Source organism: Ylistrum balloti, unplaced genomic scaffold (genome assembly GCF_031769215.1).
Source record: "Ylistrum balloti isolate Yb309-2 unplaced genomic scaffold, AGI_CSIRO_Ybal_v1 Utg369974, whole genome shotgun sequence".
NCBI lineage: Eukaryota > Metazoa > Mollusca > Bivalvia > Pectinida > Pectinidae > Ylistrum > Ylistrum balloti.
The window spans coordinates 1-144,179 of NW_026782065.1; the positions used below are offsets into that span (position 1 = coordinate 1).

A 144,179-nucleotide genomic window follows, 5' to 3' on the forward strand; every position below is an offset into this window, starting at 1 on the left:
TTCACAACCAGAAAACTTAATTTGGATAATTTGTTACAAACAATCGTAATTTAAATATACAGAAACAAAATATTTACTTCATTCATTTTTTTTCAAATTTTTAACACTGGCCTATTTACAAGTTGTAACGATCAATCATCAGTGAAATAGAATGAACAGTGAATAATGCTAATAGCTCCCCAGAGGCATGTGACGAGTTGGATCTATACCTCTCAAAATCTGTTTAGATTTCTGGGTTTACCAGTGACAGCAACTCTCCATAACAAGGAAGCCAAGTGTCACCTGAACTCATAAAAATGACACAGAGGGTATAGAAATGACCTATGTGGAAACATGCTGGCTAAAACTAGATATACTATGGTGTCAAGTCCACACTTCATCAGGTAGCAACGACCCTTGTATGACTGATTTTTCCACATCGGTATTAACAATTGTGCCAGCTGTAGAACATTAACACAGCCATGTCGAATAATCTAAAACACTTTTTGGCCAGAAAGTGATAATCGTCACAAATACATCTTCGAAGTACATTTGAGCTAAGGGAATATGATACCGATTTTACCCAGTGCTAAATCATGTTAATATTCTGAAAACTTTAAATCTGTTAAAAGTCACCTTGACCTTTTAATGATCATGCCAGTATATGTTCTTGTCCAGTGTGTCTTCCATGAAGATCATTCATGGTGTTTCATACGGGGAAAAAACTTAACTGATATCCACAGCTTTGAGAAAGAGTAAGGGTTGGAGGAGTAGGCAGGGGATTAAAACCAATCCAATCTGCAAAGTAGCTCATAAATCTTGACCAACACTCATGTGTATGTCTTGGCTTAAGTAAGCAAACTATTATTTGACTTTGTAATTTTCTTCGCAAAAGTCAATTCTGCCAGTCTCAAACATGCAACAAAGTGTTGCTCAGCATAGAGGAAAATGCCACTATTTCAGTAAAACTGCCTGAAAATTCAGAAAACAAAAATTATGGGTTACTTCATCCAAACACATTACCTGAATAGACACCTAGGCTGGCATGCTTGCTATTTAAGATTTCTCCAGTACTGTCTGCTTACAAAAAACTCATTTACCAAAATTGATCTGCCCCATTTATAACATTAATGGTGACTTTGGTTTCAAGAATCTTTTCAGTAAAATGAAATATCCTAAAATTTAATTTACACAACAAGAAACAACAAGATCTTGACTGAAAGTAGAAATTTGTTTTGCGAAACACAGTAGATAACAATACCTTCTGTCTACTTGGTGTCAGAGTACTTTACGAATATATTCCTCTAGGTATATTGAATTCTCACAACAATACCTGTGATCTAATAACACCTAGATAATCAACTTAAAAATATTGGTCATAAATGTCACTTCCACAGAGATTTTACCACAATATTTATTATTTCCTGGTGTACAACATCAGCATGCTCAGCAGTATCATTACTACCTCGGCAATATTGCTCATACAAAAACAGCCTTACCAAAATTAACTTATCTTTTCGGTCATAAATACTTATTATTTATTCATGGTGGTGTGTGGGAGTTATCAGACATTTAGCACAATATCACCTGTGAAATGGAAGCCAAATTTCCAATCATTACACTCGTAAGTCAGTTATATCTTACACTAAAACCAAAGTGTCGGAGACATCAACTAATCATCTTTTAATCTATGTACTGAAAAACTTACTGCGTTTCAATCAGAAACGTCCAGACCATAATCCACCAAAGGTCATCAATACATTGTAACCTGTAATTTACCACCAAGGTCAAAGGTCAGGTCCATTACACCTGGCACAAATTAATCCACTCATGTGCAACATTCAGGATACACTCTAACATAAAAGTTCATAAGCCCATAAACTCAACACATAAACTATAAAAGGTCAAAAGTCATTTTACAGTCTAACATAAAAATCTACCATTAAGGTCAAAGGTCATATTCATCACACCTGGTATATTATCTATCAAACATCAGAATTCATATATAATCCTACCAAAGGTCAAAGATCGTGTCTTTACAGCCTGGTACTTTACCTTCCACAGGTAACAGTTCAGAACATACCCACTAAGTATATAGACACATAATCCATTGTCAGTCATTTAAAATAAATATCCAACATTTTAAGTACAAAAACCTTCGCAATGTCAGAGAAATGTTCCTGAAATCTTTTTGCTCTGTCAATTCAAGTAAGACGTGGAAATTGCCATAATAATAAAACTATCAGTCAAGTATAGACAGGACTCCGAAGCTAAGAGCTTTGTAATTGTCATGATTCTAAAATTTCCCACTCTTCCCAACATTCTAGAGGGACACTGAATGACAATTTGTTAAAAATGGTTACTACACCTCAGGGTCGCACCAACTGGCAATTTACCATTAGCTGTAATGATAGCAAGAGACATCTAAATGATGATTTTTCAGGCCATCATACTTCAATATCATTTTGGCAGAAGCAATTCAAGCATTTTCCCCAGCAAAACCAATTTAATGTTTATTTTAATGGCAAAAGCAGAACAATGGGTGTGGATAGGAGTGGTGGGGAATGAAATGGCTGGAACTGTATATCACAACCTGACACAACAATAAAGCAGTGAAACTGATATAACAAGTTAATCAGAAAAATGGCTGCACCAGCCCAATTTTACATGCTGTGTCAATTTTGAAAGTTGTACATTAAATGAAACTATAAACATATTTTAACTTTTATAACAATTGTAAAATCGAGTTATAATCAACTTTTATAAATCACTCTTGCTTGCTCTGATGAAATCACACAATAATTTTACTGTGGGAGGAGACCAGAGTACCAGGGGGATCAGATAGCCACATTTATCTATAAATACTTTCTTTGATTTCTTTAATTAGCTCAAATAAGTCAGAAGCATTGGTGTTTTAAAAGAACTAACCAGTATAATACTAATTACTGAAGCAGTCCAAGTCCCCTACCAGCCTCCACTTTTAGTATTCTAAAATGATTTACAAATTTTCTTCAAAAGTAACAGTGACCTTGACCTTGGTCTTGACCCAACTATGCCGAGAACATCAGACTATCTTTAAAGTTATTAAATCCTCTCTCCTAAATAATTAACATCTTGCAAACAGATTTGATAAATTGGAAAAGCAATTAAAGGTAGCATGAAACATGACAATTAGCACTATATTACATTTATTAGCTTAAAACAGTTGTAAAATAAAACTTCATTATTTTCGAACCATCCTACTTGTTTGATGATTTCCAATTTAATTTTTCATTACTTTGCACTTTTTGAAAATTGAAATAATTTTTGACATAAACATACAGCAGTAACACAATGATTTTTATGTGTCGTTGATGTTGATGAAACAAGTGATGGCTTTACCTTGAGGTAATTTTATTTGGCAAAAATAGTTTCCTGTTACCCAAAAATAACAACTTCAGAGAGGGAAAACCATTTCAGTGTTCAGATGTTCCGTAATAACATTAAGTATAACAGTAAGAACAGTACATGTCACCCTCTGTTTACAGTAATGCTGGAGTGCTTTACTAATGGCTATATTCCATCTTTAAGTTTCACAACTCTAAATATAGATATGATGTCAATATTATGATAAAAAAATTCAAATGAAAACATGGCTTTCCAATTAAAATTTATGTATTCCTACTTTGAAAATGAACACAATCTTAATTGTAGATTGTGATAAAAAAGAAAACTTAAAACAGTTTTTACACCAACTGACAACTGGCAAGTACCTTGGTTTTCTCTCTCTTTCTCTCTCTCTCTCTCTCTTTAAGCTATATTGAAGCTGATCGTGACCTTAAATGAAGTTCAATAAAAACATTTTTGCGAAAATGAAAAAAAAGGGTTTTGGTAGTCAGTGCAAAAACACATTAGTCATAACTTTTATCATAACCAATAAGATTTGTGGAATAAAACACCTTCATTTGTTCTCATAAAATCACAGCCAAAAACAATTGTAGTGTCTACAGCATCACTATCACAACTTTCTTCACTAATCAGATTCATATCATCGCAACCAATCAGAAATGTATCATCACAGCCAATCAGAATCTTATCATCTCAACCAATCAGAAATGTGTCATCACAGCCAATCAGAATCTTATCATCTCAACCAATCAGAAATGTATCATTACAGCCAATCAGAATTGTATCATCTCAACCAATCAGAAATGTATCATCACAGCCAATCAGAATTGTATCATCTCAACCAATCAGAAATGTATCATCACAGCCAATCAGAATCGTATCATCTCAACCAATCAGAAATGTATCATCACAGCCAATCAGAATTGTATCATCTCAACCAATCAGAAATGTATCATCACAGCCAATCAGAATTGTATCATCTCAACCAATCAGAAATGTATCATCACAGCCAATCTGAATAGTATCATCACAGCCTATCAGAAATGTATCATCACAGCCAATCAGAAATGTATCATCACAGCAAAGCAGAATAGTATCATCACAGCCTATCAGAAATGTATCATCACAGCCAATCAGAAATGTATCATCACAGCAAAGCAGAATTATATCATATCAATCAATCAGAATCATATCATCTCAACCAATCAGAATTGTATCATTACAGTCAATCAGAGCTGCATCATCACAGTTGATCAGAATTGTATCATCTAAACCAATCAGAATTATAACTACCAACATGATCCATGGTCCAATCACTGCCATATCAGATACAAGCACAAGCCAATCAAAACAGAGGAACTGTCCACTACCAACATGACCCATTATCCAATCACTGCCTGTCAGATACAAACACCAACCAATCAATAAAGAGGAACTGTCCACTACCAACATGACCCATTGTCCAATCACTGCCTGTCAGATACAAACACCAGCCAATCAAAACAGAAGAACAGAAAACTACCAACGTGACCCAGGAACCTATCACTGCAACATCCAACCTATCTATGTTAGGTTAGAGACTCCAGGAAAGACGTCAAATCTAATCAGTCTGGCCTTTATTGTGCTTAAGACTAATTATCTCAGTCATAGTGACAAGCTGTTTCCAGTTTGGCAGATAGAATTCAGTCAGGATTCTAATCGATATAAGAACAAAAATACATAGACGAATTGTATCAGAGGTAGTGTCTATGTATTAACATGATTACATGATACTGACAAAGGCGTACTTTAAGTTAGACAATCTTCTGCAATTCACAGTTCGAAAATCGTCATGGCTAGCTTTTCTCACCATTGTTTCATACCTTAAAATGTCAAACACAGAGATTTTCACATCTGCAATAAGATTAAGCCCCCACATTTATAGTAATTACACCGATTTATTGTTATGTGGTTGGCAGTGTAGCCTATTATAGTTACTAAGTCTACAGCTGAGTCAGACGACATCATCACCAGCTAGCAGCACCAACAATATTAACTGTGTAGATCATTCCTAGCCTTCGAAGATGTGACGATACAGAAAAAAGATTATACAGTTATCGACCCACCCTTGATTTCATCAAACTCTCTAACTTATAATCATCAATCAACTTTGTATTCCAATTTTATGAATTACACATCCAAATGAACTTCTATTTTTGCCTCTCAAGAAACCACTCTTTTAAATTATAAAGATTAATTTACTTTGAAACTATAAATAAAATATTATTCTCACAGCAAAGTTTTTATTTCCTTTGTAATCTCATGAACCAACATTTATTGTTTTTATTGTTAAAGGTTTTTTTGACATGTAATATTAGTTTTTGTAAAATTCTGTTACATCATTATCTAAATAGCACAACCACCCAGATGGCACCACTTCAATATATCCCCATATCTGTTTTTAGGAAATCGTTATGCATGAGTGAGAAATTTGATAAGGTGACTGATTGTAAATATTGTATATTTTTTAGTAAACACTTGACCAAATTGTAATATATGTCATTGACTCAAATTTGTTATCAAGTATAAATAAAGACTATTATTATTATCATCACAGGGTATATGTGATGTTAAATTGTTACTTTGACTGACAGTGTCTAATATGTAAACATTAGTGTATAACAGAAACTTCTCATACAATCCCGTTTTTCCATGATGCCCTTGATCGAAAGTAAAGTATTCTTTAACTAAAATATATTGTTATTCAAAATAAATAAAACTAAATTAGTGGAAAATCTACATCAAAGGATCGTGAGTTGGAGATATTCATTCATACAATTATATACATCTCCGAATAAATGATCATTGTAAGAACAGCTGTTACTGTTATGAAATGACTTTTTGATATATAACATGGAATCTGATTATACAGGTGTTCAATATCTTTAATGATTTCAGTTCATCAGTTTCCGAGGTAAAAACCTGTTTCATGACAGAGGTATTTACACACATAATATGTGTGCTCAGTTCCTTACGTGTGTACACATGTCAACTATCATAACATAAACAAGAGAGTTATGGTAATATCCAGGACTAATTGATAAAATATATAAATCCCAGTGAAAATTCAGGAGCAAAAGCATAATCTAAATGACTTGAGGGATTCTGAGCATTAAGACTCCTGTACTTTTGTCTTTATCATATATGTACACATTCACAAGTCCAGATATTCATATGTACATAAAATTACATAAAAGAATTCTTAATACATGATTTACAATTATGAAATTATCTCAGAGGCAAGCTGTAATGGCTAATTTGTATGTATAAATGTATGTAGTGTATAAATGTATGTAGTGTATAAATGTATGTAGTGTATGTATGTAGTGTATAAATGTATGTAGTGTATAAATGTATGTATGTATAAATGTATGGTGTATAAATGTATGTAGTGTTTAAATGTATGTATAAATGTATGTAGTGTATAAATGTATGTAGTGTATAAATGTATGTAGTGTATGTATGTAGTGTATAAATGTTTGTAGTGTATAAATGTATGTAGTGTATAAATGTATGTAGTGTATAAATGTATGTATGTATAAATGTATGTAGTGTATAAATGTATGTATGTATAAATGTATGTATATAAATGTATGTAGTGTATAAATGTATGTATGTATAAATGTATGTAGTGTATAAATGTATGTAGTGTATGTATGTAGTATAAATGTATGTAGTGTATAAATGTATGTATGTATAAATGTATGTAGTGTATAAATGTATGTAGTGAGGGTTATGTGCACAAGTGGGGCAAGCTTTATTATATGTAAAAACAATGGTCCCCAAACACCTCCTGTTTTGTTTACATTGTGATAATAACAGGTCCATTTCACAAATAATCATTTAACATCTGTGGTTAATTCCATACACGAAGGCAGTTTTACAAGCCGAAACCTTTATTCAGATATCTCTGAATATCAATGTGTTAATTACTATGCAGAGAAATCAGTTTGCTTTGGTCTTGAAATGTATCACTTTAAAAATTACTGCAAACATATATTAAAATATGACAAAAGTTAGTTTTTTCCTCAAGATTTCAGAGTTTTTATATCTGCCATTAATTTAATTCTGAGGTGTTGTTATATCCATGTGTAGAATGTCACAACCCAACAATTACCTAATAATCAATAAAAGCATTTTTATAACATTTACTATCAATAATTTTCACACCAAGAAAAAGTCTAGTTGAAAATAACAATTAACTGCAGCATTTTTTAACATAGAGCCAATGAATCATCTCAGACAAGGTTGTTTACGTAACTGCATCCCTTTAAAAATAAATCTTTAAAAAAAAATCAGAAGAAAAATACTTTTTCATTTTTCACATCATTATGTAAACAATACACTACATCAAGTTCCACTTTTAAAACATTTTGAACATTTGTAAATTAATATATGCTTGGCCTGTGTATTAGTGTTTTATTAAGAAAACAGGGTATCACTATTGTCAAGGGAACATTTTGACATTGCACATAGTGTATGCATATTGACCAGATTAAGCTGAAGGGGACACAGACAGCTTTTGCCTTCATCTGTGTGCCAAGAGAGATGGGATACCACAGACTACATACATTATTACAACATTTTAGACTTAATATATAGCTTCATGAAAAATTGTGGCCAAAACCCTTTAAATATTTATATAATTCTCATTTATGATGGGGCATTGATAAGTACCATCAGTCATTACTGTGGGGGACATTGATAGTAACATCAGTCATTACTGTGGGGGACATTGATAGTACCATCAGTCATTACTGTGGGGGACATTGATAAGTACCATCAGTCATTACTGTGGGGGACATTGATAGTACCATCAGTCATTACTGTGGGGGACATTGATAAGTACCATCAGTCATTACTGTGGGGACATTGATAGTACCATCAGTCATTACTGTGAAGACATTGATAAGTACCACCAGTCATTACTGTGGGGGACATTGATAAGTACCATCAGTCATTACTGTGGGGACATTGATAGTACCATCAGTCATTACTGTGGGGACATTGATAAGTACCACCAGTCATTACTGTGGGGGACATTGATAAGTACCATCAGTCATTACTGTGGGGACATTGATAGTACCACCAGTCATTACTGTGGGGACATTGATAACTACCATCAGTCATTACTGTGGGGGACATTGATAAGTACCATCAGTCATTACTGTGGGGACATTGATAAGTACCATCAGTCATTACTGTGGGGGACATTGATAAGTACCATCAGTCATTACTGTGGGGGACATTGATAAGTACCATCAGTCATTACTGTGGGGACATTGATAACTACCATCAGTCATTACTGTGGGGGACATTGATAGTACCACCAGTCATTACTGTGGGGACATTGATAACTACCATCAGTCATTACTGTGGGGACATTGATAAGTACCATCAGTCATTACTGTGGGGGACATTGATAAGTACCATCAGTCATTACTGTGGGGACATTGATAACTACCATCAGTCATTACTGTGGGGGACATTGATAAGTACCATCAGTCATTACTGTGGGGACATTGACAAGTACCACCAGTCATTACTGTGGGGGACATTGATAGTACCACCAGTCATTACTGTGGGGACATTGATAGTACCACCAGTCATTACTGTGGGGACATTGATAAGTACCATCAGTCATTACTGTGGGGGACATTGATAAGTACCATCAGTCATTACTGTGGGGGACATTGATAAGTACCATCAGTCATTACTGTGGGGGACATTGATAACTACCATCAGTCATTACTGTGGGGGACATTGATAGTACCACCAGTCATTACTGTGGGGACATTGATAGTACCATCAGTCATTACTGTGGGGGACATTGATAACTACCATCAGTCATTACTGTGGGGACATTGATAGTACCACCAGTCATTACTGTGGGGGACATTGATGTACCATCAGTCATTACCACCACCAGTCATTACTGTGGGGACATTGATAGTACCATCAGTCATTACTGTGGGGGACATTGATAACTACCATCAGTCATTACTGTGGGGGACATTGATAAGTACCATCAGTCATTACTGTGGGGGACATTGATAAGTACCATCAGTCATTACTGTGGGGGACATTGAAAGTACCATCAGTCATTACTGTGGGGGACATTGGTACCATCAGTCATTACTGTGGGGGACATTGATAAGTACCATCAGTCATTACTGTGGGGGACATTGATAAGTACCATCAGTCATTACTGTGGGGGACATTGATAGTACCATCAGTCATTACTGTGGGGGACATTGATAACTACCATCAGTCATTACTGTGGGGGACATTGATAAGTACCATCAGTCATTACTGTGGGGGACATTGATAGTACCACCAGTCATTACTGTGGGGGACATTGATAGTACCATCAGTCATTACTGTGGGGGACATTGATAACTACCATCAGTCATTACTGTGGGGGACATTGATAGTACCACCAGTCATTACTGTGGGGGACATTGATAGTACCACCAGTCATTACTGTGGGGGACATTGATAAGTACCATCAGTCATTACTGTGGGGACATTGATAGTACCACCAGTCATTACTGTGGGGACATTGATAACTACCAACAGTCATTACTGTGGGGGACATTGATAATTACCATCAGTCATTACTGTGGGGACATTGACAAATACCATCAGTCATTACTGCGACATTACAAATACAATTAACGATGTTGACAGTATAACCGACATTACAAATACAATTAACGATGTTGACAGTATAACCGACATTACAAATACAATGACGATGTTGACAGTATACTCATTAGTATGGCAGTGTAATGACACTGAAGCAGGAATATATAAAGTGGTCTGTATCTGTGTGGTTTCTTCACACAAAATGGAAAAACAAATTAAACACTAACACAAAGTGTTTTAAAGACAACAAAGCCGCACCCTTCTAGAGTTTAGGGTTGTGCTAGAAAGAATAACTGAATCTAAACAATCCAGCATCATACTAAAGTTTAAAATCTAGTATATGCCTTGCCTAATAACAAGAAAGATGTAGGCATGTAAATGTCACGTGCACTTACTCCAAGTTGTCAATCAGGAACTTACCTTAGACTGTACTGTTCACATATTGTCTCATGTTAAATATGCTTTCAATGTCCCTTTGGCTGCAATAGAAATAAAAATATTACTCTCAAAAATAAACTGCAGCAAAATGTGACAATAAAAATAAGATATATAAAATGGAACATTTGATTATTGAATGCTAAACATGTTCAACAAACTCTGACCTTTACATATTTCACATTTAATCATTCTAAACAATCTAAATCTAATCCTCATCAATGACATGAAAATGTAAAAATGTTAGTCAGTTGATAACCTAAACCCAATTTCTTCAGAGAAATACAAACATTTACTGATGAAATTTTGCAAAAAATAACCTTGATAAAATGTACTTTAATACCAAGGCGAGACAACCAATGCATAAAATCTAGGCCTCATAACCAAAGTCTAAAACCCAGGCTTCATTACCAAAGTCTAAAACCAAGGCTTCATTACCAAAATTTAAAACCCAGGCTTCATTACCAAAGTCTAAAACCAAGGCTTCATTACCAAACTTTAAAACCAAGGCTTCATTACCAAAGTCTAAAACCAAGGCTTCATTACCAAAATTTAAAACCAAGGCTTCATTACCAAAGTCTAAAACCAAGGCTTCATTACCAAAGTCTAAAACCAAGGCTTCATTACCAAAATCTAAAACCAAGGCCTCATTACCAAAGTCTAAAACCAAGGCCTCATTACCAAAGTCTAAAACCCAGGCTTCATTACCAAAGTCTAAAACCCAGGCTCATTACCAAAGTCTAAAACCAAGGCTCATTACCAAAGTCTTAAACCAAGGCATCATAACCAAAGTCTAAAACGCAGGCTTCATTACCAAAGTCTAAAACCAAGGCTCATTACCAAAGTCTAAAACCCAGGCTCATTACCAAAATCTAAAACCAAGGCTCATTACCAAAATCTAAAACCCAGGCTTCATTACCAAAGTCTAAAACCAAGGCCTCATTACCAAAGTCTAAAACCAAGGCCTCATTACCAAAGTCTAAAACCCAGGCTTCATTACCAAAGTCTAAAACCCAGACTTCATTACCAAAGTCTAAAACCCAGGCTTCATTACCAAAGTCTAAAACCAAGGCTTCATTACCAAAGTCTAAAACCAAGGCATCATAACCAAAGTCTAAAACCAAGGCCTTATAACCAAAGTCTAAAACCCAGGCTTCATTACCAAAGTCTAAAACCAAGGCTTCATTACCAAAGTCTAAAACCAAGGCCTTATAACCAAAGTCTAAAACCAAGGCTTCATTACCAAAGTCTAAAACCCAGGCTCATTACCAAAGTCTAAAACCCAGGCTTCATTACCAAAGTCTAAAACCCAGGCTTCATTACCAAAGTCTAAAACCAAGGCTTCATTACCAAAGTCTAAAACCAAGGCTTCATTACCAAAGTCTAAAACCAAGGCTTCATTACCAAAGTCTAAAACCCAGGCTCATTACCAAAGTCTAAAACCCAGGCTTCATTACCAAAGTCTAAAACCCAGGCTTCATTACCAAAGTCTAAAACCAAGGCTTCATTACCAAAGTCTAAAACCCAGGCTCATTACCAAAGTCTAAAACCCAGGCTCATTACCAAAGTCTAAAACCCAGGCTCATTACCAAAGTCTAAAACCAAGGCCTCATTACCAAAGTCTAAAACCAAGGCTTCATTACCAAAATCTAAAACCAAGGCCTCATAACCAAAGTCTAAAACCCAGGCTTCATTACCAAAGTCTAAAACCCAGGCTCATTACCAAAGTCTAAAACCAAGGCTCATTACCAAAGTCTTAAACCAAGGCATCATAACCAAAGTCTAAAACGCAGGCTTCATTACCAAAGTCTAAAACCCAGGCTTCATTACCAAAGTCTAAAACCCAGGCTTCATTACCAAAGTCTAAAACCAAGGCTTCATTACCAAAGTCTAAAACCAAGGCCTTATAACCAAAGTCTAAAACCCAGGCTTCATTACCAAAGTCTAAAACCAAGGCTTCATTACCAAAGTCTAAAACCAAGGCATCATAACCAAAGTCTAAAACCAAGGCTTCATTACCAAAGTCTAAAACCAAGGCTTCATTACCAAAGTCTAAAACCAAGGCATCATAACCAAAGTCTAAAACCCAGGCTTCATTACCAAAATCTAAAACCCAGACCTCATTACCAAAGTCTAAAACCAAGGCTTCATTACCAAAGTCTAAAACCAAGGCATCATAACCAAAGTCTAAAACCAAGGCTTCATTACCAAAGTCTAAAACCCAGGCCTTATAACCAAAGTCTAAAACCAAGGCCTCATTACCAAAGTCTAAAACCAAGGCCTTATAACCAAAGTCTAAAACCCAGGCCTTATAACCAAAGTCTAAAAACTTGAGAGGTGTGAAAATCAATAGCCACCAAAACCAGCATCAGCTGTGTTCCGTTTTCATGTGTTTGATACATTTAAGGAACGTTTAAGGCCTTTTACTATGGAATCCTATTAAGACTTCATTACAATGTAAAACCAACAAGCCAAAGGTGAGAATTAACATGTACTTACAAGTTCTGGAATCAGCACCAGTCACGTTCATCAGCACTTCCGAAATCCAATTTGAAATCAAATATGCATCTGCATGACTCCATGCAGTTTTCTTAAGTAAAGATTTACACTAAGCGATGTCATATATTTTCAGTCTTTGAACAAAAAGCTGAAAAGAATGCATTTCTTGACACACAAACACTTAGAGAGGTGTCAGGTCTTGTAATCTATTTACCATAGCATCATCTAGAATAATTTTCTCTCTATTTCTTTTTTTTCCTTTTGACAATTGTTTGGTTTTAACAGTCGAGAAATTTCACAGCCTTTTGTAATGCTATTACATTTCTCTACAAAAATTTGCTTTTCTCATCAAAATAAACATGGTTTGATATTTTCCATGCTAGTGATATAAACTTCTATTTGCTGTGAATCTGTCTACCAGAATTAAACTTGCAGTAATAAAGACAGAAAAAGGGCTTATCAAGGAAGGATAAATTGTATTTTTTTTTAATATCTGTCTATGTGAATTACCTCAGCCCTGCTGGTTGCCTGATGAACTTTGTATATTTATCACCTCATTGAACCATATTTTTTTCCCTGAGAACACATTACATCCATACAGAAACTGTGTTCAATGATGTTGCTGTGAGGGTCTCTCCACACATCTCTGTAGCACTCTTATAACACAACATATAGAATTTACTGTAAACCTTAACATTCCTCAGACAGTGTCTACTGAGGAATATATACCCATTCCTAAAACTTACATAACTTGATAACCATCCCATAATTTATTGTATTAGAAAGGTTGTTAATCCAGATAAGGAAATATTCCCGATGTATATCTTTTCTCCACTTCCTTATTTCTTTCTCAGTAAATAACAGTTTAATGTCCTCTTTGCCACAGATCCTGTTACGAAAGCATTCAAGATGCATTTTTTCTCTTGTAATTTTTCCCCCAGAAAATAACAGGTCAAGACCTGAATTGTCACCTATAGTTTTCTTGAAAATGAAAAGCGACTGAAATGAAAAGGAATTTCCTTCTGAAATACAATGCTTTTTATGATAATTGATGTAAATAATTACAATGAACATTTCTGAAATAAAATCTTATCTACATCCATACACAACCAGTGTTCAAATAAGGTCAGCCATTTTCTTTCACCGTCACAAAATTATACACTTTTGTTCAGGTATATACTATATTTACTTTTTTAAAATACAATCCTGCTAAGTATCATCATTTCAATATTCCATACACCAGAAGACTCTGAAAGGAAAGACATTCTACATGGACGAGTGCAACGAAGACATACTATCTCAATAAGGAAACAAAAACAACATGCATTGGTACTCACGGCAAACTTCTCATCCAGCAAGTTCAAACATGGTAAGTACCATTCCTCTGGTGGGATGAAGTCCTACAAGAAAATACACTTTAATATAAGAAATTCTGTATATCATTTCCCGAGATAAATGTTCATTTTGTTTGATCAAGCTAATAGAAATATTTGCTGTGGGGCGATTTCCCATGAGGTCATAGAGTTGACATCTGTAGGTCAATTTGTTGGGGATGTATCCAAAACAATTTGTAATAATCTGATCAATCAAACTAGTCAGCCGTTGCACTTTTTAAAAATTTTATTAGGACTGGTGAAAAGACCTATTGTTTTTGTTATGTTTCTTATTCTTATTATTCTTCTTCCAATATTGTGGGTTCGTAATCTTTTAAATTGTAAAAGCTAGACATACTGTCTATTCACCTATTTGTAAATACGTATATGAAGTTGTCGAGACCGATTTTTTAAGTAGGTCAAAAATCCAATATGGCCGCCATGACGTCATAAGTTAAAAACATAAAAACTGCAATATCTCGAAAACCATTGTTAATGTTTTGTTTTTCGGTATATTGTCAGCAAAGAAGTGAAAAGCCAGCCAAATTGTTAGCAACAATTTCTAGTTTATTTATTTATTTTTTTTTTTTTTTTAAAAACTGCTTTATAGAATATGACCATAATTGATTATGTGTGACCACAATTGATTATGTATGACCATAATTGATTACAATTTCACTAATGTTATTTTGCATGCTTTTTTTTAAGTAACCACGGCTAAAGGGCCTAGACAAACTTGTTCTTTGTTGCAGGTCCTCGGTCATTTTGATACACACCACACTACCTCACTAAAATGAACTCCTACCACAAGTATGAAGCTCCAGTGACAAGTAATGAAGGAGGAAGAGCCCATAACAAATGATGTATGTTACAGTGACCTACTTTTAATACATGACACACCACCTCACAAGGTGACCCCATACCCCATACATGAAAGCCAGTAACAAGTAGTATCAGAGAAAAAGTCTGGACATGATAACAGAAGGACAGACTGAAGAATCAAAGGACAGAAAGACAGCAGGAAGGAAGGACAGATGGACACAACATTAAACCAGATGGGGGACTCTTAAAGATTAGCCTTAAACTCCAATGATCTACCAATCATACAATGTCTTTACCCTTGAAACACATGTTTTTGCAAGAGACTCTTGTGAATTAAAAATGTTGGCACCTTTAGTGAATGCATGCTTACCTCTTTACTCAAAACAAATCATGAACATTAAACATATTGAAACTTACTGAAGAGTCCTAGAATTGTCTGGAAAAAACTTTATGCTGTTTTTAAATAAAGGCTAATAACTCTATATGAAATGGTAGCAAAGAAAACATCATCCCTAGATGTACAACCTCAGAATGTTGTTATGTTCATAGAAAAAGATAGAAGAGTCTATGAGGAGTTATCCAGATACATACTTTTATACAACTTTTTCAACAAAGGGGCATAACTCCACGAGAAAGTCTTGGAAGGTAAAATTATTCTCCAGATTTAATACCTCAGGGAGGAGTTATGTCCTTTTAAGTGTCATTGAAAAAGACCATAAGGGGCTATCCAGTGGAAGATTTGTATACCATACACAATTTTATGTATTCTGTCAGAATACCCTTCCTTCTGCTGTCAAATTTGTGAAGAAGTAAACCTATTACAACAAATTCATTCTGATTTAATTATTATCAATGAGAAATAAAACCTTGTTAACTAACACTGTCAGATTATTTCAAAATTCATTTTTTTAAATTTAAAGATTTTAACTTAATAACAATTTCTAGCTTAAACATATAAAAAAAATTCAACAATCCCCAAAGATTGATAGCAAAGATTTTTTTCTTTTCCTTTTAAACAGCAAATATACATTAAAATCTCTTCAGTTACCTGCAAATCAAATTTTGATATCCCAAGACTCCCGTGATTGTCAATCACATTGTACAGCTGTTGGCAGTGAGCCAATAAGGGAGGCGCTATGCTTTCCCATACAACATCCATATCAAGCTGAAAAGGAAAGAACTGCCGTCAGACAATAACTAATTATAGGTACTGAAGTATGCTGATAAGCAAACCTCTGAATTCCTGAAAGAAAACAAGATTTTTTTTGGTAATGATTTCCAAACTTATGACATAATAAAAAAGGATTTTAATGTTAAACCAAATACCAAGGTATTAGGAGTTAAGACAAAAGGAAGGAATTGAAACGTAAGATTCATTGCTTCTGTTAGTATACTTATACTTATACTTAGGTAATCATTCAATGTTTTAAATCAAGGTCACGGATGTTATCATTCAATGTTTTCAGTCAAGGTCACTTGTTATCATCAAATGTTGTCTGTCAAGGTCACAGATGTTATCATTCAATGTTTTCAGTCAAGGTCACTTGTTATAATTCAATGTTTTCAGTCAAGGTCACAGATGTAATCATTCAATGTTTTCAGTCAAGGTCACAGATGTTATCATCAAATGTTGTCTGTCAAGGTCAAAGATGTTATCATTCAATGTTTTCATTCAAGGTCACTTGTTATAATTCAATGTTTTCAGTCAAGGTCACAGATGTAATCATTCAATGTTTTCAGTCAAGGTCACAGATGTTATCATCAAATGTTGTCTGTCAAGGTCACAGATGTTATCATTCAATGTTTTCAGTCAAGGTCACTTGTTATAATTCAATGTTTTCAGTCAAGGTCACAGATGTAATCATTCAATGTTTTCAGTCAAGGTCACAGATGTTATCATTCAATGTTTTCAGTCAAGGTCACAGATGTTATCATTCAATGTTGTCTGTCAAGGTCACAGATGTTACCATTCAATGTTTTCAGTCAAGGTCACAGATGTTATCATCAAATGTTGTCTGTCAAGGTCACAGATGTTATCATTCAATGTTTTCAGTCAAGGTCACTGATGTAATCATTTAATGTTTTCTGTCAAGGTCACAGATGTAATCATTTAATGTTTTCTGTCAAGGTCACAGATGTAATCATTTAATGTTTTCAGTCAAGGTCACAGATGTTATCATTCAATGTTTTCAGTCAAGGTCATAGATGTTATCATTCAATGTTTTCAGTCAAGGTCACAGATGTAATCATTTAATGTTTTCTGTCAAGGTCACAGATGTAATCATTTAATGTTTTCAGTCAAGGTCACAGATGTTATCATTCAATGTTTTCAGTCAAGGTCATAGATGTTATCATTCAATGTTTTCAGTCAAGGTCACAGATGTAATCATTTAATGTTTTCAGTCAAGGTCACAGATGTTATCATTCAATGTTTTCAGTCAAGGTCACAGATGTAATCATTTAATGTTTTCAGTCAAGGTCACAGATGTTATCATTCAATGTTTTCAGTCAAGGTCATAGATGTTATCATTCAATGTTTTCAGTCAAGGTCACAGATGTAATCATTTAATGTTTTCAGTCAAGGTCACAGATGTTATCATTCAATGTTTTCAGTCAAGGTCATAGATGTTATCATTTAATGTTTTCAGTCAAGGTCACAGATGTTATCATTCAATGTTTTCAGTCAAGGTCACAGATGTAATCATTTAATGTTTTCTGTCAAGGTCACAGATGTTATCATTCAATGTTTTCTGTCAAGGTCACAGATGTAATCATTTAATGTTTTCTGTCAAGGTCACAGATGTTATCATTCAATGTTTTCTGTCAAGGTCACAGATGTAATCATTTAATGTTTTAAAAAATATTACAAATGTAATCCTCTTTAGTTAAGTTATTGTTGTACAATTTGTACTTCCCCATCAACATTACACTCCCTGCCTGTCTGACCACCAATAGTAATGACTACCTCAAAAGGTAAGGTTCTTGTCAGCTTCTGTACAATTGCCTTCATCTCAACTGGACTCATCAAGACATCCTTCATGATGTCTGCCACAGTTCTCTCCTCTTGCTTTTCTCCGCTAGAACTTTCAACGTTTTCTTTTATTTTCATTCTGATATTACAACTGGAAATTACAAAATTGTCCTGAAACTTGAAATGTTTCAAATTTTGTGCATCCTCTGCACATGACCTTCGTATTGTGATCAATGACCTTGATGGCGTCATTTGGGGTTTCCCCACCAAACCAGGAAAGCTAAGTTGACGCGGCAAGTCCTCCATCTCCAAACAACTTGTAGGGCTGACTGTCACCTTCATCAGCTCACCATGAGTCCAGTGTGGTTCATTCTGAGCAGCAGTTTCATTTCCCATGTCTGACGACGTCAAAAATTTGGATCCTGGTGTTAAAGCTGTGCTGGCAGTGATACTGCCAGATGTTGTAGACCGTTGGTCAGGTAACGAAACTGCATCATCTAGAGTCATACAATAAAAAAATGTAAAATACCTTAATGTAATTCCTAATCATATTAAAATAGAAAATATATATTTACAATGAGAAATGGTTGATGAATTTGCCGATTTTGACCCTTTAACTTTGACTGAAGACTACCTTGAAAAGATCAAGTATACAATTGGATGTTAGGACAGTACACAGTAATTAGGAACCAAATCCACCTGACAATATGACATTGATTCTTCATGGGACTGGATATGTCCCTCGGCGGGACGCAAACCCTAAACCCCTAAAAATTTGAAAAGGTGTTTCCTGTTCTCTTATACCTATATCCATTGGGACTGGACCTGTAGTGTCCTTTGTGGCTCCAGCTGGCTCCTTCGTAGCTGAACTGGACCCTTGATCTTTCTTTGCAGCTCCTTTATTGGGCTCAACCCTAGGATCACTCAAGCCCCTACACGCAAGCTCATTGCAAGGGTCCAGTATGATCATATCGCGTGGGATCTGACTGTGAAAAGACACCTGGAAAGAAATTGACTTCAGCATGACAAGTTGTACATTTAATACACTGCCAGAAACAACAATCCCAATCTTATGTAAAACAAGAGTGAAGGACAAACAAAGGGGACTGGAAACAAGAGTAAATAAATGTAAATACCAACAAGTCACCTGGATGTTTGAATGGTGTACATAGATCCCTACCATCCTTACTGGTCATTTGTACTACTCATATATCACTACAATATTGATGACTTGGAAGTCTGAAACAAAATGTCCATGATAGCTGGAAACAAAATGTCCATGATAGCTGGAAACAAAATGTCCATGATAGCTGGAAACAAAATGTCCATGATAGCTGGAAACAAAATGTCCATGATAGCTGGATACAAAATGTCCATGATAGCTGGAAACAAAATGTCGGAGATAGCTGGAAACAAAATGCCCATGATAGCTGGATACAAAATGTCCATGATAGCTGGAAACAAAATGTCGGAGATAGCTGGAAACAAAATGTCGGAGATAGCTGGAAACAAAATGTCCATTATAGCTGGAAACAAAATGTCTGAGATAACTGGAAACAAAATGTCCATTATAGCTGGAAACAAAACATCCAAGATAGCTGGATACAAAATGTCAGAAATAGCTGGAAACAAAATGTCCATTATAGCTGGAAACAAAATATCAGAAATAGCTGGAAACAAAATGTCCATTATAGCTGGAAACAAAATATCAGAAATAGCTGGAAACAAAATGTCCATGATCGCTAGAAACAAAATGTCAGAGTTTGCTGGAAACAAAACGATACCAAAAGTAATGACAATGAGAAGTGTTCTATCAAGTATTTCTGTTGTTTAAATCTAAGCAAAGTTTGTCTACAGCACTTATCCCCACTTTTCCACAAATAACAGAAATGTTATACTCACCACACCTATAGACATCATGGCTATGATCGAAGCACAGTAACCACCTTGTGTAATGTTGTTGAAAGTCATGTGCTGTGTGGGGTCAAGGAAAGTCTTTTCAAACAAGTGGAGACACTCGACGCTGTCTTCAAACAAAGATGCAGGAAACCTTGACAGGTAGCCATACCAGTATCTATCATAAAAACACACCTTTTCATTATAAATGCCAATTCTTGCCTCTTAGAAAGTTATAGTTTACACTTTACCAAATCTGTTTACCATGGGCTTTCACATTGGCATCAAGACCCAAATCAGGAAGTGACTTTATTACCAGACAATAAAGACTCAAATCAGAAAGTGACTTTATTACCAGACAACAAAGACCTCAATCAGGAAGTGACTTTATTACCAGACAATGAAGACCTCAATCAGGAAGTGACTTTATTACCAGACAATGAAGACCTCAATCAGGAAGTGACTTTATTACCAGACAATGAAGACCTCAATCAGGAAGTGACTTTATTACCAGACAATAAAGACCTCAATCAGGAAGTGACTTTATCACCGGACAATAAAGACCTCAATCAGGCAGCCAGTTTAATTATCAGAGAACCAAATAGTATTTAATAAAAACACTCTTCAATAACCACAAATATGGGTGGGCTTATTATCAGGCACCGGTGTATTGTTGGACAAATACCTCCGTTAAGAAATAAATTATTTACAAGTATTCTTTTGGAATGATTTTGACCAAATTGATCTGAATAAAAGGCACTGGGAATCTGGTGTCATTGTTAGAACAGACAGTAGGTCAAGGCTGAGAGGATCAAAGCTCAGAGGGTCAATGCCAAGTTGTAATTTTCTGTTTCACCTAAAATAGCCATATTTCTTCAGTTTGATAAAGACATCACATCTGTCACAGAAATGTGCTCTGACGCCATGCCAGTTTTGAATGCTGTTCCAATGACAGCTCAGAGAGAGATGACTAATGACTGTAGAGTTTTCTTATCAAAGTCTCCCTACACTCTTTAGGAAATCCCATGGCAATCAATCAAAGATTATCAAATACACAAGAATTCAAAGTACAAACACCTAACTTTTGAGTCTAAAACAGATTTACAGCAGTCATTTGTTCTGTGATTTACTTACGGCATTAATTACCCTTCCATGTCAATACTAAAATTATAATATTCAGTTCAATTACTTAACAGATACATCAATTGATAATCATCTGCTTGGATATTTACTAATCAATAGACTACACATCAATTTTGTGCCTCAATGAAAAAATTGCTCTGCTTGCCTTCGTACAAATGGCCATTTCACATTGATTTCAAGATTAGTGAATCGTAAGATACAAGCTTGATGTTTTCTCTCCAGATCGTTAACAAACCATAAACAGAAGACAAACAGGAGGCCCAAAGGACCTGTACCATTCATGTCTTCAGATTGTTATTATACCATAAACAGGAGACAAACAGAAGACAAACAGGAGGCCCAAAGGGCCTGTACCATTCATGTCTTCAGATTGTTATAATACCACAAACAGAAGACAAACAGGAGGCCCAAAGGACCTGTACCATTCATGTCTTCAGATTGTTATTATACCATAAACTGGAGACAAACAGGAGACAAACAAGAGGCCCAAAAGGCCTGTACCATTCATGTCTTCAGATTGTTATTATACCATAAACAGAAGACAAACAGAAGACAAACAGGAGGCCCAAAGGGCCTGTACCATTCATGTCTTCAGATTGTTATTATACCATAAACAGAAGACAAACAGGAGGCCCAAAGGGCCTGTACCATTCATGTCTTCAGATTGTTATTATACCATAAACAGGTGACAAACAGGAGGCCCAAAGGACCTGTACCAATCATGTCTTCAGATTGTTATTATACCATAAACAGAAGACAAACAGGAGACAAACAGGAGAACCAAAGGGCCTGTACCATTCATGTCTTCAGATTGTTATTATACCATAAACAGGTGACAAACAGGAGGCCCAAAGGACCTGTACCATTCATGTCTTCAGATTGTTATAATACCACAAACATAAGACAAACAGGAGGCCCATGGGACCTGTACCATTCATGTCTTCAGATTGTTATAATACCACAAACAGAAGACAAACAGGAGGCCCAAAGGACCTGTACCATTCATGTCTTCATATTGTCATAATACCATAAACAGGAGACAAACAGGAGGCCCAAAGGACCTGTACCATTCATGTCTTCAGATTGTTATAATACCACAAACAGAAGACAAACAGGAGGCCCAAAGGACCTGTACCATTCATGTCTTCAGATTGTCATAATACCATAAACAGGAGACAAACAGGAGGCCCAAAGGACCTGTACAATTCATGTCTTCAGATTGTTATAATACCACAAACAAGGAGACAAACAGGAGACAAACAGGAGGCCCAAAGGGCCTGTACCATTCATGTCTTCAGATTGTTATTATACCATAAACAGGAGACAAACAGGAGAACCAAAGGGCCTAAACCATTCATCTTGATATTTCATCAATCATGACAAAACATTTGTCAAAGAAAATATTGCGAACATTTTCCAATTATTTTTTTTTTTCCAAAGATGATTTTCTGGAGCCGGAGCAGGACCCCTCACCTCTTTTTAAATAAAATGGTGTTCCCTTCATCTGAAGATGCTGCTGACCAAAATTCGAACAAAATTCCACAATCAAACAGGTGCAGGATTTTATCAATTTGAAGATATTTTTCTAATGGAGTCATGACATTCCTATAGGTAATTTGCTGATGTCGTAGAGCTGTAACTAATTGGATCAGATGTGTAGGTAGTTATCAGAATGTTTGTATATTTCTCTCTCGCCACATTGATCTGTGTTACAAGATGGCAGACTGGGTAACAGAGTTACCATACAATGGTACATGTTAAATACATTGTTGCACATAAATAATTATAATCAATGGCATCTCATCGTAAATATTGATAAGGTTTGATTTCAATTACAAACATACAAGGGTAATGGAGTAGTAATACAACGATATATAAAGTATGATAGAGAGTTGTATAATAGGAATGTGGGATGTATTATAATTAGTTACAATAATATTATTACATTAAAAGAAATAGTGGTAATCATCCTCTGTACTATTATTACAAAGTAAACACAATTATTACATAGTATACCAACTTATCTACCAGTTTCAATTGGCTAATTCAAAGTTTGACATTCTAAATTTGCTAATAGTTATATGCTCGAATTAAGCTGAATTAGATATGATTCAAGGTGGATCTGTTTTTAAAAACAGAATTGTCCTCAAGACTAAGAGTAAATAGGTAAAGAACCAGTTTTTAATCAATTGGTTACTAAATGTATTTTACTATCAGTACTACTGAAGGTTACAACAATCACAATTTCTAGTAAATCCCTATTGTCATCATTATGCACTGTAATCTCCAACATATCTAATTAGGGTCAAAGGGTTTCAATGTTGTGTTTGATCCACGGTTGTTCATGCTCCCACAAGAGGGTCACCATTCTGAATAAAACTAGTTACCATTCCTTCTGATGGACCGAAAGTCATACTGAGACAGGTGGTCCACAAATGGTCCTTTCTGTTCAGGGTAAGTAGTGATTGTAAGTGTTTCGAGATGGAGTTGTGGCAGCCATCTTTACTGTGGTAAGGAGTCTAAATTACAGTGAGTATGAATTAATAGTCAAACTTCACTCATTTTTTTTAAATCTAGTCTCTAAAACACTTTTCTGTTCAAAAGTAGCATTAATAATGTTTTCAAGACAACAGCCCAAGTATCTATCTGAAATGTAGTGATCCATATCATACACTGTACCATCTGAGAACCAATCAAGACTCATTAGTAAGAATCCTGGTCAGGAGATGTAGCGATAACAAATGTTCCAAGATGGCAGCCATCTTGAATGTGGCTGAGGCTTGAACTTCAGCAATGATCACCTGTGTATCAAACATTACAATTTAAGGCCTGTCTCAAGATGTCTTTTAGTTCAAAAAGGCCAAGTGTTGATATGATGTAGAAAGGATTGACAAGAACCATTGAAGAATGTCTTTCCTGTTACTTTGGCGAGGTGTGTTCTACCAATGGTAGATTTCTTTTTCTCACCTAAGGGTGGAGATGGTGGGGATTACCCTTTCACATTGACGGTGTGAAGTACAAGATAACAATAACAACAAAGTTATCAATCACTCCCTTGTGTATGTAATAAGGAATCTTAACCATCGACAGAAAACTATAAATAATCTTTTCCCAAGGGTTGAGATCTCTCATCTCACCAACAAGGAAGTGAATAATTATTTTCCCCTTACTCTAATGCTTTAGGATTGTGTCTTTGTCACTCGGTGTTGAAATGATGTCATAGATACAAAAATGTTATTGATTGGTTAACAAGCCGCCAGTGAATTGTTGCCATGGTAGACAAGGTAATCTTATAATGGTAAAATACACTGATAGATCTGTCCAGGTAAAGAGACCCTCATCCCCAACGGGTGAAAGATCCTATCAGTTTCATCAAGCTCATTTGGACTTTCAGAGCGATACAAAATAGCAATACATGGTGGAAATTCAGCTTCCGAGAGTATCCTTTCATGAACTTATACAATTTCCTGTAGCATGTCACAGAAATAACTGAACTGATAATATCCTGTCTAACACACAGAAATAAGTAGACAGTTTTGTCAAAAGGAAAAAATAAAACCAGGCTTCAGGGGTTGTTATCCGTTTAAACTTTAGCTCTCCGTCATTTATTTACAAATTCATGGCTTTTGTACCATTAAAGTCAGGAAAGGTTTGGATTTCCACTTGGTTTGAAGAATATAGATAAAGAAATGAAACCTGTATATTATTTACACTGCAAACTTGAGGATAACTAATACCCCCTTTGCTGATGAAAGACTAAATACCAATTACTGTGAGCACAAAATGTCATCACAGGTATTTCATGTCCTGCAATTTAAAAATTAATGTATCGTTAAGTATTTAAAATAAACAAGAAACTATCATTCTTAATCCATCATAAGGTACATGAAGAGACACTCAGCAGAACTTAATGTTGGCAAAATGAACAAGTCAAAAACTTACAGGAAGTTAGGGAAAAATTAGTTTTTACTCAAATGAGGAAGAACACATATATGTTGAATGGTACTTTTCAACGAATGTGTGAACCAAATTTCAAGTTAATTGGATGCTTAGAAAACGGCTAAATCTCAATATGCATGGACAGACAAAAATGTGTCCATTTTTGTTTTATATCAAATGGGGATAACTCTCTGAAAAAGGAGGGGAAGTCCAGAGGATCCAACTCCATATTGTACTGCTGGTCATTTCAGAAAAAAAAAAAATCTGTTGTAAACAGAGTGAATGCATAGCCAAACAAACTTTGTCTACAGTCAAACAAACAGACATACAAGCAAAGTCCAATACAACATCCCCCCACCCCTACTTCAAACTTCGTTGCAGGGGATATAAAGACACAAAATTGGATGTTTAAATTGGGAGATCATGGCATTTTGAATACATCAAGTTACTTACTAGTATGATGAAAAAAAAAGTGTAAAAAACATGATAAGAGGAAGAAGAAGTATAAGTGTAAGATGAAACTCACTTCTGGGAGATCTTGTAGTTCTGCAGAGTCGAGGGAATTCTCTGTTTTTTATGTTCATGCTGTATCAAACACAAAAATAAAAACAAAATGAAAACTAAGTTAAGGTTTTTTTTTCTTTTCCAATAATCCTAATGTCATAAAATAAAAATTAATTCTAAAACCAGGATCTTTTAATCTGAAAAGTCTGGCAAGATGGAAACTTTAATAAGAAACTTTACTTAATAAATTAAATGAAGCCATTTCTAAAATTGATAAACATGTATGATGGAAAGATACCAACAAAGTTCTGTATATCCTACACAATATGTATTATAAACATTAACTCTTATTTACCTACCGCTTTTATACGGTTGATGATCTTGTTGCTTCGTAGTTGAGCTGTAGCTGATATGATACAGTCACGAGGGTACTGATTCAACAACTTGAAACACTCGTACACACGACCCTGTTTGTCCTCTAAAGAAGCATATGTCTAAGTAAAAAAACAAACAAAAATTTAATTAACTGAAAATCAAAAAAAAAAAAACTTTACAAAATTTCCTTCCAAAAAAAATTTTGTTTATCACAACTTACTGTAATATCATATATTTGAGGGGCTAAATTTTCATGGTTTTTCAAAATATTTCATTTTGTTGACACTTGTTGACATGTATAAATACAGATCAGTATGTCTACTTACGCTGATTCTAACAGTTTATGAATTCACAGATTAAACATGAAATCAATGAAAGTGAAATCATCACAAAAAATAATAATTTCAAAGCAACAATTTGATTCCAAAGTAAAAATCAAATCCAATGAAAGTAGAACGGGACATAAGTATATCCTATATATATGTAATATATATATGTAACTTTTGAGAAGCCTTAATGAGGCATCTAAAATTGACCATACTATTTGTTAAAAAACAACAAATCTTCAGTTGAAACATCATATCCTTATAACTTTAATTTTTTTTATTGAAATCACTATCTCTGTCACCTAGAGATCAATTACAAAGTATTCAGCGCGTTTCTACATCACAAAATACTCTATATCAATAATCACTACAGTGTAGATACTGCTTCATTTTGGTGTGTAAATTCCAATTGGAAAATGAAAATGAAATGAACAGCATGTCATCTGAATTTATTCTATATCTTTCAAGATAAGCTCTTTTGACATGTCTTGTACAATGCAAACCAATCTTTCTCATGGCTTCTAACATTCTTGTTCCCCATCACAACCAGTTCAGGGTGTTTAACTTTTGTGAAACAGACTTTATCATACCATACTACAGTCATTGTGAAATATCCCTGTCTTAACTACCAATGATTAACTTTCTCAAGTTTGTTTCAATTATGAAATTTACAAATGTAAATTGCATGCAAAAAAGTTGGTTTACATAAATTCAGACAAGAAAAATCTCCAGGAGGAGAAATTTTCTGTGGATCAATGTCCTACCAAGTGTGTGTGTTTGTCGTCCGTTTGTTCTAGTGATGGTTTACAGTAAAAACTTCACAGTACTTTGGATTAATTGATTTGTTTATTTACATCCTCTGGAACTGACCTGGATAATATTTCTAAGGACAGCAATGTACATGTCAGCAGTGGACTGGACGTCTTTGTGAGAAACTGCATCCAGACTTATTTTCTTCACTATCTTGATATTGAAATCAGGGAGCTCGGACAGGTGGGAAGGGAGGTAACTCTGCTTCAAGTCAACAGTCCTGAAATATCACAACTTTAACTGAGTTTTGGAACTTTATCAAAATATCTACATCAACAATCACAGGAAAAACCATCAATAAAAAACAACATCACCTATATAACATAAATTTTCCTAATTTTGGGTTATGACTCTCAGCACCAAGACAACATCATATTGCAGTTAATTCATGACAAATTGTTCTGAAGCTAACTAATAGCTGATTTGATTAAAGTAAGATCACCTGTAGGCTTTTAAAATTTTTAATGTCCAAATAATCCCTATTGTTTGTATTGATTCGAAGGGTATATTTAATTTTCTTCACTAAAACCACAGATTTTTCTGAGGTAACAAGGACCCAGGTAACTTCAAAATGGATTTGTTATCTGTATGTAACTCCAAAGTCATTCTTATTCTCTAAAATTCTTGTAATAATATGTCACCATCAACAAAAACATCTCTAAACTCTCTACCAGTTCAAGTATAAACAAGAAAAATAATTACGAGAATTTCTTGATGAGCAGCTCAAACAGGTTCCTGAATTCCTTGATTGTATCCTCTGCCATCCAGGTTACCTTCTTATGGGCATATTCTTTGTCAATTTTCTATAAAAAAAATGTTAGTATAACATTAAAACAGAGTTCTACATACTGTAAACATAGAAATTTACATTAAATATTCAGATGTCTTTCAGCTGCATGACTTCGTGACATATTTAAAAATACATATCAAAGTGTTCTTTGCTATTTATAGATATGACTTACTGGGTCCTGAAGTGCCTCTGACAGAAATACAGAAACATTGTGTTCTGTGCTATTTATAGACATGACTTACTGGGTCCTGAAGTGCCACTGACAGAAATACAAAAACATTGTTCTCTGTGCTATTTATAGACATGACTTACTGGGTCCTGAAGTGCCACTGACAGAAATACAAAAACATTGTTCTCTGTGCTATTTATAGACACGACTTACAGGGTCCTGAAGTGCCACTGACAGAAATACAGAAACATTGTTCTCTGTGCTATTTATAGACATGACTTACAGGGTCCTGAAGTGCCTCTGACAAATACAGAAACATTGTTCTCTGTGCTATTTATAGACACGACTTACTGGGTCCTGAAGTACCTCTGACAGAAATACAGAAACATTGTGTTCTGTGCTATTTATAGACATGACTTACTGGGTCCTGAAGTGCCACTGACAGAAATACAGAAACATTGTTCTCTGTGCTATTTATAGACATGACTTACTGGGTCCTGAAGTGCCACTGACAGAAATACAAAAACATTGTTCTCTGTGCTATTTATAGACACGACTTACAGGGTCCTGAAGTGCCACTGACAGAAATACAGAAACATTGTTCTCTGTGCTATTTATAGACACCACTTACTGGGTCCTGAAGTGCCACTGACAGAAATACAGAAACATTGTTCTCTGTGCTATTTATAGACACGACTTACTGGGTCCTGAAGTGCCACTGACAGAAATACAGAAACATTGTTCTCTGTGCTATTTATAGACACGACTTACAGGGTCCTGAAGTGCCACTGACAGAAATACAGAAACATTGTTCTCTGTGCTATTTATAGACACAACTTACAGGGTCCTGAAGTGCCTCTGACAGAAATACAGATGAATTGTTCTCTGTGCTATTTATAGACATGACTTACAGGGTCCTGAAGTGCCACTGACAGAAATACAGATGAATTGTTCTCTGTGCTATTGATAGACATGACTTACAGGGTCCTGAAGTGCCTCTGACAGAAATACAGAAACATTGTGATCTGTGCTATTTATAGACATGACTTACAGGGTCCTGAAGCGCCTCTGACAGAAATACAGAAACATTGTGTTCTGTGCGTGGGTTCTTCAGTATGAAGTGGATACGTCTCTTACAGGCTTCTGTGGATTTGTCCTTGGATTTCTGAAATAACATAAAATTCATCTATATTTATAAGTCTATCATTTTTCAACTGTTGTAAAAACACAGTGAGTTCGACAAAAAAAATAAATACACCTCTATCACTTAATCAAGAAAAAGTTGCCAAGCGTTGATTTCAGAAGTTCAAGTGTGATCATTTTACCTAAACAGATAACTACCAACATATAACCAGGTGTAGAAATTGAGGTTATGATACTACAGTGTAAATCCCAACAATTAGTTTATGCAGAATATTTAATTTTTAAATGAGAAAATAACTAAATGTACTTAAAGTACATTGGTTACATCAGGCAATACATAAAATATGGTTATTTTAAGAAAATGTTTATATTTGTATTATTTGTAGAGAAATTCTAGCTTGTCTTTAGATAAAGGATGGTGAAACGGTCAAAATGATTATATGTATACAAAGGTTACACAAAAATATACATAAACAACAGACAGTTTTACTTCCTAGGAACTGATTATTAAAATACAAAAAATAAATGGCATGTCATTTTCATTCCAACAACAAAAAAATCACTTTTAGGAAAAAGTGATAACCATAACTGACCTACCTCTTTACAGTATTTGTGGAGAACATTTCGTATTTCAGAAAACGGTACTGGCACCGAGCGGTTGTCTTTCTGAGAGTTCATGGCCAGAATGGTGCTGGCGATTTTACCGGTGAGTAACTGTAACAAAGAACAGTAACAAAGAACAGTAACAAATCAAGCACTACACAGTAATAGTAAAGTAGTAGTAATAGTAGTAAAGTTGGTCTTCATTCCAGGAACCCATCAGCCAAATATCACAACACTAAGCCTTTTGGTTAATCAGAAAAAGTTGTTTGCATGTTTCAATAAATTTGACACATATGGATGAATAAGGGTCATGGTCACTTCTTTTCATAAACACTATCCAAATTCATCCCAGGGATATACCAGCCTATAATCATAATTCTGGGCTTTTCATTAATCAGAAGAAATCATTTGAAGGTTTTAAGAAATTTGACCTCTGCCCTTGAGAACAGGTCATTTCTTATCACAATTCTTGAACCTACCAGCTAATTATCATGACAAAGTTGTTTGAAGCTTTTTTTTTACAAATTTTGTTTTTACAAATTTTGTCAGGTTTCATTCACAGAAACTCCCACCCAAATATGACTCTTGGCCTTTTGGTTATGGAAAAGAAGTTGGTCTGAAGGGACAAGTTGTCACAGGATAAATGACAGACAAAGGTATGGACACTGCATGTTGGCTTAAACAATAATTTTCATCATGGGTTATTCTGTACATTCAAAAATATTGTAGTGTTAAGGCTATAACTTGACCCGATCCTATATGTCTGGTATGCACCATATCAGTTTTACTCTTCGACACAATATTCAAGTCTCTTTAACCACCGTACTATGTACACTTTTCTCTTTATCAGCTACTCTTCATATTTTTATTTGTTGAAAAATGAAAGTAATCGTGACAATATATTTCATTAAGTTTGATATGATCCCTTAAAGGGATATCAATACACAATAGGATATTTCAATTGTCATAATCATTTCTAAATCATTTCAGTAGATTGATATAGTTACTCATGCAAAGATACTCAAAAATCCTTCCTCTGCATGGAGAGAGTTCATTTCTATATCTCTACTCAATGAAGAATTGATACAATATTAGGATTCAGTAAAGTTCTACACATACAATGCTGTCCTCCTTAGCTGACCAGGACACTCGCTGCCCAGTCCTCATCTTCTCTGCTACAAGGTCTATATCATCTCCTGTTCAAAAAAACAATCCAACTTTGAGAAAATTGATGGAAACTGGTAATTTCTTCAAATTTTCAAAGATCAAGGGCTATAACTCTGGAAAAAATCATCTGATCTGAAAATACCTTCCAAATATTTTTCATCTTTCAGAGAGGTAACAAGCACAAGCTCATGCCATTTTATGGTGCTGACATAAAGGATTTTAATTCTAAACTTTCAGGCTTCCATTAATCTAACTGCTGTGCTATGAAGGCCAATAACAGGTATCCACACAAAAACTACAGGGCCAAGGTTATATAATCAGGGGGTAAAGTATTTGAATCGGGCCATCTTGGAAAGGAATCTACAGCAATTCATTAACATTTCTACTGGTAGTCAATGTATTTTACAATACAGGTTTTGATATAACAGGTTGAGAGTTATAGAGCTTAGATATATAATCAAAATAAAGGGGCAGATTTACTCTGTGTGACATTCTCAAGGGCAAATTTGCATAAAATCCATTCATCTAAATTATACATTTGGCTTAAAGTTGGCCCATCATTCAAGAGCTGAAAGTCTCAAATGTGAAAAGTCAATGAGAGACTTTTTCAGCACATATAAATACAATCTCCTCTTATATATTATAATCACTTCACATATTCAGCATTTGTTCTATGACAGCAGAAATAACAAGCAAACTTTTACAGACATTAAATTTTACATACGGAATATTTTTTTCTTCTTTGGAGTATCTGATGTATCAGGGACTTCAGCCTTCTTTTTCTTTTTTGGAGCCATATCTGACACAATAAAAAACTCCAGAAAAAGATTTCAATATTACAGCTTATATAGGTTAACAGTTTGAGTAATTTAAATCCTCATTTGCTTTCACACGATACATCACTAGAATATCCAAGACTGAACATAAACACTATATAAATGTGTAAAACTAGAAAATATCTTTAAAACAGGAATACTAACACTCTCATGCATATAAGTATCTTTGTTTGATTCATTTGCAAAAGCTGTTAAATGCGATCTTTAAACTTTTGACCTTGACATTTAATATGATACAATCAGGTTGACCTTGACACCTTAATATAATACTGTCAGGTTGACCTTGACACCTTAATATGATACTGTCAGGTTGACCTTGACACCTTAATATGATACTGTCAGGTTGACCTTGACACCTTAATATGATACTATCAGGTTGACCTTCAGGTTGACCTTGACACCTTAATATGATACTATCAGGTTGACCTTGACATCTTAATATGATACTATCAGGTTGACCTTGACACCTTAATATGATATTATCAGGTAAATACAATTGTATAATCAATCAACGCAGTACATACCAAAGAACCACACAGTTATGAGGTTGATGAGATAAACAAACTTACCTGACATCTTTTTCTTGCGTTTCACACCCTTGCCACCTTTGTTGCCCTTGGTTTTGGTTGTTGTCACCTTGACAACCTCAGGGCCTTTACCTGCAAACCAATCAGGAACATGGCACTAGCAATATCATAAAGTACTATATAGTATACTTTAAACTGTTTTTTTCTAATCATAATGCATGATGTGAAGTTTTTAAACAATATATCACCTGTCCCTGTGTCAGTCAGCATAAGTCTTTCCTTAGGGAGGATGCGTGGCAGACGGTTTGGTTTTGTGACCTTTAGGTACTTGTCAGTGGACTTTGGGGATGACTTTGTAAGGGATGTCCACAGACTCTCAGGCTTTAGGTCTACAAACAGAGAGCAATAGTATTCAATGTTAATAATTCTGATGAAAATTCATCATAAATAATTACATACAACACGGAGAGGATAGACCTGATCAGTAACAATCACATAACACAGAGGGGTCAATCCTCACCTTTAGCTGTCACATAACACAGAGGGGTCAAACCTCACCTATAGCTATCACATAACACAGAGAGGTCAAACCTCACCTATAGCTGTCACATAACACAGAGGGGTCAAACCTCACCTATAGCTGTCACATAACACAGAGAGGTCAAACCTCACCTATAGCTGTCACATAACACAGAGGGGTCAAACCTCACCTATAGCTATCACACAACACAGAGAGGTCAAACCTCACCTATAGCTATCACATTACAGAGGAGTCAAACCTCACCTATAGCTATCACATAACACAGAGGGGTCAAACCTGACCAGTAGGTACTACATAACACAGAGGGGTCAAACTTGGCCAGTAGGTACTACATGTATTCAGCTTGTGTTACATTACCAAGTGGCCCCATGTGACTGTAGTTGGGATAGTTCTTCTTCATGTTTCTGATGCTCCAGTCCCAGCTACGGCACAAATGTCTGTAACATACATAGATTTACACACTAGAAAATCTTTGTGTAACTACGTCATATAATCAAGGCGTTTCTTCTCCAAAAGCAGTTTGTTTAGGCTTTTCAATTTCAGTTGAATATGTTCTTTTTTCATATAATTTTTTTTTATACTTTTTGACACCAGTAAGAAAACATTGCTTACATCAGTAGTTTCAAAATTGTTCGCAAGTAAACTGTTTCACACAAATGATTTATGGTTTATACTGTGTTCAAGTGTAGAAATAAACAAGGCATCCTTGATCATTCAAATCCTAACACTCCCACAATTTGAGAAAACACAGGGAGACACTGACAATCCCACTGCGAGTTGTTCTCGGCAGGTTCATACTTAATATTAACAGTGATTCAGTCAGTGTAGAAACATCAGCTGCTTCACTAATATCTTACTTATTGATGCAAGACTTTCCCTCAAACAAGATATAACTGAAAACTATAAATTATATAAATAAATTTTAGCTTCCCTTGGGTTTGAATTTGTTGATAGAGTGATCACGCTTAATCTAACGACATTCCTTTTGATTCAATACATCATTATTAGAAGAGAAATATGGTCTGTCATCAATGCAATTTCAACATGAAACATACTCAAAATAACATTGAAATCAAGAAATTACCTGAGTTTTGTTACTTTTCAAAAATAATATTCAATAATACAAAAGAAATCTTCTGATGGTAAATTTATATAAACTAGCATCTGGAGGTAAAAAAATTACTGGTTTAGTAACTGTTTAATATTTTAAATAACTTAATTTTTCTATGGATCAATTTCTCCATCTACATAGAATAACACTGAACACTAACATGTAGAATGAGGAATCAATGCCAGCTGCCCCGAGCTGGTCACCAGGGAGACGACAGTGATCTGAGTCATCTACAAGCTCGTCAGGACTGACTGGTTTAAGGGCATCAGTTAAGGACATCTCTACTGGTGGATCCTCACGCAACTCCTTTTCTTTGTTCTTCATCTCTATAACAAATAAAAGTTAACTCTATCAAAGTAACAATAACAGCATCGTAAGCAATGTTTACACTGTCCAGTATTTTCAACGTGTCCACTGGATTATTTCTTTAACTGTATTTAAGAACCAACAGCATTGTACATAATGTTTACAATGTCCAGTATTTTTATCATGTGGACTGACTTATGTTTGGTGCTTTTAACTACTTATTGGTAGTACATATGATGTTAAAATACCTGGAATCTGGAAATATCTATGAGAAAATATAAATCATTTTAACATTTTTCAAGTTTTTTTATTTTAATATATGTGGACTATCAGTATAAAAGTTCTGTATCTCCCTAGGAAGAAGGGGCCGAGATATCTAAGTTGGTAAGAGCGTAAGCCATGCAGCCTCTGGTGCAGATACAATGTGCATGGTTCAACACTCCTTACCCATGGAGGTTTGTGTTTGTTTCAGGAAGATGAGAAACCACCCAGTCTCAGCTGACGTGATTGTGTCATTTGTCAAGACACTTTAACTCCATTTCTCTAAACAGCATGTGAGGCCTTCTGTATGTTGTTCAGTGAGGAAGTCACCGGCTATTACAAGGAGACCTTGCCTCAAAATGACTCTGGCTGTTTATGGGGTGATAAACCCAACAAACAAAGTAAACAATGTATCCCATAATACTTTATTTACTGTATTTACTTACTCCGGACATTGAGGTGGCTAGCAAAGCATATTTCCTGTAGCTCTGTCCAGTAATGGTCAAACTTCAGTTGGCTGGAGAGATCATATATACGTTTATCACACTCTATTCCTGGTGGCATCGTAATCTTACAGTAGCCTTCCAGGGAGTGTGTAGTGTCCATCAGACAGACATGCTTGTATAGGTAAACAAAGACCTGAAAGATTAAAACACACTTATCAACCTTTTAAAAAGAAAAAATGGTGTAATCATGTAGTGAAAGATGTAGTTTTTCTTAACTACAACATAAAATCATATCATTTCTATCTTTTTGAAGGTAAAAGAAATTTCAAAGTACATGATTGAAGAAATTTAACCAATTAGGTTATCCTTGGACATTTATTCCATGTACGATTTTGGAAAGGAATTCTGAAGACTATTCAGCAAATTACAGTCTCCCAAAAACAATTTTAGAAAAGAATTATTAATACAATTCAGGAATTCTTAAGACAATTCAGCAAATTACAGTCTCCCACTGAATGTGAGTTTATCCACTCAGAATGCACAGATGACAGATTCTAAACACTGATTTTTTTTTATTTTACTTAATAGGGAATAGTGTTGTTGTTACAACTGTAAATAAACCTCCTGAATGTATACCAGTAACATGTGTAATATGTACATTAAACACTGCATCCAGTTTTCTTTAATTGTACTTGCTAGTTCCAATGCGAATGAGTTCAGAAATATCACAAGTTTTAGTAGACAATATCAACAGATCATGAAGTCATACCACCATTTTACAGAGGCAATATCTCTAATCTTAATCAAAATGTTAGTCAGAGAAACACATATCTGGTATATGACACATCACCGTTTCCAAAGTATGAAATTCTGATGGCAAATAATAGTGTGGGAAATGACACCAGGACAAACTTTTCCTTTGATGTTTGTCAAGTTCAAAATGAAGGTCACAGAGTGCTTTTTCTGGTACATGGCATACCATCCATTTAAGGTTGATCCACGACTTAAGTATAAAGTTCCAGTGACATGTAGTGGAAGATTAAGAAACCAAGACAACCTTTTTTCTTTGGTATAAGCTAAAGGTCAAAATGTGGGTCAGAGTGACCTTTTTCAATAATCAAAAACAATGGAAATAGAACCCATCAATATGAAGAAATATTCTGGTAAATTTACATAATTCCTTACCTGGTCCTTCTCCTTTAAAAGTCGGGTTCCAAATGCAAGCAGCCCCATATAGGCCATCCTTTCACAGCTCTCATGGAAGGAAAAGATGTACTTGCGGGCGTAAAGTAACTGCTGTGTGAGTCGGTAAGGGAGGTAAACTATCGGGTACAGAGACTTTACTGGGTCATCTAGGATCTCCTTCAGGCCTTGCAGCTGAAAACCATTTTAAATGAATGTAATGTAAACTAGAACTGTCGCCAGGATGACCAACTAATACACCCCACTCCCCAATCAGCAACAGTTGTAGAGGGGTTGTCCCAACAAGATTCCTTCAAGAAATTTTCATTTTGTCACCATGGCAACAAAATATAAACACTCTTTTAAAAAAAGTAGCTAGTATTTGTAACCAACCTAAACCTGTTCATACTTATTTTCAACTTCATCAGACAATATCTTAATTTTGACCAATCATAAGCCTCAAAGTGTTTCCATAGTAACGGTTTAAGAACATCTAATATGTCAAATTATAGGCTATAATTAGCTGTAGCATTTGATCAAGTTTAAATAAAAAGTGAAAGGGCACAAATGTATATCATAGGGATGTAGCATGCCAAGTTTTGAGAAATATTGCTTCAGTACTTTATTTGATACACTTGACACAATATTCCAAACAAATATTTACACAAAGGGGCTAACTCTAAAAAATGTCAAAATTTCACAAATAAGTGAAAGGGCACTACCATATATCATAGGGATGTAGCATGCCAAGTTTTGAGAAATATTACTTCAGCACTTGATTAGATCTACTTGATATTGTAGTGTGAACATTTATTAATGTGAAAACTCCAACTTTGTACTTACATGTATTATGGCACTGGGGAGATGACTTTTGAACTTTATTGCTGACCAGTACTTACATCATTGCTGACCAGTACTCACATCATTGTGGACCAGTATTTACATCATTGCTGACCAGTACTTACATCATTGCTGACCAGTTCTTACATTACTGTTGACCAGTACTTACATCATTAATGACCAATACTTACATCATTGCTGACCAGTTCTTACATTATTATAGTTGACCAGTACTTACATCATTTCTGACCAGTACTTACATCATTGCTGACTAGTACTTACATCACTGCTGACCAGTACTTACATCATCGCTGACCAGTACTTACATCATTAATGACCAGTACTTACATTATTGCTGACTAGTACTTACATCATTTGACCAGTACTTACATCATTGCTGACCAGTACTTACATCATTGCTGACCAGTATTTACATCATTGCTGACCAGTACTTACATCATTGCTGACCAGTATTTACATCATTGCTGACTAGTACTTACATCATTGCTGACCAGTTCTTACATTACAGTTGTCCAGTACTTACATCATTGCTGACCAGTACTTACATCATTGCTGACCAGTTCTTACATTATAGCTGACCAGTACTTACATCATTGCTGACTAGTACTTACATTATAGTTGACCAGTACGTACATCATCGCTGACCAGTACTTACATCATTAATGACCAGTACTTACATCATTGCTGACCAGTTCTTACATTAAAGTTGACCAGTACTTACATTATTGCTGACCAGTTCTTACAGTATAGTTGACCAGTACGTACATCATCGCTGACCAGTACTTACATCATTGCTGACCAGTACTTACATCATTGCTGACCAGTTCTTACATTATAGCTGACCAATACTTACATTATAGTTGACCAGTACTTACATTATTGCTGACCACTACTAACATCATTGCTGACCAGTACTTACATCATTGCTGACCAGTACTTACAGTATAGTTGACCAGTACTTACATCATTGCTGGCCAGTACTTACATCATTGCTGACCACTACTAACATCATTGCTGACCAGTTCTTACATTATAGTTGACCAGTACTTACATCATTGCTGACCACTACTAACATCATTGCTGACCAGTACTTACATTATAGTTGACCGGTACTTACATTATAGTTGACCAGTACTTACATCATTGCTGACCACTACTAAAATCATTGCTGACCACTACTAACATCATTGCTGACCAGTACTTACATTATAGTTGACCGGTACAATGGAACAGAAGAGACAAACAGGCAGAGTGACAAGAACATCCGAGATAAGACACCAGCCGTTCGGATGATCTGAAAATTCATCAATGAAAAGAACCATTAAATTCACTGCATTGTGCTGAGTACTCTTTGATGTCTTGTATTATGTAATATCACATATTTTCAGTCCTGCATTGGGTATAATCTAGCTTAAACTGTAACTTGTAAATAATCTTTACATCAATTTCTTGTTATTCTAAATAAAACAAAAACTTTCTGTATAAATCATACATTTGTGTTTTAGGAGTAGGGGGAGATAACACCCTATATAAACCATACCTTTGTGTTTTAGGAGTAAGGATAGATAACACCCTGTATAAATCATACATTTGTGTTTTAGGAGCAAGGGGAGATAACACCCTGTATAAATCATACCTTTGTGTTTTAGGAGTAAGGGTTGATAACACCCTGTATAAATCATACATTTGTGTTTTAGGAGCAAGGGGAGATAACACCCTGTATAAATCATACCTTTGTGTTTTAGGAGTAAGGGTTGATAACACCCTGTATAAATCATACCTTTGTGTTTTAGGAGTAGGGAGAGATAACACCCTGTATAAATCATACATTTGTGTTTTAGGAGTAAGGGGAGATAACACCCTGTATAAATCATACCTTTGTGTTTTAGGAGTAAGGGGAGATAACACCCTGTATAAATCATACCTTTGTGTTTTAGGAGTAGGGAGAGATAACACCCTGTATAAACCATACCTTTGTGTTTTAGGAGTAGGGGGAGATAACACCCTGTATAAATCATACCTTTGTGTTTTAGGAGTAGGGGGAGATAACACCCTGTATAAACCATACCTTTGTGTTTTAGGAGTAAGGGGAGATAACACCCTGTATAAATCATACCTTTGTGTTTTGGTAGTGGTGGAAGGTAGCGCCTCCAGGTCATCTCATCACAGTACAAAGGTGGCTCCTTCAAATTCCTTATTTGTTCTAAAATATCTGCCTAATAAGACAAGAAATTTCAGTTTTATTATGTTTTAACAATGATTTTATTCACCTTTTTTTCATGTTTACGTAAATCATAGCTACAATCAGTCTATGGAACAAGATGCTACCAACTTTGACCCCTTTTATCAAATAGGAAACTGGGACTATTTTCAATACTTTTCATTTTACATTTTACAAACTGTTTCCACCACATGTGAAATTGATGTAATTGTTTACCCGTTGCAGAAGAGAAGTCTCAACCAGAACGGTGAGTGATTCTTAAGATAAAAAGAGTCCTGCTTATAGTAAAACATTTATAGAAATCATTCTACTTCACTCAAAAATGAAAGAATTCTAAATAACGTTTGTTTACATCATTAGATTTTCCAAACGCTTCTGTCCCTTTTTTTCCTGACTTTCGGTTGAAGTCACTACTTGATAATTCAGTTGAATGAGAGGTACTGAGGGCATCAGACCATCCCCTCCCAGCCTCAGATTCAGCGGTGTTGGTTCCTGACCGATCAACTGAAGGGTGTTCTGGGATCACACGTCCTCTGTAGTCATAACAAAGGTACCACAGAATGTTGTGAGTCATACGAATCCTTCTCATCTTAGGTAGGTAACCATACTGCTTTGGTGCAATCTACAACAGAATACACTATATTAATGTACTATCACACATGTTATTCAGTCTAACTGGTATCATCATTAATATAAACAAGAAAGCCAACTTTTATAAAAATTTTTCTGAATTGAAAGAAATTTTATCTTCTGTACAGCTGTCTCTACATACGGGATCATACACCATGTCAAAAGATTTTATCTTCATTTTGTACTCCTGAAGCTTCCGTAGGTTCTCTTGGGTACTCTCAGGCAAGTCCGTGAACTTCTGTCAACAAAGAAAGAGAACTATCAATACGGCTGATAATGTCTGTTACTGAGGAAAGAAGTTGATAAACAGATCAATGTCTGTCACCAAGAAATGAAAACATACAAGGAAAGGAACAGTCTATCAGTCTGTCTATTTCTGTCAACATGGAAAGGAACAGTCTATCAGTCTGTCTATTTCTGTCAACATGGAAAGAAACAGTCTATCAGTCTGTCTATTTCTGTCAACATGGAAAGAAACAGTCTATCAGTCTGTCTATTTCTGTCAACATGGAAAGGAACAGTCTATCAGTCTGTCTATTTCTGTCAACATGGAAAGGAACAGTCTATCAGTCTGTCTATTTCTGTCAACATGGAAAGGAACAGTCTATCAGTCTGTCTATTTCTGTCAACATGGAAAGGAACAGTCTATCAGTCTGTCTATTTCTGTCAACATTGAAAGAAAACAATCAAGAATTCTCTCAATGTCTGTCAACATGGAAAGAGTAGAGGCACATTGGGTTTGCATTGCTCACCTGGTTTAGTTTCTGAAATTGTTTCATTAAAGCTAAAGGGAAAAGAATTTAAAAGACCTGTACCTATTTACCTTTGAAGGCTCTGTTCCTCTACTCCAAGACAGGTAAAATGCACAGTTCACAAAAAAGTTCTTTTCTCTAAAGGATGGTTTAGATCAAATTCGGGAAAAATCAATTATTCCAATAGAGGAAGGATTTTAAAGAATTTGCTCTATTTCACCTATTGGACCCTTCCACAGGGGGATTAAGACCCACAGTTTACACAAAATTATCCCCTTCACCAAAGTATATCTCAGACTAAACTGGGACAGAATCCAGGTATTCCTCCGGAAGAGAAAAGATTTTCTTCTTTTTATCCCTATTGGGCCCCATCCCTCCCACTCCCGGGGTGCCAATATCCACCTTTTTCTACAAAATTATCTCCCCTTAACCCATGAATACTTCAAACCAAATTTGGTCGAAATCTCAACAGCAGGAGAAGGATTCTTAAAAATGTTTCTCTATTTTCCTGTATTGGGCACCATCCATTCCACCATAAAAGTCTGAGACCTATTATTGACACACAATTAAATACCTTTCACCAAAGAATGTTTCAGACCAAAATTTGTACTAAATCCAGGCATCCCTAGCATAAAAAAGGATTTAAAAGAATTTGCTCTCTTTCTCTAATTGGGCCGCACAAATCCTGCTCTAGGGGGCCCCAAAACCCTCCATTTATACAAAATTTAACTTTAACAAAGGATGCTTCAGGCCAAATTTAACCAAATCTAATAATTCCTACAGAAGGAGTGTTTTCTTAAATGATTTGCTCCATTTCCCTTATTAACCCCCTCCTCTCCTGCCCACAGGGTTGAGACACACCATTTATACAAAATTGATCCACTTCATCCAAGAAATGCTTTTGACAAAATTTCGACAATATCCAATCATTCCTACAGGAGGTTTCTAAAGGATTTTCCCTATTTCCCTTGGCCCTAACCCTCTTGCCCCAGGAGATCAAGATTTACCAATTATACAATTTTTTTTGTGTTTTTTATTTTTTTTCAAAAAATCATCATCATCATCATCATCATCATCATCATCATCATCATCATCATCATCATCATCAGTACAAAATTGATTCCTCTCAACCCAAGGATACCTCAGACTAAATTTGGACAATATCCCAATTATTCCTACAGGAGGTTTTTAAAGCATTTCCTCTATTTCCCTTATTTGGTCCCACCCTTCCTGCCCAAGGAGACCATGACCAACCATTTACACAAAATTGATTCTCTTCCACCCAAGGAAATCTCAAACCAACTCTGGACAATATTCATTCATTCCTACAGGAGGAGTTGGATTTTAAACAATTTATCCTACATCCCCTTTCAGACTTCGTCCCTCCTAAGCAAACGGGGTTGAGACCAGTCCTATATACGCGGGCTTGAGACCAATCCTATATACAAAGTTGTTTCCCTATCATCCAAGAATGCTTCAGACCAAATCGGGACCGAATGAAATCATTCCTATATATTTCCCTGCAAATTTGTTTGAGACCCCATTGTTTTCATAAAATTGATTCCCTTTCATCCAAGAATTCTTCAAACCAAATTTGGTCAAAATCCAATCATTCCTACAGGAGAATATCTTCTGTTTCCTGGGCTTTATCCCTCTTGCCCACAAGTCACTGTCATGATTCACACAAAAGAGTTTTTAGTAAGTAAAGCTATACATCATAGGAGAACAAGGAACAATTGTGTGATGTGCCATCAAATTCCTAAAGCATCTTACTGAGTTACAGATTATCTGTAAGCAAAGTTGTCCAAAATAGTGAAGATGATCTACATTTACAAACATGCCCTGGATATTTTTGCCAAAACGGTTGTCAACATTGCAAGACATCAGTCAAAATTCAAGCTCAGCTCCATGATCTAAGCTGCAGCAAGATCTTTATGTCTTTAAGTAGTAATGGTGACATTTTGACATAGAAAATTGTCTGATATGCACATCAACTTGAAGATTGTGCAAAAAAGAATGTGAGGTTTCGTCAAGACATACATTAGATTTAATTTCTCTGGAACATGCAGACCAGACAGCCAAGATCAGAATAAAGAAGAATAAATCTGTATGTAGTGCTTAGACAGACATCATTCTACTTCACTGTTATATACAACACTTCACTGCAACACTTCACTGTTATGTATTACACTTCACTGTTATATACAACACTTCAATGTTATGTATTACACTTCACTGTTATATACAACACTTCACTGTTATATACAACACTTCACTGCAACACTTCACTGTTATGTATTACACTTCACTGTTATATACAACACTTCAATGTTATGTATTACACTTCACTGTTATATGTAACACTTCACTGTTATATACAACACTTCACAGTTATGTACAACACTTCACTGTTATATACAACACTTCACTGTTATATACAACACTTCACAGTTATATACAACACTTCACTGTTATATACAACACTTCACTGTTATGTACAACACTTCACTGCAACACTTCACTGTTATGTATTACACTTCACTGTTATATACAACACTTCACTGTTATATACAACACTTCACTGCAACACTTCACTGTTATGTATTACACTTCACTGGTATATACAACACTTCACTGTTATATACAACACTTCACTGCAACACTTCACTGTTATGTATTACACTTCACTGTTATATACAACACTTCACTGCAACACTTCACTGTTATGTATTACACTTCACTGTTATATACAACACTTCACTGTTATATACAACACTTCACTGTTATGTATTACACTTCACTGTTATATACAACACTTCACTGTTATATACAACACTTCATTGTTATGTACAACACTTCACTGTTATATACAACACTTCACTGTTATATACAACACTTCACTGCAACACTTCACTGTTATGTATTATTACACTTCACTGTTATATACAACACTTCACTGTTATATACAACACTTCACTGTTATGTATTACACTTCACTGTTATAAACAACACTTCACTGTTATATACAACACTTCACTGTTATGTACAACACTTCACTGTTATATACAACACTTCATTGTTATGTATTACACTTCACTGTTATATGCAACACTTCACTGTTATGTATTACACTTCACTGTTATATACAACATTTTACTGTTATGTACAACACTTCACTGTTATATACAACACTTCACTGTTATATACAACACTTCACTGCAACACTTCACTGTTATGTATTACACTTTACTGTTATATACAACACTTCACTGTTATGTATTACACCTCACTGTTATATACAACACTTCACTGTTATATACAACACTTCACAGTTATGTACAACACTTCACTGTTATATACAACACTTCATTGTTATGTATTACACTTCACTGTTATATGCAACACTTCAATGTTATGTATTACACTTCACTGTTATATACAACACTTCACTGTTATGTACAACACTTCACTGTTATATACAACACTTCACTGTTATGTATTACACTTCACTGTTATAAACAACACTTCATTGTTATGTATTACACTTCACTGTTATATACAACACTTCACTGTTATGTACAACACTTCACTGTTATATACAACACTTCACTGTTATATACAACACTTCACTGCAACACTTCACTGTTATGTATTACACTTCACTGTTATATACAACACTTCACTGTTATATACAACACTTCACTGTTATATGTAACACTTCACTGTTATATACAACACTTCACAGTTATGTACAACACTTCACTGTTATATACAACACTTCACTGTTATGTATTAAATTTCACTGTTATATACAACACTTCACAGTTATATACAACACTTCACTGTTATATACAACACTTCACTGTTATATACAACACTTCACTGCAACACTTTACTGTTATGTATTACACTTCACTGTTATATACAACACTTCAATGTTATGTATTACACTTCACTGTTATATGTAACACTTCACTGTTATATACAACACTTCACAGTTATGTACAACACTTCACTGTTATATACAACACTTCACTGTTATATACAACACTTCACTGTTATGTATTAAACTTCACTGTTATATACAACACTTCACTGTTATATACAACACTTCACTGTTATGTACAACACTTCACTGTTACATATAACACTTCACTGTTATGTACAACACTTCACTGTTATGTACAACACTTCAATGTTATATACAACACTTCACTGTTATGTACAACACTTCACTGTTATATACAACACTTCACTGTTATATACAACACTTCACTGTTATGTATTAAACTTCACTGTTATATACAACACTTCACTGTTATATACAACACTTCACTGTTATGTACAACACTTTTCTGTTATATACAACACTTCATTTTTAACTGGAACTGATTAGTAGTTACTATCAAAACATGAAAAGCTTGGAACAGAACAAAAAAAAATTACTCCTAAATTAAAAATATTCTCAAAATTTCTGTAACAACGTCCTAGAGGTGATAGATTTCTGTGAGGAAATATCAATAAGAAATGGATTTCTCATGACGTTAAAAATATTATCCTCCAAAACAGACCTGTCCATTTCTATGTACGAACATACCTGTTGTTTTACAGGACTTTTCTTTGCACTTTTAAGCAGATGTTCCTTCGGTACACACCGAGACCTCAAATGAAGTTGTTCCAGCTTGCTTTTGATTAATGCATCTGTTGGCTGGATGTGTTTAGCACATAGTAGTTGGACCTGTATCATAATAACAAGAGAAGTCATCCAAGGTGTTCACTAAAGATCAGTTGTGAACAAGCTGTTCACTAGTGCTAAAAGGCGTAAAAGGTGTACATTACACTTCAGCAGTATACAAGATGTTCAGTGACACACAAGATGTTCACTAGAGTTCACTACAGTTTAGTAGTATACAATGTATTCATAAGCATTTATTGATTTTTTTTAGGTGTTCAGCAATGCACAAGGTGTTCACTGCTTTTCAGATGTGTACAATGTGTTCACTGTTGTTCAGCAGTGTATGAGTTGTTCACTAGTGTTCAGTGGAGTACAAGTTAACAACTGTTCACTGATGTATGAGTTGTTCACTGGTGTTCAGTGGAGTACAAGTTAACAACTGTTCGCTGATGTACGAGGTGTTCATTAGATTTCAGTGATGTATGAGGTGTTCACTAGTGTTCACTGATGTACGAGGTGTTCACTAGTGTTCAGTGGAGTACAAGTTTATAACTGTTCAGTGATGTATAAGTTGTTCACTGGTGTTCAGTGGAGTACAAGTTAACAACTGTTCACTGATGTATGAGGTGTTCATTAGATTTCAGTGATGTATGATGTGTTCCCTAGTGTTCACTGATGTACGAGGTGTTCACCAGAGTTCAGTGATGTATGAGGTGTTCACTGGTGTTCAGTGGAGTACAAATTAACAACTGTTCACTGATGTACGAGGTGTTCATTAGATTTCAGTGATGTATGATGTGTTCCCTAGTGTTCACTGATGTACGAGGTGTTCACTAGTGTTCAGTGGAGTACAAATTAACAACTGTTCACTGATGTATGAGGTGTTCATTAGATTTCAGTGATGTATGATGTGTTCCCTGATGTACGAGGTGTTCCCTAGTGTTCACTGATGTATGAGGTGTTCATTAGATTTCAGTGATGTATGAGGTGTTCACTGATGTACGAGGTGTTCACTAGTGTTCAGTGGAATACAAGTTTATAACTGTTAAGTGATGTATGAGGTGTTCACCGGTGTTCAGTGGAGTACAAGATGTTCACTTGTTCAGCAGTGTAGAAGGTGTTCACTAGTGTTTAATGGAGTACAAATTAACAACTGTTCACTGAGGTTCAAGGTGTTCAATAGATTTCAGTGGTGTACAGGTGTTCACTTGTGTTTGGTGGTGTACAGGGTGTTCACTAGTGTACAATGGAGGAGGACAATGGCCGCTGAGTAGGCAACACACACTCAGGCTGCTCTGATAATTTTGGTGGATTTATTGCTATTTTTTGAGGAGTTTTGAGTCCAAATTTGTCAGACATGTGTATAAGTGTTTTCTAAGCACCTTGGTTGATTTGTTTTTTGAAATGAACTTTGGAATTTGAACATTTTGAAGGAAAGTAATTTTTTTTTTTTTTTTTTTTTGTGAACATTAGTGTCAGTGAACTGTGCTCACCTGTAGTCACCTGTGTTCCTGGTTTTACCTACCTGGGCTACATTCTTACTTCCCTACTTTGACACCTAGTGTGCTTACCTGTACATACCTGAGCTATGTCTACTCACACTAAGACTAGCAGAACAGCAGGGGGCCCTTCAACTAGACAGAGTATATCGACTAATGTTGCAGTTGATGAAGATATCAGACAGGATATCTCAAAGATAAAGGAGCAGTTGGAGAATGTGGTGAAGAAAGCAGATTTGACAGCTTTATCTGCAGGATTAGCGAAATCCAAGGACATTGAGAAAATAGTGAGCTCTATAGTGGAATCTATGAGGAAAGATCTGGAGAGGGATTTAGGACAAAAGATTACTGAGAAAACTGCACAAATGAAGACACATTTGTAACCTTATGTATGTCTCGTCTTAGTCAATAAAATGTTTGAAAAAAAAAAAAAAAAAAATAGTGTACAATGGTATGTGTTCACTGGTGTTTTACTTACCTCCTTTGGCTGTTCATTATTGCCGCCTGGGATTGTAGTTTTGAAGATTCTAATTTTCTTTTCTTTCACCAACAAAATTGCAAGTTTGTCAAAAGTCTTCTTGTCAATAATGTAATCGAGGCCTTCACTTTTTTCCCGTTCTCGAATCATCTGAGTAAATATGCAAATTTTAAAGAATATAAATAACATTTTCAAAAATAATAAACTCAAACAGCATATTACCTTAAAGTGTGAAATAAATAATTGAAGACTAATCATTGGATGGAGTATAACAAGTTTTCCTCATTGGATCTTATTTTCTTTAATATAAGAAAAAAGACAAGGATGAAATTATATATTTCAGTTATGACACCAAATGGGTAAACTGGTGCCTGCTATAGCTGGGATAGATGTTCTATAAACTATAACAATGAATATCAAAGGTGGGGTCAACAAATATGGGAATTTACGTTATCATCGGCCCCCACTTGGAATTTCTAAATATGGTAACCATAAACAGATATGGGTATCAGAAGCTTAAATACGGAAAAGTTAGTCTCAGAACTGATTTCTTATCAAATGAGAGCTCCTTAACTAACACCTTGGTGGGTGTTAATGTAGTTATAATGTAATTCCTTCTAGTGCATTATTATTAGGCAGTTCCTATGAAATTATGTCATTAATGTGCGCACATTGTACCGACCAACATTTTGGTACCACATATCACACTATTTCAGAAGAAACATTTCTTTTATGTTGAAAAATGCAGCCAAAAATCATATAAAAAGCCATTACTTTTGAGAAAAGTACTGTTTTGGGCACTTAAATTTTCATACTTCCGAAACCAGTCTATTTTTCATACTTGCTTAAAAGTTGGCCACAGATGATATCTTTCAAAACGAGGATTTTTTGGAAAAAATGAAAACCGGTAAATTTGTCATTTTACACATTTGCTTAAAAAAAAATTTTCATTAAATAGTGATAGCTTAATAACCAAAAGTCTGTAGGTCTTGCTATTTGACAAGGTACCGTAAATATTCGCGTATAGTGCGCACTCGCGTATAGTGCGCAGGTACTTTTTGGAGATCAGATTAAAAAAAAGAAATCTACAGAAAAATTAATTGACTGGTCACTGCGACGAAACATTTGATGTGGTCTGATCCATTGATAATTAGGAAACCACAATGAGCGTGACCCAAACACATGTAATTACCTTAAGTAAACAAATTTACCTAGGTGACCTAACAAGCATGAAAGGCTTGGCTGATTGTATAATCAACGGTTAATGACAGTTAACACGTTGAGTATGAGGAGACTGATGACACCCGGCTTGGGCTGAACGCGTACTTTTGGTCAGAAAACGATGTTGTTTTAACTGTCTGAACATTTTCAATCCTACCTTGTCCCCATAAAAGCAGGTGGTTTGTCCAGTATAGACATGATCTTTCATGGTATCTGTACCCACCGCGGTATCCGAAGGTATTTAATGATAGATTGTTTACACCGACTTCGACATGGGGAAACTGCGAACGCCATTTGACTACGCCGAGAGACTGGAGTTTCGTGCCGCCGGTCGCCACTTCGACATTCCAGAGTGAAATATCAAGGCACAGAAAAAAAGAAAAGACCGTCTAAAGTCCCAACCACTGACCAGAAGGGCTGACATAGGTGCGACAGCGAAACACCCAGAGATGGAGAGAGAGAGCTGTTCAACTTTGTATGCGATTGCCGATATCCCGGCATCGCTGCCAGTACAACAGAACTGCGCGTGCGGGCCATGCAGATCAAGAGAGGTCATGGGGTCACCAACTTTGGGCATCGGTGGGATGGGCTGTGCGATTTATGAACAGAACGACAATCGCCTAAAAACTTCCGGATTCATTGAATTCCACAGATACATCATCAAAATGAGGCAGAAATTCAGACACTACTGTAGCCCCGACCAATAGCAGGACCGACGGAAAACCGTAATGCTAGCGTGAATGGCAGATGATTAAAACATTCGAAATTTATTTTATTTTTTTGTTGTTTTTATCTCAAAACTATCATATAAGACCGACGACTTTTACATATAACTATGTGAAAGGAGGTAATCCAATATGGCGGATGCAGAACTCGGGAATGATAACCCCAGGAATGGCATGTACCTGCGTATAGTGCGCACTCCCTTTTTGACACGACAGTTTCAGCTTAAAAAAGTGTGCACTATACGCGAATATTTACGGTAGTTGTTCATGTCAATTTGTATCAGTTTGGTTAACATTGCTGAACTTGACCTCTGTTCAAGGTCACACAAATGAAATTTATTCAAATAAAGACATTTTTGTGCAAATTTCACAATTTGAAGATTTAGTTAGCAGCTTTATACAAATCTTTTGATGAAGATCAATAAAAAGACCTTATTAGATAGATTATGTGCAGTAATAGAGACGAGTTTGGCCTTTGTCATTTCCAATCCGTAATTTGTGGCACTTTGAGAAGCTAATAAGAGATAGAACAGTTGCAGTTTGCAGGACATTACATTGTGTTTTAGTATAGCAGAACTGCTCAAGTGATTGCCTATTTGAACGTCAGTTTTGCATGGACTGGGTTAGTTTGATCTTGATGCTGAACATGGCCCAAGAAATACAAAATGCGTGCAACATGTGCACACATTCCAACCGTTCACTTGCCCACTGGACAGACACAGTAGTAATCTTTGACAGGGTCATCATGATCATTTCTGTCAAATGCAATTCAAACATTGTATTTTGACTGTGGTTTGTGCCTTGAATGGATTTGGCCTCAGAGAAGATTTTCATCATGCTGATAGACCCAAACTTCAAAGTCTCCAGCAAGAGTTAGATGCTCAGCAATATATCTGGGTGCTACTTTCAACTGGTATGATCCACAGGGTTACTGTTTCTAAATAATCCATATTCAGTACTGGAAACTCTATTGAACAGGCATCAAGTTTCACCCAGTTGGCCTTTGTGCACATAGAAAGGCCAGGTTCATCTGCAACCCTTCAGGCCAAGGTGTTGGGCAGAGCCAAACGGGATTGCATTCGCTCAGCAAGGCAACGGTCCCTCGAGTCCCTCTCTGGTGTGGACACATAAATTGGTCCACGTACAGCATTCAAGGAAGCAGTAGCTACTTTGACCAGTTCCTCTATGACACAAAGGAAGTAGTTTGAGCTGAGTTGTTCTCTGAACAGTTTCCACTGTTTCAGCCGACCATGGTAGCTCTTCACAACCCATCTTGAGTTAGTACACTGGCAGTCCTCGTTGGCAGTAAGTGTATGATGCTCTGTCTGCCCTGACAGAAGATAGGAAGGCATGTACACAGAAAACCCTGAACCTCGCAGCAGCTCCAACACATCCCTAAACCCCCGGTCAACAATCACATTGTCATCTTCACGGAGCCACAAGTTCATATTCTCAACTGTTCCAAGAATTTTTGTCAAGATATTTGCATCATTTTCATTGCCATAAAAAGGCTCAATAGTGTCTAGTACATAACCATCTGGAAAGACAATGCTCATGAATTTAACATAGTTGCACTTCTTTTGCCCACAGAATGAGGATCTTTGAAGGGGGTGATCAGCACTTTTTTGGACATAAATATAGGTACCATTAAGGATTACAGTTACTTTGTCCACATAGAAACATCTTGTAAAGGCAGTGTTGTGGCACTTAGCTTCTTCGCAGGTAATGTGTCTTGGACCAAGGAAACAGGACACAATGGTCTGGCTCAAGGCTTTTAAGACACTATGAAATGTGTGAAACACTGACTGTGTTTTGTCAGACCACACAAGACACCAAGTTGAGACCATGAAATATTGGAAAAGAAAAAAAGCATGGAATGTAGAAGAACATAATCCTCTATTGATGTGTTGGTTGGAGTACCAGCAGAAAGGAAATGGCTTAATTCAAAAAGGTTATTGATAACCTGATTAGCTCTTTCTAGAAGATGAAGAGCAAACGGTTCCCTTGTTTGCAGATCTAGTGGCAAAGAAGGATTCAGAATGTCACAAATTACATTGTCATTGCAAACATGAGCATCAGGGGGATACCATACAAAATGGAAAAACATCAAGTTTGTCCTGGCACGCTGGGGTATAGTGCATAGCCCAGTGCCCTCTTTTCAACATATGACACATCATTGGATGACATGAAATCAGTGTAAGCATCATCTGCATCATTTGCCAGGTCATCTGGAGTGCTCATACCAGAAGGTTCATAAAATTCAGACTGCAATGGCCTTTGCTTGAGGTACTTCTTGTAGCACTTTCCTCATAATATGCTTTCTTCTGTTATGCTGGGGTAAATATACATGTCTTACTTGAGCTCGGGCTCCTTGAGATAAATCTTTCAACCTGGTTTTGCAATACCAGTTATGTCTAAAGCTATGGGGAAACATGTCCATCCAATTTTTTTACCAGGCATGTCTATAACTATAGGGTATCTGCCCTACCAACCAATACCAGGCATGTCTATAACTATAGGCAATCTGCCCAACCAACCAATACCAGGCATGTCTATAACTACAGGCAATCTGCCCAACCAACCAATACCAGGCATGTCTATAACTATAGGCAATCTGCCCAACCAACCAATACCAGGCATGTCTATAACTATAGGCAATCTGCCCAACCAACCAATACCAGGCATGTCTATAACTATAGGGTATCTGCCCAACCAACCAATACCAGGCATGTCTATAACTATAGGCAATCTGCCCAACCAACCAATACCAGGCATGTCTATAACTATAGGCAATCTGCCCAACCAACCAATACCAGGCATGTCTATAACTATAGGGTATCTGCCCTACCAACCAATACCAGGCATGTCTATAACTATAGGCAATCTGCCCAACCAACCAATACCAGGCATGTCTATAACTACAGGCAATCTGCCCAACCAACCAATACCAGGCATGTCTATAACTATAGGCAATCTGCCCAACCAACCAATACCAGGCATGTCTATAACTATAGGCAATCTGCCCAACCAACCAATACCAGGCATGTCTATAACTATAGGGTATCTGCCCAACCAACCAATACCAGGCATGTCTATAACTATAGGCAATCTGCCCAACCAACCAATACCAGGCATGTCTATAACTATAGGCAATCTGCCCAACCAACCAATACCAGGCATGTCTATAACTATAGGGTATCTGCCCTACCAACCAATACCAGGCATGTCTATAACTATAGGCAATCTGCCCAACCAACCAATACCAGGCATGTCTATAACTATAGGCAATCTGCCCAACCAACCAATACCAGGCATGTCTATATCTATAGGCAATCTGCCCAACCAACCAATACCAGGCATGTCTATAACTATAGGCAATCTGCCCAACCAACCAATACCAGGCATGTCTATAACTATAGGCAATCTGCCCAACCAACCAATACCAGGCATGTCTATAACTATAGGCAATCTGCCCAACCAACCAATACCAGGCATGTCTATATCTATAGGCAATCTGCCCAACCAACCAATACCAGGCATGTCTATAACTATAGGCAATCTGTCCAACCAACCAATACCAGGCATGTCTATAACTATAGGCAATCTGCCCAACCAACCAATACCAGGCATGTCTATATCTATAGGCAATCTGCCCAACCAACCAATACCAGGCATGTCTATAACTATAGGCAATCTGCCCAACCAACCAATACCAGGCATGTCTATATCTATAGGCAATCTGCCCAACCAACCAATACCAGGCATGTCTATAACTATAGGCAATCTGCCCAACCAACCAATACCAGGCATGTCTATATCTATAGGCAATCTGCCCAACCAACCAATACCAGGCATGTCTATAACTATAGGCAATCTGCCCAACCAACCAATACCAGGCATGTCTATAACTATAGGCAATCTGCCCAACCAACCAATACCAGGCATGTCTATAACTATAGGCAATCTGCCCAACCAACCAATACCAGGCATGTCTATAACTATAGGCAATCTGCCCAACCAACCAATACCAGGCATGTCTATAACTACAGGCAATCTGCCCTACCAACCAATACCAGGCATGTCTATAACTACAGGCAATCTGCCCAACCAACCAATACCAGGCATGTCTATAACTATAGGGTATCTGCCCTACCAACCAATACCAGGCATGTCTATAACTATAGGCAATCTGCCCAACCAACCAATACCAGGCATGTCTATAACTATAGGCAATCTGCCCAACCAACCAATACCAGGCATGTCTATAACTATAGGGTATCTGCCCTACCAACCAATACCAGGCATGTCTATAACTATAGGCAATCTGCCCAACCAACCAATACCAGGCATGTCTATAACTATAGGCAATCTGCCCAACCAACCAATACCAGGCATGTCTATAACTATAGGCAATCTGCCCAACCAACCAATACCAGGCATGTCTATAACTACAGGCAATCTGCCCTACCAACCAATACCAGGCATGTCTATAACTATAGGCAATCTGCCCAACCAACCAATACCAGGCATGTCTATAACTATAGGGTATCTGCCCTACCAACCAATACCAGGCATGTCTATAACTACAGGCAATCTGCCCAACCAACCAATACCAGGCATGTCTATAACTATAGGGTATCTGTCCAACCAACCAATACCAGGCATGTCTATAACTATAGGCAATCTGCCCAACCAACCAATACCAGGCATGTCTATATCTATAGGCAATCTGCCCAACCAACCAATACCAGGCATGTCTATAACTATAGGGTATCTGCCCTACCAACCAATACCAGGCATGTCTATAACTATAGGCAATCTGCCCAACCAACCAATACCAGGCATGTCTATAACTATAGGCAATCTGCCCAACCAACCAATACCAGGCATGTCTATAACTATAGGCAATCTGCCCAACCAACCAATACCAGGCATGTCTATAACTATAGGGATCTGTCCAACCAACCAATACCAGGCATGTCTATAACTATAGGCAATCTGCCCAACCAACCAATACCAGGCATGTCTATAACTATAGGCAATCTGCCCAACCAACCAATACCAGGCATGTCTATAACTATAGGCAATCTGCCCAACCAACCAATACCAGGCATGTCTATAACTATGGGGAATTCTGTCCATCCAATACCAGTTATGTCTATATAAGGAAATCTGTCCAACCAATACTAAGTATGTCTATATAAGGAAATCTGTCCATCCAATACTAGGTATGTCTATATAAGGAAATCTGTCCATTCAATACCAGGTATGTCTATATAAGGAAATTTGTACATCCAATACTAGGTATGTCCATATAAGGAAATCTGTCCATTCAATACCAGGTATTTACAAACTAACCTTGATGAATGTATATGTTTTTTCTAGCACCTTGTCCTTCTCCACAGCTTCAAGTATCATAGACATTCGCTTCAGATGACGACTTGTCAGTGTACTTTCTGCAGAATGAGCAAATAATTTTAGCAATAAAATGTCAAACACTAGCCTGTTACTCACTGCTCTCTTATCACCTGTTCCACATTTTCAACAAATTTGAAAAGAATCACTTGAAAGAGTAACAAGCATCATCCACGAAAATTTTATTTAAGGATTGCAAAGATCTTATATTTAGTATAGTTAAGTATTATTATATTGACTTATACAAAACATCAAAAATCCTACTCTATTTGATGTACAGGTGTGAAATTTTATCCAACTCACCAAGATTTGACCTGCTGTCTTTCATCACTTTCCTTCTATTTTTGAACCGGACTGTTTTTTTCACTCCTTCTTTGACTTCATTCACTGCCAGCAAGTCTTCACAACTTCGAATGATAGTAGTCTCACTCTTCTCCCCTGCATTTTCTGGATTGTTGACATCAGAATCAACAGATATGTTCAGGGTAACTTCTGTCTCATTCATGTTACCATGAGTTATATCTCCTGACATGGACATTCCTAAAAAATTTTAACATTTTTGTAGGGGAAAAAAAAGGAATTTCAACTTTAAATATCTTTTAAACTTTGTTTTAATAAATATAAATACCCATTTTTCCCAATATCAAAATTGACAACTGAAACAACTCAGCACAATAGGACTACATAAAGGACCATCTATACCATTTTATAAATATCTTTGTGATAATTATCAACATTGAACAGAGACATAAACATTACAGTACTTAATGAAAGTAATTCCATGTCTGGTAAAAATCCATGTCTGGTAATAAGCCCATGTCTGAAAATAAGTCCACAACTGGTAATAAGCCCATGTCTGAATTCCATGTCTGGTAATAAGCCCAAGTCTGGTAATAAGCCCATGTCTGAAAATAAGCCCATGTCTGGTAATAAGCCCATGTCTGAAAATAAATCCATGTCTGGTGATAAGCCCATGTCTGAAAATAAGTCCACAACTGGTAATAAGCCCATGTCTGAAAGTAATTCCATGTCTGGTAATAAGCCCAAGTCTGGTAATAAGCCCATGTATGAAAATAAGCCCATGTCTGGTAATAAGCCCATGTCAGAAAATAAATCCATGTCTGGTAATAAGCCCATGTCTGAAAATAAGCCCATGTCTGGCAATAAGCCCATGTCTGAAAATAAATCCATGTCTGGTAATAAGCCCATGTCTGAAAATAAATCCATGTCTGGTAATAAATCTGTGTCTGACAATAAGTCCAAGTCGGGTAATAAATCTGTGTCTGACAATAAGTCCATGCTTGACAATAAGGCCATGCTCTATGATAAGTCCTTGCCTGACAATAAACCTACAAAGGTGTACTTCCATTCAATAAAATTAATAAGAAACCAATGCCATTTCATTGTCCTGTAACAAGCCCTGAATTGTGATGAGAAGGTTTTCCCCTTGGGGTTATATGAATTTATGCATACTTCTTTCAGCGTACATAAAAACATGAAAGTACCTGAACCCAAATGAGGAGCAGCGCTTCCTGAGGATAGGTCTTCTTTCTGGAAAAGTTTCTCCTTTTCTTCCACAAATTCCTGATACAACTTACTCTGAAGTCGGTGTTCTTTAGCAATGTAACTGAGGAAAACAAAAACAATGTTCCCCATATGAAGGAGGCATGAACTTCCAAGAAAAATATGGTTATGTACCTAAATTATACAGGGTAAACATTGACATTTTTATGATGCTGTATAAAAACAATTATAAGATTTGCATTGTCCATAAGTTGATAACATGGAGTCAAAATAGCTTTAGACAAGGTGATAGGATCACTGTGAGAATGTGAGACGTTAAGATGAGATAGGATCACTGTTTGAATGTGAGACGTTTAGATGAGATAGGATCATTGTGAGAATGTGAGACGTTAAGATGAGATAGGATCACTGTGAGGATGTGAGACATTAAGATGAGATAGGATCACTGTGAGAATGTGAGACATTAAGATGAGATAGGATCATTGTGAGAATGTGAGACATTAAGATGAGATAGGATCAATGAGAGACGTTAAGATGAGATAGGATCACTGTGAGAATGAGAGACGTTAAGATGAGATAGGATCACTGTGAGAATGTGAGACGTTAAAATGATATAGGATCACTGTGAGAATGTGAGACATTAAGATGAGATAGGATCACCGTGAGAATGAGAGACGTTAAAGTGAGATAGGATCACTGTGAGAATGTGAGACGTTAAAATGAGATAGGGTCATTGTGAGAATGTGAGATGTTAAGATGAGATAGAATCACTGTGAGAATGTGAGACATTAAGATGAGATAGGATCAATGAGAGACGTTAAGATGAGATAGGATCACTGTGAGAATGAGAGACGTTAAGATGAGATAGGATCACTGTGAGAATGTGAGATGTTAAAATGAGATAGGGTCATTGTGAGAATGAGAGATGTTAAAGTGAGATAGAATCACTTTGAGAATGTTAGATGTTAAAATGAGATAGGATCACTGTGAGAATTTGAGACGTTAAGATAAGATAGGATCACTGTGAGAATGTGAGACGTTAAGATGAGATAGGATCATTGTGAGAATGTGAGACGTTAAAGTGAGATAGGATCACTGTGAGAATGTGAGACGTTAAGATGAGATAGGATCACTGTGAGAATGAGAGACGTTAAAGTGAGATAGAATCACTGTGAGAATGTGAGATGTTAAAATGAGATAGGATCACTGTGAGAATGTGAGACATTAAGATGAGATAGGATCACTGTGAGAATGTGAGACGTTAAGATAAGATAGGATCACTGTGAGAATGTGAGACGTTAAAATGAGATAGGGTCATTGTGAGAATGTGAGATGTTAAAATGAGATAGGGTCATTGTGAGAATGTGAGACATTAAGATAAGATAGGATCACTGTGAGAATGTGTGATAATAAAATGAGATAAGGTCATTGTGAGAATGTGAGATGTTAAAATGAGATAGGGTCACTGTGAGAATGAGAGACGTTAAAGTGAGATAGAATCACTGTGAGAATGTGAGATGTTAAAATGAGATAGGATCACTGTGAGAATGTGAGACGTTAAGATGAGATAGGATCACCGTGAGAATGAGAGATGTTAAAGTGAGATAGGATCACTGTGAGAATGTGAGACGTTAAAATGAGATAGGGTCATTGTGAGAATGTGAGATGTTAAAATGAGATAGGGTCATTGTGAGAATGTGAGACATTAAGATGAGATAGGATCAATGAGAGACGTTAAGATGAGATAGGATCACTGTGAGAATGAGAGACGTTAAGATGAGATAGGATCACTGTGAGAATGTGAGATGTTAAAATGAGATAGGGTCATTGTGAGAATGAGAGATGTTAAAGTGAGATAGAATCACTGTGAGAATGTGAGATGTTAAAATGAGATAGGATCACTGTGAGAATGTGAGACGTTAAGATGAGATAGGATCACTGTGAGAATGTGAGATAATAAAATGAGATAGGGTCATTGTGAGAATGTGAGATGTTAAAATGAGATAGGGTCACTGTGAGAATGAGAGACGTTAAAGTGAGATAGAATCACTGTGAGAATGTGAGATGTTAAAATGAGATAGGATCACTGTGAGAATGTGAGACGTTAAGATGAGATAGGATCACCGTGAGAATGAGAGATGTTAAAGTGAGATAGGATCACTGTGAGAATGTGAGACGTTAAAATGAGATAGGGTCATTGTGAGAATGTGAGATGTTAAAATGAGATAGGGTCATTGTGAGAATGTGAGACATTAAGATGAGATAGGATCAATGAGAGACGTTAAGATGAGATAGGATCACTGTGAGAATGAGAGACGTTAAGATGAGATAGGATCACTGTGAGAATGTGAGATGTTAAAATGAGATAGGGTCATTGTGAGAATGAGAGATGTTAAAGTGAGATAGAATCACTGTGAGAATGTGAGATGTTAAAATGAGATAGGATCACTGTGAGAATGTGAGACGTTAAGATGAGATAGGATCACTGTGAGAATGTGAGACGTTAAGATGAGATAGGATCACTGTGAGAATGTGAGACGTTAAGATGAGATAGGATCACTGTGAGAATGTGAGACGTTAAAGTGAGATAGGATCACTGTGAGAATGTGAGACGTTAAGATGAGATAGGATCACTGTGAGAATGAGAGACGTTAAAGTGAGATAGAATCACTGTGAGAATGTGAGATGTTAAAATGAGATAGGATCACTGTGAGAATGTGAGACATTAAGATGAGATAGGATCACTGTGAGAATGTGAGACGTTAAAATGAAATAGGGTCATTGTGAGAATGTGAGACATTAAGATGAGATAGGATCACTGTGAGAATGTGAGATGTTAAAATGAAATAGGGTCATTGTGAGAATGTGAGACATTAAGATGAGATAGGATCAATGAGAGACGTTAAGATGAGATAGGATCACTGTGAGAATGAGAGACGTTAAGATGAGATAGGATCACTGTGATAATGTGAGATGTTAAAATGAGATAGGGTCATTGTGAGAATGAGAGACATTAAAGTGAGATAGAATCACTGTGAGAATGTGAGATGTTAAAATGAGATAGGATCACTGTGAGAATGTGAGACTTTAAGATAAGATAGGATCACTGTGAGAATGTGAGACGTTAAGATGAGATAGGATCACTGTGAGAATGAGAGACGTTAAAGTGAGATAGGATCACTGTGAGAATGTGAGACGTTAAAATGAGATAGGGTCATTGTGAGAATGTGAGATGTTAAAATGAGATAGGGTCATTGTGAGAATGTGAGACATTAAGATAAGATAGGATCACTGTGAGAATGTGAGATGTTAAAATGAGATAGGATCACTGTGAGAATGTGAGACGTTAAGTTGAGATAGGATCACTGTGATAATGTGAGACGTTAAAATGAGATATGATCACTGAGAGACATTAAAATGAGATAGGATCACTTTGAGACTTAAACTTCTATCTTATTTTTTATATGAATATGTCTAGAAATAGTCTGCTTCATGGTCGGCCATGAATATATTTACTCTTATCTCATATATCCAGTAATGCTTCTTGTGACACCACTAACACTTACTATCTGACTTTCTGCTTGCCCTTCTCCTTCAGGATTTGGTCCACCATGTTCATACGAACCATGTTTTTAATAAGGACACGTGACATGGTCTCACGAATGTTAAGCATCTTTGTGAGTGATGTCTGAGTCAGTCCCTCGGGACCTACATTCTTTATTGCGTCATAACACTGACGTAAGGTTGTCCTCTCATACACCCACTCAAATTTGCCTACAAAAAGAATTGTTTTACATGTAATTTACAGCATCTAACATGAACATGACACTGTCAATCGCTGATGCAGTGATTTATATATAAAAGTGACTTATGTCTAATATCTTGCTTTGATGCTTTCTCCTACGACATATGCTCATGTCAATTTTAATTAGTCATCAATGTTAATATTTCAATAATTCATGGAATTATATATATTATATATTACACTGTTGTCTGGTAACACTTTCCCAATCTACCTACTTGGTTTCCCTTTCCTAGCCTATCTACCTGCTTTCCCTTCCCAAGTCTGCCTCCCTGCTTTCCCTTCCCTAGCCTACCTACCTGCTTTCCCTTCCCAAGTCTACCTACCTGGTTTCCCTTCCTTAGTCTTCCTACCTGGTTTCCCTTTCCCAGTCTGCCTACCTGATTTCTCTTCCCCAGTCTACTTACCTGATTTCCCTTCCTCAGTCTACCTACCTGGTTTCCCTTCCTCAGCCTAACTACCTGGTTTCCCTTCCCCAGTCTACCTTCCTGTTTTTCCTTCCCCAGCCTACCTACCTGGTTTCCCTTCCCCAGCCTACCTACCTGGTTTCCCTTCCTCAGCCTAACTACCTGGTTTCCCTTCCCCAGTCTACCTACCTGTTTTTCCTTCCCTAGCCTACCTACCTGCTTTCCCTTCCCTAGCCTACCTACCTGGTTTCCCTTCCCCAGCCTACCTACCTGGTTTCCCTTCCCCAGTCTACCTACCTGGTTTCCCTTCCCCAGTCTACCTACCTGATTTCTCTTCCCCAGTCTACCTACCTGGTTTCCCTTCCTCAGTCTTCCTAGTTTCCCTTCCCTAGTCTACCTACCTGGTTTCCCTTCCTCAGTCTACCTAACTCGTTTCCTTTTTCTAGACTTCCTACCTGGTACTTTTTTCCAAGCCTACCTATCTTGTTTCCATTTCCTATCTGCCTACCTGGTTTCATTTCCCAGTCTACCTACCTGCTCTCATATTCCCAGCCTATTTACCAGGCTACACTTTCCCAGTGTACCTACCAACTTTTCCTTCCCTAGACAACAGTTCCATGACAACCTACTTGCTTTCTCTTCCCTAGCCTACTTACCTGCTTTCCCTTTCATAGCCTACCTACCTGCTTTCTCTTCCCCATAGCCTACTTACCTGCTTTCCTTTTCATAACGTAAATATCTGCTTTCCCTTCAAAGCCTACTTACCTGCTTTCCCTTTCATAGCCTACTTACCTGCTTTCCCTTTCATAGCCTACTTACCTGCTTTCCCTTTCATAGCCTACCTACCTGCTTTCCCTTTCATTACCTACCTACCTGCTTTCTCTTCCCCATAGCCTACTTACCTGCTTTCCTTTTCATAACGTAAATATCTGCTTTCCCTTCAAAGCCTACTTACCTGCTTTCCCTTTCATAGCCTATTTAGCTGCTTTCCCTTTCATAGCCTACTTACCTGCTTTCCCTTTCATAGCCTACTTACCTGCTTTCCCTTTCATAGCCTACTTACCTGCTTTCCCTTTCATAGCCTACCTACCTGCTTTCCCTTTCAATGCCTAACTACCTGCTTTCCCTTTCATAGCCTACCTACCTGCTTTCCCTTTCATAGCCTACTTACCTGCTTTCCCTTTCATAGCCTACTTACCTGCTTTCCCTTTCATAGCCTACTTACCTGCTTTCCCTTTCAATGCCTACCTACCTGCTTTCCCTTTCATAGCCTACTTACTTGCTTTCCCTTTCATAGCCTACTTACCTGATTTCCCTTTTCATAACCTACCTACCTGCTTTCCCTTTTCATTACCTATCTACCTGCTTTCCCTTTCATAGCCTACTAACCTGCTTTCCCTTTCATAGCCTACTTACCTGCTTTCCCTTTCATAGCCTACTTACCTGCTTTCTCTTCCCCATATCCCCATAGCCTACTTACCTGCTTTCCCTTTTCATAACCTACCTACCTGCTTTCCCTTTCATAGCCTACTTAGCTGCTTTCCCTTTCATAGCCTACTTACCTGCTTTCCCTTTTCATAACCTACCCCCCTGCTTTCCCTTTTCATTACCAACCTACCTGCTTTCCCTTTCATAGCCTATTTAGCTGCTTTCCCTTTCATAGCCTACTTACCTGCTTTCCCTTTCAAAGCCTACTTACCTGCTTTCCCTTTCAATGCCTACCTACCTTGGTTCCCTTTCGTAGCCTACCTACCTGCTTTCCCTTTCAAAGCCAACTTACCTGCTTTCCCTTTCAATGCCTGCATTACCTGCTTTCACCCTCATAGCCTATTTAGCTGCTTTCCCTTCCCTAGCCTACCTACCTGCTTTCCCTTCTCCAGTCTACCTACCTGGTTTCCCTTCCCTAGCCTACCTACCTGCTTTCCCTTCCCTAGCCTACCTACCTGCTTTTCCTTCCCTAGCCTACCTACCTGGTTTCCCTTCCCTAGCCTACCTACCTGGTTTCCCTTCCCTAGCCTACCTACCTGCTTTTCCTTCCCTAGCCTACCTACCTGCTTTTCCTTCCCTAGCCTACCTACCTGCTTTCCCTTCCCCAGTCTACCTACCTGGTTTCCCTTCCCTAGCCTACCTACCTGCTTTCCCTTCCCTAGCCTACCTACCTGGTTTCCCTTCCCTAGCCTACCTCCCTGCTTTTCCTTCCCCAGCCTACCTACCTGGTTTCCCTTCCCTAGCCTACCTACCTACTTTTCCTTCCCCAGTCTACCTACCTGGTTTCCCTTCCCTAGCCTACCTCCCTGCTTTTCCTTCCCCAGCCTACCTACCTGCTTTCCCTTCCCCAGTCTACCTACCTGGTTTCCCTTCCCTAGCCTACCTACCTGCTTTTCCTTCCCTAGCCTACCTACCTGGTTTCCCTTCCCTAGCCTACCTACCTGCTTTTCCTTCCCTAGCCTACCTACCTGGTTTCCCTTCCCTAGCCTACCTACCTGCTTTTCCTTCCCTAGCCTACCTACCTGGTTTCCCTTCCCTAGCCTACCTACCTGCTTTTCCTTCCCTAGCCTACTTACCTGCTTTTCCTTCACCAGACAGGCCATTTCCTGTTGTTTCTGCTCCATCTTCCTCTTCCTCATCACCGCCTTCCTCCTCACTATCCTCCTTCTTCACCGAAGGATGCTGAATCATGGTGATTGTATGAATCATCTTCTCAGAAAGTCCATTTCTATAAAAATGGTTATTTCATCTGTTTTATTACTGCTTATCATTTTTGTGTGTCCTTGTTCACCTTGACTTATGTGCAATAAAGCACTGTGTGAAGTTAAATTAAAAATGAAACTACAAGAAAGCTGACAAGAATTTTCTGAAAATACTAGCAGTGGCCTCGACCCTGACCCTTCAACCCTAAAACTCAATCTTGCATGAGATAAAATGATCCTTTTATAAGTGAAGTTTGACCAAATCCCTCAAGGAATGATGCGTGCTGCCAAGGTAAACTAACATTATGTATATACTAACAGGGGCATTCCCTACTAAGGCATATAATCTGGTTTAGTGGCTACTATGGCACAGTCTGATGGAGAGGCTGCTATTGTACAAAGTGAAGAAAACTAACCCTATTGCACCATTCAAATGCCATCATTACAGTGCATATCTATGTACTTTTAATATCAAGAATACTGTAATTGATCAAGTTTAAACAGAAGAGAGAATCTAAAGAACGTTTACAGTGTGATAATGAAAGTTATATTCACAAGTTTACAGCACTACTCTTCACTTAAATGTTGGAACATGAACACATAAAAGCATTCAACAAATTATACATGTTCATTTATAAGAAATATATGACAATGCATGTCCCCTCTTGAAATACCTTACCACACAGTACATATCCCCTCTTGTGATACTATAAAAGAAGGTATATATCCCCTGTTATGATATAATAAAAGAAGCTACATGTCCCCCTCCTGTGACACAATAACAGAAGGTACATGTCCCCTCCTGTGACACAATAACAGAAGGTACATGTCCAATCCTGTGACACAATAACAGAAGGTACATGTCTCCTCCTGTGACACAATAACAGAAGGTACATGTCTCCTCCTGTGACACAATAACAGATGGTACATATCCCCTCCTGTAATACAATAACAGAAGGTGCATGTCTCCTCCTGTGATACAATAACAGAAGGTACATGTCCCCTCCTGTAACACAATAACAGAAGGTACATGTCTCCTCCTGTGACACAATAACAAAAGGTACATGTCCCCTCCTGTGACACAATACCAGAAGCTACATGTCTCCTTCTGTGATACAATCACAGAAGGTACATGTCTCCTCCTGTGACACAATAACAGATGGTACATATCCCCTCCTGTAATACAATAACAGAAGGAGCATGTCTCTTCCTGTGATACAATAACAGAAGGTACATGTCCCCTCCTGTAACACAATAACAGAAGGTACATGTCTCCTCCTGTGACACAATAACAGAAGGTACATGTCCCCTCCTGTGACACAATAACAGAAGGTACATGTCTCCTCCTGTGACACAATAACAGAAGGTACATATCCCCTCCTGTGACACAATAACAGAAGGTACATTTCCCCTCTTCTGATACAATAACAGAAGGTACTTGTCCACCCTTGTGATACACTACCTCATGTTTTCAGTAACCATACCAGATGTACTTACTTGCACATATACTCTTCCTCTGTAGCCTCGGGATAAACTTCTCGATAAGGAAACTTGTCAGCACGCAAGAAATTTGGATAGCTGTTGTATAACTTTTTAAATAAGGTTGCATCCACTTCCTACAAAGAGCAAAGAGTGACAAATCAATCTGCGCTGTAAATTAAAGTAAATAGCTCAATCAGTGCTCAGACTTGTAATTAATAGCTCATTCAGCACTCAGATTTTAAATAAATAAAATGCTCAAACTGGTTGTAAATTTCATCAGAGCTCAAACTAGTGGTATAATAGGTCAATCGATATTCAGTCTTTTAGTAATAAAGTACAGTCAATGACAGGAAAAAATCTTCTTGCTACATGCATCAGCAAATAAAGTTTACACCAAATAAAAACAAAGAAAGAAATAGTTCACCATATTTTTTTTCATTCTTCAGGCTTTAATCAATACAAAAGTTTTTACTGTGGTTAGATCCCTTTAGAGTGGCCTTAACAAACACTGAAAAAAATTATAACCTTATTACAGGGAATCTATCCAATTACAAACTCAACATACCAGGCGTTCACGTACAGTACCAGCAACATCTCGGTGATTAGGACGACCAGACAGGTAGTTGCAAGCCTGCAGCAACAGTATACTGTACTTGGACCGAATCTCTTTATAAAACCGTTCCAAGTGGAAAATTCGTCGAATCTGCTGCTTGTGTTTTACATCAACGACTGTCAAACTCTGTAATACAAACATACAGTAAAACAACCAGAACATGTCAGCCCACAATGTCTGGACATTGGACAGTATCAAAAACACATAATTGTAAAACTGAGGAAAAACAAAGGCTTTGTTTCTCATTATTCCCACCTAATTACAGCTCAATGGCACCAGTGGAACTGAATAAGTTTCAACGTGTTTAGAAGATGGCTGTCATGGCAAAAATATTTTATTTCAGACAGACATGAAAATTAACAACACTTCGTCCTGATTATCTCAATATCATTTCAGCAAAGTTTAAGGTGAATATAACAGGTAGAACTTTGGGAACACACTTAAAATTGGTGTTGTTCAGAGAAACCATGATTGCACAATCATGTGCTTTGACAAAGACGGAAAACATTTTGGCACTACAAGAACTGCAGAAGAAGTTTAAAATATATTTTTGAGATGGCACCCATATTCGATTTCTGACCAACCCCAAAAAATAACAACTTAAATTTAGTCAGGACCATCTCGGAATCATTTTAGGCAAGTTTGAATTGAATTTTACAGGTGGAACCCAAGAGGAATTTTAAAATGTGAAAAGCTCACCCTTTAGGTCAGATGACCTCAAAACTTAGTAGAATTACAGATATTCTTCAGACTTAATCGATGAATATTTTACTTGCTAATTTAGAAAACTATTGCTACACTGATTTTTTTCTTTGAGACTTACCTATTTCTACACAACATTAATAACTTACCTGTTTTTTTATCAGACCTAATTTGACCAGATTTTTCGTGTGGTAGAATATGGTTTTGGGCGGCATGTTAAAGATCTGTAAGCTGAGTGGACCAACAGACATACAGCCATTGAATCGTGACCTAAAATAATACAAAAGCTTATCATAACTCAATATAATGTAACTGCCATTTTAAGTCTATTTTAACACTCTATAAGGAGACAAAAGGTTAAACATAGCACCCTCTCTTTGACTGGTTCCAGAAAATGAGTGCTGTTCTGACAGTACATTTGCGATTTGATCACACTTTTAGCAAATGGTTCATAAGTGAATTGTCAGAAATGCTGTAGTGAAGACATCAGGCCACTTTTACTGGACAATGGAAAGAGACATTTTTCAGCAATCACATTTTTGCATGTTATTAATTCAATGATTGTCTTTGTTTAAATCATACTTGTCTAATACTATTGAATAATTTATTGAATGATCTTCACTGAAATAGTTTATCAGCTTTACTTGTTTATAAAAATATCTCTAAATCTTAATCAAAATTAATCAAAATCGATTGAAATTAATGCAATTTACTGACATAAAAAATTACTGGATTCTTCAAATGACATTACATGTATAACACAAACAATTAACATTGCTTTCAGGGTTTACATTTAAGTATTGCATTACTGTCTAACATGAGTTCATGTTGACAAAATGACTCCTGTATACAGATGGAATGGTTTTTAAGGTAAGACCAATCCCAGAATACCCTGTATATAAGTGGAAAGCTTCAGAAAATGACAGAAAGTACAGCACTTGCTTTTTCATGTTGATGCATTCCCAGCTTTATAACATTATCAAACTGATTTCAACCAAAGCCCCTTCAAAAGAAAGTTGAAACATTTCATTCTCCGATTGATTTTGGTGACGCCCGTCTTGGTAAACACGGACAACTAAGCTAGACACTAATGAGTAGTTTGATAAAAACAGCACCCGAGTACCTTCCAATCCTCTCAAGAATACAGTAAGCATGAAGCATGTTGGACCAGTTGTGACTGGGATCATACAGTGGTCCACATATTGCATTCTCTCGCAGCTCCTGGGAAGCTACAATCACCAGTTTCTCACCCCATCTGTTTGAAGAAATTATTACTGTCAGAAACATAGCATACAACATACATGATAAGAGGTCCAAGGAAATTGAAAGTCACCTGTGTTACAATTCTGGTATTGTTCTTCTTGCATATATCATAGAAATAATCTTGTTAGCAAAGACAACATGAACTTTATTGTACACATAATGCAAATGTAAAAACTATGCATAACATTATTCAAAAATGACAACTCTCATATATAAAGTGAATTGTATCCCATCCCCAGGGAAAAAGTGAGTCATGAAATTGACTATTTTAGTCAGACCCTTCAATCCATAAAGAGCATTTGGTTCTACCACAACTGAGTCTTTTTTTAAATTTTAGTCCATTTGAAACCTTTTAACCACACTCATCAGCCTTTCCAGGTCAACCAAGGTCAATATGTGCATACTGGAAAGGTCAACCAAGGTCAATATGTGCATACTATCAAACTGTACCAAAAATTCTATACTTTTAATTATTTCTGATGATTGAGACCCTAAAGTCATGAAATTAACAATTTTTGTAAAGCAACTAAGAACATCCATGAAGAGAGTTTGAATCTACCAAACCTGGGTGTTGAGATTTTTGTAATTTCAGGCATTTTTACACCTTTTGGCTGTGCCCCTCAGGCCCCTGCGGTGGAAACTATGCAATTTACAATTTGGTTCAAATTTGACTAAAAAACTTTCTGCAAAATTTCATTGAATTCAGTTCTGGTGTTTTCCAGCAGAAGCCAAAAATCTTAGAAATTTATGAAGCACAAAAAAAAAGCAATTTCCATAGGTACATCATGAGATTTTGTCTCAAATGACAATAAAATATGGCAATTCACTAATAGATCTGAAAATATATTGATAACTGTTGTAATTCCTGTTACTATAAAATAATGTTTCTCTCACAAATGGTCAATTCTTACAATTGATGTAGAACAATGTATAAGAATACTGAATACTTGTTTCATATAAAATTCTTACTGATAAATTAATCCAGGAGATGATTAGATGTTCTTTCCAAACCAATTGTGTTTCTCTACAATTAATACTGATCTAACCACTAACCATAGTCCTGTGACTGGAACATTAAATGGTGGCCAGCGTGAGAACTGTCAAATCTCACCCATGAGAGATCTTTCTGTGACTTATCAAAGAAGAACATTGTGATAATGATGGTCCAGGGGTCTAGGGATAGTGTTAGATTATACGATTATTTTTAAGGCATTAGACATACTTTGAAATTACCCTAACACAAACCAAAATTAGATAGACCCCCTCCTTTTCCTTTGAGCTTCTGGACATGTTTCAACACTAGGGTTAAGATAAGGCATTATTAGGCCCTGGAACCATCTACAAAACCTAGTATAATCAAACAATCACTGCTACAGATGGTTCCACCCCACTGGAGGAGATGCAGGTCGCCCCCACACGTCACCAGAACACTGACGTTCATCAGTTAGACGATACCCAGAGAAAAAAGGAATCCCTAAACCCAATAATGACATAGTTCTGGTTGCTGGTAACCAACAACATTACACCATATACTGTCTAATTTCTGTTCTATAGATTCCCAAAACATTTAACCCTATACTGAAATATTTCTGATCTGTGGTAACCAACAACACTAAACCCTATACTCACTTATTTCTGGCCTCCTCCAATGTTACAGCAGATCTTTTCTCGTCTGCTTTCACCAAAGTTGTTATATTTGTGCGTGTGTCAAATGTCGAGCATGATCCATAAACACCATCTTGACCTATGATGTCGATAGGGTAGATATCTTCTGGAACTTGTTCCTGTAAATATAAACATATTGAAACCAAGGAAGATAAAAAATTCTCCTTAAATTTTGTATTTAGCAATAAACATTGTAGCTGCATAATTCTTTATCTGTGGCCTTACTTAAGAGTATTTCAAACAAAACTTCTTTTCTTTAATCAAAATTGGGCATTCCTGTTCAAAATAATTTGTTGTCTACCATTGTTATTTTCCCATAGGCACCAATATTAATGACTGTCCAATTCATCCCAACTAATAGCTATGGATTGCTTGTTTGTTTCCTAAGTTTATCAACATAGCATCAGCCAGGATCATTTTTAGACTGGATCTTCTTGTAGAAGTTGTTGGCTTCCTCACTGAAATACATACAGGAGGCCCGTCACATAGCATTAAAAAAACTGAGGTTAAGTATTTTGCCTATGGACACAACCATAACAGCACAGAACAGTCCCGATTTCAGCTTTCTGTAAACTCAACCTGTCTCAAGTACTAGGGAGAAAACCTAGACATTGGATATACAGTCACACAAATATTCAATGCTCTACCAAATTAATTTTACCTTCAACAATAAGGAGTGACATTATGTGTTAACACATTAACAAAAAACATAGTCACATGATATTCCTTTTAACGTAATGATACCTATTTACACTATACTTACCAATTCTATCAGTCGTCCAGAATCAGGATCAAAGGACTCCAAGCTATTGTAAATAACTAGTGGAGGCCGTGGCTCAGGGATTTCATAATATTCTAAGCCATGCAATGTGACAAGACACCGCCATAGGTATGCCTTCGACTTGTCTGTCAGTTTGATGGAGAAGTTCTGTCTCCTGGATAATCTCACCCATAGGGACTCAATACTTATTCCTGAAAATTAAATAAAAACAAGATTGTTAAAAGGAAATTAATTTATATTGTACATGATTCTAAAAATTAAAGCATTAATATGTTATAAAATTATATCATATAGCTCAACATTGAATTCAATGGTGTTTTTTACATGTACCTGGAAATATTAACTATATATGCTTAAATCTATGATTTGGTGATTTCTTCAGATACCATATATAAATAAAAAGATCTATTGGATACAAGCTTTTAAGCTAGACACCACACAGTTGTGTGAGAATACAATATACTGTAGTAATACACATCATAATATGTAAGAAATGAAGACAAGATCAATTAAGTGTCACCTATAAATATACTCTAACAACGTTAAATATACATAAGACAAGAAACTTGTATGACAGGTGCCTGTAAACATTACAGTCAGCATAAAATAACATGATGATAATTGATCTGCCTCCTCATGTCATACTTTTATACCATGGTTATACCATATCTTAACCTTCTCACAAGGACCCAAGAATTAATTACAACTACCTAACATTTGAGAGTTATATCAAATGACAGTCATGACCTGTAATCTAAACTGGTTAGTGATAATAATCACCGACCTATTCTAGCCAAGTATCAATTCTTGCTAATATATACCAGCTAAACGTACAATGGCAAGAATAGGTTAGCAACTTCTATACAACTAATATGGTATCAAACTATAATTTTTTTAGCTCATTCATGTTATAAAAGAAGTTTGACAAAGAAATCAGAGAATTGCATACTTCACATAAATGCAGAGACAAGTAAAGAATCAATCATGTATGTTGACCAATGTTCATATTTTACTTTCATCTGAACAGTTATAGCATTCATCTTATGATCAATGGAGTTAGTGATGTGATTTCATACCATCCAAACCTTCCAATGCAATCTCATCCCTGATGGCTCCTAAAAAATCTGTATCCATCTTGCTCAATTCAAATTGTCTGAAAATTGAATGATCAACAATTGAATAGTGTTGTTTACAAAAACTAAGGATGTATTGAAATACATTTCGTCCTGAATCATAGTAAGTGATCACAGTTTTGAAATGAGCGGTTACTATTATCACAAAATAACAAAATATTGAATACATAAACATTCAACAAATTAATATCAACATCGAATCCATACGACCATAGTCCGATGTCCCTTGCAGGATACGAAGATAGGGTTAGTTACAGTAAACTGCTGAGTAATAAATTTTGATCTCTCTGCATAAATATTGGTAAATCGTTTCTATTTCTCACTGTATTTGCATAGATAGTTGATAGGGACCATAAATGGTAATTTTCTTCACAGTGACAGTTTCAGCATGGCAATGTTTTCATGTATGGCGCCATATTGCACAGTTCGGTATCTCTCTTTTGTGCAGAAAATTCAGAAGAGTTCCGGAGTAATATTTTTCGCGCGAAACTGTGGTACAGATAAACTCGTGCAGATATTATTAATTTCTTCCGTAGCCTACTGAAAACATGATTGAAACGTCTGCCATGCTGGGAAATTCATTGTTATCGCCACCTGAGTAATTAATAACTTGCTACCTTGTAATATAAATTATCTTTACATTTATATTTGTAGGTCCAGAGACATATTATAACGTTATATATGTCTCCAGAATTGGTAGGTCTTCTGTCAGCAACTGAACGTGTAACTTGCTTGAAAAATAAATCATAACTATTTTTAATTATTTTTATTTTTTTTTAAATGCCTAATAGCGACTACCGACGATTTATTTTTTAAAGGATAGAAGAGGTTTTCCAGTCGTACCTTACACATACATCTACATACATAACAACGTCACATAACTTCGGAATCTATGGAGGAGGCCTGCTTGTGAATGTAAACTATAAACGATGCAGGAGTACTAAAAACTGCAGAAATATAAAGATAACAGTTAGTGAAATTAAATGAAATCGAAAACTTAAGTAACAAGATAACGGAATTGAAATATTTTAAGGGGAAACAGTTTCAGGTAATAAGGAGAAAGCTTATTAATTACTGGACAGTTTGAACAGCGATCCTGACCATGACTTCAGATAACAACCGTGCATTATAACATATCCGTGAAAATTAATAAAGCTTAATCTTCTTTCAACCCATTAATGCAAGAAACTTGCCAGAACAACGGACAAGAATTACTTAAAATCTTAATTCACATGGTCAACATTGGTCATCCAACAGGTATTACTCAAAGCATTTGATACAGTTATTTGTCACAAGAAATTTAGGAGGTACGACCTATGTTGGAGAATATAACACGGACTCGGGATCTGTTAACAGTGTGCCAACAGCACGTTTTTGTGCATGAAACTAAATCTGACACTGAATGTACCAATGTAACGTGGAATGACTGATAATTCAGACAGGGTACAGGTGGAACGTGGAATGACTTTGATCAATCAGACAAAGTACATGTGGAACGTGAAATAACGTTGTTGAATAAGACAAGGAACGGATTTAACGTGGAATGACTTTGATAAATCAGACAGGGTACAGGTGGAACGTGAAATAACGTTGTTGAATAAGACAAGGAACGGTTGGAAAGTGGAATGACTTTGATAAATCAGACAGGGTACCGGTGAAACGTGGAACAACTTTGTTAAATAGGACAATGTACCGGTGGAACATGGAATTACTTTGTCAATCAGACAGGGTATAAAATATAAAGCAGTTAAAAATATAAATTGCTAAATTTTTGTCAATAAATACAGCAAAAACTCAGTTTTTGCATTCAAATACCGTCAGTAAGCAACAGCAAACAGCAGCAAAACAGAAGCAAATAACAACAAGCAGCAGAAAACAACAGCAAATAGCAATGAACGGCAGCAAACAACAAGAAAACAGCAGCAAACAGTAGCAAAATATTTGCAAAACAACAGCACGTAACAACAAACAACAGCAAAGAACAACAAATAGCAGCAAACAGTATCAAAACAACATCACATAACAACAAACAATAGCAAATAACAAACAGCAGTAAAAAAAACGACAGCAAAACAGCAGCAAAGAGCAGATTTTTTTGTCTGCTGCATATTTTGAAAAATAAATAATAAAAATGCAATTTTGTAAGTGAAGAATCAAGAATCAACGCGTCAGTCGAAATAATCTCTACCACAGCCAAAAACATCAATGACGTCGTCAAAACCAACCCGTCAGTCGAATTACATAATTTACTATAGTTAAAACATCAATGATGTCGTCAAAACCAACCCGACAGTCTTTGGTTGAGAGTTGCTTAAGGCAGCCATATGTTTTTTTCGTTTCATAGATGGGAGCAACCCCCATCCACATTATATCATCGTGGGTCAATATTGTTATGCAAGACATTTTATACGAAAAACATTTATTAAGCCAGTTAGTGTCAAGAGGTATTTTTATTACCAAACAAGAGCAAATCTAAATCACGAGGTACTTGTAAACCGTTTAATAATCTATCAAAGAGGACGTTTCTATCAACATCGTAACGACAACACTCAAACAAAAGTGACAGATATTCTCACATATATGTCCACGAGTACAGCTGGGGTTTCAGCAAGGCTCGTGACGGAAAGAAAGAGGAACTTGGTGATGATGATCTTCAATATTGATGGAAGTCTTTAATCATTTTGAATATCGTACCTCATCTAACACAGCAGAGGGAAGTAAGGAAGACAAGCAGAGGGAAGAACGAAAGACAAACAGAGGGAAGTAAGAAAGACAAGCAGAGGGAAAAACGGAAGACAAGCAGAGGGAAAACGGAAGACAAACAGAGGGTAAAAGGGAAGACAAGCAGATGGAAGAAGGGAAGGGAGATGGCTTGAGATTTGAGTGTTATCCATCTTACAAAAGTTAGGTACATGGCTGGCATTCATTCCCAACGATGTGGTGCTCACCTTACCTTGATTGTCTATCCCATGGGGGAAAATGTAGCTCTTGAGGTCCGGTTATTTCTTTGTAAATTGTCAGAAAAAAATCCTGAAACATTCCAGTCACCTTAAAATATTCTTTAGAGTGACATGACTTCTGTCGAAGAAGACTCTGAAACCTACATTTCTCCTCGTCTACTTGTTTAATCAACGTTGTTATTTAATCACATACGACACCCGTATGTTGTTGACACCAATATATGTACATTTTGATGTATTACACCGTAGTTGTCAACCTTCTGACCGTTAACTTTGTACGCCGCATTGTATTACGAATATCTGATTCTTCGTCTACATTGGTTTTCCCCAGCAATGTCATCCACGAATAATTTGCTGTTGCACTTACTCTGAAAAGCCATTCATGTAGATAAAAATAGGATGGATATTCTATGTTCCACCGTTAACATGTCTGATTTATCAAAATCATTCCAGGTTCCACCTGTACCTTGGCTAATTAATCGAAGCCATTCCACATTCCAGCGGTACCTTGTCTGATATATCAAACTCATTTCACATTCCACCTGTACCTTGTCTGATTTATCAAAATCATTCCAGGTTCCACCTGTACCTTGGCTAATTAATCGAAGCCATTCCACATTCCAGCGGTACCTTGTCTGATATATCAAACTCATTTCACATTCCACCTGTACCTTGTCTGATTTATCAAAATCATTCCAGGTTCCACCTGTACCTTGGCTAATTAATCGAAGCCATTCCACATTCCAGCGGTACCTTGTCTGATATATCAAACTCATTTCACATTCCACCTGTACCTTGTCTGATTTATCAAAATCATTCCAGGTTCCACCTGTACCTTGGCTAATTAATCGAAGCCATTCCACATTCCAGCGGTACCTTGTCTGATATATCAAACTCATTTCACATTCCACCTGTACCTTGTCTGATTTATCAAAATTATTCCAGGTTCCACCTGTACCTTGGCTAATTAATCGAAGCCATTCCACATTCCAGCGGTACCTTGTCTGATATATCAAACTCGTTTCACATTCCACCTGTACCTTGTCTGATTTATCAAAATCATTCCAGGTTCCACCTGTACCTTGGCTAATTAATCGAAGCCATTCCACATTCCAGCGGTACCTTGTCTGATATATCAAACTCATTTCACATTCCACCTGTACCTTGTCTGATTTATCAAAATCATTCCAGGTTCCACCTGTACCTTGGCTAATTAATCGAAGCCATTCCACATTCCAGCGATACTTGTCTGATTGATCAAAGTCATTCCATGTTCTACCTATATCTTGTCTTATTTAACAAACTTATTTCACATTCCACCGGTACCCTGTCTGATTTATCAAAGTCATTCCACGTTCCACCGGTACCCTGTCTGATTTATCAAAGTCATTCCATGTTCCACCGGTACCTTGTCTGATTTATCAAAGTCATTCCACATAGCAATGAAATCAAGATGGCAGAATTTCCTTAGCAAACCCCCATCCACATCATATCATCAGACCCAGATGGTAAAGAAGAAAGTCTACGAAAAATAGGAGGATCTGAGTGGATACCAATGTGAATGTTTTTAGGAATCAGATAGTCTTGTTGTAGGGAGGGTCGATTGTGTGTATACATACACAGGTACTTGTTACTCAATTTTAATAGCACTTAAAAATAAAATTGAAGAAAAACAACACAATAGCCTTATAAAACAAGAGGCCCATGGGCCTTAACGGTCATCTGACAAAAAGCAAGCCAAACCTAGAAAGTGGGTTGAGGTCATTCATTTGAACAAACTTGGTAGCCTCTCCTCCAAGCATCTTACAGGCCCAATATCAGCACTCATGGACTTTTGCTTGTTGAGAAGAAGTCGTTTGTATATTTTAACATATTTGACCCCTGTGACCTTGAAAGTGGGTTGAGGTCATTCATTTGAATAAACTTGGTAGCCTTTCCTCCCAGCATGCTACAGACCCAATATCGGCACTCATAGACTTTTGCTTATTGAGATGAAGTCCTTTGTATATTTTAACATATTTGACCCCTGTGACCTTGAAAGTGGGCCAAGGTCATTCATTTGAACAAACTTTGTAGGGCTCCATGCCAGCATGCTATGGGCCAAGTATTAGCCCCCTAGGCCTTCTAGTATTTGAGAAGAAGTTATTTAAAGATTTTAACATATTTGACCCCTCTGACCTTGAAAGTTGTTCAAGGTCATTCATTTAAATAAACTTGGTAGCCTTTCCTCCCAGCATGCTACAGACCCAATATCGGCACTCATAGACTTTTGCTTATTGAGATGAAGTCCTTTGTATATTTTAACATATTTGACCCCTGTGACCTTGAAAGTGGGCCAAGGTCATTCATTTGAACAAACTTTGTAGGGCTCCATGCCAGCATGCTATGGGCCAAGTATTAGCCCCCTAGGCCTTCTAGTATTTGAGAAGAAGTTATTTAAAGATTTTGACATATTTGACCCCTGTGACCTTGAAAGTTGTTCAAGGTCATTCATTTAAACAAACTTGATAGCCCTTCATCCCAGCATGCTATGGGCCAAGTATTAGCCCCCTAGGCCTTCTAGTATTTGAGAAGAAGTTATTTAAAGATTTTGACATATTTGACCCCTGCGACCTTGAAAGTTGTTCAAGGTCATTCATTTAAATAAACTTGGTAGCCTTTCCTCCCAGCATGCTACAGACCCAATATCGGCACTCATAGACTTTTGCTTATTGAGATGAAGTCCTTTGTATATTTTAACATATTTGACCCCTGTGACCTTGAAAGTGGGCCAAGGTCATTCATTTGAACAAACTTTGTAGGGCTCCATGCCAGCATGCTATGGGCCAAGTATTAGCCCCCTAGGCCTTCTAGTATTTGAGAAGAAGTTATTTAAAGATTTTGACATATTTGACCCCTGTGACCTTGAAAGTTGTTCAAGGTCATTCATTTAAACAAACTTGATAGCCCTTCATCCCAGCATGCCACAGGCACAATATCAGCAATCTGAGTCTTTTGGTTATTGAGAAGAAGTTGTTTAAAGATTTTAACATATTTGACCCCTGTGACCTTTAAAGTGGGTCAAGGTCATTCATTTGAACAAACTTGGTAGTCCTTCATCCCAGCATGTCACAGGCCCAATATCTACACTCTGAGCCTTTTGGTTAATGAGAAGAAGTTGTTTAAAGATTTTAACATATTTGACCCCTGTGACCTTGAAAGTGGGTTGAGGTCATTCATTTGAATAAACTTGGTAGCCTTTCCTCCCAGCATGCTACAGACCCAATATCGGCACTCATAGACTTTTGCTTATTGAGATGAAGTCCTTTGTATATTTTAACATATTTGACCCCTGTGACCTTGAAAGTGGGCCAAGGTCATTCAATTGAACAAACTTTGTAGGGCTCCATGCCAGCATGCTATGGGCCAAGTATTAGCCCCCTAGGCCTTCTAGTATTTGAGAAGAAGTTGTTTAAAGATTTTAACATATTTGACCCCTGTTACCTTTAAAGTGGGTCAAGGTCATTCATTTGAACAAACTTGGTAGTCCTTCATCCCAGCATGTCACAGGCCCAATATCTACACTCTGAGCCTTTTGGTTAATGAGAAGAAGTTGTTTAAAGATTTTAACATATTTGACCCCTGTGACCTTTAAAGTGGGTCAAGGTCATTCATTTGAACAAACTTGGTAGAGCTCCATGCCAGTATCCTCTGTGCCAAGTATTAGCCCCCTAGACCTTCTAGTATTTGAGAAGAAGTCGTTTGAATGAAAAGTTTACGGACGGCGCACGGCGCACGGCGGACGACGACGGACGAAGCATGATGACTATAGGTCATCGGACCCTTCGGGTCAGATGACCTAAAAACTAGACTATAATGTAGATAGTTACTTAAAGTGATATTGAAATTCACTCCACAAGTGCCTGTGTATACATATACAAACTGGGTCACTATAGGTTATATTCCCGTTCATTTAATACAATTTTATTTCTCTATATAAGAAACAAGAGATTCCAGAGGGATCTTGGCACCAACCATTGTCTAATCTTTTCGCTCTTTCAAAGTTGGATATATCCCCTTCTTTTCTCTTCTCTGTTTTTGCTCTTAATGATAAGAAATTTAAACATTCCGTTGCAGAAATAGCGATGATAATCTTTACCTGCTAAATCAAAGATCATCGCTTGGAAGCTATTTTGCTTTTTTCTGATCATTTCCAGAATCAAACGTGCACATGTAGAGAACAAAGGGATCATACGTATGAAATTTGAGAGAGGTCCTTTCAAAACTTCTTGAGAAATAGGGATAACAAACCTTACACTGTGAAATTCAAGATGGCTGTCTGTCAGCCATTTTATTTTTCTGATCAGTCCCAAACTCAAACAGGCACAAATAGAGACAAAGAGGAACCTATACATGAAATTTGAGAAAGGTCTATACTGTAGTTCTCAAGAAATAGCAATAATAAACTTTCGAAGTCAAAATACAAGATAGCCACCTCTTGGCCATGTTGTTTTTCTCAACATACCCAAAATGAAATGGAAACAACTTAGTACCATGGGGAACCTACATATGAAATTTGAGAGAAATACATCAAGTACTATTCAAGAAATAGTGATAACAAAATTTCAAAGTCAAAATCCAAAATGGCCATGTCGGTCATTCAGTTTTTCTGATCAGACCCAAAATCAAATGGGCAAAACTAGAGCATCCCTCTCAGTCCATATGTTGAACACTACATCCAAGACCCAGACATGGTACCCCTCTCAGTCCATATGTTGAACACTACATCCAAGACCCAGACATGGTACCCCTCTCAGTCCATATGTTGAACACTACATCCAAGACCCAGACATGGTACCCCTCTCAGTCCATATGTTGAACACTACATCCAAGACCCAGACATGGTACCCCTCGCAGTCCATATATTGAACAATACATCCCAGACACAGACATGGGACCCCTCTCTATCCATATATTGAACACTACATCCCAGACACAGACATGGCACCCCTCGCAGTCCATATATTGAACACTACATCCAAGACCCAGACATGGTACCCCTCGCAGTCCATATATTGAACACTACATCCAAGACACAGACAAGGCACCCCTCTCGGTTCATATATTGAACACTACATCCCAGACACAGACATGGCATCCCTCTCTGTCCATATATTGAACACTACATCCCAGACACAGACGTGCCATCCGTCTCAGTCCATATATTGAACACTACATCCCAGACACAGACATGGCATCCCTCTCAGTCCATATATTGAACACTACATCCCAGACACAGACGTGGCATCCCTCTCCGTTCATATATTGAACACTACATCCAAGACCCAGACATGGTACCCCTCGCAGTCCATATATTGAACACTACATCCAAGACCCAGACAAGGCACCCCTCTCGATTCATATATTGAACACTACATCCCAAACACAGACATGGCATCCCTCTCAGTCCATATATTGAACACTACATCCCAGACACAGACGTGGCATCCCTCTCCGTTCATATATTGAACACTACATCCAAGACCCAGACATGGTACCCCTCGCAGTCCATATATTGAACACTACATCCAAGACCCAGACAAGGCACCCCTCTCGATTCATATATTGAACACTACATCCCAAACACAGACATGGCATCCCTCTCAGTCCATATATTGAACACTACATCCCAGACACAGACATGGCATCCCTCTCAGTCCATATATTGAACACTACATCCCAGACACAGACATGGCACCCCTCTCGTTTCATATATTGAACACTACATCCCAGATACAGACATGGTACCCCTCGCAGTCCATATATTGAACACTACATCCCAGACACAGACATGGGACCCCTCTCTATCCATATATTGAACACTACATCCCAGACACAGACATGGCACGCCTCGCAGTCCATATATTGAACACTACATCCAAGACACAGACATGTTACCCCTCGCAGTCCATATATTGAACACTACATCCCAGACACAGACATGGCATCCCTCTCAGTCCATATATTGAACACTACATCCCAGACACAGACGTGGCATCCCTCTCCGTTCATATATTGAACACTACATCCAAGACCCAGACATGGTACCCCTCGCAGTCCATATATTGAACACTACATCCAAGACACAGACAAGGCACCCCTCTCGATTCATATATTGAACACTACATCCCAAACACAGACATGGCATCCCTCTCAGTCCATATATTGAACACTACATCCCAGACACAGACATGGCATCCCTCTCAGTCCATATATTGAACACTACATCCCAGACACAGACATGGCACCCCTCTCGTTTCATATATTGAACACTACATCCCAGATACAGACATGGCATCCCTCTCAGTCCATATATTGAACACTACATCCCAGATACAGACATGGCATCCCTCTCAGTCCATATATTGAACACTACATCCCAGACACAGACATGGCATCCCTTTCAGTCCATATATTGAACACTACATCCCAGACACAGACATGGCATCCCTCTCTGTCCATATATTGAACACTTCATCCCAGACACAGACATGGCATCCCTCTCAGTCCATATATTGAACACTACATCCCTGACACAGACGTGGCACCCCTCTTAGACGATATATTGAACACTACATCCCTGACACAGACGTGGCACCCCTCTTAGACGATATATTGAACACTAGATAAAATAGCCTTGGGACTACCTATAGAACATTTGGTCACAGACACTCACATGGCACCCCTCTCAGTTCTTATATTGAACACTAGATAAAATAGCCTTGGGACTATCTATAGAACAGAATTCACTTTGATTAGCATCATAGATCTACAGCTTCTTAAATAAAGGAAAAATCTTTCAAGCTTATAAATGACACAACAATTTTATATCAATGAACAGCAAAACAAAAAATTATAATCGTATATCATACCAGGGACGTGATATATACGTCCCTGATCATACATAGTTGAACTTGGAAGCACATTTTTGCTGTTACAGTTCCAAGTCGTTGAGCTGTAGTTCATTGTTGTCATTTTGTACAGTTGTCAAAAGCTTCTCCGCCACAAAATCCTGTTCTGTTTCATTCAGTGCATTCACGAAAATTTTAAATGCCTCAGGCCCTCGTCTCACAAGAATGTCTAGCAGTTTCACAACTCGATCTCTTCTTGTTTTACAAACTTCTATATCCTCCTTCATATACATGCTGAGCACTTCCTTCTCAACAAGACAGTCCACTAGTGCTTCTGGTGTCAAGTTTTGTATGAGGAAGGTATAATTCTTCCTGATGGCGTCTCTGTGTTTCTGTTCCATTTTCAAAACACCTTTAATACCGCTTCAAAATACTTAAATCGCACAAACAGCTGTGAACACGAGAAGCATGGCACGTGCGACTGGTGTGCCGTCGTTTATCGATCCTATTTTCACCGCAGGGATCTGAAATTGAAAAAACACATGCTAATACATAGATATCAGAATTATTTCACTTTCAAATTGTTGCTTTTATACTTGGTGAAGCGAAAAGTGTTGCAGCGAAAATAGAGTAATGGACAAAGCTCTCAAAAATGTAAATTTCATTGCCGTTGTTAGCCTACTTCTATTTCGACAGATCACTGATCAACTAATCTACGTCTAGTTGAAGGAAATGTCAGAGTTATACACAAGAAAGTGTTGTGAATTGGTATATTACAGAGAAGGTTTAATTTTTAAAGAAAGATGACAACAATGTGAATGCCGGAAAAAGTGGGGGTGGGGTAATAAAACCTGTATATCTGATATGATTTAGCACGGACTTAGATGGAATTAGTCATTACAACAAGCCTATTAGTGGATTTAGTTAACATTACCAAATTGGATCACAAAGGATTTGTTTTGTTAAATAAGACCTAACAATTATACTTACTGCTTTTACTTCAAAGTAACTGTCATCCAATCATCTTCTGTGAAGGATTCCCCAATATTACTACCGGAAGTCACCGAACCGAAAGTACATTACTTGAGGAAGTATCTTTTATAACATTGTTTTGCATACAATTTAGCATGGTGGCTTGTTGGTCTAGGGGTATGATTCTCGCTTTGGGTGCGAGAGGTCCCGGGTTCGAATCCCGGACAAGCCCAGTCCTATTTTTTTTCTCTCTCTGTGCATTTAAAACAAATCTCTCGTGATAAAACTAGTAAAATATAAATATTTATATCAGTGTAATATTCATGTTTAATGCATTGACAGACTGTTTCTTAACATTTACTCTTGACAATGTCAAAAAATGTTGACAGCTGATCATGCAGAATTCGTTCAAATTTTTTTTTAAATACTAGGAAGTATACAGACCAGTCAGAAAAAATTCTAGTATTTCAAAAAAATTTAAAAGAATTCTACATGATCAGCTTTCAACATTTTTTAACAATATATTTCATCCCTTTTTAGCGGCCTATAGGACCGGTTTCGGGTGCCAGACCGCCCTGCTGCGCATGATGGAGGACTGGCGACAGGCCTTGGACGGTCACAACTATGTTGGGGCCATTCTTATGGATCTTTCCAAGGCCTTCGACTGTCTTCCTCATGACCTGTTCCTCAGGAAACTCTCATCTTATGGGGTATCGACTGAGGCTGTTAGTCTCATGAGTAGCTACCTAGGAAACAGGATGCAGCGGGTGAGGATGGGAGGCAACACCAGCGAGTGGTTGGCTCTCATCAAAGGGGTACCCTAGGGATCGATCCTTGGGCCACTTATTTTCAATATTTTTATTAATGATATCTTTTACTGTATTAAGGAGGCTACTTTGTACAATTATGCTGATGGTAACACTCTGGGTTATTTTAACAAAAGTATTGAAAGTCTGAAAGAGAAGTTAAAGAGGCAGCATTACTGATAGAATGGTTTGAAATGAATGGCATGAAAGCGAACCCAGATAAATTTCAGTCAATATGTTTAGGAAAGAAAGCCATTCTACACTTCACAATAGGCAATTCCACCATAGTTTGTGACGATAGTGTTAAACTTTTAGGTGTTGAGATAGATTTTTTTTTATTGAAGTTTGATAAACATATCTCTTTTATTTGTAGACAAGCCTCCAAACAGTTAGCAGTTTTGAAGAGGATTGGACATTTCTTATCAAAATCTGTTAAAATGTTAATTTACAAGAGTTTGGTACCATAAAATTTTAATTACTGTCCCCTTCTTTGGCATTTCTGCAACGTCTCGGCAACCAGGAAAAGGTGCCAGAAAGGGGCTTGCACTTTGTTTTTACTGATTTTACCTCTGACCTCAAAAAACGGCTAACATATGCTGATACTTCTTTCCTGCATATTAATAGGATAAAGTTGATGGTTTGTGAAGTTTTAAAAATTTTTAACAAGATTTCTCCTGACTACATTTGTAGTCTGACATCTAAACAAGAAACTTTGTATACTTTCTGAGCAGAGGGTAAGGCACACATCCCACGGGTAAACACCACCAGGTATGGAAAGAATTCTATCAGGTACCAGGCGTCCCACATATGGAACAGTCTCTGGAATGACATGCGTAAGGTAGAGAATTACAAAGAATTCAGGAGACTGCTCAGTATGTGGGATGGCCCGGACTGTAAGTGTTCTAGGCGTGCTCATAAGTGAGTTACCTCCCTTTGTTCAGTGGTGTTGCTACCTATGTGCTTTTATCTTCTATTTTCATTTTAGTGTTTTATTATAAGTGCTTATGCTTATTTTGTTTGTCTTCTTGCTTTGGTTTATAATCTGCTGTCTTATTTATTTACTATTTATAATCTTGACATTGCCACAATGTTCTCTTTAATTTGCACCATATTAGTAGCATAGTCTGTCAATTTTTATTTTTGCTATATTAGCGTATAGGTATATTACACTTTCATTAAAGTGTTTGACATCTTTTGAATCTAGAAATACCTGTGTTTATCAGATATGCAGGTGTTCAATCTTAGCCTATTAAGTCTTATCTGATTACTTGATTTTTGTGATATATAAAATGTGATAACTAGTTTTTGTTTATAATCTGTGTATAAATTGCTATTGACCGTGATACATATCCTCTGCTGTTTGTTGCTAATATTATGTTGCATGTTATTTTGTTTCGTATTATGTTATGTCGAAGTACAAGCTCACCCAAGCTTGTTTACTGTTTTTAATATTCGACGTAAAGTTTCTTGTATCTTGTAATGTTGTTCATGAAAAAATATACACTAATGGAAAAACAAAACAAAAAAATGTTGAGGTTGCAGTTAATCCAGACTTGCTGATGTTTTTAGCTTTCCAGACCAACCAGCTACTTTGGTCTCTTCCAAGAGTAACCAACTCAACTGATTTTGTCGGGTCAAAAATGATATAGATGATATGCTCAATTGTGAAACATTCAAATTTAAAAATCAACAATAGTGATCAGTTAAAATGGTGCTCTAAACAAATAGACGACAATGTCTTTTACCTGATGAACATTAAAAAAATCCTTTCATCCTGGAATTTGAAGGACATATAATGACCTGGTTTTGGATAATCTTGACAAGACTGTTACCTTATCATGATCCCTCTTCATACACTGAAGTTCCACCCAAGTCAAAAACATTAATATACAAATGATTAAATTAAAATTACAAACCAAACTTTGGCAGAATTAATACAAATCATACAAGTTACAAAACGCAGGAACTTATATATAGTAGTTGTTTTACACATTATGACCATCTAACACTTGTTAATTACATTTTTTCATAGATATAGGTCTCTGATCTTTTGTGATATGCTAGAGGGACAATTGTATCAACTAGGGGACTTGAAGTCAGGCTAGAATTGAAAACAAGTGCAACCTATATATGACATATGAGTAAAATTCATAAAGTACTTTTCAAGCAATAGCAATTTAAGGATGGACAACTACAGACTCACGGCAAGTTGAGCAGTGGATCTATAAAACATCAATCCTAGAGAAAAATTTTCACTGTAAACATATCAATATATATATGTAGAAATATGTCCTTGAGGCTTGATATCTGACCAATTATGCAAACCAGAGTTCCAGTGACAACACTGCCTTAGTCTCCATTGGCTCCTACAGTGGCCAGGTTGTTACCCCTATCAAAATCTTTAATCCCAATATCAGAAAAATCCCTTCATTTTTTTGTTCTGATAACATTTTCATAAAATGACAAGCTTTTGAACAACACAAGATCAGTATAAAAGTACTTTTTTAATTGCAGTTCATCTCCAATTCATTGTAACAAACACAACTCAGATAATAACAAAACAAGCATTGGCAAGATAGTTAAAAGCGAAAGTTAATTTTTGAAAGCAATTGTTTCATATGAAATATACAATCATTAGAATGTTTATATAAGTAGTCATATACACTATCACACATAGACATTATCGCCCTACTACAACTTTCCGTCAATACCTGTGTAATTTACATGTGAATAAAAAAGTACAAATTATAAGATCAATATTTTGTGATGTAATTAAGATATTTAATTGTGTGATGGATCCTTAATTGTTTATTTTACACTATATATATGTATACATATCCAGTGTGACACATTATCATTTACTGAAAACAATTAAAAATTGAATGACATGAATGATCTAACACTTTGATTGAAATGAACCAATTTTCCTGATTATGACACGAATTAACATGTCAGCTACAAGTGAATACTATAGCTAACATTCACAGATGATTGGATAATTCATTCAAAGAAAAATCAGTATGATAATATGAAAACACAAAAACAAATTCTTATTTTATTCATATGATTTATAGTATATAATGTATAGTACATGACGTATATTATGCTTGATAAAATATGTTGTATAAGTTGTAAAACCTTGCAACCATTGTACAGGTATGGTACTTTCTAAACCAACCATATGAACAAATGAAATCTCTGTAAAACCTTTTACAGAGAACTCTTTCAACCAAAGAAATTTTTCAGAGTTTGTACAAATTAATCTGTAAAAGATATCAATGAAATCCCTGTAAAACATCATACTGATAACTCATTCATCCTTTGAAATTTTCCTTCCCTTAACACCTGATTGGTTACAAGGTTTTTCTCACTCGCTAGTGATGTGGCCTGAACAATGACAGTCATTTGTGAATATAGGAAATGGTAATTACGGGTTATCATTTAACATATATCTCACAGACGTATACAAAGTTCGGTAGCACTTTCAAGCATCCACTGACCTTCAAGCATTTCATGACTTTTAAGGATGTAAGAATCAAGAAATCCAATCCAAGAAGTTAATTTATCCTGTATTATTTACCAAAATCACAAAATACCAGTATCATTTACAATATTATTTACCAAATTAACAGTATCATTTACCCAAACTACCATATCATTTACCAAAATACCAGTATCATTTATCATATCATTTACCAAAATACCATATCATTTACCAAAATACCAGTATCGTTTATCATATCATTTACCAAAATACCATATCATTTACCAAAATATCAATATCGTTTATCATATTATTTACCAAAATACCAGTATCATTTACCCAAATAACCGGTATCATTTACCAAAAATACCAGTTTTAATTATAAAACTATCAGTATTATTTACCAACTAACAAGCAACAAGTCTGATTCTCTGATTACTTTGGAATGTGTGTTATCATATCATAAATTCATGTTTAATAGCAGAATTAAGTCGTTTACCAATTAGGGCCTAAATGCTTCCACAGGTTGATACAACCAAATATAACACCATATACTCTATTTCCCTAATAAAATAGTACTGACCAAGAAACCAGCCAAACCTTGAAACACTCTGGAATGACTGGTTAAAATGTGTATGGATAGCCATTTTCTGACATTTCAATGCACACGACACTAAAATAATTCTGTAATTTCTAAAACCATTGTAAGCCATAACAAGCCAACATATTTTCTTTATAAAAGTGAAGTCACAATAGCAGGTTACCTAAGACAGAGTAATTTTACTAAAACAAACAAGTTGTTGTCGTAAAACTAATGCTGTCAACATAAACGAGCTGAAGCACCGTTACGAAGTCCTGTTTGTACCAGGTGAATACAAGGTCTACAAATCTGTCATCTAAATAATGCACATCAGTGAAATGACCGTACTAATACAGAATACTTCAATAATATGAAAAGTTAACACCCAGTGGTCACAGTGATTATCTTTTTATACCCATTCATGAAGAACATTATAGCATTCATAATACTGCAGTTCTGAAAATATAAAGTATAAACTAGTCACATGATGTGAGAGACATTATGGATGATGTTATGTCTCAATGAGATTTTTTTCTTATCCTCACACATTCAGTACAACAATTTTTAAGAAAAAATGATGTATTTTGGAAATCAATAAAAAATTAAATTCTGTTTAACTAAATGTCTTGAAAACAACTATGTTATGCCATGGTTATCCCTCTTCAGTCAGGGCAATGATGGTGACTCTAACTTTGTCATACACGCCAAGAAATACAGCGCCACCTATGGAAATCCATGTCACTCTCGGCACCAGCCCAGCAAATAGACTACAAAAGATTAAACCCACAGCAATTTTATGATAATTCTAATGGATGTAGAATTTGTATGATAGATATTAAGTCTGAGGAACATGTAAGTATATATATGTGGTTACTGGTAATGTTAACTTGAACCACACAACCAGCACTCCCAGATTATCTCCATTTAGCTGCACAACTTCGGGGAATAGTTACAAAAGTTATTTAAGGCAACACTTTATAAAACACCTTGGATATGTATAAATGGATTCCATTTTTTTGAAGGTATAATCCTTTTTCAATAGAAAATTCAATAACCTATCCCAGTGTAGAAAATGGAATTCACCTTTTTGGCATTTTCTATTAAACAAAAACTGATTATTCTAGGAATTATGACTTACAGTTGAAAAACATTGGATTCCATTTCACTTTCAAAATTTTTTTCTATTCTTTACTGCAACAAAATTCCAAAGTGTTTAACTTACCCTTGAACACCTTTTTCTGCATAAACTGTTTTAAGAGCAAAATTTATACTTCCTGTGGCAAGTGGGGTTCCCATCTGAAACACAGTACATGCCACACAATTAATTAATAAAATACATACAATTATTTTCAAGTCACATATCAGACAAAGTTTGACTCCAAAAAACAATATGGCCATAGTTTGACTCCAGAAACAATTAGCCATAGTTTGACTCCAGAAACAATACAGCCATAGTTTGACTACAGAAACAATACAGCCATAGTTTGACTCCAGAAACAATTAGCCATAGTTTGACTCCAGAAACAATACAGCCATAGTTTGACTACAGAAACAATACAGCCATAGTTTGACTCCAGAAAACAATACAGCCATGGTTTGACTCCAGGAACAATTAGCAATAGTTTGACTCCAGAAACAACACAGCCATAGTTGGACTCAGAAACAATAGCACAATTGTTTGACTCCAGAATTGATATAGCCACAGTTGACTCCAGTAACAATAGTCCCATTTTGTCTACAGAAACAATATAACCTAGTCTGATTCCATACCATCAGTGGTAGATACAAATCATCGATGATCTTTGTTTGATTCCATACCATCAGTGGTAGATACAAATCATCGATGATCTTTGTTTGATTCCATACCATCAGTGGTAGATACAAATCATCGATGATCTTTGTCTGATTCCATACCATCAGTGGTAGATACAAATCATCGATGATCTTTGTTTGATTACATACCATCAGTGGTAGATACAAATCATCGATGATCTTTGTCTGATTACATACCATCAGTGGTAGATACAAATCATCGATGATCTTTGTCTGATTCCATACCATCAGTGGTAGATACAAATCATCGATGATCTTTGTTTGATTCCATACCATCAGTGGTAGATACAAATCATCGATGATCTTTGTCTGATTACATACCATCAGTGGTAGATACAAATCATCGATGATCTTTGTCTGATTCCATACCATCAGTGGTAGATACAAATCATCGATGATCTTTGTCTGATTCCATACCATCAGTGGTAGATACAAATCATCGATGATCTTTGTCTGATTACATACCATCAGTGGTAGATACAAATCATCGATGATCTTTGTTTGATTCCATACCATCAGTGGTAGATACAAATCATTGATGATCTTTGTTTGTTCAAAACAAAATTGTTATCTCTCTAGATGAGTTGAAAAAATCTTCAGAGCCTAGTTTTGATAACATATCTTTTATCTTAAATGCCCAGAAAACCTTTATTGTAAAGAGAAGATGAAGAGCTGACAATACCTTTGCCAACATGATCCTCGTCTTAGCCACGTCCAGGGGTGTAGTCACTCCCGCTCCTATACAACCTTTTAAGATAGAAAGGTCACTACCAGTAAGTGATGGTGTCTTCTACCAATCAAGATATATCAACTTGGTTTATAGGTATCTGATATATTTCAACATCTTGGAAAAGACAAAAGTATTTTCATATAAATTTGTTCCCATTTCTAACTAATGAAATGACACAACACTATATTAAAATAATGTTATTAATAGGATCAAAGCAGTCCTTTTAAATGATACAAAACATGGTAAAGTGTGATCCATGAAAATATATCACTGACAAAAAAATTCAGTTTACAATGAATAGTATTGGCAATGGTTGTGGGGATAGTATTACTATACTGTTTATACATAGGTTTGTATCATTTTTACGAAGTGGTACAATGTTTACCTGCCACAGCTCCACACACTGCAGATTGCCATGGGTCTACAATTTTACCCTGGTAAGACGACCATCGCAACTGCACATGAGAAGGTAAAATGTAGGAATCATAAAACATCCTGAACAAGTACAGAAAATTTCAGTAAATGATAACTAATTCAAAGTCTTTTCTTCCTGTATTTTGGTGACAAACTCACCAATTAAGATTCTATGGACTTTCTTTCTAGATAACTCACAAGCCCCCACCCTCATTTTATATGTAACTGAAAAAAAAGGTAATCATTGAAGTTCTACACAATTAACTTACATATATGTTATCTAGACAATGAACATACTACTTTGTGTAAGTTTTGTTGATCAAATATTATTAAATTACAGGTAATCTATCTCTAAAGGTAAAACAAAAATTAAAAATAATAAATAACTGGAGAAGTCCCATCAGTTTACATGACACATTTGACACCAAAATTTCTGACTTTAGCTATCTGTTAAACAAATGAGTGTTTTGTGGCTCAAACATGTTTTAAACAGCACACTTTGGCTGAAGTTTTTTCTCCAAACTCTTAATTACATATCCCATTTCCATGTATCAATCGACAGTTCTAAGCAAAATACTCTCAAAAATATTACAAGGTAATAAGAATATTACAAGTTCTAAGGGAGAGATGAGATTACTCACCTTTAGGTATTCCCATATTGGAAACTGTATAAAGGAGAATGGCATCTCCCTGATTACTGTACTGAAGTAGCCACGGAACAAACCAGGGAATCCCTGTAACAACAATCAAGCAAACAAACCATAACATACATCAAACTAAAGATAAAAGGGTGATGTGTAGGGTCTATTGGCTTGTGATATTTTAACAATGTTGTTTTAAAAAAATTTTTTCAAAAACATCTTTAATCAATCACAGGATATCTTGAACATTCTTCCTCTTTATTCTTAATTTCATTCTAAGGTTACATGTTTGAGTAGTTAACTAGCTGACAGCCCTTCTTAAATTGATCTTAATTTTTTTATTTCTCTTGACTTGTAATCCTACCTGTCTGACATCGAAGATTTATTGGAAATCCATCTAAGTGAGGGCTAAAATGACCGTCAAGAACTCACCTCTTGTTTGAGTGTGGTTAAAAGTATAGACTTGGATGTCAGGTGTGGGTTGGCTTGAGCTCTTTGTTTTACAACTTCTACTGGAACTCTGATAAGGCAAGCTGACTAACAAAAATTTATACATCATAATACATAAATTCTAAATTAAGAAATTACATCAGTTACTTAAATATCACATAGCATTGGTTCAGAACTTAAGCTGTATTTCATTGTTAATAGAGATCACATTAGCCATCTTGAATACTACATTAGATGTAAATGGCAAACACCATTCGTCAATATCAATACCTCATCCCGGGAATCTAAATAGAACCAATCATTTGACCAACCACAGGTATTTCCTACATAATGTAGAATAAGCCCCTCAGTTTTACTTCCTACTTCTCTCGTTTTGTCACTGTAACAACCCTTTTCACTAATGATGCTTTGTCATACATGGTACAACTCTATACTTACCATTTCCCCTAATGATGCCCCATCATGTGTAAAGCTGTTTCTGTATTGACTATTTTCCTTATGAGGCCCCCATCATATCTGTTATATTTCTGTACTTACTATTTCTCCTAATATATCTATGTACTTACCACTTCCCCTAATGAGGCCCCAATCATATCTGTTATATTTCTGTATTTGCTATTTCTCCTAATATATCTATGTATTTACCACTTCCCCTAATGAGGCCCCCATCATATCTGTTATATTTCTGTACTTACTATTTCTCCTAATATATCTATGTACTTACCACTTCCCCTAATGAGGCCCCCATCATATCTGTTATATTTCTGTATTTGCTATTTCTCCTAATATATCTATGTACTTGCCACTTCCCCTAATGAGGCCCCCATCATATCTGTTATATTTCTGTATTTGCTATTTCTCCTAATATATCTATGTACTTACCACTTCCCCTAATGAGGCCCCCATCATATCTGTTATATTTCTGTATTTGCTATTTTTCCTAATATATCTATGTACTTACCACTTCCCCTAATGAGGCCCCAATCATATGTGATGCTGTTGACCATTTCTCACCCAAGGTATTCCTCATCACAGTCTTTGTCAGCTCATAGGTACAGAAAAACAAAGCAGCTACAAAATGCAATAAAGATTAATAACAAACAGGTGAAGAATCATATTATAAATTGTGTTTTGTTATAGACAAATTTGACATTCAAGAAATTAACCCATCTGTGCAGACTTGAGGACATAAGATCTCACTCTATGATTAGATGCTGAAACTTAAGTATTACAGCCTCCATAAAGAACTTTATTTTGAAAGATTAATTTAACTCCACTGAAAGTATAAAGATTTCTATTTTTTAAGTGCTATACCAAGGGACACTGTGATGATAGACCTTAGGTACAATGTGTTTCAGTTTGTGACAACACTGTTAGCCATCTTGTTTAATACATTCTTCTTATCCATTCATTTTTTTTATCTAAAGGACAAACAAGGATGATTAAAGACAAAACAGAGTTAATCAGTCCATCCTCCAATAATCTGGGTCTAAAAACTGATACATTTCAGGACTACTGCAACGCTGACATCCAACAGTACAATCATAATATACCTTCACTGTTAAAAAATAGAAGTGTTATCCATATTCTCAAACACACCAGCTTAAACCAGCAAAAAATAAACTGGTTTTCTGTTTTATCTAGATACCAGTAATGTTTGAAGAGAACAAAATTTAGTTGACATTTGGGGTGTCATTATTGGTTTTTGTGTCATTTTCATGATATGTCCAACTCTCTCTATAACATCAAAGACATCTTATGGCTACTGATGAGAAAGTCGATACTGAGATGTTACATTGTGGAAAGACATTTACGTAACCTGACAACTATTCTATACCTTTATGATGTGGTATCTAAGAACAACTTGTCAAAATATGATTTAAATACTTCTACTGTAACTTTATGTCACAAATCTTTATTATAGAAATAAAAATATTCATACAAACAGGAGTGTTTGACATCGTATCTAGAGGATTTTACTGATTCATACCTGTGGGTGCTGATCCGACCACTACTGGCAGCAGACCTGAGTATATTCCTCGAAATCCACCAGCTTTCAAGAAACCTTGCTGACTTTGTAGGCGGGTCTTGATGGTATCCAATGGAAACAGTGACAAATCTACAGAAATACCGGCGGCTGCTCCTGCCTATAACAAAAAAAGGGTGAAAACTCAGGAACCAAAATCTAAAATACAATTTCCTGACAGCAGCTTTAGCCTAAACTACAGATAGAACAAAACCCCTGAACAACGATCTACAACCGAATAGAACTGATTAGTTTTATTTCATAACAGGATATGTGTATGAGTTTAAACTGGAATAGGTATCCTTTAAGGCACCCCTGTGTTGAAGTGTGCTGTTGACAAATATCAGCAGGGAGAAGGGGGTCTTTTTCTACTTTGAATGAAATCTTACTTAGAAGCTGTTTTCCATGATGCAGATGGTAGTTTTGGTGAAGAGTAGGTAACTGTAACAAGTGTTACCTATTTTTTTAATAGTAAAGTTGGAGCTCAATCCAACTGGTGAAACTTGAGAAGTTTGAAATAGGTGTTGCACAAGAAAAACCATGACTGCACAATCGTGCTACGAAATGGCCTCCATGGCTGCTGTATCAAAGTTTTGAAAAGGTTGAAAAATAACAACACTTTGTTGGTTACCTTTCCTTAACATTCCTACCTATTTTTAGCTCAATGGAACCAGTGGAACTGGAGAAGAAGTTTAAAACATGTTTTTCAAGATGGCAACCATCTTGAAATTCAGACATACCCAAAAAATAACAACACTTGGTCAGGACCACCTCAGGATCACTTCATGCTAGTTTGAGCTCAATCCCACTAGTGGAACTTGGTAAGAAGTTTGAAACGTCAAAAGTTTATGCACGGTGGATGGCAGACAACAACGGACGAATCACAATGGCTTTATGTACCAACAAAATAATTAACGATTTCTCCACAATGAAGTGCATCCTATTATAAAACCAATGCAACGCTTTAGGTTTTTTTTTATATGTTTTGTCTTCCTTTTCTTTGAAATTGATTAAATGGTAATAGAAATTTTTTCCATTAATCAGAAAGACTGAGTATAATTGATCCACTTGATAATGTAGAATATACTAAGATACTGACCAGCAGGGCAACCTTGAAGTTAGTTTCTGTCATATCTGATGTAAGGCAGACCAACCATTCCTATACACAGCTTACATCTCTCACTGTCTGTAAACCAACAATACACAGATGATGTTACATTCAATCGTCAAGCACTGGAGGCAGACAGATACAACAAATTGTAAATTGTAAACAGGTACATATACATACATATACTAAAATGTCAATCAAACTCAAGAGTACGCGTCTTATATGGAAGTACTATATCATGTTGCTATAAGTTCACGCCTAGTAATAAGCTCGTCAATTAACATTGGTGTTCTGTATATTTTACCAGCAAATTCAAGATCATAATGTTGTCCTGAAAAGACCACATTCCCTGATTTTGTTTAGTTTATTTGTTGACCTTACTTTCCCTACAACAGTCAGGGTTTTTTTAAGACAAGGTCTCCTTGAATACATTTGCGGTTACTAGCCTCACTGAATATCATGCTAGAGGCCCATCACATGTCATTTGGCTAAAGAGATAGCCACTACAGGAACCAAAAAATTATGTAAACTGGGTTCATTTTTGTTTGGCAATATATAGTATATTAACAGATTTTCTCGTTACACCATGTTTATTATAAATCATTTTTGAAACCATAAGAATTTAATAAAACCTGCAAAACAACGAAAGGGTATTGTTCTATATCATAAGGTCTTATCAAGGCTGACTGTATCTTAAAATTCACCTGTTCAAGCAATTACATATGATCAATTACTGCCATTTTTGATAGATAAAAGATGGGCAATCTTTATCTTTAATAACACATCATATATTAAAAAAATTTAATCTGAATAGCTACAACAAGTTAAATCGCAGGATGTTTAACTTACTCTACCACTTTATAAGTGTATTTACAGGCAGATGTACACTTCCTGTGATGTTTCCTATTTACACATTGTAATATATAGTCATAAATAAGGAAGTGATTGATGTGTACTTTATTTTACAGTTACAACTCATAATTTAGTAACTTAATCAATCCACCATGGAAAAAAAATTAAAAAATCATGATGAAAAAAAAATGACAAAAAAAATTTGATTTGCACAAATAAGACCAGAATTTCACACTACATATGTGCAGTAAATCATTTTAAGATATCAGGGAGATGTCTTAAGTGGTGTACTACAGCCTTTGTAGAGAGAACATGAAACTCCTGAATCAAGTATCCAACTGATAGGCATTATAGCCCGAGCACATGGGCTGCCAGGAAATGCATTTTTGCCAAGCATATGCTGAAACATGTTGTCAAACCACTGAAGGTAACAGGATACACTTTACAAATCTGTTAAAGGAGTTAAAACTACTACAGGTTTTATTAGTAATACATTGTATTTTTTCATGAAGGCATTTAATTATCTTCAATGGCCTTCACCACAGACTTAGAATAAATCATCTGTTCTTTGATAATAATATTCAAATTCCACATGAAGAAGATAAGGTCAGACAGTAACAATATAATCCAAGTCACTTGTTGCCTGTATTCGAGTCATACATTGTATATTGGAATATATCATTGCAATGTCAAAAGGCCTCTTACTGATTCTATTCACCAAATACATCTAATATGAGGTTAACAGAAAAACTGTGTAGTCATGAGATAATCATGAGTATGTTGAGTTATATATCAGCCAATGAGATTTAATAACCTTATCTTCGGAGACCTTGACCTTTTATTTTTTATAAGGACAACTTATAAACTACACATATGTTTGATGCAAGATTGAATAATTAGCATAATGTAATTACACATTTTTTCCAACGAAAACATAAATTTTATGACATAATCATTATTTCATACATCTAGTTTCTACCCTACATTTGTTCCTGAGTTGACCTTTGACCTAAAAATCATAATACTTATGGTAACATGCTAATATTCGAAGTAAACGCTTACCAATCGGACAGTGATAACTTGCAGTTTTAAAAGGTCTAGTCAGGAAATATCTATCGATTTCCAGCAATATTTCTTCCTTTGGCTGATGAAACACCAAAATATCACTTCGACTATAGACACGTACCCACGTGAGATCTTACATGCTTGGTGACTTGAAAATAGGAAGTAGCTTTGAGCAGTAAATGCTTTTCTGCGGGGTCTTTTCTGCGCAGGCTCCGGAAGTAATTGCAACGTGCGAATGTTGTCAACATGGAACTCGAAGTGGACGAAGCATCAAAATCACTTGTAGCGTCGTGGTTTTCTGATGAAAGCTTCGATACAGAGCCAGAAGACAACCCATCTAAAAAGTATAATCATATATTCTCATCTGCATTTACTAACGAATTCAGTGAATGTCATTGACGTAAAGATTAAATATGCAAAGCGAGTGCACATGTGCCATGTGGTACAGTGGCATGCAGCTGGTCGTATGAAATGGTCATGCTGTACTAATGGTTTAATTATTGAAAATGCTTTTCAAATCCTTACGCCTGATATCTAAAAGTGAAAAGAAATTTAAATTATTAGCAGACACCTTCATTCTGTACTATTTCTTCATTTCAAACCTACTAGAAGTCAAAGAGTCCTCTCCATTCATATATATAACCAGCACTTAATACGTTTCAGGAAATTTCATTAACACCATGCTTAATGGCTTCACTTTCTTCAAAGATAGACCCATTTATAAAGTCACTCTGAGCAAACTCGCTCCGTTTGTGTTATTCATATTTCCAGTGTTTACAATTTTTTCCAGCTAATATTTTTATTAAAATGTCACACTGCCTTACTGAGACATACTAAAGTGTATAAAAATTGGTAGTTATTGCTCCCGGTTTTATCTTCTCCATTATGGCAATTTTATGATGCAAACATTTTTATCTGTTGTGTATCATAGTATGTAGAGTTTATGTAAAATTACACAAAATTTACATCATCTGTTACTCTGACTCAACACAGATGACAAAGTTTTACATCCAACCACACACTTACACTTCAGGTTGTGCAGTGGTAACACACTCGCCTTTCACCAAGTCGTCAAGGGTTTGATTTTTGTACAAACGTGATAAAAATAGAGGGTCACCTGTTTTACTGTTGGTTATCACCAAGTACCCTGGTTTCCTTCCACAATAAGACCCCTTGCACACTTACATCCAGGCCAATGAGGGTGATTAGTATAATTTGCAATAACTTGTTTCGCAATTGTTGTAAGATAAAGTTCATATTAAAACTTACACATGGATTAAATGGAGCAGATATTACAATACATTAAAATGATACCCTCACTGCATTCTGATGTCTTACACTTTGCAGTTATTTTGTGTGTTAATCTGTATAAACTTATGAAAGCTCTTTTTATGGCTTGCTTATTCTCAATTGTGTCTGAACTGGGAAATTTTGTATCCATCTAAGTTGTTAGGAAGTGTTGGAGTATGATATAATTTCCCTACTGATTTTAATTTTTTTTTTTTTTTTTTTACATTTTAGATATATGTAGACCAACATGTTTTAAATCATTAGCTACTCTAGTAGAGATAGATGACTGCTGTTATCTCATTCTAAATTTGCTGTTTTGTACGGCACAACTAACACGTTTAAGAAATATGGATTTGGTTTATTTATATTGAGAAACTTCCAAGGTTGTATCCGATGGATTCACAATATTTTAAATTACATGACTCTAAAAGAATAAATAAATAACAAACAAAAAATGGAAAATAAGTTAAAAAAACAAATTTGTTTATTGTGCCGCATACCCTTGCAGGTATTTTGCAATGGATAGTGTCTCTGGAAAAATCAGTAAGGTGGTTGTTCTCAAGTATTTGAAGACTAAGGGTTATGATCACATAATGGCTTGCATCTTTAATATTTCAAAACATGTATAATATTTGAAAATATTTATCCAGGAAGAAGAACAAGAAAAAGGAAAAAGTTGAGAAAACAGAGCCGCCAATTACAAAGCAGAAGTTAAGCAATGGAATAAAAAAATCACCATCATCAAGCCAATCATCAAACAACATCAGCAGCACGTCATCATTTGTGGAAGAAAAACTCAAGAAAAAACTGAAAAAGTCAAAACACATGAAGGATAAGGAGAAAAAAGGTATGATTTATCATTATACAGATTTAGCCAATAAACATGCGTTATCTGTTTAGCAAACCATTTGCATTGATCCAGTAACTTGTTTTCATTTTAATGTAGTGAGTATAGTCCCAAGTCCTCGTGGGATTGTTTTTATATATATTACTTACTTATGATTATATGATAATGATAAGGTCTAGTGTGATGACCTTATATGGCTGGATGCATCATCTCATTCATCTGTCCAACAGCTTGAAGGCCATAGTGAAACCAAAATACTGAAATACAACTTTTATCATTGGAGAGTGAACTTTAATGTTTTTTGTTAGTTCAGCCATCTGAAAAAACTGTAACCTTGACAACAAACACTTCTTTCATACTTTATCATGAAGATTATTCCTGTGTTAAAGAAGTTCATTATTTCACAAATACACAAGAAAAGATTAACAAGTCTAACATTTTTTGGAAAATGAAGAAAAAATATCCTGAACATTTCTTAGATTTTGTTAGTGTATTTGCCTGTTATAAGTCCTTGGTCAAGGGCCCAACCTCGACTCAAATAAGGAGCTTGTTACAGGACCAGGATGTAACATTTCTTGGTAATGCAACTGGAATGACATTGTGGATGGGTTTATTATCAGGCATGGACTTAATGATGGATATACAGGATGATTTCTTGTCACTGAATTTCCTCTCAGGAATTAAGCTTAAATGTTTGCACAGTAATCAATGTTGTGACAAGTTTTAATCATCAGCACAATTTAACTTCAGTCTTCAGTTTCAGGAGTTTTATAATTTAACATGTCAATAGACATAAATTCAGAGGTAAAATGTCACACCACCTCTTTGTACAGCATTATATGTACCACAGGCCGACTTAACAGTACTTGACTGATTTCAGAAACAGAGAAGAAGTTTACAGGGATGAAGAAGTTGTCTACAGCTGACAGTAGTGATGATGAGGAAGAGAGTAAAACTTCACTGGTGGGCCAGAAATCTCCCAACAAAATTCTTGTACAAAGACACACAGTGGAAAGTCTACAACAAAAGCTTGAGGACAATGCATTGTCAAAAACTGCAAAGAAGAAACTCAAGAAAAAACTTAATGCTCTCCTAAGCAATCAGTTAGTATTGGACTTTTTTTGAAAATGTGTTGATTCTTTCTTATTAAATGATTTATGTAACCATATTATGAATGTAATTAGGTCTCCAGTTTCAGTTTTTGTTAAGGCACTTAGCAGGAATGTGCTTTTATTTTAACATAAATCTGCAAACCTACACAAAGATAACCATACCCAGTTCAGTTAATTTGTATACCAATAATAATACTAGATTTGTATTTAAAAAATAGTTAATCCAATAAACATTAATGAATGTGACGTGAATTACATTGTAGATAGAAATAAACCTGCAGGAAAAAAATCTGTAGTCTACTGCTGGGAAATATTGAACTTAGATTCGATTACAGATTTAATAAACTAGTACTTGAAATTCTACAGTTAAGAAAAATGCAGATAGAAATCTGTAATCTTTAGTAAGAAGAATCCAACTGGTTAAGGTGTGTAATGTTGTTTTCATAATTAACTTCTTTTATGTTGTTTTAGAGAAGAGGATAGCAAAGCTGTAAAGCATAGTGAAAATATCAACAGTGAAACAAAAAAAGTTGAAAAGAAAAAGAAGGTAAAAGTAGAAGAAAGTAAAACAGAATCCAAGATTGCGAATGGAGATGACATTGAAAGAAACAGTATTAAAGGTGAAGAGGGCAAAGGAGACAAAGACAAGAAAAAAACAAAGAAAGGTATAGTCTACACTACTGTAAATTACCTCAATTATTTTGCCTATTATTCATTTTCATGATCAAAGCAAATCTGTGAAAGTCAATATTGTCGTTAATAAGGGCGGATTGTAAGAATAGTGTAGCCAGTTCCACAACAGTTTGTCTCTGTGTAAATATTGTGCTGGTAATTTATCCAAACTAATGATGACATTGCTGGTTGGTTTATAGATTATGAGAAGTGTAAACCATGAACTGGTATATAAATTGTAAGGAAATATGAACATTTTACATGAATATTTCATTCAGAGAAAAAATTGATGAAAAAACAGAAGGCAGAGCTTATATCTGATGAAGCACAGGACTCTGGAGAAAATAAGAAATTAAAGCCTAAAAAGAGACAGAAGGAAGCAAGTTCTTCAGAGGAATCTGATGATGATGGCCCAATGGTACACAAGAAACCAAAGATGAAGGTATCAGAAAACTCTGGGACTCCAGACCGTTCTAAACACAGCATAGTCACCTTACGGCAGAAACTTCAGATCACTACCTCTCAGAGTACCCGTAAAAATATCAGGAAGAAGATTGCCGAGTTAGAAGCAAAACAGTAAGTATGTCCAGGGAAGATATTTTCCTCCAAATAAACATTTTTACATGTGTGAAGTTATAGATCAGATGAAGATGCTGGACTGTAATAGTACATTGATTGAGTTGTAGAGGTGACGATAGAAATGGTGAAAAAATGAGTGAAAATTTTGAAATTATGATATTGGTGTGGCATTAGAATTATCCTTCCTTTTCTCAGCAAGAATGTAATACAATGTACAAACATAAGATCTTATACAAACTCCAATACTGTAATACAATGTACAAACATTAGGTCCTATGCAAGCTTCAAGAATGTAATACAATGTACAAACATAAGATCTTATACAAACTCCAATACTGTAATACAATGTACAAACATTAGGTCCTATGCAAGCTTCAAGAATGTAATACAATGTACAAACATTAGGTCCTATGCAAGCTTCAATAATGTAATACAATGTACAAACATAAGATCTTATACAAACTCCAATACTGTAATACAATGTACAAACATTAGGTCCTATGCAAGCTTCAAGAATGTAATACAATGTACAAACATAAGATCTTATACAAACTCCAATACTGTAATACAATGTACAAACATTAGGTCCTATGCAAGCTTCAAGAATGTAATACAATGTACAAACATTAGGTCCTATGCAAGCTTCAAGAATGTAATACAATGTACAAACATAAGATCTTATACAAACTCCAATACTGTAATACAATGTACAAACATTAGGTCCTATGCAAGCTTCAAGAATGTAATACAATGTACAAACATAAGATCTTATACAAACTCCAATACTGTAATACAATGTACAAACATTAGGTCCTATGCAAGCTTCAAGAATGTAATACAATGTACAAACATAAGATCTTATACAAACTCCAATACTGTAATACAATGTACAAACATTAGGTCCTATGCAAGCTTCAAGAATGTAATACAATGTACAAACATTATGTCCTATGCAAGCTTCAAGAATGTAATACAATGTACAAACATTAGGTCCTATGCAAGCTTCAAGAATGTAATACAATGTACAAAAATGATCCATCCAGAATTTTAAACTTGTCACAGAATAGTGATAACAAATAGCAATCATCAAAATTAAGGATAGGCGTGTCAGCTATTATCAAAAATCATAAATATGTTTGCCATTTAAAATAAAATGATAAGAATGGAATCAACAACTAGTATTTTAAACATTTTAAATATTTCAAACATAGCCTTTTGTCAGAGGTGTAAAGAGACCAATAATGTATTTACATTATGATAGATGGTTGTCCAATTTTTTTTAAGGCAATCACAGTCTGCTGCCAAGACTAACAGCAATGGTATGTCATCTGACTCGAGTGAATCAGAACATAGCAGTGATGTGATGGAGAAAACTAATGTGGTCAAGTCACCTGTAAAAGAATCTCTTATTGATAAGTTAAAGAAGATGAAGAGTCCATGTCTAGAAAAATCAGTCAAAAGTTCACCGATCACTCCAGGTAATCTAAAATGTTGTAACCACTACATTACATGTTGTAACCACTACATTCAGGTGACACTACACGGATCACTCCAGGTAATCTAAAATGTTGTAACCACTACATTACATGTTGTAACCACTACATTCAGGTGACACTACACCGATCACTCCAGGTAATCTAAAATGTTGTAACCCCTACAGTACTCAGAAAATCCAGGTGACACTACACCGATCACTCCAGGCAATCTAAAATGTTGTAACCACTACAGTACTCAGAAAATCCAGATGACACTACACCGATCACTCCAGGTAATCTAAAATGTTGTAACCACTACAGTACTCAGAAAATCCAGGTGACACTACACCGATCCAGGCAATCTAAAATGTTGTAACCACTACAGTACATGTTGTAACCACTACAGTACTCAGAAAATCCAGGTGACACTACATGTTCACCCTGGTACAAAGTTAGTATCACAAAAATGAATGTTTAAAGACAGCTTTTCCTGTTGCTGTTACTGCAGTGAACCTTGGGTAATGTTGCATTACCCTGTTTATTACCTGTTGGTAACGTAGCTGTTATTTTGTCCTTGGTATTTTTTTTACTTATTTCTATCATTAAATTGATGTTTCAAGGAAATCTTAGTTCATTGATATCTTGGTTAAAGTATTGCAGATAATTTTGCAGAGAATTTACTCTTAATGTGAAAAATAATTATGCGTATATATTGCTTTTCTTGAAATGGACATGCAGAAAAACATTAGCTCTAAAAAAATCAGTATTTAACTTGAAACATCAGATAAGGACATGCAGATCAGGTAGTATTTGTGTGAACTCTTTCATATTCATAGATAAAATGCACTTGTAGTACTTTAAATATCAGTATAGTAGTGTCTGTATGGTTGAGACTTTCAGATTCAGAATATATTAGAATATTGTAACTTGTATGACCAGATCTGTAAGAGAAACATTGATTAGTCTAACCCATGAGATCTGCTTTTATTTGGTATGTAGTTCACCATGAAATGCAGAGCAGGATTTTAAAAAATTATCATCTTTGCAGTGTTAAAATCAGTGTAAAATTTACGTCAATTTAGATTACGTATAGGATATCTAGATATCAGCTTTAAATCCTCAGAAAAATTTAAATGTAAATGTTTTTACACAAACAGCTAGCTCTAAGAAAAGATCAGCCCAAGAGGCAAAGATTGAAAATGGCTCGCCACCTAAACTGAAGAAAAAGTCTAAAGTTCAGGCTGAAGTGGGTGATACTACTTTGAACCCTGAGAAAAGTGTTGAAGAAAGACTCCACCACTATAACCAAAGACTCCAAGAAGAGGGTCTTTCTGCGGCATCAAGGAAGCGAATTCGACGACAAATTTCTAAACTGAAAGAAGGGTAAAAAAGTTAATTGCAGTTCAATAAGAGCAGAGGTTACCTCTATCTTATGATCAGGAGATGGACAGTTCAAACAGTGTAGTCATCAGATCATCACACAGAAATTCTTACTGGTTCTGATATAAGAACTTCTTTATACTTATCAACCTGGAGATAATCTTTCTCTATAAAATGTCTGGTGTTAGGGGTCATATAGCATCATATGTCTAAAGTGGTGCATGATATTTGTAATTCAATTACTACTAAAAATTGACAGATTTCAATACAAATTTTAGGAAGTTATTTAGGGGGGGGTGGTTTTGAGAGTTAGTTATATAGACTTCTTTTCACTGGTGCGGGATGAGACTTTTTTGCCTCATTTTGCAAAATGGTGAATGAAATTTAAAATTTTGGGAATTAATTTCAGTTGGGAGTGGGGTCAACTATCAGCCACTAAAAGTCCTCAAGAAACACTTTGATAGCACACACACGCACATACATATATATGGTAAATTCATTGTCCAAATCAAGACTTGGAAATACTAAACAAACCTTTTATATTTCTCCATGATTTAAACCTAAAAAAGTCCCGAATTTTCTGGTCAGGTGTAAGATGCCAATGATGACAATGAGTGGAGTTTTGATACATTATACTGTTAACATGAACTATATATTGGACATATTAAATTTCACAATTATCGAATTAACAAATTTGTTCATTTTACCAGATAATAGCTGAAATCAATGGTAATGCATTGTGTAGCCAATTCAAATGAGCATTCATCCTTGAAGGACACTGAAGCATTCAAGTTTTCATAGCCTTTCAATAGTTGGTGACTTGCCTGTATGTACATATGTATGCAACTGTTTGTTAACCAGTGACATCCTCACTCTACTTCAGTACTGATCAGATTGTCCACACAAGCTTACAAACATCATTTCTTATACGAGTTCTCATCTCACCCTTCTTGGGTTGGATTGAAGTCACTGTTACTATAGATGGAAATTTCGTCACACTTGCTCTACTGGTTTCATTAGCCATACAATTGTCGTACAGTTTCAGTATAGATATTGACAAATATGGAAAAAACATCAGGCAAATTAATGGCCTTTGTTTTTTAGGTGACCTATTGTGATCTGGTATCATGCATCCGTAACAATTTATTGTTTTTGGCTTCTTCTCAAAATCCTATCCGATTTCGTTGAAATTTTACAGAAAGCTTCCCAGGCCTAAGATAAACCAAAATTTTGAATTATACAGTCTAGACCCCAAAAGGGCCTGTGGGGCAAGGCCAAAAGGGGTTAGATTAACTTTAATTTCAAAACTCTTTTTTCAACACCGAGATATGGTAGAATAAAATACTCTTCATTGATGAAAGCGTCTAAAAGTGCTTTACCAAAATTTCATGGCTCCAGGGTCTAACATTTCCTGGAGTGGGTAAATTTTACTGTAGTTTATACAGGAAAACTAGTTTTTTAGCATGATTTATTTAATTTCCATTGGAAATATTTCAAATTTGGTTAGAATTATAAATAAAGGATGACGACTTAATGGCATGCCCATACTGATCCTGGCTGACCTCCTTGGGCTGATGGGTGGGGTCCAAAGGGATCAAATTGATTAAAATCTCAGGTGACCGTCAAGGCCTCTTGTTATTTTGACTGATCTTAGTCTACACAATACATTGTACGAAGACAATCATAATGAACACTCATCGTTACTTATTTGAATAATCAAAGATGATCAGATACTGTATTACAATTATCTTAAACAATAACAATCAGTGGCATCTCAAATTCACAACTTTCGATTCAGCATGTGTTTGTGTTCTGTGTGTGTGCAGGCTGTCTTACCCTGGCAAGATAGAGATGTCTAACTGGATATTTCAATTTGATGGGATAGAAATTGTTGTCTATCAAAACATTTTTTCATCACTGAATAGATCCTGGAGTGAGGGAATTTGTATACCATGTTGTTTCAGCTCTTTTTAATGAATTTTCAAACCTCCTTTTGCATGTGCAGTATTTCATCTATTTTCAGTTCGGGAAAAGAAGTCAAAACAACAACCATGACAGCAAAGGCAGTAGATTCAACAACCTCAAAAACAAAAAAGGAAGATTCAACAAAAACAAAAAGTAAAAAGAAACAAAAAAAATTAACAGAAACATCACTAGAACCCAACTCAAAAATTAGAGATTCAACAATAGAAGCAGCTGGAATGAAAACAGAAGGTTCAACAAAGAAAATGAAAGTTAAAAAGGCAGTGTCCCTGGAAATGGGAGAGAAGAAACTGGCAAAGAAAAAAAGAAAAGACTCTGATGAAGATTTGTGGAAGGCAACTGAAGGATGGGAGAGTGATGAGAACTCGGCTGATGATATAGTGTCAGAGGAAACACCCAAACAAAAAAAGGTGCAGATTTGGTAATGGATATATGATAACAGATTGTTACAAAGGCTTTTTTTATAAATAGAGATTTGTACTGAATTGAAGAAAATTAGATGTTGTAAACAGGGAACTTTCACACCAATTTCCTTTCCTAAAGACTAAAAAAATAAAAGGAGAGCTAAATTGTTTCATGTTACAGTAGACGCGTGTGTTTTTGTATATTCTACACCAAAATTAAGTATGGCTGAGAATGAACAGATTTACATATGGATGATAAAGTGTTATGAGAGAAGTAGGTAAGGTCTTAGTTTATCTGTAGATTTATAACATATAGTATTGATTCTTACAGAAAGCTGAAGATGGACATATCAGAAAACGATTAAAGAAAAGGAGTAAGCAAAAAAACATTAAGAAAGATAATAGACCAGACCATTTGGTAAGTATGGGGGAATGTATTAAAGTTAAGTTTATCATTGGCCTACCAGAATACTGCTGTTTATATAAATTTTACTGTCAAGTACAGTATATCATTTATCTTGCTTTTTTAGACAGTACTGGTACAAATGTTTAATTCTGTGATTAAAACTCCATACCTTAAGGAATATTTCATGTTCTACTTCGATTTAAATCTTCAGGCAATTATTTCTCAATTTGTGTTTTTTTTCTTCAGAAACCACCTCATTTAAGATTGGCAAAGGAAGGACAAGAGGACTCTGCTTAGTCTAAAAGTGAATTCCTGTGAAGTTTGGATATAGACATTGATTGTGAGAACAATCGTGAGAATACTTATTTTCTCTGTGGATTTTAGTTCGCGACTCTGACTTTGAGAACAATCGTGAGAATACTTATTTTCTCTGTGGATTCTAGTTCGGGACTCTGACTTTGAGAACAATCGTGAGAATACTTATTTTCTCTGTGGATTCTAGTTCGGGACTCTGACTTTGAGAACAATCGTGAGAATACTTATTGTCTCTGTGGATTCTAGTTCGGGACTCTGACTTTGAGAACAATCATGAGAATACTTATTGTCTCTGTGGATTTTAGTTAGGGACTCTGACTTTGAGAACAATCGTGAGAATACTTATTGTCTTTGTGGAGTCTGGATCTGGACACTAGTGATCGATTACTTGCCATGTGTTCATTATCTTTTTAAAATTGTTTCATCTGCATTAAAATGTAAGGAATAAATAGATGTGCTTTTATGAGAGCATGACTTGTTGTCTAGTTTTGGAGAGAGTTACATATAGAAAAATTTCAGATAAAAGATTTACTGTTTAAGTAGTCACAAAATCACACTATTTTTTCACTTGTGAATTTTGATGATGAATTCTACAATAAGTGTCACTCAGTACACTTGGTTGATATTGTGTTACATAAGCTTTGACAGGTTGTTGTTTTTGTTTCCACAGCTATGTTCTCATGTACAATATGTATTTTACTGCTACCGTTGAAACAATTGTCCTTGTTCTGATTTGTTGACAATCTCATTTTAGTGTAATGGTATATGATTTTTGTTTATGATTTCAGCAAAACTTCCACCCTATGCATTCGCATCTTATGCAAATAAGAAAGTAGGTCATCCTTTTTCTGTGTTCTGGAAGATAACATTGTTCATACTTTATCCCAGTTTTTTAGCTCACCTGACCCAAAGGGTGTTAAAACCTTTAAATATTTTCTTCTACCTAACCAAAAGACACAGAAGCATGGTATATGTCAGTGAATAATAATTCTACTCTTACCCTAAAGGTCTAGATCCCCACTTCTCTGCCTTTGATATGACAAGGAAATCTCACCCAAGAGGAATCCCCCTCCCCCATCTCTACCTGGGGTATGACAAGGAAATCTTACCCCGGTAAAACACAGTAGCACTTTTGCAGAAGTAAAAGCTGTGTATGAATGACTTCTGTATAACAGTAAACTGTTTTAAAGATAACTTTGTTTGTGTGTTCTTTAACATATAAATGATACATAAATCTGGTGTTGAATATTGTATAAATAGTATTCTAAAGCAATGACGATGAAATACATTTTTTATTGAATGATCTTCATGATCTAATTCCCAATATACTCATTACCATAACAATCATTCTGACACCAGCTTACAACCTGACCTGAATCTGTCGACAAATTGGCTTTGACAACATCAATGGTTGAAAGGAGCATTTGATTGACTTAAGAACATAAGAATGCTTATACCAGAGCTTAAATCATTAATCTAATGCCACATATGTCAATAAAAACAAGTATTCTATCCCCTTAATATATATCAAAGCATTTATTCATTAAATGATTGTCCAATAAATTACCTGTGACTGTATTGGTGATTGTCCAATAAATTACCTGTGACTGTATTGATGATTGTCCAATTAATTACCTGTGACTGTATTGGTGATTGTCCAATTAATTACCTGTGACTGTATTGGTGATTGTCCAATTAATTACCTGTGACTGTCCAATAAATTACCTGTAACTGTATTGGTGACTGTCCAATAAATTACCTGTGACTGTATTGGTGACTGTCCAATAAATTAAATTACCAATAAATTACCTGTAACCGTATCGGTGACTGTCCAATAAATTACCTGTGACCGTATCGGTGACTGTCCAATAAATTACCTGTGACCGTATCGGTGACTGTCCAATAAATTACCTGTGACCGTGTCGGTGACTGTCCAATAAATTACCTGTGACCGTGTCGGTGACTGTCCAATTAATTACCTGTGACCGTGTCGGTGACTGTCCAATTAATTACCTGTGACCGTGTCGGTGACTGTCCAATTAATTACCTGTGACTGTATTGGTGATTGTCCAATAAAAAATACCTGTGACTGTATTGGTGACTGTCCAATAAATTACCTGTGACCGTATTGGTGACTGTCCAATTAATTACCTGTGACGGTATTGGTGACTGTCCAATAAATTACCTGTGACTGTATTGGTGACTGTCCAATTAAATTACCTGTGTCCAATTAATTACCTGTGACCGTGTGGTGACTGTCCAATAAATTACCTGTGACCAATTAATTTTTTATTGGTGATTGTCCAATATGACTGTATTGGTGACTGTCCAATAAATTACCTGTGACCGTATTGGTGACTGTCCAATAAATTACCTGTGACGGTATTGGTGACTGTCCAATAAATTACCTGTGACTGTATTGGTGACTGTCCAATAAATTACCTGTGACCTATTTTTTTTTATTTGTGTTTATGTGATTGAATCGGGGGTGGGGGGTTAAAAAAATGGTGAAAAAAGTGAATTAGTAAGAAAATAATGAATTGCTTCACTTTACCATGACTGTGGTGAAGTGAAACTGTCCCACTCTTAAGTTCCTCATCCCAGATCTATTTTTGTTATTTATGTGTTTATATGATTGAATCAGGGCAATAACAAAAAAAAATGTGAAAAAAAGAGATCTTCATCAGTATCATTATCATCATCATCATCATCATCATCGAATTATTAGCTTCATTGACGAGTCTTGAAATGACAAAACAGCAGAATGATGCAGTCTTGTTAAAAGGTGCATTCGAAGGACTCTGAAACCACTAACTATATAAACACACAAGGAAACAAATAGGTTATTTAGCAATAATAGGAAGAAATACATAATTGTATTTAAACATCTTTCGTTAGAAAAGAGTCGCACCTTTCCACCATACTGAGCAAGCAGTCCTTTTTTAATAGATGGCTTAGTAACAAAAATCACGGTAGGCAAAATAGGTTTAGTTTTATACGTTAATTCTATACTAGGTAAGAACTGGAGATAAAGTATTCGTACAGCTGTCAACACCTGCTACTCGGCCTGTGTTTATCGCCTTTAAAGATGGTTGTTCGTAATAACCAGGAAGCACTTTGGCTGTTAAGAAAAATCTAGGTTGGAGTCCTCATCTCCGTCTATTTTCTTGTCTGCTTTATGTGGTGAATAACCAAATAAGATGATTTTAGATGTGAAAACATACGAAGGACCTGTACTTGGTCAATCAACCATGTCTACCAGAGAGTTCCGTTTATGGTTAACATCTCCATGTCGGAATCACACCTAGAACTCTTATTTTCAGCTCTTCTTGTCTGTGGTAGTTAAGTGTTGTTGCAAGAAGCTGAGAAAAGGACCTGCCTGTGCAGTCGTTATTGAAAAACATTTAAACCCAATTGCTTTGGACGACATGAAATGGACCTTTCGTATGTTGTTCATTGAGGTAGCCACCTGATACTACAAGGAACCTTCCTCATAACGACCCTTGCTGTTCACTTTCTTAGTTAAAGCAATGACGAGTTCTCTTACATTTACCACACGTAAAATGTTTGACCATCGAGTGTATACCTATCCCGATTTATTTATATTTTCACCTGTATGTATACCTGTGTCTATTATATACCTTTAAGTTACCTGTATCGACTATATATACCTGTATATATACCGTCTGTACCTGTATATGTATGTACACTATATACAACTAACGGGATTTAAAGGTTTGGCGGCGCTGTTGCTATGCTGTTGTTGTCAACACGATTCAATACCCTATAAATATATACCTATATATCCCTACTGAAGTGTGTTAGCAGCGGTATCCAGGATTTTTTACTTCGTACTTCTTTGTCGAAGGGGATCATGACGGAGGAAGGTGGGTTAGAATAACACCATTGTACCATCAACTCTCGCAAACAATACACTATTTTTACCTTTAATGTATAATTTATGTGTAAACAATGACTTGATTGTATCCTGATCGCTATCTGCCCGGAACATTTAGCCCTGTAATGGCCCGGGTTCTATGTAATCGATATACTTATTCTCTAGTGTTAACACTTTCCGTAGAGTGTCTTGGAATGTGAACTCTCTCGTCACATATTGGGACGTGGGGAAGGTTTGTTTAATCTGTTTTTACATTAAATCTAGCCCGTCGGTTTGACAGGAGGATCGGTGTTTATACTGTATGCCTCAATACACATTTGACGTAATTTCCTGTATCACAAACACTCGACTGTCTGTTCGCCGGGCCGATCACACGGGACGAACTATTTGTCCATCAATCAAATATAAAGAGGGGTTAGGGCTGCACCGTGGGGGCTCTGTCTAACAAAGATCGATTTAGACCAAGTTTTTGTCAGTATTGCTTTGAATACAAATACCAGTCTTCGGTTGGTACTTTCGATGCTTAAATTCACTAGTCAAATTTCAACCTTGCAATCGGATTCAAAACGTGAAAAAATTCGATAGGCTTTGTTAGAAAAGAGCTTTTTGTAATTAATCGATACCGAGAACATTTATATTTGATAGGTAAGGTCCACCACCTATTATATCTGGGTGTACAATTTCTATTGTCAGTTTCTTTCATTACTAATCCACCCTGACAACAAGTAGTCCGTGCTATTTACGAACTACTTTGAGGTAGAAGCAAGGATTTTCTCAACAACAGAGGCCAGCTTCATGTAGTTAGAATCATCCACGATAAAAATGAGTTTAAGATAGACGTGTGATTTAAAGTTCCCCTGTCGTGTGCACGGAATTGGATATCTGAGCCCAGGATTGATATAACCTTCAAATCTAAAAGATGTTTCTCTTTATCAAATTTCACACTGCCTGCCCATATCAAATACAGAATTTCTCGATGAAGCAGAAGACGCTTACCCTGCCGGAAGACCTGGTTTGAATTAAGATTCTGTTGACATGTCGCTGTTTGCTTTGTTCATTATATCAAGTTTCACATTGTTTATTCACTTTGTTAGTCATGGCATAGTCGGATTACGGTCGATAGAAGGCCAGAATAAATACATGAACGAATGAAAAAGACACGGTATAAAACAATAGTCCCGAGTCTCTATTAACCACTGTTAGGACTTTTCACAACTGCAACTAATATGCCATTTAAAAACCGAGAAATGAAACGACATTTTGGAATCATAGGCTGTTTAAATTAAATTGATTGGGATGGACCTGAAAACGGTTGACAACTATGATAGCCCTACACGGTTCGACGTCTTGCAGGAACAGGGGTGAGAGATTGTTTCAGAGTGTAATTTTTCTAAATTAAATCTTTTTATAATACAAACCAATGTACGAGCATGATATGCCGGAGTAATTTTGGTGGTCATTATCACGTGGTCTTTTCTGTCATGATTATGACGGATGTGGTACAATAATACGTATTACCACTTACAGACTTGTAAACGTGATGTTACCAATAACACAAGCTGAGAGTCCGAGACTGAATAAATCAAATCCCCAAATTGACCTGTAAATATTGTGAGTTTAGGTTCTTTAGTGCCCAGTCCTTTACGTATCAGTGATTGTACATAGATATATACTGGTTTCACATCAACCTGCATCTCCATGTACAGACTACTTAATTACGTCAACTGAAAGCGACATATTAAGTAACCCATATCCACCATGCTGTGTTGTTGACTAGATTTCATACTTTTTACAACATCAGGAATAGAGTTGATGGAGATGTCGAAATTAATTCCATTGTTACAGTATTCATCAGGCTTTATACTCCGGACAAAGCCCGGGGCGATACGATTGAATAGAATTAATGAAGGCGTGATAAAGTGGATTGCAATATCAAATTAACGTCGTACGTAAGGTTAAATTAATACTGAAGACGAGTATTGACACGAAGGCGACCAATCACAACATCGATTACTACACATAGGATGTAAATTCCCCCGTGTCTCTGGTCGCCTTGACATCTAAGCATTGACTCCTTCCGCCGGGTAGCAAACATATCGTTGGTTATACCTGTATAACTGCCTATATGACAACAGGTTTCCGTCAAGTGTTTTGAATTTAGACTTAAGTGATCCATATCGTTTTTCCTACCTGAGAGGACTCTACCAAATACCTTGGAATTAACTACGTGAAATATAGACAGTGATATGTAAATAAGTCTGGAATCAATTTGATCAATAACGTAAATTCTTTAATAAAAAGATCCAGTGGGATTGCAGCTGTGTTTTTACCAAAGGACAACATTCCTTGAATGATTGAAAATGCCAATTCCCCGAGAGCCGAGGAAAAAGAAAAGTAAGTGTTTACAAAATGCAGTGAAATCGTACAGGAATCACAGGGAATCATAACTAGACCTAATTGGCCTGCAGGGATCATCCGATGTAATTGAATTTATGTAACGAACGTTTGATACACTGTGACTCTGACCCTAATTCGCCTTTCATGTTATTAGTGTTGGTTAATTAGATAAAAGCGATAGACATTCACTCCAGAATGTTACAGACAGATGAACGACAGAATATCACGCCGTCATAACGCTTACTATAGAAGTTAAACTCATTAACTTTACATGTCTCTTATTTCTAAGGTCTCTACAACTTCTACATCTCTTTTCTAGTGTTGAATTCAGTTTTTGTTCTTGTGTTGCTAAAGCATGTTTTAATTTTAGGGAATCATGAAACCCTGTATTTTGCATATTCATGGGAAATTTTATTAAAGTCTGAACGGTAAAATTCTATAGCGGAGTTATAAATCTTTATCTACCATACATAAACATTTGTGGACAATTTAACAAACCTGTTTCATTAATAATTTGTAGCATATCAACCTTATTGTCCTGTAAGTGGCCTATTTTTACAACTCCTATCTTAAACCCTTCTATACCAACACAATGGGTGCCTACTGGTCCTAAATCTTACCAGTCAACACCAACACAATGGGTGCCTACTGGTCCTAAATCTTACCAGTCAACACCAACACAATGGGTGCCTACTGGTCCTAAATCTTACCAGTCAACACCAACACAATGGGTGCCTACTGGTCCTAAATCTTACCAGTCAACACCAACACAATGGGTGCCTACTGGTCCTAAATCTTACCAGTCAACACCAACACAATGGGTGTCTACTGGTCCTAAATCTTATCAGGCAACACCAACACAATTGGTGTCCCCTGGTCCTAAATTTGACCTGTCAACACCAACACAATGGGGCCTACTGATCCTAAATCTAACCAGTCAACACCAACACAATGGGTGTCTATTGGTCCTAAATCTTACCACTCAACACCAACACAATGGATGCCTACTGGTCCTAAATCTTATCAGTCCACACCAACACAATGGGTGCCTACTGGTCCTAAATCTTACAAGCCAACACCAACACAATGGGTGCCTACTGGTCCTAAATTTACCCTGTCAACACCAACACAATGGGTGCTTACTGGTCCTAAATTTAAACTCTTGACACCAACACAACCTGTGTCTATGGGTCCTTAATCTAACATATCAACATATGATTTGTTTCTTTTGTCTTTCTGAACATAACACACATTTATATACTTAATTTGGTTTACAGTGGCGACCACAACTAAGTCAAAGGAGTCGGCAGTGCTGAAGGATAGCAGTCTCGCCATTCTAGCAAAGGAAATCGGCCAGGATGATTTGAATGGACTTGTGTTGACCATGTACCTTAATGTCCCAAACACAGACATTGTAAATATTGCCAATGGGGCATCAGAGTGTGGACTCCTCAATGCCAACGAATCTCTGAGAACGGAAACCACGCGAAAATGTCTCATGCACTGGAAGAACATGCGTGCTGGAGCAAAGGAGAGGGAGAAAGTAAAGGAACTGGACAGAGCATTGAAGGAACTTGGAAAAGCAGAAATTGCTGATATTGTATCAGAGCGACACTCTAATAATGCAGAGCTGACACCTGACGCTTTCTCTAATCTTGGTTAAATGGTTCTTTCTGAATCTAAACCCATTCTTCTACATCGACCCAAACATTTTGTATTTACCGTTATAAATAAAAAGTTGGACGCAGTGTATCAGGTTGCATTGTGTTGTTAAAGAAACATGCTAAATTGGTGAAATATGAATCTCCTTTCTAAAGAGTTCCATGACATACTGAAATTGAAATGCCTAGCCCATATACCAGAAATAGACTCAGATAAGGTTCGAATAGATAATGGACTTTCAAAGGACTTGCCAAGGATCACCTGAGTGCAACTCTCAGGACAATATGGTCTGTGGCTGCTTGAAGAAAAAAACTTACAATTATCACCATTATTGAACTGTATACTTTAAAAAAATAGATATGCATTTTCAACTGCCAAAAAAAAGTGCTTTGGGATAATCTTTTGAATTACTTTTATACAAATACTGCAAATAAATATATAAATTTGTATCATGGTAACATGTGTTTTTCGTAACTAATCCCTCAGAATGTTTGCCCTGTACTCATGCTCAAAGTCATCTTGGCTTCAAAGAAACGAAATTACATGAGATAATTGCAGAATGAACATATAAGTGGTATGTCATATTTATTCATTTCATGTTTGAAATATGTATTGTGAATATCATTTTAATGCCTGAAAGTGAGAACTTCTAAACACCTTATGGTTAATATCAAACAAAAATAATTTGTGACTTGTTAATAGTAAATTACATACCTGTTCCATCCTGCTCAGGACTCTCCATTCTAGCCAAAGTAAACTTATCCCAATATTTCCCATCTGATCAGCATTTCAAGTTGATTGATATGAAAATGTTTCATGTATTGATGTATCTCAAGGTGTCAGAGGTTAAGTCAAGACAATGTGTCTTGTATCTCCCAATGTCAGGGACACAAGGTGTCAGAGGTAAAGTCTAGACAATGTGTCTTGTATCTCCCGATGTCAGGGACACAAGAAGGTGTCGGAGGTAAAGTCTAGACAATGTGTCTTATATCTCCCAATGCTAAGGACATAAGGTGTCAGAGGTAAAGTCTAGATAATGTGTCTTGTATTGATGTATCACCTGATATTAGGGACACAACAAGGTGTCAGAGGTAAAGTCTAGACAATGTGTCTTGTATTGATCTATCACCTGATGTTAGGGTCACAACAAGGTGTCAGAGGTAAAGTCTTGACAATGTGTATTGTGTTGATGTATCTCCCGATGTTAGGGACAAAAGGTGTCAGAGGTAAGGCCAAGACAATGTGTCTTGTATTGATGTATCCCCTGATGTTAGGGACACAAGGTGTCAGAGGTAAAGTCTAGACAATGTGTCTTGTATCTTCCGATGTTAGGGACACAAGGTGTCAGAGGTAAAGTCTAGACAATGTGTCTTGTATTGATGTATCCCCTGATGTTATGGACACAACAAGGTGTCAGAGGTAAAGTCTAGACAATGTGTCTTGTATCTCCCGATGTTAGGGACACAAGGTGTCAGAGGTAAAGTCTTGACAATGTGTCTTGTATTGATGTATCCCCTGATGTTATGGACACAAGGTGTCAGAGGTAAGGCCAAGACAATGTGTCTTGTATTGATGTATCCCATTGACGACAATGATTAAAATTTGTCATGTGTATTCAAATTAAAACAGAAAATTCCATTAAAATGATAAAGTAACACATTAGATGATGTATACCGGAAATGAAAAAAATAATGATACTAATAATTAAGTATATTCATAGTGATATTTTATTCGCATGATTTTACGTTAACAATCATCAACATTTAGACTTAAATTAGTAAAAACATTTCCCATTATTAGGTAAAAGCACCACACTTTACAGAACATTCTAATTATTTCTCTTTTTTTTTACAATTTTAGTAAAATACAAAACAGAAAGAACAGAAGGACAATTAAAAAAATAATCATTTTTCAAACTGACATGTAATATGTGTGCAACCAACTATCACATACTTTGTCAAAAGTATGTTGGACACCTTTGGGAAAAGAACCAATGGCATTCCACTCCACCAAAGGCAGTTTTATATAGAAATGTCCTCCACTTGTTATTTGGAGATACTAGAACTTATAATAAAATTCCTGGAATAATGAGTATTTCATTTATTCTAAGAAAAGCTCCCTCCCTTATAGATGTCCTTTGATTCATTTTCTGTAAGGTAAACCATATACCTACAGAAGTCCAGAACAAATTATGATGTGATCTTTTAAACATCCCTTAATTGAAAAATGTCAAACCCTTCGAAGATTTGTTAAAATAACTCACGTTTCAGAAATACATGATTTCAAACAAAATGAAATTGTCCAACAAAACATATAAATACACAGATGCAAGTGAGTGAGGTGGCAAGTTTTATCTTTGATCTAGAATTTTAAAAGTTTAAATGTAGCACATATATATAATCTAGTGGAACACAGTCTGTCCTTTATCAAGTACAAGTTTCATAAACATGATATTCTAACCTCATGGAAATGGAAAATGACGAGACATATAAATCTTATTTACACTGTACAAAATACTACTGAAGATGTGAAATGTTGTAAATGAATTAGGTATTACACAAAACATACAAATTTTCACATATTTTGAAATGCTCTATGTTCTTGGTGACTGGATAAATTTACAAAATATTTGTATGATTGAAATTCTTCTTATTTTTGTCATATAAAGCTTCCTTGATTTTTAAGAGCAAGCAAATGCTTTGTTTTGTTTTGATTTCATTATGATAATAAGGATTATTTACTTGTAAAATATCCTGAAACTACCAAATTTCTTTTCACAATTTTTTTAATATGAACCAATCCAAAAAATGTTTCCCTTTTTTTTCAAAATTTCGAGAGATATTTGAAAAATAATACTAATTTTTTGTAGTCTAATGACCTATTTTTAAATCTCAAAGTTCTAGTATGGTACGCACATATAAAATTGTCATGGTATCAATTAGAGGGCATCACTACATTTACTGTCACCTTACTTACAAACAATAAATAAAGGAATGGCACACTGCATTACATCTTACACACACTTTCACTTAGAGCAGTTGAAAATGTCCCTAAACAATGATCATACAGAGGCAGATCATTTATAGTAGATCTGGTGCTGTATGATATCAGATCTTAGTAAAGGAGAATAGGTTGGATAAAAAAAACCAATCCATGAATGGATGAAAAATAAAAGAAGCACTACACATATTTGATACTATGGTATTGAGTGCTTAGATTCAAGCAAGCCTAGTATTAAATTGTATCCCAACTTTTTCATTTAGAAGATAAAACACAGTTATAATGAAAAACAATTAGATTTCAGATCAATTAAGATCTGAACTTTATAATCCTCAATTAATATAATTACATAACATTATGATTTAAATAGCACACATTATTTCTTAATAGTTTAAATGTTCAATAAGTCATGATAATTCTACAGAAACATGCTTTGCCTAATGGCAAAGATTCTCATTTTGCAGCAGACATATACAATGAACTATAGTATTTGAACTTACATATATATATACACGAGTGTCAATAATCATTACTACAGAAATGGATTTTTCACCAAAAATTAGAGATTTGTATGTTAAAGCAGCACTACTGGGAACCAACAGTGCCATTATTACACGAAAAAATTGTTTGTGTATCACTAATCTCCATTATATGCTTACATATTATGAAGTTAGAAATTTCTGTTTCCCACTGCTTAGTAAAATTAGTGATATATTATTTGTATGTGTTGATCAGTCTTTAAATCTTTTGTTTTAGTAAGGAAGAAGAAAGCTAAATTGACAAAAATTGGCACAATTTTCATAAATCTTAAATAAAAATGAAACAAATGTAACATCCATTGAAGTTCAAGATCAAACATTTTTCACTTTATATGTACAGCAGTAACCATGCTTTTTGACATCATTTGTGAAATTACTGGCTCTACATCACTAGCTTCCATTGTGCCTTCATTATACCAGTATGATATTAAACTTTTCACATGATGCCATTTTTTTATTTTTCATATGTGATTATGAAATGAGTCTAAGAATTTTGAATTTCAACAAGCCTCTGGCAACTGTTCTCTATAACCACATATAGGATGTCAGAACAGCATGAATAAAGTGTTGGATGGATTAAGGATACTTAACTGTACATCACTGATCATACACAAAGATTGTGAGTGATTAGAGAAGCCACTTAATTACAACATACTCTGTTGTTCAATATTGCAATAATCCCATCAGGTAAAAAAATCACTTTCTTACAACCTGAAGAAAGGGATAGAACACTAAAATTCTCAACAGTATATCCACTTCATCCAAACGTTATCTGTTGTGATATCTGTAAATATAAACATGTAACTGGTATAGAAACAAATATTGGTAATTATCACCTCAAATAACAGTGAATATTTCTTATATTTTTAAGTATCAAGACTAATAATAATTTAGCCAGGCAAAGTTAATTTTAAAGATATGTTGGAAATACATTTTTATATCCATAAGCTTTCTGTTAAAAAATCAGTGGAACTTAACCATTTCATAGCATACTGATAACACAGTGCATCCACTATTGTTGATCCCAGGTGTAAGAAATTAACAAATGTGTATGAACTATCTCCGGCTTGACTTATGCCTGGTTTGACACTGCACAAAGCCAAGTACTTTGATGGGAAACATTAGTAATTGTACAACGTTTTACAAGATAACTTTTTGTGTAAATATTGCTATCATTTTCACTTTTCACATACAAATGTTAATAGTAGTCATGAAGCTCACCTGATTTGGAGGATATGTTGCCGTGTATATTACATTCTGTTGATCTGTTGCCAAGATATTGCTTTGTAATGTGTGGGCATCTGTTGAATATCAATATTAGAAAGTTATAAGGAATTAATGTTATAACTTCAAGTACAAATTCTTCCCTATATCTTTGGTAAATCAGGTTATTATGGGGAATTGTTTTAATGGTAAAGAACATGATCTCACTAGAAGATATAATCAATTCATTAAACAATTCTGTAATAAGAATTCCCCCTGATTCCAGATCGCTATAACGAGTAAGTCTCCATTGAAATAATCGTTCAGAAAAAAAATATATATATGACTGTTTCGTACTGTAGGTCAAAAGTATTGTTTTCATATATATGGGACATGTATGTACAAATGTTTTGCATATTTTTGAAAGAGTTATAGCCAATTTCCAAACTTAAAAAAAAAAAGAAAAAAAAGATACGTGCTGTGAACCATGTGATCTACCTGCACCTACTAAATCTGATTTCTGCAGTACCTAAATATTCTGAGAAATTGATTCAACACATTTTTATCATGTAGAGAGTGGATATGTATACAAAGGGAAATATAACACTTGTTTCCACTACTTCAAGACAAAATTTAGCAAGAGAGTACCTGTTATAGAGAAATAAAATAGCCACATTGTTATCTACACCAGTTAACTGTAAATAAACAGAGACGGAGATGGAGAGAAGGACACATACTTGACTTCATTAGGTCCTTGTAGGGTATGGTGCTGTAGTTTGTTACATACTAACAAAAGATGAAATACCTTTTAACACAAATGTTGATCTGGGCACCACTATATACCTTGTATAGCTGATGAAGTTAGCCAAATAAAAATTTAGAAATCATATATAAACAAACACTTTCACAGTAATGAACTAAATGCATCACATTGAAATTTATAATACGGATGTTTTATAACAAGGCATTTTGTTACTTACTAAAACTGTCTTCTGAGAGATCTTCTAGTCTACTTTCCTCCGTTATTTGGCCCGACTTGTCACCTTTTGCAGACTGGGGGTGGAAATATTTATCAATGTATTCAAAACTACTACAAAAATATTAAGTAAATACATAGTAAATGTACATGTAGCCAATTCAGCAATGTGAAACCCATGACAGATTTACGGAGTCTGGGCAATTGAGGTTTATATCGAGAAAGGCTTATTTTTGACTAAAAGATTTTCAAGTTCATGTTCAATGCTTTTGCCTTAATTACATAACAAATATGTGTCAAAGATTGTACAAAAGACACACAAATGAATAGCACCTTGTCAAACAATGAATTAAACTATCTCATACAGCTGCTTTGTCCTTCTAGAACTTGTCAGTCCCATAATTCAATAAATTTTGTAATTTTCATATGTCAAATAATCTTAGAACTATGTCATATACATGTGTATATTCTGAATTGTGTCAATATTTGAATGAATTATAATGTGGCATGCAGCTTATGGCAAACCTCTGGGACTTAAAAGTCCAACAGCAGTATCTACAACCTGAGATCTCAAACTGTAACTTAATGATACTCCAGGCAACAAAATCACTGTAGATAATACAGAGGAAAGACAAAACCTCAAGTCTTAAAATGAAGATGACAACTACTGTGTTTGATAACTAAATATAATATTAATGCCTTGTAACTTTGAACATTTATTGAATATAGAGAACATAACAGTCATAACAAATAATACAATGTACAAAGACCCACTCACTTCTCGATATTTTTGAAGGTATAATTTCAGTGGTTCAACGTAGCTGTCGAATCCAAGAGTTGACATCGCAAATAAAATGTCTTCTCCATTTATAGTTTTTCTCTTTTCCTGATGACATCTCTCACTAGCTCTTCATAGGAGTTAAGGGTCATGTATATCATACAGTGTACACATTCCAGTACACTTAAGTACACATTATCAATAGGAAGACTTTCTGTATGTGAAACAATACCAAGAGATGTGATTAGGTAATACTAGTTTAGCAACTGATCAATATGATATAAGTATCTAAATAACAAGTCTGCTTCCTTCTGGACTCGTTAATATAATATAAATAAAAAAGATTCTGACAGAGGGGAAAAAACTAAATAATCCAATAAAGGATACTCGCTGGTAATAAAACTGATGAACTCTGATACACATTCCTGAACACATTCTTTGGCATCTTTTGCAATCTGTAACAAACAGGAATTATGTATTACATCTAGTTATTTCCAGTGGGTCTACAGTAAATTCAAATAGAAACATGTTATGTTAGATGCAACATGAATATTTGGGTAATTTAGTCAATGATTTTGAATACTGTTTGAATTAATTTAGAATGACTCCTGGTTGCAATAGATCCTATATTAATACTTAATTGTTTAGTTTTAGACTAATGTTTTTCAAAAACATCTTAATCATATTGTTTTGAAACAATACACATTTAATAATACTGTACTCACTTTACCAGATTTAGGAATTGATTTCTTCATTATTCTTGCAACATTAGCAATAGGAAGAAATCTGTCCTGTAAGAGATGAACAAACTCAATTAACATTTGTCTGTCAACAGGTGAAAAAAAACCTGCCAACGGAATGTAGCGTATCAGCATGTAAATAAACAATGAAAGTGACATTGTTGTCACAATTACTTTATATCACAATCCCTGGAAGATAATTATCTACGACAATATTTATCATTACAAAATAAGTTGTATTTTCATGTCAAATTATAATCATGTGATGTAGTAAATAAATTTATCCAATGTGTATCAAACTCATACTGCAGTCACAAAGGAATATGATATATCTGACCTGTTCTCTAAGTGGCTCATTATCTCGGGGTTCATCATCATTTTCAACTGACTGTAAAGTTTCATCTCCATCTGTTCATGAAAACCAATGTATATCCAGTATTATTTAAGATAATGAATTAAAAGATGAAAAGTTGTATGTAGGGTATGAAATATAGATACATATGTACTGATATGAATATTTTATAAAGTAAGATGAAAACTAGATTTGGGAAATTTCCTAGTCTAACCTATAGACATAGACTACAGTAATAAACAAAAGACACCAGCATCAGCTATGACACAAAATGTACAAGATGAGATCATTGTGCTATGGAATATTACTAATATATCCACACTTACAATGTAATATGTACTGATATGTATATACTACTGTGATCTGATAAAATTCATTTGAATTCTTTTTTTAATAAGTGACAACAACCTTTTACGGGGGAGACTATTTTAGGACTAATGGATACATTTGTCTTATCTTATCTGGATATTCTGGTATGACTTTGCCTTCCTGTTAGTAGAAACAGTTGTATGAGAAACTTTAGTGCCTGTTTATGTATATTATATATATAATCAAAATTGAACTGTCACTAAACCAGCCATTAACAATTGTCAGAACTTTCTTCATTGTTTGTACTATAAATCCTACCTTCTGGAAACTGATAGTCTTCCAGGTAAAACAAAAATACCTACCATCCTGTAGTTGCACTGATCCTGAAAACATGGAGTCACCAAGGCTATCTACAGCACCATCTCCTGAATTACCATCCATTATAGCTCACCTGATTTGAAGAATGTAAAACACACCATGATCATCATGTAGAAGTAAGTTACACAAGATATACTATATTTAAATTCATTGCTAAGTTTCTTGGACACTACAGAAATATTGGCATGATTGCAGGTCTATCCACAACTTAATATATTTTACAAGTTAGTCTAACAGGAAATGCCAACAAAAGGAAGACTGAAGTTAACATTAACTTATCAATTATTTGATGAAGTCCTTACAGGTATATATCAAATAGGGCATCTGTGTTATCAAATACTGTGTCTTCTTCATTTAACAAAAAAAATCATGCTGTAACCCTGGTAAAATATTAGCTGCAATATACCACTCGGCTAGTGAGAACTTCTCTTAAGCTTGATTGGTTGAGCATCAGACTAGTATGCCAGGGGTACCAGGTTCGATTCCTAGCGGAGGCATTGAAATAAATAATAATGACCTCTGTTACAATGCTATGAGATATTGTGTATTGTGTTCACAGGTTGTCTGTGAATAGTAGTTATCACCATTATATACTCTTTTGAAACTGGAGGATATTTTAAACATGCCAAATGGGCATATATAACATTGCATATAATCAATTATGGCAGTAAATATCAAACTTCTGGTTGTCTCAACTTTATATTTTCTTCACATGTATTCAATTTCAATAGGAAAAAGTCTTAATACAAAGATTAAAAGCAATGATCTTTCATTCCAAAGGATTAAGAACAACAACACAGTGACAATTATTTAATCAAGCATTTCCTTTAACTTCATATGTTGTTAAATGACTGCATTGAGGGTTTTCATTTTGTGAATATTTGAAGAAAAGTAACTTAAGAAATTTGAAAGATTTAAAATCATTTGTCTTCTTTCAGAAACACATTTTCCACTGCCACACTTAGTCATTTTTGTGCGATATATTGGCAATATTTTAGTATTTTCAACTCTGGCACAAGATATCCAAAGAAGGGAAATAACTCCTCTGAAATTGTCGTTACTCCTATGACAATTTTGAAACAATACAAGAGTCTTCATAAGATCAAGCAGCTAAATAGCTATCATAGACTTTGATTATTGTATATTATCTATATACCAAATCATTAAACCAGACACTTGACCTGTACAGGTAGTAGGTAAAGTCAAAGGCCTGATATTTGTTGTTACTCCTTCTAATCATGTTATGTTGTTGTTAGTACTATTTGAACATTGTCAGTTTGAGTAAAGTTCAATGTCTTTTTGACATCTCAATAAAGGCATGACAGCTTCAATTCAATGGATGACATCAACATCAACACACTTTCAAAAATTAAGACAATTAAAATCTGTATGCAAACTTAAAAGAGAGCAAGATACCATATTGGTTACATTAGAAGCATGTATAGGAGTAGATTAAATTTGTGGTTAATAAGAGTGAGTAAATGTAATAAAAATTAAAATGAATGGAACTCGAATTCAGGACAGCAAAACATTGGACTACCCTGAAAAAGTTCCATTCCCTAGAATTTTACATTTTGCTATACTCCAGCACATAAAATCATAAAATTGCGAAACTTAAGTCTAAATAGGCTTTAATTCATAGCTCAAACGTTACATTTCATTGTTAAAAAATACGAGAGATTTCATGTAGTTTCATTTAACACGTAATGCCACTTCAGAGTGTCGACAAAACGATAGGGCCAATAGGTTTTCCGTGTTGGTGGTTTCGAAGTGGATCTTGGGCCAAAACGACATTTGGTCAAGTTAAAGCATATAACTGAAGGATTTCATACATTAAAAACTAGTCGATCTAATACAAATATCCACAAAAGGCGTAGAAATGACAAGACAGGTGAACGAAATGGGCGAAATTTATATTTCACACCGAAATCATTCTTTTAACAACACAAAAGAAACATGGCGCCTCGTATATTGAAGTCTATCTTGAAACATGTGAAGCTTTGGTTTACATATTTGATTTTCCATTGAAGTATTCACGTGTATGTCAATTCAAAATAATCGCACGTGTAGACCATTGGCCATTAGGATAGTATCAACAAACCTCTGTGATTGAGAAGAACTTGAGAAATTGGTTGGTCAATGCAGGAGCCAGTGAGATTTCAGAGACTGCCAGCCACTCAGCAGAGAATGTGACATTCGATGGCTGTTAAATTAATTGTCTCGTCCCATGGAAACTCTTCATTAATTTAATGAATTTATATGTATGACATTTAAGCACAGTAATTTGCAACTAATGAATTAATATTTTTCGGACATACAGCTTTCTTGAATTCGTACATGTTACTTCACAAATAGAAATAACATCAAAATTGGCATAATGACGTGGTTGTTTGATTAATGTAACAGCCGAGTGTGATTACGTTTCCTGACCTTGCAGTTTAATGTATAGGTCTGTGATCATAGCGCTGTTTTCGTATTCAGAAAGAAATCTTCGTAATGTAACCGAAATCAGTTAAGAATTATCGTTAAATTTAATTTATTCAATAAATGACTATGGTATAAATGAAGCTATAGAATAACTACGCTTACAATACGTGCAGATATTATTGCCCTCTGTGAAACACAAAACGGAAGTGACGAATATCTGGAAAATCCCCTCACATGAAGTCGATGTGAAAATACGATAATGCATATTTACGTTAAAGTTCTGAAAGGAAATGAAATAGAAGTAGCTGTAAGTATTAAGAAGAGTAATAGTTAAAGTATTCTTTTTAAATACGATGTTGTAACTGATCAGAATATTTATAGTCAGCTCGTTAGTTGGTTAAGGCACTGGCACGTTACAAACAGTACAAATAAGAATATGCATTAAATGGGACATGTCCTACACGGATACATGGCTCAAACCCATTTGATACATATTCTCATTTGCGAAGTACACATTCCCTTCTTGGCTGATGCAGTGGAACCACAATACGACTCGATTCGAACACCACACTTCGGAATACAAAACTCAATACACCTACTGATCCGTTTTTGGCATTTTTGATTCTACCATATACTTGCCTCATTCATGTAGTAGTAATAACACTTTCAGAGAAGAAAGATCATGCAAGTGACGCATGTGAGAAGGCTTGGGGACAATCGCAGATTTAAAAAAGCTACTTATCTTATTTTGCGTTCTAATGTGCTCCAACAAAGCCTGTTGAGGTCTGTAGAAATAGTTTGCAGGTCGGGATTGACTTATACCAGAAATGTTACATTTGTAGCAGAACTAGATTAGATTGATGTTTCTCTCCCTTTACATTTGCTTCTTAACAAGGGGATACCAAAACCTTGATTGCATAAATAGTTATGTCTTTTGGAGCATAGAAGATCAATCTAGAGTTCAAAGAGTCCTTGGTTCCAACCTCACCCAACTGGCTGCAGTGGATCCCGGGTTCAAACCCTTTACTGGTTGTGCATCTTACTTCTCATATTACATGTATAAAGTGCCAACTATATAAACCAGTTTGTTAGCATAAACAAACAGACAGGTCACTGACTTATTCATGCCAAAAACCAGTTCTAACCATGCCAGAACCTGTGAAAACCATGCATTGGCGAGAATGGTACATGTATTTGTGAGTGTAGGCTAGCTTAGTATTGTATATCTACAAAACACAATGCTGGTATATGAATGTGGGGCAGGTAGTCATAAAAAACACAGGACAAGTACATATGACATACCCTTTTTTCTTTATTTACCAGAATTCATTTTCGTCCACATAGCTTCACTGGAATTTAAGACATATATCCAACTTATGAGGAAAAAAGTTTCAGATTATTATCTGTGAAGTAGGGTATTCAAATGAGGGCAGCTATACCTGTGAGAAACTGACTGACCTCATTAGTTTTCAGAATCAGTGCACATTCATATTTTATTTAATTTCCAAGTGTTTGTCTGTTATAAATGGTGCCAATGTAAAGAAAAAAGGTGTTAAAAAAATCCCGCTGAGTTCCTTGAACCTGGATCTCCAGCATTATCATCTGTGGTTCAACCAACTGAGCCAAAAAGAAATAACAAATATTCAAGTAAAATCAACTTGCACCTCTTATAGAAATGTAAACTGCTACCATGACTTGGTGTCTGCTACAAATACGATATAATCAGCATTCTAGAAAGGGGATCAAAAAAATAAGTTATTTAGATACCAAATCAAATGTGCTCCTAATTAACACAAGGTGGATGAAAAGAGACCTGACCATTATCTTAACTTTATCATTAACATACCATTTTGTGTGAATAAAATATACTCCAGATCTTATTAACTCATTGATCCTATCATCAGTCATGTACAAAAAATATACAGCTGATAGGAATTTTTAACATACCATTTGATTTGAAAACTTAATTATCACAGTATGTATATGATATGTTTGCCCTATACTGGGTATTTTGTCTGTCCACACTTTAATTAATGTTAATAATCACTTTTCGAGTTTCAATTTTGTAATAGGTGTCTCCAAGCCATACCATAGAAGATGTCAAAGGTATTTTGGAAATGCAATTTTGTATGCCTGCAGCTCAGCAGAAACTAGTATACAAGGGAAAGACACTAACAGGTGAGAGTTATGAGTGTGTGTTGTATTAGGAGGAGGGGGGGATCTGTTTGGTTTGGGCATGATCAACCAAGGTTCAAACCTGACAAATTTACTTGAAATCTAAATAGCTACATTGTACATACCCCTACTAGTTTCAGTTGAGAACTTAGAATCACAGGTTCCTAGGAGATATACACATCACTGTTTTGATTTGATTATCAAGACACACACAGTTGAGACACACGTGGTGCTATTGGTTTCATTGTAAAGACACACAGAGAGTTATTGATTTGAGTCTTAAGACGCAAAGAATGCTTTTTATTCAAGAGCTAAGTCACACAAAGTGTTATTGACTTTAGTGTTGATAGTAAGAACAATGAATACCATTGATCATTTATTGATTTGTGTTTTAAGACACTTCGGAACAGGATTGTTTTAGGTTTAAAGACACATATAACAGTATTTATTGAATGTAAGAAATAAAACACTATTTATTTGATGTTAAGACACCTCAGAACAGTATTGTTTTAGGTTTAAAGACACATATAACAGTATTTATTGAATGTAAGAAATAAAACGCTATTTATTTGATGTTAAGACACCTCAGAGCAGGATTGTTTTGGGTTTAAAGACACACATAACAGTATTTATTGAAGGTAAGAAATAAAACACAATTTATTTGATGTTAAGACACCTCAGAAGTGGATTGTTTTGGGTTTAAAGACACACATAAAAGTATTTATTGAATGTTATGAAATGGAACACTATTTATTCTATGTTAAGATACCCCAGAACACAATTGTTTTGAGTGTTCATACGCACAGAACTTGAGAGTTCAAATACAAAGCAAATGATTGTTTTGAATGTTAAGACACACATGACAATATTGATTTATTTGTATGATTGTTTGATTGATCTAAAGCCACATAGAACACTACTGATTTGAGTGTTAAATATAGAACACTACCGATTTGAGTGTTAATATAGAACACTACTGATTTGAGTGTTAAATATAGAACACTACCGATTTGAGTGTTAATATAGAACACTACTGATTTGAGTGTAAAGACACAGAACACTCCTGATTTGAGTGTTAAGACACAGAACACTTCTGATTTGAGCGTTAAGACACAGAACACTACTGATTTGAGTGTTAAGACAGAGCACACTTGTGAATTTAATGTTAAGACACAGAAAACTACTGATTTGAGTGTTAAGACACAGAACACTACTGATTTGAGTGTTAAGACACAGAAAACTGCTGATTTGAGTGTTAAGACACAGAACACTACTGGTTTGAGTATTAAGACAGAGCACACTTGTGAATTTAATGTTAAGACACAGAAAACTACTGATTTGAGTGTTAAGACACAGAACACTACTGATTTGAGTGTTAAGACACAGAACACTACTGATTTGAGTGTTAAGACACAGAACACTACTGATTTGAGTGTTAAGACACAGAACACTACTGGTTTGAGTGTTAAGACAGAGCACACTTGTGAATTTAATGTTAAAACACAGAAAACTACTGATTTGAGTGTTTAGACACAGAACACTAGTGATTTGAGTGTTAAGACACAGAACACTACTGATTTGAGTGTTAAGATACTGAACACTACTGATTTGATTGTTAAGACACAGAACACTACTGGTTTGATTGTTAAGACACAAAACACTACTGATTTGAGTGTTCAGACACATAACACCACTGATTTGATTGTTAAGACACAGAACACTACTGATTTGATTGTTACCCTAAAGAAGAACACTTGGTAGTTTGGTAATTTTCACACAGATTTTAAGACAAGGTCACTTATCAGAACAGTTAAGGTTGCAGTTATCATAATGATAAGAGGACACTTTTTATGTGTTGTCAAACTATAGAAATTTAGATTAGGTGCTTGCATGAAGTTCCTTTTTTTCTGGGGGATATATGTAGTGACTTGCTCATTTTTACAGCCAAAACTGTAGGCAATGCACTGAGGTTACTTAGGGTTAACCATCTTAGAACCGAGACATTTTATTTAAAGATATAATTTTTGTTAAATATTAACTTCTAACAGTCTTTACTGAGTCACTAGATTGGATGGTGTAATGACGTGTTACAATAGGAATGTGATCACTGGTGTTTCAGATGGAAAGAGACTCTCAGATTACCACATTTCTGATGGAGACAAAGTGTTTCTTTTCCAAAAGAAGGGTGACATGTCTGGCACAAGTACACCCATTACACCAGGCCAGACAGCTGTAGAAATGCCTGCGGCACCCAGTGAAGTAGGATCCTGTAGTACAACAGTTCTGTGGGATAAACTTCTCGACTTTTTACAGAGACACTTTACTAAAACAGATGCACAGAAAGTCCTTGTAGAATTTCAAAAGGTGAGAATGTTAAGAGTGAAATATTTACTTCATGTTGGTAAGTATATCAAGGACAGAAGGCACAACCAGTGAGAAACTGATGTGTGATATTTTGATGGTTAATCTGTCATTTCATCAGACAGATATGAAATTATTTTGGACTGAGGTTTGCATTGTACCATTCAGTAATTATGACTGGACTTTCTGTATTGTAATCTCATGTACACTAATTGGGATAGACTGATGAAATGGTGATTATAATGAGAACAGGTCATTTTGGTGACCTCCAGTTTATAAAGTTGATTCGGATACAGTGTGTTTAAAACCTATAAATGTGTAAGGGACACTATGTGCTACTTTAGCCCTGTTTGAAACCGGCCCGTTATGTTCTGGTCATTTCCTTGACCAACCACTTCTTTAGAATCTGGAACTTAGTAAATACATGTACTTAACTGATGCTGCCTTACTGGAGGTCCTCACATCTGAATTTTCGTTATGGTCGATCAGCCACAAAGAATTAAAGTAGTACAATCATTTTTATACCAAGGGAATGTTTTATACAAAAAATTATCCTTTTATAAAATTTCCACTTGAAGAATACTAAATGTTTGTTTGCTACATAGATTTTAATGCTTATTTTCTCTGTTGCTCAGGTTACATGATAAATATGTACATGGACCCTATATCTCTTTCATCAATAATAATGTTGTCTGCTTTGATTTTTTTTCAGGATTTTTATGCACAGCTGAAATGTCTAAGCCTTGATGATATAGAGAGACTAGCAGCAAAGAAGCTACGTGCTAACGCCAATGGAAAAGTGAATGGGCACGAACACATGACTTGATATTATCAATTTTATTAATACTTCTTTGAATTTGACTTTTATTACAATTCTCTTCATGTTTTATCTGGGATGGTCACAGGTTAATGGATCCACAACAACAGAAACAAATGTTCCCTGTTCTGTGACCACATGTATGTATCTTTACATTATTAGACAGTTTCCTCATGTGTCAGTTGAGAGTGACTGGCTCTCCATTCATGGGCCAGGTGTGCTCCTGGGTCTTCACTAACAATTTGTGTGTTATACTTTTTCAATTGTTTGGTTGTAAATGTACTGTACTAAATGAAGCATATGAGATCAGTACTCTACATAATGGGGGATTGTAACACTCATGTAAGACTGCATGTATTAGACATTACAACTGTATCAAACTAATTGTATTTAAAATCACTAATTTAATTAGATTGAAAATGAAATTTGCGATCCTGTATTTCATCATTATCAAACCATTTTTTGAATGTTGTAAGAGAAGTTGACACCAGTGTAAATGACTTGTGTCTTCCCTCCATAGAAATCTTTTTATTTTCTGATTGAAAACCTTTCATATTTATAGTAATTTTTCTTAATAGTTGAATGAGCAGATGATGTTTTTTTCTGTAACAATTACTTGGTAAACCATATTATGCTTGTGTAAAAGGCTACCTGTTACTTGGTCTTTTCAAGTTTAATTTCTCTTCTAAAATTCAAGAATATCTTTAATATATATCTGTAGCTATGCCTGCAAAACCAGGGTTGCCTGATCCTAAAGATCCGAGATGAAGGAGTATTACATGAATAAAAGAATAACAATGCAGGCCCACGAGGATTTTTGTTTATTCTTACAAGGAACATTGAAGTATTTCCATAAATTTTTCACAAAAATGAAGCCATATGTGTAATTGACAGCTGATAATTCTACATTGAATTCTGGTTTCATTGAAGCATTTATATTAGATTGCTTCATGTTATACTTCAAATTTCTAATTGCAATGAATTAAGATAAATTTCTGAAATTTAAAGTGGTCTCAAGTAAAGAGACTTTCAAATGAAACTTGTGTGAAAACCTATGAAAGGTCTACTGCAGAATAAGCTTGTGCTTTATGCACTTTTTACCATAGATATCATTATACATGTATGTGAAGTGTAATGTTTAACTTTCTGCTGACTTCTGTTAATGCACATTGTTTTACTTGGTGGGATACCATAAAAAAGACCAAATGAATTTAAGAAAGTAAAATTACAAGGATTTTAAAGATTTATTTATCAGCGCTATGATGTATATGTAATGATTGTGTGTCATTGATATCTATTAAAGTATTTGAAATCACTGAATCATTTTGTTGCTTTCATAAAGAAGAATATTGACATGTAAATTAAACTGCTATTATCACAGAACACATGCTGTGTCATGTCAGAACTATTGTAAGAAAAGTTTAGTAACACTATTTTGACATCATAAGTAAGTCATGTCTTGATGATATGAAATGGTTGATTTGGTAGTCAAAAATGTTCTTACTTCATAAAAGTGTCTAAAATAGAAATGAATTTGTCACTAAGTCTTATTTTAGCTCACTTGTCTGTCATTTGTCTACAAAATGCTACTAGTCCTGAACGACTTGAGGGGATTTGTACAAATTGGTCAGGAGCATCCTTAGGGGAAAATGAATAGTTCTTGTATAAATAGTGTGTCCCGGACCCCAGGAACTGAGGGGCAGGGCCCAAAATGGGAAATTTGCTTGCCAAGTGCTTTAAAATTCTACTCCTCCTATAGATATGGTTGGAATTTGCCCAGTTTTTGTCTGAAGTATCTTTGTTGAGGGTGAATCAATTTTGTATAAATCGTGGACCTTGGCCATCTGGGGTGGGAAGAGTGGGACCAAAGAGGGGAAATAGAACAGATTCTTCAAAATCCTACTCATATGGTAGGAATAATTGGATTTTGTCCTAACTTGGTGTGAATCATGTTAGGTGAAGGGGAATCAGTTTGGTATGAATGATGGATATCAGTCCCCTTAGGGGGGCAGGGCCCAATAGGGGAAATAGAGCAATTTCTTTAAAATCCTACTCCTCCAGAAGAAATAATTTGAATTTGTCCCAATTTGGTGTGAATCTTGTTTAAGTGAATGGGAAGCGATTTTGTACAAACGGTCGATCTTCCCCCGGGGCAGAAGGGGTTGGGCCCAGAAGGGGAAATAGAACAAATTCTTTAAAATCCTACACCTGTAGAAATGATTGGATTTTGTCCAAATTTGGTGTGAATCATGTTTTGGTGAAGTGAAATGAATTTTGTATAAACAGTGGTTGTTGGCCCCCTTAGATGAGAAAAGTAGGCCTAATAGGGGGAATAGAGTAAATTATTTAAAGTCCTACACAATAATTGGATTTATCGTCTGAAGGATGTTTGCGTGAAGGGAAATCAGGTGGGGGGTGGGGGGGGGGGGCGCTAGGGAAAGTGGGGCAAGGCCTAATAGGGGAAATAGAGCATACTATTTCCTACTCCTCTGGTAATAATAATTTGAGATGTCCATATGTGGTGTTAAGTATTTTTGGTTAAACGGAAACCAATTTTGTATAAAAGGCAGGAGGAGCGGGGTCCAATCTTTGAAACAGTTTAGATCCCCATCTTATTACCATGCACATAGAATTACTTGGCATCAAGAGATAAACATATTCATTATGTAAGAATTGACCCTTGGGAAGGGCACACCTCTAGGGACATTATTTCTTGGTCATATTTTTGACATACATGTAGTTGTGATATCAACCTGATTACTATATAATCTCTTACTTACTAGGCATCAAAAAAAAAGTCATAATATAAGAATTTACCCATTGGTCTCTCCCCAATGGGAAAATGGGGGGGGGGGGTCCAAAGTTACAGAAAAGAAAAGAAATTTTTAGTATTGCCATATTTATACACAGAAAAGTGACATGGAGCTCTGAACTGTAAATCTATGTTAATTCAGGTAATGTTGATTTGAAGAACTGGAAACGGATTCTAAATAGCAATTGTTGGAACTGTTAATCTGGTGTAAGGTGAAATATGGACTTTTAAAAGGACTTCAGGCGTAAGGTTAAAGGTAAGATATGGATTCTATCGAATTGAAGATGTAAAGTGATAGATAAAATATGAACTCTTTATAGGAGTTCAGGCGTAAGGTGTAAGGCAAAATTAAAAGGACTTCAGACTTCAGGCTTAAGATAAATTCGGCCTTCAGAGATAAGGTGTTTGGTAAAATATAGATTCTTTATAGGGCTTCAGAAGTAAGGTGTAAGGCAAAATCTGTACTTTTATTAAAAGGATTTTCAGATGTAAGGTGTAAGATGAAATATGAACTCTTTATAGAACTTTAAATGTAAGGTGTAAGGCAAAATTAAAAGGACTTCAGACATGAGGCTTAAGGTAAATTATTGACTATAGGATTTCAGACATCTGACATAAGATGTAAGGTATACTCATGGATTCAGACATTCTGTAACAAGGAATCTTGTTGTCAACCAGGCTTGGACAATTAATTGTCAGTTTTGCCTTCATTGGATCTGTCTGTTGGTTATGGTTTTGTCTTGATGGTCAAAGTGTTTGTCAAGACAGAAATCCATTTGTCTATTTTGTCCTTAACATGCTATACTATACCAGTCTTCCTTCCCTCCCTCATCTCCAGGTTCCTGATGGGAGACTTCTATCTGTTTTTGCATACCAATATCAGATATACATGTAAACATTCCTTTTTCTCATTTTAAGACATTTTAACAGTATCTTTTCTTCATACAGGGATTTTATTACCCATGCCCATTGTATATGCTCACTGGAATTAGAGATTTAGGATATGAAATACTTTTCTGTATCCGCCATTTACCATCATCTTTTCCTACAATGAAAACAGTGGGGACAGTTTTCCAGGATTCTGTATGATAAACATGATGATTTTAATATCCTTTCTGTGAATTTTCCATTCCTAGACATTAAAATGCCTGCTTCCCTCACCTATGATAGTCTATAGGTTTGTTTGCAACTCTCATGCAAGATATAAAGATAAAAATCCCAACACAAGGCTTTGAGAGATGCAGGATGAAGGTCAAAGGGAAGTTTTGTGGTTGTCATAATGATCTCGGTGAGAAATATTGTAATGCCTTGTGCAATATGGGACTGGACATGTTTAACGTTTGTTTTCATTGTACATATATAATGTAATATAATCTATTAGCATTTGTTCAATCATCACTGTAATCAATTTTATTATGAGACGAGAATTTGAAACTGAAGTTTTTGAAAAGAATTAATGAAAAATCTGCAATTCATTTATTTCAATTACATATGATTTATTATCTTCACAGATATTTTACTTAATTTTTTCAGTGTATAAAACATGTACATGATTCCTGATTATGTAAATGTCCACAAGTGACCTGCAACAGATAGCAGGTCCACAGTGATGATTAATCCAGAGTTAGCAGGGACCATCTGGAGGTCACTTATCAACCCAAAGAACCTTTAGGAAGTCTCCTCCAATTGGTTAAGAGTGTGCATCTAGAGTTCTTGGGTTCAAACCCTAGTAGAAACTGCATTTTAAGGTCACCTGAGATGAAGTCTCATGTGACCTATTGCGATCGCCTTTGTCTGCCCCCATCCATCGTCCATTGTGCAACATCTGTCGTCCATTATAACAATTGACATTTTCGACTTTTAATAACCAAAATGCCCAGGTTCATAGTATTGTGCCAGTACCATACTGGGATGAAGGGCTATTGTGTTTGTTCATATGAATGACCTTGACCTTCATTCAAGGTCACAGGGGTCAAATATATTTAACAACAGAAAGTGTTATCAGTTCTGTTTAATTGAAAATTAAGCCTTCAAACTTAGAAACGATACAAACCTTGTAAGTTGTCATATATCAGTTCTGTTCTGTCTGTCCCAATGCTGGGACTGATGTACAGACCCTAAAAACTGGCCAAAGACCGGAAGACCTCAGGTGACCAATAAGGCTGATGGACCTCTTCTTCTGCTCCTGTTAAGAAATGTCACTGTGACCAACTCTTGTTTTTAGTAAGCAGAAGTTTGAACAGGAGAAGCCCAAACTTTGAGGGCAAAGACTTAGAAACAGATGGCTCTTGGCGCCCACCTTTGTTTCTTGGTCTTTATATGTTTTTGAAAATCTGGATTCTTTCCCTTCTTTTCCCTTTTCTCCTCTATTTCTGTTCTTAATTATACGAAATTTGAGCATTCCTCTGAAGAAACAGTGATTATGACCCTTAATTGCCAAATCAAAAATGATTGCCTGTCAGCAACTTTCTTTTCCTGATCAGTCTCAAAATTGAATGGGCACTACCAGGTAACAAGGGGAATGTACATATGAAATTTGAAGAGAGATACATCAAGTACTTCTGAATAGTGATTACCACATTTTATTGTTAAAATCCAGGAGGACCGTCTGTCAGTCATTTTGGGTTGCTGATCTGTCTCAAAACCAAACGGGCACAACAAGAAACCTCGACAACCTACATATGAAATTTGAGAAAAATCTATCCAATACTTCTCAAGACATAGTGATAAACTTCCATTGTAAAAATCCAAGATGGCCACCTGTCTGCCATTTTGTTTTTCTGATCAGTCTCAAAACCATTTGGGCATAACTAGGTACTAAGGAAAACCTACGAATGAAATTTGAGAAAGATCCATCTGGTACTCCTCAAGAAATAGTGATAAATATTATTTATGGATGGACTGACGGACCACTGATGTAGGACGATTTGAATAGCACATTGTCTGATGATGGTGGGTTTAAAAGGAGGAAGAAATGTAGCAGAACTGGACTGGGTCAATAATCTGTGATGAGGTAGCTCCATTGGTAGAGTGTCTGTTTAGATTTCAGAGGGGCTTGGTTTCAAACTATTGTCTAGCTGTGCATGTTCCTGTAACACATGTTCATATGGTGATAAGGTAGTCAAATACTTCTTTTAATTACCATAGGGCCATGATTAAACTCATCTACAAATTAACAAATATGCAAATCTGAATCCTCAGCATTGAAGAATTTCTATTTTAGGTTTTATGAGAGGAAGTCTTTCAAAGACACATTTCAATGACATACTGATGGAAGACATATTACAACAGATATCAGCTCACTTTTGTTGCCTGAACCAAACCTACTAAATAAATTAGTAAAACTAAATCAATACACAAAGAGAGATAAACAAGAATTCCCTTTCTTTAATGGAAATTAGTGTAGGCAATCGGTCATTGGTTACAAACTCCTGCACCAAAATGTGTTAACATGAAAATTGACAGTGCATTACAATGTAAATGTATGAGAATAAAGTAAAAGTTATCATCAAGATCATACAAGGCAGAATCTTATTGCTGACTGATAAAACATAAAGCGGAAGTTACATGATCTTGGCAGAATGTCTACATCATGACACTCTTTTTCCTTCAATAAAAACAAAATAGTCATAATCAGACTACATTTCTTCAGTAAAACATACGAGTAAAATCCCTCTTCATAATTCAACATACTGTAAAGTAGTCAACATGTATCACAAGACATGATTTGATATATCACTGACAATAATATAGACAGGTATACCTTATACCTAGGGTATACACAGATTACACAAGTATACAGGTGTACCTTATACCTTGGGTACACACAGATTACACAAGTATACAGGTGTACCTTATACCTAGGGTACACACAGATTACACAAGTGTACAGGTGTACCTTATACATAGGGTACACACAGATCACACAAGTGTACAGGTGTACCTTATACCTAGGGTACACACAGATCACACAAGTGTACAGGTGTACCTTATACCTAGGGTATACACAGATCACACAAGTATACAGGTGTACCTTATACCTAGGGTATACACAGATCACACAAGTATACAGGTGTACCTTATACCTAGGGTATACACAGATCACACACACAAGGGTATACACAGATCACACAACAGGTGTACCTTATACCTAGGGTATACACAGATCACACAAGTGTACAGGTGTACCTTATACCTAGGGTATACACAGATCACACAAGTATACAGGTGTACCTTATACCTAGGGTATACACAGATCACACAAGTATACAGGTGTACCTTATACCTAGGGTATACACAGATCACACAAGTATACAGGTGTACCTTATACCTAGGGTATACACAGATCACACAAGTATACAGGTGTACCTTATACCTAGGGTATACACAGATCACACAAGTATACAGGTGTACCTTATACCTAGGGTATACACAGATCACACAAGTATACAGGTGTACCTTATACCTAGGGTATACACAGATCACACAAGTGTACAGGTGTACCTTATACCTAGGGTATACACAGATCACACAAGTATACAGGTGTACCTTATACCTAGGGTATACACAGATCACACAAGTATACAGGTGTACCTTATACCTAGGGTATACACAGATCACACAAGTATACAGGTGTACCTTATACCTAGGGTATACACAGATCACACAAGTATACAGGTGTACCTTATACCTAGGGTATACACAGATCACACAAGTATACAGGTGTACCTTATACCTAGGGTATACACAGATCACACAAGTATACAGGTGTACCTTATACCTAGGGTATACACAGATCACACAAGTATACAGGTGTACCTTACACCTAGGGTATACAGGTGTACCTTACACCTAGGGTATACACAGATCACACAAGTATACAGGATCACACAAGTATACAGGTGTTCCTTATACCTAGGGTATACACAGATCACACAAGTATACAGGTGTACCTTACACCTAGGGTATACACAGATCACACAAGTATACAGGTGTACCTTATACCTAGGGTATACACAGATCACACAAGTATACAGGTGTACCTTATACCTAGGGTATACACAGATCACACAAGTATACAGGTGTACCTTATACCTAGGGTATACACAGATCACACAAGTATACAGGTGTACCTTATACCTAGGGTATACACAGATCACACAAGTATACAGGTGTACCTTATACCTAGGGTATACACAGATCACACAAGTATACAGGTGTACCTTATACCTAGGGTATACACAGATCACACAAGTATACAGGTGTTCCTTATACCTTGGGTATACACAGATCACACAAGTATACAGGTGTACCTTACACCTAGGGTATACACAGATCACACAAGTATACAGGTGTACCTTATACCTAGGGTATACACAGATCACACAAGTATACAGGTGTTCCTTATACCTTGGGTATACACAGATCACACAAGTATACAGGTGTTGTATACAGTATTAATTCACTGAAGATTGTTTATTTCACAACCTGTAAGAAATGGTTGGACTGTGACCTGGCTCCATACAGTAGTATTCCTGAACAATATCAAAATAAGACCTGTGTACTATAAAGTGAAGTGTAATGATGAAGTACATAAAGACGATACATAATGATTGATAATGGATAAAAATTATTGCAAAAGAAAATAAAAATCCCAAACAAACTTATCTCGCATTTTTGATTCTGAATCACATTCACACAGTGTTCTGCTCTATCAGTTTTAACAAGGCTACATTCTCAAACAACTTCAACTATCTTCTGTACACTTTATCACCACCCAAGTTAAAAATCTGTTTTCATTCCCTTTCATTCTCAAGTACCAAATATTCCTAAGCCATCTAATCATCTACCAAAATTGAAAATAAATTTCTGTGCAATGATATTACATATATCTGAATGTATGCCATGGTTTTTAAAAAATTCATAAAAGAATAAAACTAGTACTGAATTAAATGTGAAAAGAATTTGAAAATGAACAGTTCTGGTGCCTCCCAATACACTTCATAAATTCCATCTGGATGCTTCTGAGTGTGGCTACAGGAGGAAGTTCATTAAACGTTGTGCTTGAATATTTGGCTGAAACCAGAGGGGGAGGTGGGGTTGGGGCATATCATGTCATAACTCATCTTTTCTGTATATTTTGACAATCTAAAATGATAACAAGAAACCAGATTTCTGAATAGAAATGCTGGGTTACTAGATAACAAATGGGTGATTTAAAATGGTCTGTACTTGTATAAGTAATTAATGAATCTACTACTTACACTGAGTTAGAGATCTCTACTAAGCTGCCATATCAAACAAAGCATTCTCTCATGAAGCCTTACTGTTCTCACATTGTTACAACACAGCATTCTCTCATGAAGCTTTACTGTGCTGGTAATGTGACAACACAGCATTCTCTCACGAAGCTCTACTGTACTCACAATGTTACAACACAGCATTCTCTCATGAAGCCTTACTGTTCTCACATTGTTACAACACAGCATTCTCTCATGAAGCTTTACTGTGCTGGTAATGTGACAACACAGCATTCTCTCACGAAGCTCTACTGTACTCACAATGTTACAACACAGCATTCTCTCACGAAGCTCTACTGTACTCACAATGTTACAACACAGCATTCTCTCACGAAGCTCTACTGTACTCACAATGTTACAACACAGCATTCTCTCATGAAGCTTTACTGTGCTGGTAATGTGACAACACAGCATTCTCTCACGAAGCTCTACTGTACTCACAATGTTACAACACAGCATTCTCTCACGAAGCTCTACTGTACTCACAATGTTACAACACAGCATTCTCTCATGAAGCCTTACTGTTCTCACATTGTTACAACACAGCATTCTCTCATGAAGCTTTACTGTGCTGGTAATGTGACAACACAGCATTCTCTCACGAAGCTCTACTGTACTCACAATGTTACAACACAGCATTCTCTCACGAAGCTCTACTGTACTCACAATGTTACAACACAGCATTCTCTCATGAAGCCTTACTGTTCTCACATTGTTACAACACAGCATTCTCTCATGAAGCTTTACTGTGCTGGTAATGTGACAACACAGCATTCTCTCACGAAGCTCTACTGTACTCACAATGTTACAACACAGCATTCTCTCATGAAGCCTTACTGTTCTCACATTGTTACAACACAGCATTCTCTCATGAAGCTTTACTGTGCTGGTAATGTGACAACACAGCATTCTCTCATGAAGCTTTACTGTGCTGGTAATGTGACAACACAGCATTCTCTCATGAAGCTCTACTGTACTCACAATGTTACAACACAGCATTCTCTCATGAAGCCTTACTGTTCTCACATTGTTACAACACAGCATTCTCTCATGAAGCTTTACTGTGCTGGTAATGTGACAACACAGCATTCTCTCACGAAGCTCTACTGTACTCACAATGTTACAACACAGCATTCTCTCACGAAGCTCTACTGTACTCACAATGTTACAACACAGCATTCTCTCATGAAGCCTTACTGTTCTCACATTGTTACAACACAGCATTCTCTCATGAAGCTTTACTGTGCTGGTAATGTGACAACACAGCATTCTCTCACGAAGCTCTACTGTACTCACAATGTTACAACACAGCATTCTCTCATGAAGCCTTACTGTTCTCACATTGTTACAACACAGCATTCTCTCATGAAGCTTTACTGTGCTGGTAATGTGACAACACAGCATTCTCTCATGAAGCTTTACTGTGCTGGTAATGTGACAACACAGCATTCTCTCATGAAGCTCTACTGTACTCACAATGTTACAACACAGCATTCTCTCATGAAGCCTTACTGTTCTCACATTGTTACAACACAGCATTCTCTCATGAAGCTTTACTGTGCTGGTAATGTGACAACACAGCATTCTCTCACGAAGCTTTACTGTACTCACAATGTTACAACACAGCATTCTCTCATGAAGCCTTACTGTTCTCACATTGTTACAACACAGCATTCTCTCATGAAGATTTACTGTGCTGGTAATGTGACAACACAGCATTCTCTCACGAAGCTTTACTGTACTCACAATGTTACAACACAGCATTCTCTCATGAAGACTTACTGTACTCACATTGTTACAACACAGCATTCTCTCATGAAGCTTTACTGTACTCAAATTGTTACAACACAGCATTCTCTCATGAAGCTTTACTGTACTCACATTGTTACTACACAGCATTCTCTCATGAAGCTTTACAGTACTCACATTGATACAACACAGCATTCTCTCATGAAGCTGCTATACTCTATTTTTTTCACCTGCCACAAATGCTTCAATAAATTAAATTCAATGAACTTTAGCACAGCCAATCTAATGTTTCAAGCATACCAAGGACTTATAACCAATATCTAAATTATTTCAACCCATATGCTCAAGGAATATTTCAACACCTAAGAAGAACATCATTATATAACACAGGGAATGCAATTTTCCTCAATCCTTAGTAATTTGTAGTCAAAGTATTTACCACAATCAGAACATGAACTGACTTGATAATATTGAACAGAAACCTAGATAGAGAATGGTGAACAGAAATATAGATAGAGAATGGTGAACAGAAACCTAGATAGAGAATGGTGAACAGAAACCTAGATAGAGAATGGTGAACAGAAACCTAGATAGAGAATGGTGAACAGAAATATAGATAGAGAATGGTGAACAGAAATCTAGATAGAGAATGGTGAACAGAAACCTAGATAGAGAATGGTGAACAGAAACCTAGATAGAGAATGGTGAACAGAAACCTAGATAGAGAATGGTGAACAGAAATATAGATAGAGAATGGTGAACAGAAACCTAGATAGAGAATGGTGAACAGAAATATAGATAGAGAATGGTGAACAGAAACCTAGATAGAGAATGGTGAACAGAAATATAGATAGAGAATGGTGAACAGAAATATAGATAGAGAATGGTGAACAGAAACCTAGATAGAGAATGGTGAACAGAAACCTAGATAGAGAATGGTGAACAGAAATATAGATAGAGAATGGTGAACAGAAATATAGATAGAGAATGGTGAACAGAAACCTAGATAGAGAATGGTGAACAGAAATCTAGATAGAGAATGGTGAACAGAAACCTAGATAGAGAATGGTGAACAGAAATATAGATAGAGAATGGTGAACAGAAACATAGATAGAGAATGGTGAACAGAAACCTAGATAGAGAATGGTGAACAGAAATATAGATAGAGAATGGTGAACAGAAACCTAGATAGAGAATGGTGAACAGAAATATAGATAGAGAATGGTGAACAGAAACCTAGATAGAGAATGGTGAACAGAAATATAGATAGAGAATGGTGAACAGAAACCTAGATAGAGAATGGTGAACAGAAACCTAGATAGAGAATGGTGAACAGAAACCTAGATAGAGAATGGTGAACAGAAACCTAGATAGAGAATGGTGAACAGAAATATAGATAGAGAATGGTGAACAGAAACCTAGATAGAGAATGGTGAACAGAAACCTAGATAGAGAATGGTGAACAGAAACCTAGATAGAGAATGGTGAACAGAAATATAGATAGAGAATGGTGAACAGAAACCTAGATAGAGAATGGTGAACAGAAATATAGATAGAGAATGGTGAACAGAAACCTAGATAGAGAATGGTGAACAGAAATATAGATAGAGAATGGTGAACAGAAACCTAGATAGAGAATGGTGAACAGAAACCTAGATAGAGAATGGTGAACAGAAACCTAGATAGAGAATGGTGAACAGAAACCTAGATAGAGAATGGTGAACAGAAACCTAGATAGAGAATGGTGAACAGAAACCTAGATAGAGAATGGTGAACAGAAACCTAGATAGAGAATGGTGAACAGAAACCTAGATAGAGAATGGTGAACAGAAATATAGATAGAGAATGGTGAACAGAAACCTAGATAGAGAATGGTGAACAGAAATATAGATAGAGAATGGTGAACAGAAACCTAGATAGAGAATGGTGAACAGAAACCTAGATAGAGAATGGTGAACAGAAACCTAGATAGAGAATGGTGAACAGAAATATAGATAGAGAATGGTGAACAGAAATATAGATAGAGAATGGTGAACAGAAATATAGATAGAGAATGGTGAACAGAAACCTAGATAGAGAATGGTGAACAGAAATATAGATAGAGAATGGTGAACAGAAACCTAGATAGAGAATGGTGAACAGAAATATAGATAGAGAATGGTGAACAGAAACCTAGATAGAGAATGGTGAACAGAAACCTAGATAGAGAATGGTGAACAGAAATATAGATAGAGAATGGTGAACAGAAACCTAGATAGAGAATGGTGAACAGAAATATAGATAGAGAATGGTGAACAGAAACCTAGATAGAGAATGGTGAACAGAAATATAGATAGAGAATGGTGAACAGAAACCTAGATAGAGAATGGTGAACAGAAACCTAGATAGAGAATGGTGAACAGAAATATAGATAGAGAATGGTGAACAGAAACCTAGATAGAGAATGGTGAACAGAAATATAGATAGAGAATGGTGAACAGAAACCTAGATAGAGAATGGTGAACAGAAACCTAGATAGAGAATGGTGAACAGAAATATAGATAGAGAATGGTGAACAGAATCCTAGATAGAGAATGGTGAACAGAAACCTAGATAGAGAATGGTGAACAGAAACCTAGATAGAGAATGGTGAACAGAAACCTAGATAGAGAATGGTGAACAGAAACCTAGATAGAGAATGGTGAACAGAAACCTAGATAGAGAATGGTGAACAGAAATATAGATAGAGAATGGTGAACAGAAATCTAGATAGAGAATGGTGAACAGAAATCTAGATTGAGAATGGTGAACAGAAACCTAGATTGAGAATGGACAGAAACCTAGATTGAGAATGGTGAACAGAAACCTAGATAGATATTTCTTTCTTTCTAGGTCTCCTTGTCAAATGGACTTTTCTAGTGTTATTAACTAGTTGATATGCCCAGTGCTTCCATCCAAAGTTTAATAGCAAAACACCATTGCTATGACAGTACCTGAAATGTTTAACATCTATATTAAGTATTTGATAAATTTGTTAGATAACACTTATTTACTTCTGTTTCATATTATATATATCTCTCTCTCACACACACGCACGCGCATGCGCACGCACACGCACACATGCGCGCGCACACACACACACACACAATATCAATTTAAACCTGAAGAAAAGTCAGGTGACCATCATCAATACACACTATATTATGTCACATCAAACATACACAAGGAAATCATCTTTATAGTGTCTATATTTCAGATACAATGTAAATCAATAGCACATCTATCAC

General features: G+C 35.8%; 7 protein-coding genes and 1 non-coding gene across 8 annotated transcripts in view; 4 read left to right on the forward strand and 4 right to left on the reverse strand.

Moving 5' to 3' along the window:
• Positions 1-10,858: 10,858 nt before the first annotated feature.
• On the reverse strand, positions 10,859-71,141 carry LOC132547766 (general transcription factor 3C polypeptide 1-like). Its single transcript, XM_060211567.1, has 42 exons — positions 71,091-71,141; positions 70,711-70,787; positions 69,617-69,825; positions 68,818-68,972; positions 67,049-67,180; positions 66,075-66,195; positions 65,176-65,349; positions 64,626-64,744; positions 63,003-63,154; positions 59,796-60,003; positions 56,211-56,332; positions 55,009-55,245; positions 54,649-54,746; positions 47,345-47,494; positions 45,290-45,430; positions 40,083-40,178; positions 39,663-39,932; positions 39,206-39,305; positions 38,295-38,383; positions 36,232-36,423; positions 35,047-35,239; positions 34,194-34,359; positions 33,280-33,359; positions 32,630-32,770; positions 32,424-32,513; positions 31,743-31,817; positions 30,971-31,047; positions 29,846-29,962; positions 29,157-29,270; positions 27,849-27,949; positions 27,207-27,366; positions 25,995-26,129; positions 25,658-25,716; positions 20,056-20,227; positions 18,958-19,153; positions 18,148-18,650; positions 16,231-16,347; positions 14,325-14,387; positions 12,292-12,817; positions 11,758-11,898; positions 11,381-11,575; positions 10,859-11,202 (listed from the first exon to the last, which is right to left on the reverse strand). Exons 1-42 carry the CDS (start codon positions 71,099-71,101, stop codon positions 10,859-10,861), a joined length of 6,618 nt encoding a protein of 2,205 aa, XP_060067550.1. The 5' UTR covers positions 71,102-71,141.
• Positions 71,142-81,749: 10,608 nt separating this feature from the next.
• Positions 81,750-81,821, forward strand: Trnap-ugg (transfer RNA proline (anticodon UGG)). The gene has a single exon. It is a non-coding gene; the product is annotated as a tRNA-Pro (tRNA).
• A 3,058-nt stretch (positions 81,822-84,879) lies between these two features.
• On the reverse strand, positions 84,880-95,914 carry LOC132547760 (mitochondrial S-adenosylmethionine carrier protein-like). Its single transcript, XM_060211562.1, has 10 exons — positions 95,576-95,914; positions 93,653-93,739; positions 92,518-92,674; positions 91,489-91,598; positions 90,510-90,614; positions 90,078-90,170; positions 89,408-89,477; positions 88,975-89,039; positions 87,682-87,755; positions 84,880-87,226 (listed from the first exon to the last, which is right to left on the reverse strand). Exons 2-10 carry the CDS (start codon positions 93,683-93,685, stop codon positions 87,112-87,114), a joined length of 822 nt encoding a protein of 273 aa, XP_060067545.1. The 5' UTR covers positions 93,686-93,739; positions 95,576-95,914; the 3' UTR covers positions 84,880-87,111.
• Positions 95,747-107,235, forward strand: LOC132547759 (myosin-2 heavy chain-like). Its single transcript, XM_060211561.1, has 10 exons — positions 95,747-95,922; positions 97,519-97,715; positions 98,596-98,818; positions 99,299-99,492; positions 99,778-100,075; positions 101,363-101,556; positions 102,711-102,936; positions 104,957-105,326; positions 105,652-105,738; positions 105,973-107,235. The coding sequence occupies exons 1-10, from the start codon at positions 95,825-95,827 to the stop codon at positions 106,021-106,023; spliced, it is 1,938 nt and encodes a 645-aa protein (XP_060067544.1). The 5' UTR covers positions 95,747-95,824; the 3' UTR covers positions 106,024-107,235.
• Positions 107,236-112,299: 5,064 nt separating this feature from the next.
• Positions 112,300-114,177, forward strand: LOC132547767 (uncharacterized). Its single transcript, XM_060211568.1, has 2 exons — positions 112,300-112,333; positions 113,614-114,177. The coding sequence occupies exons 1-2, from the start codon at positions 112,300-112,302 to the stop codon at positions 113,997-113,999; spliced, it is 420 nt and encodes a 139-aa protein (XP_060067551.1). The 3' UTR covers positions 114,000-114,177.
• Positions 114,178-115,728: 1,551 nt separating this feature from the next.
• Positions 115,729-124,415, reverse strand: LOC132547761 (nuclear transcription factor Y subunit beta-like). Its single transcript, XM_060211563.1, has 9 exons — positions 124,375-124,415; positions 122,258-122,346; positions 121,572-121,642; positions 121,220-121,285; positions 120,882-120,949; positions 120,495-120,624; positions 119,721-119,793; positions 118,759-118,838; positions 115,729-118,321 (listed from the first exon to the last, which is right to left on the reverse strand). Exons 2-9 carry the CDS (start codon positions 122,334-122,336, stop codon positions 118,295-118,297), a joined length of 594 nt encoding a protein of 197 aa, XP_060067546.1. The 5' UTR covers positions 122,337-122,346; positions 124,375-124,415; the 3' UTR covers positions 115,729-118,294.
• Positions 124,416-124,924: 509 nt separating this feature from the next.
• LOC132547762 (ubiquitin-like protein 4A-A) lies at positions 124,925-131,369 on the forward strand. Its single transcript, XM_060211564.1, has 4 exons — positions 124,925-125,007; positions 126,773-126,878; positions 128,995-129,239; positions 129,949-131,369. The coding sequence occupies exons 1-4, from the start codon at positions 124,960-124,962 to the stop codon at positions 130,060-130,062; spliced, it is 513 nt and encodes a 170-aa protein (XP_060067547.1). The 5' UTR covers positions 124,925-124,959; the 3' UTR covers positions 130,063-131,369.
• A 7,765-nt stretch (positions 131,370-139,134) lies between these two features.
• LOC132547753 (uncharacterized) overlaps positions 139,135-144,179 on the reverse strand; it is a 6,768-nt gene continuing 1,723 nt past the window's right edge. The window contains exons 1-2 of the mRNA XM_060211555.1: positions 142,046-144,179; positions 139,135-141,837 (exon numbers count right to left, since the gene is read on the reverse strand). The exon at positions 142,046-144,179 is cut by the window's right edge and continues 1,723 nt beyond it. Of these exons, the coding sequence (XP_060067538.1) occupies positions 139,135-141,108 (1,974 nt within the window). The 5' untranslated portion in view covers positions 141,109-141,837; positions 142,046-144,179. The remainder of the gene's footprint in view (positions 141,838-142,045) is intronic.

What these genes read in the sequence shown, in the direction of transcription:
- LOC132547766 (XM_060211567.1), bottom strand. An exon ending in TAGGTCTGATAAAAAAACAG is followed by an intron (nt 65,350 to 66,074) that starts GTAAGTTATTAA and finishes TTTGTATTACAG; the next exon opens with AGTTTGACAGTCGTTGATGT. An exon ending in ATTGATTCCTCATTCTACAT is followed by an intron (nt 33,360 to 34,193) that starts GTTAGTGTTCAG and finishes TGTATGTTACAG; the next exon opens with ACATTTGTGCCGTAGCTGGG.
- LOC132547760 (XM_060211562.1), bottom strand. Translation starts at nt 93,685, where the DNA reads ATGACAGAAACTAACTTCAAGGTTGCCCTGCTG. An exon ending in TAACCACACTCAAACAAGAG is followed by an intron (nt 90,171 to 90,509) that starts GTGAGTTCTTGA and finishes TTGTTGTTACAG; the next exon opens with GGATTCCCTGGTTTGTTCCG. An exon ending in AGTGTGTGGAGCTGTGGCAG is followed by an intron (nt 89,040 to 89,407) that starts GTAAACATTGTA and finishes CTATCTTAAAAG; the next exon opens with GTTGTATAGGAGCGGGAGTG.
- LOC132547759 (XM_060211561.1), top strand. Translation starts at nt 95,825, where the DNA reads ATGGAACTCGAAGTGGACGAAGCATCAAAATCACTTGTAGCGTCGTGG. An exon ending in GAAGACAACCCATCTAAAAA is followed by an intron (nt 95,923 to 97,518) that starts GTATAATCATAT and finishes ATATTTATCCAG; the next exon opens with GAAGAAGAACAAGAAAAAGG. An exon ending in GCCGAGTTAGAAGCAAAACA is followed by an intron (nt 100,076 to 101,362) that starts GTAAGTATGTCC and finishes ATTTTTTTTAAG; the next exon opens with GCAATCACAGTCTGCTGCCA.
- LOC132547767 (XM_060211568.1), top strand. Translation starts at nt 112,300, where the DNA reads ATGCCAATTCCCCGAGAGCCGAGGAAAAAGAAAA. An exon ending in AGAGCCGAGGAAAAAGAAAA is followed by an intron (nt 112,334 to 113,613) that starts GTAAGTGTTTAC and finishes TTTGGTTTACAG; the next exon opens with TGGCGACCACAACTAAGTCA.
- LOC132547761 (XM_060211563.1), bottom strand. Translation starts at nt 122,336, where the DNA reads ATGGATGGTAATTCAGGAGATGGTGCTGTAGATAGCCTTGGTGACTCC. An exon ending in ATCAGTGCAACTACAGGATG is followed by an intron (nt 121,643 to 122,257) that starts GTAGGTATTTTT and finishes TTTCATGAACAG; the next exon opens with ATGGAGATGAAACTTTACAG. An exon ending in CAATTCCTAAATCTGGTAAA is followed by an intron (nt 120,950 to 121,219) that starts GTGAGTACAGTA and finishes TGTTTGTTACAG; the next exon opens with ATTGCAAAAGATGCCAAAGA.
- LOC132547762 (XM_060211564.1), top strand. Translation starts at nt 124,960, where the DNA reads ATGCATATTTACGTTAAAGTTCTGAAAGGAAATGAAATAGAAGTAGCT. An exon ending in GAAATGAAATAGAAGTAGCT is followed by an intron (nt 125,008 to 126,772) that starts GTAAGTATTAAG and finishes ATTTTGTAATAG; the next exon opens with GTGTCTCCAAGCCATACCAT. An exon ending in TCCTTGTAGAATTTCAAAAG is followed by an intron (nt 129,240 to 129,948) that starts GTGAGAATGTTA and finishes ATTTTTTTTCAG; the next exon opens with GATTTTTATGCACAGCTGAA.